This window comes from Sphaeramia orbicularis, chromosome 17, assembly GCF_902148855.1.
Source record: "Sphaeramia orbicularis chromosome 17, fSphaOr1.1, whole genome shotgun sequence".
NCBI lineage: Eukaryota > Metazoa > Chordata > Actinopteri > Kurtiformes > Apogonidae > Sphaeramia > Sphaeramia orbicularis.
This window is the reverse complement of record NC_043973.1, coordinates 57,009,215-57,153,393: the sequence shown is the minus strand read 5'-3', so window position 1 is coordinate 57,153,393 and position 144,179 is coordinate 57,009,215. Positions and strand designations below refer to the sequence as shown.

General features: G+C 39.5%; 1 protein-coding gene and 1 long non-coding RNA gene across 2 annotated transcripts; both read right to left on the bottom strand.

The window, feature by feature from the left end:
• Positions 1 to 22,419: 22,419 nt before the first annotated feature.
• Positions 22,420 to 23,976, bottom strand: LOC115437533 (uncharacterized). The gene is made up of 2 exons (XR_003937942.1): positions 23,232 to 23,976; positions 22,420 to 23,098 (listed from the first exon to the last, which is right to left on the bottom strand). It is a non-coding gene; the product is annotated as an uncharacterized LOC115437533 (long non-coding RNA).
• A 10,307-nt stretch (positions 23,977 to 34,283) lies between these two features.
• On the bottom strand, positions 34,284 to 132,447 carry kcnq3 (potassium voltage-gated channel, KQT-like subfamily, member 3). The gene is given in 19 exon segments (XM_030160726.1): positions 34,284 to 35,366; positions 35,368 to 35,807; positions 35,810 to 35,921; positions 38,348 to 38,435; positions 38,519 to 38,570; positions 38,573 to 38,613; positions 38,685 to 38,816; positions 41,602 to 41,707; positions 41,947 to 42,140; positions 50,097 to 50,123; positions 51,380 to 51,474; positions 52,993 to 53,088; positions 53,352 to 53,462; positions 54,368 to 54,541; positions 54,640 to 54,812; positions 55,547 to 55,673; positions 56,964 to 57,054; positions 132,138 to 132,156; positions 132,159 to 132,447. Coding segments are annotated over 19 exon segments (2,478 nt in total). The 3' UTR covers positions 34,284 to 35,255.
• Positions 132,448 to 144,179: the final 11,732 nt, after the last annotated feature.

Sequence of the window (144,179 nt, the reverse complement as noted above, 5' to 3'; positions counted from 1 at the left end):
TGCTGTTTTCATCATAAGCATTATGTGAATGAAACAAAAGCGATTCAAAATTAGAAATATTTATAATAAATCAGCAGATATTGAAAATATTTCTCCAAAATACATTTACTTCGCAATTTCTCATTTAATTACGCCTGTGTTTTCTCATCCTCATCCTCAAAACTACGTAAAACTCACTGTGGATAGCAGGTAATAACCATCGATCTGCTTTAGATTCAACAGAAAACATCCTCACCGTGTGCAGTTGAATGCACTCGACCGGTCAACACAGAACTGGTCCCAGACAGAGGGATGTGACTCCGGTTTGTGGGCAGCTGATGCCATTCTGAGGTTGGAAATAGGAGTTAAAGAGGACCCTAACTGTGTTGAAGACGACGACAGGGGGGTGAACTTACTTTTTCAAAGGGGCAGGGATACTCACCGAAAGGGAGTCTGAAGGTGGAGACATTACCGACTGGAAAAAGAAGAACATTATTAGTCTGAAGTTTATTTACATTAACAATATATGAATGTGCGTCTTAAACTGTGGCTGAAATAAAACCAGGGTTAGTCCAACTTCTTTATAAGACATCAGGAGGATGCAGGTGAATTAAGAAGGAACCATTTAGTGGTATTTTATTCAAATTTAAGCTCCATACAGGCTTATATTGGATCTGAGAGGCAGAATACTGTATGTATGAACATGTGTATCTGTTGTTTTATGGCACTATTTACAAATTTAAGAAATGAATCTCAGCATAAGGGCACCCAGCAGTTTTACACCTTTATTAACTGATCATTTTGATGGTAAACAGGTTTACCGAATTACCTGAATGAAGATTTTGATTTATCGTGTTATTCAAAAGTAGAACTGTAGTTATTTTATTTCATTAATTTTGTTTTATTGATTTTTTATATGTTTATTTTACTTATGTTATTATTATTTGATGTTTTTCAATCTTTGTAATTATTTTAATTTTTTAAATTTATTTCCTTTTTTTATTATTATTATCTTTATTTTATTATTTTTCTCTCTCATTTCTACATATTCTATCCTCTAATTACAAGAGTGGTTCCTTCCTCCCACTTAGTGCCTGAGAACAATTTTGCTGTTGTCTCACTGGCTGCCACACCTGCAGTCCATGAGGACAAATTAGTGTCTTCCGCTTTCTTTGTAACACCCTGAGGAGACTTATGCCGACACGCATTTGTGTGTTTTATCTCCAACCCCAAAGAATTAATCTACAGGCCCTCATGAAATAAAGGCTTTCTATAATTTCTAATTTTTCCAACCAAATGAGTGCCTGGATTTTTGTCTTTTTTTTCTAAGGTTTATTTTATGCCCTGAGTGGAAAACTGTCAGAAACATAACAGTATAACTGAACCATAAAGGGAAAAATTAAAAAGCTGCACAAATTTGACCAAAATACATATTTTTATGTCATGAAATTGCTTTGAGTGACAGAAAAAAAACAAAACGGATGTGAATGAATCGCATTATCTGAAATGATAAGGGGACCTAAGCTAGGTTAGCTTAATGCTATATAGCCTGAGTCATACAGGAAAGTCACTCCTGTCAAAAAAAAAAAAAAGTCAAATAAAGCTAGTGACAAGGCAGAAATTTGTTAATAATCTAAAAAATCTATACTCCAGGATAACAGCAGCACATGTGAGGGAAAATTATTGTTCAGAAAATTAAAAAAAAAAAAAAAAAAAAAAAAAAAAAAAAAAAACGCCATCTCATTGTTAGCTAATTAAGCTAGCGGTGAAGGCTAACCATGAAATGTTACGCATTAAAGAAAATTCACCTCAGTTTGATGAAATATCTCGAATTAAAAGGTTCATGGATACGTTACCAGCCTGTATGTGAGGATAAGCTTCTTCTGTAGCGTCTGGGAAAAATATATTCCATTTGTTTGATTGAAAATGATGTTGAAGTCCGTTAAAATAGTGTCGCGTCAATGTATGCTGATACCGTCATGTGACCCCGTATCAGCATTCTGATTGGCTGTTGGGAGAACCTAGCTGTACAAGGCCTGTGTTTGGCAGAAGTTCCAGGTGCAGCAGAGGGGATGTAACTCATACTGAAAGACTGAAAAGACTTTAGAAACACTATGAAGATGATGTGTTTCAGGTCACAGCAGAGAATGGAAACTTTAAGTCACAGATTTACTTTAACTATCGTTTTTTGTCTTTTGTTTGGTGTTTTTGAGTGAATTTAAGCTTCATCTCCACAGAAAAGACAGAATGGTGTTAGATGCTGTCAATAAAATTCAGAGGTTCATCAAAAAACTGGATTGTGTTGTTGTACATCTTATCAAAACAGAGAAAACTGAAGAAAAAGGGACTTTTTCTGCAAAATGTATTAGATTAAATGATTAAGTTAACAAAAAAACAAGTATCTGCAACTGTATTTTCTTCATTTTATTCTTAATTTGACATTTTTTTGTTTCTGATTATTTTGCTGCCAATTTTATTTTTTCTTAAGTTTAGTTCTGTTTGTGGCTTAATTTTCTTGCTTATTATTTTTTCAGTTTCCATTCATTTTTCCATTCATTGTACTGATTTCTTTGCCAGTTTTGGTTCAGTTTCTTGGTTATTTCATTTTCTTTTTTGTATTTTTGTTAATTTTGTTGCTTATTGTTTTTGGTTTTTTTTTTTACATTCTACATATTTCAATGATGTACAACATTATATTGTTTTTTAAATAATTTTGTTCATTAATATTCATTTCATTTGTACCCCGCAACCCTAAGAGGAGGCAAGGGGTATTGTTTTTGGTTCTGTTTGTTTGTTTGTTTGTTGTTTGTTGTTTGTTTGTTGTTTGCTTACACTTTAGCAGCAAAACTATTGGTTGAATTCAGACTAAATTGGGTTTGTAGATTGCCAATGACCCAGAATAGATGTGGTTATATTTTTGGGAAAATTAGTTCAAAGTTACATTTGAAGTTACAAACATTTGAATGTTTAAATCTTTTTTCTCCTCCCATTTACTTATGATGGGTGAAATTTCACATGTCAACAAAAACAGCAATTTGTTTCAATTTACTTCAAACTTGGCACATATATAGAGACAACTGATATGACATCATGATATGACATTTGGGGCAGCCATGGCTCAGATGGTAGAGCGGGTCGTCCAATAACCGAAGGGTTGGCGGTTCGAATCCTGCCTGTCCAGTGCTGTTGTGTCCTTGGGCAAGACACTTCACCCTCCTTGCCTCCAGTGCTGCTACTCACACTGGTGTATGAATGTTCGGTGGTGGTTGGAGGGGCCGTAGGTGCAGATTGGCAGCCATGCTTCCATCAGTCTGCCCCAGGGCAGCTGTGGATACAAATGTTTACCACCACCAGAGGGGGAATGTGAGAGCCAATGAATAATGGATCTTCTGTAAGTGCCTTGAGTATGCGTTCATAGAAAAGCGCTATATAAATCTAATCCATTATATTATTACATCAGCACACGCATAGACATGATGACATCAGCTGGATCCATGACCAAATAAGATACACTTTGTGCGAGGGGCGGGGCTTGTTGTGCCTGGAACTACTTGTTTTGGTTTTTTTTTTTTACACATGTTCAGACATAAAAGAATTAAATAAATCAGATTAACCTGTATACATGTGTGAAGACATCGGACTATTTGGGAGAAATCTAGGTGTTCTGCCTGTTTACATGATCACTGGAATAATCGGATAACAGCAGAAATTGGATAATGATCGGTGTAGTGTGCATGTAAACAGGCTCAATGTGCTGATTTTAGTGGATGGGTCAGAATTTTAAAAATCAAGCAAAAATGAACACTTTTGAATTGAACTAAAACAAATTGTGTAAAATAATTTGACCTTTTAACCCTGTAAAGCCTGAACCATTAAATCATTGACAGAAAATTCCAGTTCTTTGAAACTGGAGCCTTTATTGGTCCTTCTGAACAAATATCAATTTCCTTGTATGAGTTTCAATTTTGTATCATATTTAATCCATTGGGTCTCAGTGCTCAAATATTATCATTTTTGAACAAACAAAAACATAATATAACACAAACATGTCTAATAAATTGTTAATTCCTTTTCTAAATGGCCTCAGTTCTTCCTCATTAATGACAGTCTTGTAGTGTCACTAAAGGCCTCTGGTGAATGAACTCCTCCCCCTGGTGGATTATCTGTGTATTGTGTAGATCTAATTGTTTACATCAGGTTTCACAGGGAAAAAAATATCACACTGATCATGTAGAGAGCTTCAAAACTCATGGATCAATATGACACGTTCAGCCTTATAGGGTTGAAACATGCAGTGTAATGAGTGTGTCATACACTCACCTGGACACCAGAGGGTTACAGTCTGTGTTAGAATGCGTGTATTATTTATTGAAATGAAGGTGTTTGATATGTTCTCTGGGTTCAGATACACATGATACCTCGGGTTAACCTTGGACCCAACATTAACATTTAAACAACACATAGAGCAACTGAAGAAGACAGTAAATTTTAATGTGCAAAATTTTAAAGAACTCAGACCTTTTTTGACCCTATATGCTGCTAAGATGTTTTACACTATATGAGTTCTCTCACATTGAATACTGTAGAACTTCCTGGTCAGTTAGCTGGCACAACACTCAAAACCCATAGAATCACTTTTTTAAAAAGCCATAAAAATATTAACAAAAAAAAATTTAATTTCCACCACTGCATTGCTTTAGATAATTTTAAATTCTTAATTTGACCAATTTTGTGAATTTTAAAAATGTGTGCCTGATACTTAAAGTCTTGCATGGGTTAGGGTTAGGGCAGATTTGACCAAATCCTGCTCTGTCAGTGGGAGGGGCCACCAGGGCCACAGCTCCAGGAGACTGTGAGGGGCCACGCAGGTGCACTACTGTTGGACAAACCACACTTTCAGTCAATGGAACTGAATATTGGAACAGTTTACCGCTCAACATGAGAGACTCACAATTATATGCCTCCTTCAAATCACAACTTAAACATTGGATGAAGGAAAACCAAACCTGTGACCATCAGTAGATTGTTCTCACTGTGGTGTTCTGTGTGTTTTTATGATGTTTGGCCTTTTTGTCAACTGTCTTTCCTGTTACCTGCCTAAGGACTACAGATGGAAATTAGCACTGTTGCTATAATCTGGCATATTTACAGCTGCAATTGTTGTAGATGTTCATTAATATGCACTGTCCCTAATAAATAAATCAATAAATAAATAAAAAAGATTTCCACTGGTGTTTTCACTGTGGACTCAGATCAGTCTGTGTTTTATTCTTTGAGGCAGAATCTGTCATAATGCGTGTAATTTGTGCTCATTTTCAAATGCCTTTCATTCATTTGTTAGATTGGTTTTTGAACCCAGAGTCCAAAATTTTAATTAGTTCTATTTTCTGACCCAGATTCCGGGTCCTGCTGCGCCATCCCATCCTGTTAATTAGTGTAATTACTTGGGTCAGCGGGTCGAATCGACACCGGCGGTGTTTCCATGGTGATGAAGGTAAAGAGCCCAACCTGTGTGCGGTCCTTCCATGATGGTTGGTTGAAGAGCGGCGTGATGATGGACGTCCCATAGCTCTGGCCCCGCCCCACCTGGACCAGGACACACCCACACACTCTTCATCCTCCTCATCAACAGCCAGGATGGTCACCATCATTGTCATCACCATCACCATCATCATTATCATCACCACCATCATTTTCATCATCATACAATCATCATCATCATCATCTTCATCACTTACCCATCTTTCCTGCCATCACACAGATGTAAATACAGTGGAGTTGTTCCTCTGAGTCACTGACATAAATACACAAACATTTACACTTAAGTCAATTTTTAAGACTCATTTTTACTTAAAACATGGTGCCTTAGGGTTAGGGTTAGAGTTAAAGTTAGGGTTAGGGCTAGGGCTAGGGCTAGGGTTAGGGCTAGGACTACGGCTAGGGCTAAGGTTAGGGTTAGGGCCTAGGGTTAGGGTTAGGGCCCAAAATGTTAGGGTTAGGGTTAGAGCCTATGGCCTAGGGTTAGGGTTAGGGTTGGGGGTTAGGACTAGGGTTAGGGTTAGGGTTAGAGCCTACGGCCTAGGGTTAGGGTCATGGTTTAGGTTAGGGCCCAGGGTTAGGGTTAGGGTTAGGGCCCAGTGTTAGGGTTAGGGCTAGGGTTAGGGCTAGGGTTAGGGTTAGGGTTATGGTTAGAGTTAGAGTGAGGGTTAGAGTTAGGGTTAGGTTTAGGGTTAGAGTTAGGGTTAATGTTAGGGTTAGGGCTAGGGTTATGGTTAGAGTTAGGGTGAGGGTTAGAGTTAGGGTTAGGGTTAGGGTTAGAGTTAGGGTTAGAGTTAGAGATAGGGTTAGGGTTAGAGTTAGGGTTAGGGCTAGGGTTAGGGTTAAGGCCCAGGGTTAGGGTTAGGGTTAGAGTTAGAGTTAGAGTTAGGATTAGGGTTAGAGTTAGAGTTAGGGTTAGGATTAGGGTTAGAGTTAGGGTTAGGGTTAGAGTTAGACTTAGGGTTAGTGTTAGGGTTAGGGTTAGAGTTAGAGTTAGGGTTAGAGTTAGGGTTAGAGTTAGGGTTAGAGTTAGGGTTAGGGTTAGAGTTAGGGTTAGAGTTGGAGTTAGGGTTAGGGTTAGGGTTAGAGTTAGGGTTAGGGTTAGAGTTAGACTTAGACTTAGGGTTAGTGTTAGGGTTAGGGTTAGAGTTAGAGTTAGGGTTAGAGTTAGGGTTAGGGTTAGAGTTAGGGTTAGGGTTAGGGTTACGGTTAGGGTTAGAGTTAGGGTTAGGGTTAGGGTTAGAGTTAGGGTTAGGGTTAGAGTTAGGGTTAGAGTTAGGGTTAGAGTTAGATTAGGGTTAGGGTTAGAGTTAGGTTAGAGTTAGGGTTAGGGTTAGAGTTAGGGTTAGAGTTAGGGTTAGGGTTAGAGTTAGGGTTAGAGGTAGGGTTAGGGTTAGTGTTAGGGTTAGCGTTAGGGTTAGAGTTAGGGTCCGGGTTAGGATTAGAGTTAGAGTTAGGTTAAGAGTTAGGGTTAGAGTTAGGGTTAGGGTTAGGGTTAGGGTTAGGGTTAGGGTTAGGGTTAGGGTCAGGGTTAGGATTAGAGTTAGAGTTAGGTTAAGAGTTAGGTTAAGAGTTAGGGTTAGAGTTAGGGTTAGGGTTAGGGTTAGGTTAGGGTTAGAGGTAGGGTTAGGGTTACGGTTGGTTAGAGTTAGGGGGTTACGGTTAGGGTTAGAGTTAGGGTTAGGGTTAGAGTTAGGGTTACGGTTAGGGTTAGGGTTAGAGTTAGGTTAGGGTTAGGGTTAGAGTTAGGGTTGGTTAGAGTTAGGGTTACGGTTAGGGTTAGAGTTAGAGTTAGGGTTAGGGTTAGGGTTAGGTTAGGGTTAGGGTTAGGGTTAGGGTTAGAGTTAGGGTTACGGTTAGGGTTAGAGTTAGGGTTAGGGTTAGAGTTAGGGTTAGAGTTAGGGTTAGGGTTACGGTTAGGGTTAGAGTTAGGGTTAGGGTTAGGGTTAGAGTTAGGGTTACGGTTAGGGTTAGAGTTAGGGTTAGGGTTAGAGTTATCGGTGTCTAAAAACAAGATAAAAATACTAAATCTGAGGAAAAATTAATTAAAACCAGTGAAATATCTGTGCAGTAAATGTCACTGGACAACAGTTCTTGTATTCAGATTGTTAAATGTAAAAATAAACATGTCTGCGATTTATGCTTGAGTTAAAGTTATAGTGTAACGCTGAACACTTAAAATAAGAAATTAACTCTTAAAACAAGATAAATCATCCAACACTTGTGACTCTAAGTTGTTTTATCTCTTCATTCTCTTTTTTAGTTTTGTTGTTGCATCACTTTCATGTAATGTTTTTCCATCTTTTCTTTTCGCTTCATTGATGTTTTTGTTGCATGTTTTCTCTCATTTTTATCCTTTTTTTCTTATTGTCTCATATTAGTTTTATATCTTACACTTTCCATCTTGTGTTTTTATTTTTTTCTTTTTTTTATCATTTGTGTCTGTTGTTTTGTTTTGTTTTTTGTCGTCCTGCTTGTGCATCTTGTTCAATATCATCTTATCTTTGCATTTTTTACTCTTATTTCATTTGTCTTTAAGTCGTTTTTGTCGTATTTTGTTACTGATGTGTGTGTTTTCTTGTTTCACTGTGTTTTTCGCTCATTTTGTCTTTTGTTGCCTTTTATTGCCTCGTTTGCTGATGTTTCCCTCTGTTCTTGCATCTTTTGGTCTTTTCGCCCTTTCATTTTCATGTTACTGCATCTTCTGTGTCATTTTTTCATCTCATCCTCATCCTCCATCTTCATCTCTCTACGATAATTTAACTCTATTTTAATCTCGTATATTCTACTTGGATATTTGGCGACCGGATAAAAACAGCATTTGGAGGAAAAACAGTGTTGTGTAGTTGATGGAACTGGTATTTCATTGGTGTCGGTCGTGTATTTCCAGGTCATACCTGATAAAATGGAGGCCGATTTAAACAGCTCATGGAGGTAACTGGTGGAGTTTCCCATCACGTCCAACAGAACGGCTGTAAAGTCTGAAAAAGCACCGTTTATAAAACCTAAAACACAGGCGTTTATTGATCCTGTGTGATTTTTTTGTACCTGTTAAATCATTGGTTTCGTTGGTGACGCAGTAGCAGAATCTTCTCCTGAACAAACTGGTTTCAACGCCTCGAATACTGGAAACTGGACGACAGACACATTTAACATCGGATTACACATAAGAAGTATAAATACTGCATTACAATAATACTCTGCTACAGTAAAAGTACAAATACTACACTTAAAAATACTCTGATACTTTAAAAATAAAAGAGCTATCATTTCTTATCATTACAACAATAGAAATAATGAGCAAAAAAAAGGACGGAATACTGCACTAATAGGTTAAAATAAACGTAATAAAACTGTTAAAAAAAAATTTTAAATGAAAAAAAATATATTGTCCCGTAAAAATACTCTGAAATTATAAAATATGAGATCTATCTTATTATATTGTTATTATAAAATCAAATAAAAAGGCATAAATATACTGAATACTGCACTAAAGTTAAAATAAAAGTAAAAACAATAAAAAAAAAAAAAAAAATTCTCCTTAACTGTAAAACAAAAAAAAACACATATCCTTAAAAATACTCCAATACTGCTAAAATACAAGGTCTATTCTTTATTATGGTTAAAAATTCCTATATAAGGTATAAACATACTGAATACTGCACTAATATGTAAAAATAAAATAATAAAATGATAAAACAATATTCCTGAAATGCAAAAAAAAAAAAAAAAAATTACTCTGCCTCAACAATACTCTGATCCTGTAAAATAGAAGATCAATGCAAGATTATGGAGAAAAAAAATAATGAGGCATGAAATGACTGAATCCTGCACTAGCATGTTAAAATAAAAAATACAACAGTAAAAATGCTCTGTAAAGGGAAAAAAAAAAACTGTATTATAAAAATATGACATCTGTCCTATATTCTTATAAAATCTAATTTGTAAAGATAAAAGTAATAAAACAATAAAAAATACTCTTTAAATAAAAAAAATACTCTGAAACTATAAAAATATGACATTTATCCTATATTCTTCTTATAAAATCAAATAAAGAGGCATAAAAATAATGAATACTGCACTAATATGGAAAGATAAAAGTAATAAAACAATAAAAATATTCCTAAAATGAAAATAAATATACTACTACTACTATACTACTATACTACTATACTACTACTATACAATAATAATAATAATAATAATTAATAATAATAATAATATTGTACCTCAACAACACTGACACTGTAAAAATAAGAGATCTATCCTTAATTATGGAGGGGGGAAAAAAAAAAAACTAATAATGAGGCATAAAATGACTGAATACTGCACTAATATGTAAAAATGTAAGTAATAAAGCAGTAAAATATAACATAGAATTAATACCATGTTTTAAAAATACAATTTATTAATTAATTTTGTCTTTAAAAATGTAAAACAAAAAAAATATTATCAGCAAAAGTCAAAACATATGATTTTATCCAGTTATAGATGATTTTACTTATGTTAAATATTTTAATCTGTAAGAAAAAAAAGGGGTTAATCAGATTTTTCATGTAATTGTTAATATTTAGAGTAAAAAATCATGTCTATATGAATCAGAGACTTACATTTTGTGCATTTTTCTTTCATTTAATTCGTCCTCCCTTATTCCTTAAAAGTGTATATTTTGGAACAATCTGAGTTTTAGGTCTAAATGTTAAACTTCAAAGACAGAATTAGGTTAAACTGTGGGAAAATAAATGAATCACATCAAATTTGAGGTTATTTAATAAATTCTCACACTTTTTCAGACTCTTCAATGAGCTGAAAAAAGAAAAAAGAAAAAAAAAAACATATTAAAAATATTCACTTTAGTGTCACATGTGAGGGAAGAACAGCTGATAAATGGATGAGTTTAAACGAAGAGTAAATATAAACAGAAGAAAAATGAGTGTCCTTTAAATAGGACAGTAAATGAGTGTGTGTGTGGGTGTGTGTGTGTGGGTGTGTGTGTGTGTGTGATTGTGAATGCAGCCACTAGATGGAGCCAAAGGTCCAGTTAAAGGAGACACTTAACTGTTATAGTAAAGGTCCAGTTAAAGGAGACACTTAACTGTTATAGTAAAGGTCCAGTTAAAGGAGACACTTAACTGTTATAGTAAAGGCCAGTTAAAGGAGACACTTAACTGTTTAGTAAAGGTCCAGTTAAAGGAGACACTTAACTGTTATAGTAAAGGTCCAGTTAAAGGAGACACTTAACTGTTATAGTAAAGGTCCAGTTAAAGGAGACACTTAACTGTTATAGTAAAGGTCCAGTTAAAGGAGACACTTAACTGTTATAGTAAAGGTCCAGTTAAAGGACACACTTAACTGTTATAGTAAAGGTCCAGTTAAAGGACACACTTAACTGTTATAGTAAAGGTCCAGTTAAAGGACACACTAACCGTTATAGTAAAGGTCCAGTTAAAGGAGACACTTAAACCGTTATAGTAAAGGTCCAGTTAAAGGACACACTTAACCGTTATAGTAAAGGTCCAGTTAAAGGACACACTTAACTGTTATAGTAAAGGTCCAGTTAAAGGACACACTTAACTGTTATAGTAAAGGTCCAGTTAAAGGACACACTTAACTGTTATAGTAAAGGTCCAGTTAAAGGACACACTTAACCGTTATAGTAAAGGTCCAGTTAAAGGAGACACTTAACCGTATAGTAAAGGTCCAGTTAAAGGACACACTTAATGTTATAGTAAAGGTCCAGTTAAAGGACACACTTAACCGTTATAGTAAAGGTCCAGTTAAAGGACACACTTAACCGTTATAGTAAAGGTCCAGTTAAAGGACACACTTAACTGTTATAGTAAAGGTCCAGTTAAAGGAGACACTTAACCGTTATAGTAAAGGTCCAGTTAAAGGACACACTTAACCGTTATAGTAAAGGTCCAGTTAAAGGAGACACTTAACGTTATAGTAAAGGTCCAGTTAAAGGAGACACTTAACGTTATAGTAAAGGTCCAGTTAAAGGAGACACTTAACCGTTATAGTAAGGTCCAGTTAAAGGACACACTTAACTGTTATAGTAAGGTCCAGTTAAAGGACACACTTAACTGTTATAGAAAGGTCCAGTTAAAGGACACACTTAACTGTTATAGTAAAGGTCCAGTTAAAGGACACACTTAACCGTTATAGTAAAGGTCCAGTTAAAGGACACACTTAACTGTTATAGTAAAGGTCCAGTTAAAGGACACACTTAACTGTTATAGTAAAGGTCCAGTTAAAGGAGACACTTAACTGTTATAGTAAAGGTCCAGTTAAAGGACACACTTAACTGTTATAGACCAGCAGAGTGAGTTTATGAAGAGCCAAGAGCTGTATGACGTCACACTGAGGAGGGAGGAGCACGAGAGCCTGGACAAACAAACACAAACAAACAAACAAACAAACAAACAAACAAACAAACAAACAAACAGACAGACAGACAGATATTAAACCAAAACAAACAAGCAAAAACAAACAAATATAACCCAAAACAAACACATTAACCCAAAACAAACACAAACAAACAAATAGAAAAACAAACAAACAAACACACACACATTAACCCAAAACAAATGAACATTAAACCAAAACAAACAAAAATAAACCAAATCAAACAATAAACCAAAACAAACAAACCCAATAAACAAAGATACAAACAGAACAAAACAGAAAAACAAACACACATAACCCAAAAAACAAACAGAGACAGACAAACAAACACACATTAAACCAAAACAAACAAAACAAACAAACAACCATTAACCGAAACAAACAAACAAACAAACAAACAAACAACAAACAAACACTAACCAAAAACAGACAAACAAACAAACACACACACACCACAAACACACACACATTAACCCAAAATAAAAAAAACCACATAAGCAAAACCCAAAACAAACAAACAAACAACACACACACTCACATTAACTCATGTTGTCGTTATTTTAATATTTTTTTAATATAGTTTTGTTTTTTTTGTTTTTCTTTTTCTTCTTTCTTTCTTTCTTTCTTTCTTTCTTCTTTCTTTTTTTTCTTTCTTTCTTTTTTCCCCCTTAATTTTATGGATCACTTTATTGGTTTATGTTTTTTTATTGATTATTTTGTTATATTATATTTATTTTAGTAATTTTTCTGTTAATTTTTTAGAAATTATTTGTTAATTTTTAAAATTCAATTTGTTCATTTTGTTGATGATTTTGTCAGTTTTTATTCATGTTGGGGTATTTTTTAGTCTTTATTACTTGGTCAATGTAAAATAAAAGCCTTGTTTTTCATACAATTTTTTTTGCTTTTTTTTTTTTTTTTTTTTTTAACAATTATGTTATTTATCATTTGTAATTTTTTAAAGCAATTTTTGTTAATTTTATTAATCACTTTGGCTGTTTTTGTTAAATTCATTGTTTATCTTCTATCTTAAATTTTATATTTCTTTTTTTTAATTATTTGTTAATTTGTTTATTTTTAAAAATCAATTTAGTCATTTTATTCATAATTTTAGCTGTTTTTTATTGTGTTGCATATTTAAATTTTTTATTTTTTAATTTAATTTTGGGACTTTTTTGCTATTTATTTCATTTTATTTATTATTTTGTAATTTTGTGGTAATTTTTGTTAATTTATTAATCACTTTGGCTGTTTTATTAATGTTGTTGCTTATTTTATTCTTTTAAACTTCTATCTTACTCTATTACTTGCCTTTTTTTCACATTATTTATTGTTTTTTATTTAAATTTTTTAAATTATTATTATTTAGGTGTCCATTACTCGCATCGTTATCATATTCATCAGTTGCCTAACAATTTAGCAGAAAACTTGCGTTTCCTTTGGTGAACATTCACGATTTGATGTAACTCTTCAACAATAAAACTAACTCTACAGAATAATTATGCACAGTTTATTTATTAAAACCAAACTCCAGTAAATTAAAGTTCACGTGTCGGTGAACGGAGCCTGTCGTCCCGTTAACGGTGACATTCTACCTCTGCAGCTTTAATACATCAAACATTTACAGCCCCATCGACCCACAACATGACGGATATTATGAGCTCGTACCTGATTGGCTTGAATTTATTAAGGTATTGACGAGGGGTGTGAGGTCGATGGCGGCCGGGTCGATTGCTCCGCCGGGATTCTGGGAAATAAAAGTAGAGGGTGGGGTTTAATCTCCGTGATGGAATGGCCGCATCAGCAGAGTTCAGAAAATGACAAAACTGAAGGCGGAGCCTCCAGTCCCACGGGCCTTCGAACACACGCGTCCACAGATCTGATCAGCGCCGTCCTCTGACGACGGGACGAGTCCTCACATTAAACCTTTAACCATGAAATCACTGACAGAAAACTCCAGTTCTTGAAACCTGGAGCCTTTATTTGTCCTTCTGAAGAAAGAACATGTTGGAGTTTCAATTTTGTATCATATTTGATCCGTCAGGTCTCAGTGTTCAAATATTATTACTTTTTAAACAAACAAAAACGTAATCTAACAAAACATGTCTAACACATAGTTAATTCCTTTTCTAAATGGCCCCAGTTCTTCCTCATTAATGACAGTCTGGTAGTGTCACTAAAGGCCTCTGGTGGAGGAACTCCTCCCCCTGGTGGGGATTATCTGTGTATTACATGTATCTAATTGTATACATAAGTTTTTTTTAAAATATAAATCAACCTGAAAAACCCTTAGGGAGTCTTTATTTATGGCTTTGGAACATCCTAAATCACAATTAAAAATGTTTTGAATCATGTCCCAAAATGTCCATTTTTGGTGGTCTTACTATAGTCTTACTAAAAAATCATTTTTGGAACATGTTAATGACCATCAAAAAAAAAGGTTTAAATCAACCTGAAAACCCTTAGGGAGTCTTTATTTTGGGCTTTGGAATGTCCTAAATCACAATTAAAAATGTTTTGAATCATGTCCAAAATGTCCATTTTGGAAGTCTTACTATAGTCTTTCTAAAAAAACATTTAAAACATTTTTGGAACATGTTAATGACCATATATGTATGTATATATATAATATATATATATATATATATATATATATATAATGTAGAACTTCAGAACTCATGTATCATATTTGATACATTTGCTGTTAAAGGGTTTCTTCGTCTAAACAGGGGAATCCAACTCATGTTAGTTCAGGTTCCACATTCAGACCAATATGATCAAACTGGATCAGAACCAGTCAAATAGAACAGTGAAAATATTAAATGACATCATGACGCTAGTCTCTTTTCCATTGACCTTCAAATTAATAATAATGGTTAATGGTTATTATTTTCAGATTTGCATTGTTAATTATGTGAATTGTGTTCATGCATATCATGTATGGTTCTGTTCTGTTTGTGTTCTCCTTCTGTGTTGGACCCCATGAAGATTAACTTGTCTTTTGGTGGCAGCTAATGAGGAACCTTTTAAACATTAACATTAAATACATTTGTTTGACCTTTGAATACTTTAATCCTGTGTTCTGTGTTTTTTTTTCCTCTTGTATATATTTTTTTATGTATAAACTGTGTAAACATGAACACAGATGACGATCGTTACCTGTGGATTCGACGTCGTCTCTCCTGAACCTCTGTTCGCCCTCATGTCGGAATCCTGCACAAAAACCATATTTTAAACACGAACACCTCTGTTTTTTTGTACACATTCACTTTTCCTTCAGCCTCACAGATATGATCAGCTATCACGGGTCAGTATTTACACGTTTCCTTCATTAATACATGTAGAGAATGTCCAGAAATCCCTCTGTTCACCATCAAACACAACAAAGAAAAACACTAAATATTCACATGTGAGAAGCTGTAACCTACGACGGCGTATTAGGCTACATCGGAAAAATAAAAACACTCTTTACTATGGAATAAAGTCGTAACATTATGAAAATAAAGTCATAGTTTAAAAAAAAAACTCGTAATATATCAAAATAATGTTGTATTTTTATTAGATTAAAGTTGTGATATTTTGAAAATAAATTTGCAATAATACGATAAAAAGTCATATTTTCTAAATTGTAAGCCTTAAGTCTTGTTGTTGACGTAGTTTCCGGTTCCAGCGCTAGCCCTTCAGTCAAACACTTCAGTCAGTTCCTCCTCCATAAAAGAGGCATTTTGTTCCAAATCTGTTCAGTTCTACGACTAAACAAACCCAACATGTGCGATCTGTCTTCAAAGTTCTTCGACTAATGCTAATAATGTTGATGGTGGGCGGGGCTAATAGGATCAGTATTGGCCTTTGTGCGTAAACCCTAAATGACAGTAGAACCTCACAGAATGTTCCAGTTCTAGATTATGAGACCAGTGGGTACGACTGTATTCTGAAAATTATTATATTTTCCACCTCTTTTTAAATTACAACGTTATTCTTGGATTATTATGCTTTTATTCTCAAATATGAAATAAAATTGATAACAAAAACAGTCATAATTTTACGAGAATAAAGTCGTAAAATATGAGATTAAAGTCGTAATTTTATGAGAATAAGGTGTAAAATTGTGACTCTTTTTCTGTTTGACTTTATTCTCATAAAATTCTGGGTTTTTTCCTTGATATTTTATGCCTTTATTCTCGGAAAATTATGACTCTTTGCATTTGACTTTATTCTTGTAAAATTACCTGTTTTATCTCAATATTTACAATATTTGTGAATCTTTTGTATTCAACTTGATTCTCATAAATTTACAGGTTTTATTTAGATATTTATGCCTTTATTCTCATAAAATTATGACTCTTTTGTATTTCACTTATTCTCGTACAATTACAGGTTTCATCTAAATATTTTACGCCTTTATTCTCATAAAATTATGACTCTTTTTGTATTTCACTTTATGCTTGTAAAATTAGGTGTTTTATCTCGATATTTTACACCTTTTTTTTTTTAAATTATGAGTCTTTTTTGTATTTGACTTTATTCTCATAAAATTACGTGTTTATCTCAATATTTTACGTCTTCATTCTCATAAAATGATGAATCTTTTTGTATTCGTCTTGATTCTTGTAAAGTACAGAGTTCATCTTAATAGTTTACTATTTTACTCTCGTAAAATTATGAATCTTTTTGTATTCGACTTTATTCTCAAAATTACAGGTTTAAATCTCCATATTTTACGCCTTTATTCTCGTAGTGACGTCAGTAAATGTATTCTCGGTGCATCCACATCGTCTCCAATAATTGCCTTTAGATGTTTGAATTCATCAAACAGCTGCTGCCGGCTGCGTTCATGTCTGTTCGTTACGTTCATGGATCAGGTTGAGGCCAAAACACATCATTCATCTTCCTTTATGAGAAACATCTGGAGGTAACAGGAGTCAAATGCAGATGTGTAGTCCTCAGATCTCACCTCTGCTGCAGAAAAGGACGAGGAAAACAGTGGAAGCAGAGACGACGAAGCACAAACGTCCCGATGTCCTTAAACCTGCCATCGTCCTGCCGAGGCCAAGAAGAAAAACACACTTTATGATGATTATTAGGAACTGAAACTGTTCTCATTTAACCCTTAAACATCCACCTTTACCTAAACCATCTACTATCCTATCAAATTGGTGTAAAATACAGTTCTTCATTTTTTCATGGTCATCAGTTTAAAAAAAATTTGACAAAAATGACAAAAAGTATTAAATAATCAGGAAGCAAAAAATAATGCAACAAAAAAAGTGGAGAACAATTAACATGAAACAAAATTTATGTAATAATCAAGGAAATTCAACAAAATAACAAACTGACCAAAAATGAACAAAATAATCAAGAAAATAAACAATAATGGAACAAAAAAATGGAAACATTAACAAAAATGCACATGAAATAAAGTAAATACTGACAAATAAACAAAATAACCAAGAAAATAACAAAAAATTAACAAAGAAACCAACAAACTGACTAAAAATCAACTAAACCATCTGCTGATATTAACTGTTTAATACCTGTTGATCCACTAAACCTATCAATACATGTCAATAACTGAGGTCAAATACAGTTTGTCGTCTTTTCATGGTCATCAGATATGACCATATTTGGACGTTCAGCGGCTCCGTAGTTACCATGGAAACACCGTCATCTTCTACAACATTGATTCTCCAGTCCAACCCATAGAGTTGGATCAGTGACAATGGATGGGACACCGGGTTTATGTTCAGTTAATGAATTAAATGTACAAAAATGAATACAATAAATATTCACAATATTCACAAAAATAATAAACAAGCAAAAAATAACATGAAATTAAAATTAAAAAAGAAGGAAAATTACCAAATTCAAGCTAAAAAATTGACAAAAATGAACAACAATCAACAAAATAATAAGTAACATGAACAAAATAAGACACAAATTGAACAAAATTGAAGAAAAACTAATGAAATAGATGAGAAAATAAACAAAAAAGCAACAAATTGAACAAAATGACGGAAAAATAATGAAATTGCCAACAAAATTAAACAAAACAGCCAAAGTATCAATAAAATGAACAAAATGAAAAATAAAAAATGACAAAATAATCATCAACAACAACAAAATAAGGCACAAAAAAAAAAAAAAAAAAAAAAAAAAAAAAAAAAAAAAAAAAATATATATATATTATATATATATATATATATATATATATATATATTATATATATCATATATATATATAATGGGCAAGAAAAAAACAAACAAACATTAATTATAAAATGAAGAAAATAAGGTTGTAGAGGTTTGTCTTTATGTTCAGATTATGATACATTTGACTGAAAAAGTCTGTTTTTCTTCAGTTTTCTGTGTTTTAATAATAATAACCTTTGAATTTAATGAACATCTACATGATCAGTGAATTAAATATAAGAAAATATCGGATTTATATTGAAAAATGTCAAATACAGAGTAATAATATTAGAATAAATGGAGATAAATTATTTAGGAAAAGATTAAATGTAGAGAAAAATTAATTTGAAAGTTTCTACAAAATATTTCTGGGTCTTTAAAAGATTAAAAGCATTTTATTTCACACTGTTGCATAAAATGTGACTTAAATAAATAATGCAAATGAATCGTGACACATCATATATTTCTATATTTATACATGTGTTAGTGGATTCAAGGATCATCTTTTCATTTCATGTTCATATTTAGTCATTTCTGTATGGAAGTAAATCTGTCTCAAAAGATTTTGAATTATAAAACCCACTGAATTTCAAGCACTGAATTTTTTTTGCACTGAAATTAAGAATCTGAAATTTTTATCTCTCAATTTAACTATGTTCCTAAATTTACAATAAAAAAATTTCAGGAGCAAAAATTGAGTTATGTTAGGTTAGTCATGTGACGCAGATGCAGGAAGACGCAGATGTTTGATCTGAAGTTTTTGCTTCAGATTTTTTTGCATCTGATTTTTTAAAATTCTTAATTTATGAACACAGTTGAATTCAGAGACAAAAATATTCAGATACTTAATTTTCAGTGCAAAAAAATATTCAATGCTAAAAATTCAATGGTTTTTATCATTTAAAAGCTGATGAGGCAGATTTACTTCTATATTTCTGCTCCTAAAATAATCCTTTCAGTGTCTTTGACTTCATTATTTAAATGTATTTTCGTCATAATCGTGTTCATTTTCCTTCTTTAATCTTAAACACAGTGGGTTCTCTTCAGTTCTTTATAAATCTGCTGGGTTTTTTTGCATCATTTATCGTCTATAGTTGTTTTTTCTGCAGAATCACAGCCCAGCATTCATATTGATCGACTGATTGTTTAATTAATTGATTGTCTGGCTGGGTTAGTGATCCTTACATCGGTCCTGTTTACAGTCGGGTTGAAAACCTGCAGTATCGGGGGGGGGGGGGGGGGGGGGGGGTGGACCTACATTCAGACTAATTCTATTTTTACAACAGGTTTGCATCATTTTCCAAATTATTCCATGAAATAAATGTCATAGACTGGAGTCAGAGTCTACCCCCTCTAGCCCCCTTTAACGTCAGGACCTGAAGGAACCTGAACCTGAACCTGAACCTGAACCTGAACCTGAACCTGAAGGATCTGCACACGGACTCACCTGGTCCTCCTGAAATCCTCCTGTAAAGCGGGTCCAGGTGATCCAGATCAGCATCGGCCGTGGATCACACAGCGACGCCGGGATAAGAATGAAACAACCAGGAGGACCCCCCCCCCCCACCCACACACACACACACACACACACGCACACACACACACACACACACACACACACACACCTCTGAAAAGCTGCCAGCAGAGCTCTGAATAAAGCCAGGTCCTGAGTCCTCACCAGTCCACTGTAAGAATATCCACCTGGAGGCCCCGCCCACTCACACTACAGCTGGACACCTGTTTACAAACTAAGTGCACCTTAGATTAGGGTTAAAGGTTTAGTCTGAGTTTTTAAGGGTTTAGTCTGAGTTTTTAAAGGTTGAGTCTGGATTTAAGAGTTTAGTCTCTGCTTTTAAGGCTTATTCTGTGCTTTTAAGGTTTAGTCTGCGCTTTTAAGGGTTTAGTCTGAGCTTTCAGGGTTTTAGGTCTGGGCTTTTAAGAGTTTAGTCTTAGCTTTTAAGGGTTAGTCTGTGCTTTTAAGGGTTTAGTTTGAGCTTTCAAGGGTTTAGTCTGTGCTTTTAAGGGTTTAGTCTGAGCTTTTAAAGGTTGAGTCTGGATTTAAGAGTTTAGTCTCTGCTTTTAAGGCTTATTCTGTGCTTTTAAGGGTTTAGTCTGTGCTTTTAAGGGTTTAGTCTGTGCCAGTAAGGGTTTAGTCTGTGCTTTTAAGGGTTTAGTCTGAGCTTTCAAGGGTTTAGTCTGGCTTTTAAGGGTTTAGTCTGAGCTTTCAAGGGTTTAGTCTGGGCTTTTAAGGGTTTAGTCTGAGCTTTCAAGGGTTTAGTCTGGGCTTTTAAGAGTTTAGTCTTAGCTTTTAAGGGTTTTGTCTGCATTAAATCGTTTAGTCTCTGATTTTAAGGCTTATGCTGTCCTTTTAAGGGTTAGACTGGTTTTTAAGGGCTTAGTCTCTGCTTTTAAGGGTTTAGTTTCTGCTTTAAGGGTTTAGTCTCCAGTTTTAAGCCTTCAGTCTCTGCTTTTAAGAGTTTAGTTTCTGCTTTTAAGGGTTTAGTCTCCAGTTTTAAGTCTTCAGTCTCTGCTTTTAAGGGTAAAGTCTTCAGTTTTAAGGCTTTAGTCTCTGCTTTTCAGACTTTAGTCTCTGCTTTTACGGGTTTAGTCTGTTTTAGGGGCACAGTCTCTGCTTTTAAGGGTTTAGTTTCTGCTGTTAAGGGTTTAGTCTCTGCTTTTAAGGTTTTTTTTGTCCATTTTTTACTGTTTAGTCTATACTTTAAGGCTTTAGTCTCAACTTTTAAGGGTTCAGTCTGCTCTTTTAATTCTAATTCTCCCTTTGCCTTTGACACCTGACTGAGCTCCGTTCTTGCGTTTGAACGTAGACTGGACACTTTTTGCAGCGTTGGAAGCGTCTGTAAAAGGCGCTGCAGCGACATTCGAGCCGTGGGGAAGATCAGTGAATAAGACGAGTGTTTAAAGACGCCGATGGGCAGAGGAGTTAACGGAGCTGGTCCAGGTCCCGGTTTGACCCGGGTCCAGGTCTGATACAGATGGGTCCAGGTCTGATCTGGGTCCAGGTTTAATCTGGGTCCAGGTCTGATCCGGGTCCAGGTCTGATCCAGATGGGTCCAGGCCCTCAGAGTCACAACAACACATTTGACGTCACACGTTGGCTTTGACTGGAAACTGAGTACACAGTAGATGACGTACTCAGACTGTTTAAAGTACTAATACACACTGAAAATACTCCTGTATGAGTAAGGTACTGCATTCACAACCGACTAGTATGAACAAGTCCAAGTTTCATGAAGTAAATGTATGTGTCAGGTTTTTACTGTCTTATCTTCTATTTCTGATGCTTTTTTAATGCTTCGTTCATGTGTGCGCCGCTCTTAAACACACAAACTGTTTATTTCACTCAAACATGAACTTAATCCAAATCTAATTATTCAGTTTTTAATATAAGAACAGCCAATTTTGTCATTTGAGCAGCAAAATATGAGCACTGTGATGTGAGAAATCATGAAATAACGACAAATCCATTATCCACCCTGCTGCAGATTGATTCTTTTCTAATGAACTAATTGTGTTTTCTCTTATAATATTCCATTTCAGCTGAAAGTATAAAGAAAGAAAAAAAAACAACAACAAAAAGCCAGAAATGATCCCAACAGCGTTAAATAAAACATGGCTTATTGTCGTCACTAAACAGCGACACTTTACACATTACAGTTGTCAGTTCAATACTTTATTAATAACTGGTGCAATTAAAAGACAAAAAATAAAAAATCAAGTAAGAATACATTTGCATATTATATCATCAAAACAAATCATATTTAAAATAATCAAATACAGAATAGAAATGGGATTTTTTTTTTTTTTTTTCAAACTGGAATGAGTAAAATGATGCACAGCTCCGAAGGCCACTAGTGTAAAGTTGTCCAAACTTCCCATAAAAAAGAAAGAAAAAAACCCAAACCATCGTGTTCTGACCTGAAGAAGCTGCTGTCGGTTCATGAACACAAGGCTGCGAATAAAAACCTGGACCCACGACGACTGCACGTACAAACAAACACCGACAAACACCAGATCTGTGCTGTTTTTTTTTATTTTGTGCTCGTTGTCTCGTTGTCTTTGTACTTACAGACAGGAAGTGTTTGAAAGGTACGTTTATTTTACTGAAATGACAACAGTTTTATATTACTAACATTTTTTTAATGAAGTAATAGAGTGACCGTGGATTATTAGCATTAGCATTTTGTGATAAACTGGGATAACAGCATGTTGTCGAGTTAGCATCTGCATATCTTCATCATCTTCAGATATCGTCTTGTTAGTCTCATTGGTTTTTAAAAAATATATATATTTTAAGCAATCTAAAAAAAAGGACATACACTAATGTCTGACAAATTCAAACCAGTGAGTATTAGCATGTTAATATCAATAGGGTTTTGCTAAATAAACCTGTTAGCTAGCTACAATAGCTAGCAAGTATAGTACTTAGCGCAAATGTATTCTGTCTTTAGTAACGTGATTCGATAAAGCTATTGTTAGCGCAAAGATTTGTAGTTTTTAGTCATGGTTAGCTAATGCTGTAGTTAGCTAACATTAATGTTAGTTCAAAGAATAGGATAAAATTGACTTTATTATCATTGTGGTAGGAAAATAACATAATAATAAGATGAATAAAATAATAAAATATACTCTGTTTTCAGTCAGAATACGTTTGATTGAGCTAACCACAACATTTACTAACTAAAGCGTTAGCTAAAAGTATTTGGTCTAATTCTGTTAGCTAACATTAATGTTAGTTCAAAGAATAGAATAGAAAAGACTGATAAAAAAAGTAACAATAAAATGAATAAAATAATAAAATATAGACTGTTTTCAGTCAGAATACCTTTGATTAGCTAATGCTGCAGTTAGCTAATGTTGTGGTTAGCTCAAAGGTATTCGGTCTTTAGTAAAATTATGGTTAGCTAACACTGTGGTCATCTAATGTTGTGGGTAATTCAAACATACTCTGGCATTAATCAGAATAGCTTTGATTAGCTAATGTTGCAGTTAGCTAACATCATGGTTAGCTAACATTAAAATTAGTTCAAAGAATAGAATAGACTTCATTGTCCTTGTGGTGAGAAAACAACATAAGATATATTGTTTCAGTCAGAATACCTTTGATTAGCTAATGTTGTGGTTAGCTAATGTTGCCATTAGCTCAAATGTCAGTCGTCTTCTGAACTGCTTTCCCCTAACTAGGGTCTGGGGGTGGGTGGGGGGGGGGTGCTGGAGCCAATCCCAGCTACCTATGTGCGAAGGCGGGGTTAGCTCAAAAGTAAGACTGCAGTTAGCTAACACTGTGATCAGCTACTGATGTGGCTAAAATTGTTTTTATCTGTAGCATGAGTGATTAGTTTTGTTTGTTCTGCTGTTTTTAAGCAAAACTGGATGTCGTTTCTGCTAAATGTGACATTGTACGACTTTCTAGATAACATAATCATCCAGACCGATAATAGAATGAATAAATAATAAAGAAACAAACATTCTATTCACTTTGTCAATAACCTGGATCTGGATCAGTTTCATCTGTTCGTTTGGAGCCTAAAGCCTCAGAATAGTTCCATTAAAATACGGAAAATATGTGAATATAAGAAGCTATTGGGATACGATGTCCTAACAAACTACACGGTACTTTATCTTTGTCATTTTAATTAAATTAAGGAAAAGGATGAAGATTATAGAAGAAATCTGCATAATGGGAAAGTTGACTCACCATCGGAGATGACAAGAGGCACAGTTTGAAGAAAAATGAGGAAAATGGACTTTATTCAGAATCCGAAAACAAAACAACGGAAGAACTGAAAAAGTAAAGAATAGATGAGGAGACTATTATGGGATTCCCAAACACTGTCGTTAATAAATGTTGAAAATATCAATAAAAATGTAAGTATTTTTAAAAAGTAAGTATGCCAAAAGTGGAATGTGTCAGATGTTGTAAATGCAGTCGTCGTTTACGCAGATTTACCGACAGCTTTGTGGTTCGTTTCCGTAGCCACGGCAACAAAAGCATGACTTTATTAAAAAGAGAAAATATCACATTAAAAAAATCTGTAAAACTGTAAAAGGCCAAGGCACAAATAATCTGTAGCGATCAAAATGTCCATGAAATGTGTTTTTATGCAGAATGTGTGGATCAGTGCATCACTCGGTTTGAAGTTACAGTGAATACGAAAAAAAAATAAAGACAGAAATCACAGCGAACACTAGCGCCCCCTTTGACTACACGATGCCATAAAGTGCTCGATGTACATACAGTCGACAAGGCATGAAACAAACAACACACAAACAAACACAGAAGAGGGCGGGAAAGTGTTGGAAAAGTTCGGTGACTGTTGCAATTATGGCTTTGTTTGATCCAGATTTGGGGCGAGGCTGGTTTTAACCAAAACAAACCAGGACTGACTCCAAACTTTAGGTCGACGCTAAATTCATTTAAATTGTGACTTTTTGCTGAAGGCTGCTCCTGTTTCAACACATTAGCTCTGTTTTGGGGCACCACTAACCCGCATTTCCACCATTTTGTATCTGAACCATCTTAACAACAAAATCTGTGGTTGTTTTTTACTTTTTCGTCCGATGGTTCGATGGATGTTTGGTACCAGTGTCGACCATCTGCATCTGTTAACAATTATTAAAGAATCTTCTTCTCAAAACCGTCGGTCAGAATGACTTGATATTTCTTGTGGACCATCTTTGGGGTCAGGTCAACCAAGTTTGTTCAAAGAATTGAGAAATATTGATTTTTGAATTTTATATGAATGTTTAAATTTTTAAAAATCCCCATTGGTTTATAATGGGACACATTTCAAAGTGCTACAACTTCGAAACAGTTGAAAATATTGATATAATTACTATTGACAATAGATAGGAAGTCACGTATGGGCTTTCATTTGGTGCTATGACCTTTGACCTTGAGTGACCCTGAAAGGTCAAACCCAAGGTCATCTATGTCCAGATTTCTAGAAACCTCTTCTCAAAAACCATCAGCCACAATCAATTGAAATTCACAGCAGAGGTTCAATGGGGTAAGGTCCACCAGGTTTGATCAAAGAATTGAGAAATATTGATTTTTTTTAAGAAAAAAATTTAATTAATTTTTGAAATGGTAAAAATCCCTGTTGGACTACAGGAGCCTTGGTCCTTTGTTTCTGGTTTAGGACAAATAGAAATGACTGGACTTTTTTTTTTTTTTTTATCTCTACCATAGAATTAAATCCAATTCTACAAACTGTCACCTTAATGATAATCATTTCATTTTGCTCAACAGCGCCGGTTTTCCCTGCTTCAAACCAACGTTTGAGCTTTAGATTCCAATTATTTTCATCCAAATACTTTGGTTTCAGATCTGAGTTCAGTTTAAGAACCAGAACAAACCTGGTTCTGTCATTGGTGGAAATGCGGTTCTGGTGTTTTAGAGCTTATCGTCAGAAAAGAATCTCAGGATGAGGTTGATAAAAGGTGAAAATACAATAAGGACAAAGAAGAAGAAACCAGTAGAAACCTTAAATTAACCAATGACTCTAGCGAATGTCCTTTAAATTCACTAAAAATAAAGATGGAACAGGTTTAAAATCACACTTAATTAGTGTAAAGGTCAGAAAACGCATTCGTGATCTAGTTAAAACCAAATCCTTTTGAACGTTTCCCAAACTCACACCACTGCAACTAAAAAGTTCACATCATTCAACTCACCTCATTCTTTGTTAATTTGACGTTTACTTGATGAATCTTTTAGATGTTTAGTCGTTTTTAGCATCAGATGTGTTTTTGTCCCAAGAGCCAAGCATTTTGGAGCTTTTCAGAAAAATCACTTTGAACAAGAACAAAATCAATGCCAACAAACATCCAAAGGCCAAAGTTGTGTTTCAGTTGTGCATTAAACAATATCTGCATGAGTCGGCCTTTTCCTAACACTTGTTTAGTGAAATTCTCACCTTTTTACTTCAGACGAGAGTTTTTGACATAATTTGAGTACTTCCCTTTAAACAACAACTTTGAAAATTAAAAGTCACGATAGAAAGTTGATAACGTGGAACAAGATGATGCCACAAACAGCACAAAGCCTTCACAGAGAAACCAAACATGAAAGTATCAGGTGTCGAACAGTGACAAAACCCACAAAAAAAACAACACAACATGTCATTTAAGAGACACACCCCCACATGGATGGGAAATCAAAGGAATCCAAACCAGGTTGACACTGTTCAAAGTAATGCTAGCTCTTTGTTCGACATCTAATTTGTCTCAAAAATTGGCGTCTTTATCAGATGACTTGCTTTAAGTGAAATGAGATGATGGCTACTTACACATTGTGTTATTTTAATAAAAAGTAAGGTTAAAAACCACTCAATGATTTAAAAATAGATGTCAGAACAGACGTATGCATCCTTATTGTGCTAAGAATATTGTTTCAGGTTTACATTTTCAGTGAATTTATCAGTTTTTTGCTGAAAAATATAATGTTATTATAGATAAAATTATAAATATTATGTGTCTGCTAGCATCACTTTATTCCAGTGTAATTTTTGTGTCTTGGAAGACAATTTATTCTCTATAAATAGTAAGTTTTAACAGTAATTTGCTGCGTAAATATAAACATACCAATACTTTTATAATGTATTAGCAGTGATTTTTCTAAATTGATACATGCCTGCTAATTTAGAAGGAAGCAATACAGGTTTTAATCATTAAAAATGGAAGTAACTGTAGCTGTTAGTGACAGAAACAAGTGTACGGTCATTTCTGTCAATGTGACATGGCAACACGTGACATAAACGGACGCTTTAATGAAGCGAAAATCTTTAAAATGTGAGCAGTGAGATAAAAAAACAGGTGGAAAATAAGACGAGAAGTGCAACGTTACAACTTTTGCATTCCTGTGCAGCTGAAGTCTGAATGAGCTGAAACCATCACAAAGCTATAAAACAGTATTTGATATAAAAAGCTGAACTGGACGAGTTCCAGAAAAGACAAAAGATAAGATCAGAGTTCACATTCAGAAATCCAGCGAGTGACATGAAGTGACACTGAAACACTAAATACAGAATGAGTGGAGGCATTCTGCGCTTCAGAGGCACCATGAACCAATGACTGCAGGGATAGAGCATCAGGTACGTCCGCAAATGTCTGACAATGTGGATCTGCATTGCAACAGAAGTCACCATAATAATAATAATAATAATAATAATAATAATAATCAGGAGATAAATATTGAGTTGAATAGAATACATTAGATAATATGAAGAATAGATGTTTGGTTCATTTTGTGCGTTTCACAGGTTAGATGTTTCCACACCAGGCTTTAGTCCGAGCTGCAGAAAGCACAAATTGCTTCTATTAATTGTACTTTTGTGAAGTCTTGGGTTTTCATTGCGATCTTCAGTAAAGCATGTCCATGAGAGGCTAGTGAGCTAATGTTAACTTAAACATCACTATTATGGATTTAAAGCCACCAAGTTATTTCTGCTATTTGATAAATGTTCACATAGAGTTTGTTGGAAAACAATAAAGTCGTATTTGCATAATACCTAAACACCCTAATTAGCGCTAGCTGGGCTACTTACCTGGTTAACTGACAGACCATATAATTCAATACAAGTTATCTCATTTTAGCTATTAACAAGGCCGGTGTACATAGTTGAAATTTACATTAAACGCAACCAACTCAGACTGTTATGCTACAGCCCATCCAGTAATCTCTGCTATTTGATAAATGTTCACATAGTTTGTAGGTCAACAGTAATTCAAAATTCTTTCCAAAGGATTGTGAATTTCCTGCTAGTTCTAACAAAGTATTTGTCTAATCTAATTAGTGCTAGCTGAGCTAATTTGACAGCTCACTAACAGGCTATAAAATCCAATACGAGTAAGCTCATGTTAGCTGCTAACAAGGCCAGTGTACATTGTTTGAGTCTTGAAATTTAAATTGAACACCACCAACTCAGACTGTTAAGATACAGTCCATCCAGTAATTTCTGCTATTTGATAAATGTTCACATAGAATTGGTTGAAAAACAATAATGTTATCTTGCATTATATCTAAACACCCTAATTAGCGCTAGCTGGGCTAATTATCTGGCAGTCCTTATAATTCAATACAAATTAGCTCACGTCACTGCTAAAATGAGCTAATGTGGGTAGATTTCACTAACACACTCAACGTTAGGAACTTAGCATCAGTGCATAATAGTTTTTTGACGTCACTGTACAAAATATTACAAGCACTGATTTACCTCATACACGGACTAGTAACAGTATTAATAGTCACATACAGACAATGTCAATCATCTGTGACAAGAATTTAAAGTTTTGTTAGAACTTCCGAGTTTGTTGTGAAATCTAAGCCTGAATCTGCTGTGAAAGGCTGGTGTTCATGAAACTTCTGTTAAACACCACTAAGACTGTTACGCCAAAGTCCACCAGGTAAATTCAGTATTTGATAGTAACGATAACCTGGGGTAATGTAGAAACCCTCTAATTAGCATTAGCTGGGTAAGGCTAGCAGGAACCTCTGCAGAATCACTGCAGAGGTTAGCTAATGTGGCTAACATTAGCAAACATTCTGGGTGTTTTAACTGAACTTTAGTTTTAGTTATAAGACCATGTACAGATGTTTAATTGCATTAAATTAAAATAGTTTTTGCTTGTTTTATTTTCTTGTTTTGCAGCCCATTGCATGTGGACAGTGTTTCATTTGCTGCTCACAGTAAATGATATTAAGCCACAGATTGTAACGTCTGTGTTTTGGTTGTTTAGGAGGTTTAAAACACATAAAACCTTCATGCAATAAAAACCTAGAATCAGTTCCTGACTTTTTTTAGGTGCAGCTGTCCTGTCAGCAACATGATGCCACAGTTTGGCTTCATTTTCACTCAGACCAAAAGTTCGGTCACTTTTTGTTCCGTGATATCGGCGTTAATGAATTATTTCTGCATCTTAATGAGAAAAATCATGCATATTATGTGTATTTACACCTGAGTGTATCAGACTATAAGGGGTGAAATTAGATTATTACATTATTTTAGATGATACACATTCAATTTAGGTTGTTTTTTATTTCTGTTTTTTAACTTCATACTGAGTAGTTTTTCTTCAGACTTTTTCACTTGGATGCCAGTTGAATTGTGTTTAGTCCAAACCAAACATATAACACACTACTCTTTTTTCCATTGACCCTCAAACTGCGCAAAATTCACCTAATGGAAATATGACAATTTTGCTAAAAGTCTCATTTTCGATTAAAAGTTTTTTGTGCTGGCAAGAGGTGGTTTTTTGGGTGTAGTGCAATTTGGAATATCACGCAAAACTGTAATGGAAAGACCTTTTTTCGCAACTAGAGCCAGGTGAATTAAAAAAACGGATGCTGCCGGACATTACAACAAGAGAAGAAGAAGAAGAAACGTGTGTTGTATGTGTGAACACTATGGAAGCGTATTGCATTTACACAAAAAAAAACAAATTTGACTCTGTTTTTTTCAAATTAACGAGATACTGTTTTCTGAAAAAAAATAAAAATTCGGCTCTGTTTTTACGAGATAATTATCTCATTAATTCAGAAAAACAGCCGAATTTAAATTTTTTCAGAAAAAAGCATCTCGTTAATGTGGAAAAACAGCCAAATTTTTATTTTTTTGTGTGAATGTAATATGCTTCTGTAGGACACACCAGGAAACCCAATAATTTTTAATTTAGTAGGACATAGAGTGGTAATATATAATAATAATGAATATATCTGTAAATCAACACCATATTTACATTTGTCGACATGTTTATGGAATGACTTCTTGTGTCATCTCACGATAATAAATAAACAAATCATCGCATTTGTGATTTAATGGAAAAACCGACATTACGCACTTCTGTTTTTTCGACATTTAGTAAATATGGGTAAAGTTTTGTGCAGATGTCTGATGGAAAAGCGACTACTGATGGTGTTGATGTGCTGCAGTCGGCTGAAGCCCGGTGTGGAAGCTCTTCTGTAAAACGTGTTCATCATGCTGAATAACTGTGTGTAGATATAGGAGCTCAGGGCGTACATTCAGTATCAGTGTCGTCCTAAATCTAAAGTAGTAAATGCTGTTCAAGCTGTTGGGGGGTGTGGTGCGTTTACATGTGCAGAAACAGTTGGGTAAACCTCTGCAGCCAATCAGATGAATCCTAGACGTGTTTGTGTTCAGATGTGGACATTCCAGCGTGAAAATGGACTCGGAAATATAAAATATATTGAGTTTTCTTTCCATGTTTGAGGAAACGTGTACATGTGTATTTACAAGTCGGATTATTTTTGAACTAAACCCTAGAATTGGACCAGATTTCAGACACACTAGATGGGGTTGGATGTGCAGGTGATCAACCAGTGATCACGTTGATAGGTGGTGAATTCATTGCATGTAAATCAGAGACTGTAGATAAAAATTACAACAACGTCCTTAAGTGAAGCCAAAATATCTCTGTCGCCCCCTGGTGGATGGATGTGGTCAGAAGAAGACTTTAATAGAGGGTCTGCACATACGTCACTTCCCCCCCAGGCCACGCCCCTCTAAGTCAGACTGAGTGTCTTAAACCAACCTGCTCAACATGACGGAGTATAGCAGTAAACACAGCCAGAGAAAAGGAACATGTGAAATCTGAAATTAAATGAAGGACAGTTGGACTGGACATGGATCTGTACCAGCTACCAAAGAACAAGTGGTCCATGAACACTGACATGTGGACACAAATGGAGGATCCAGACCTGATCCAGGGGGGAGGGGATCAGCGCTATTTGGACCTGAAACAAATATACATGGTTTCATCAGGACTGACAGCCAGGGTCCAAAACTAGGGCCCAGAACCAGCTGATCCAAAGGGTCCAAAACTAGGGCCCAGAACCAGCTGATCCAAAGGATCCAAAACTAGGGCCCAGAACCAGCTGATCCAAAGTGCATTTCCAGTAGACCGTGGACTGACCCCAGTGAATATATGCAGGATCTACTGGGACTGAGCAGATTTACTGAGTCTAGTTCAGATCCAGTCCTTTATCCAACACAGATACTACTGCTGTGGACCAGCAGGGCACCACTGCATTCTGGGAAATTAGGAGATTTTTACCACCTTTTTTTAAATTAACACATTATTCTGGTAATATTATGGCTTTATTGTCGGAATATGATGACTTTAATCTCATAAACGAATGAAATTTTTGTTAAATTATGAGGTTTTTTTTATAACTACGACTTTATTCTCATAAAATTACAGGTTTTATATCGATATTTTATGACTTTATTCTCGTAGTGCCCAGTGTTTTTCTTTTCTCATGTGGCCCTAATACTCCATCGTAGCTTTATTCTCCAGTTCCCCTGTATTTGTAAAACTAGGTTAGCCTCAGTTTCAGTTAGTTTACTAATCATGTAGGAGCACAAGGTTCACAATCACAAAATGAAGACAAAAACCAGGAAAGATCTGATCATGAAACCAAGAGCTGCACTAAGAAGTAACGTTAGCCAAAACAATAGGTCATTTCAGGTCTGATTGGACCCAAAAATACAGCATAAATGAATGTTAGCTGACACCAAACAGGATCCACAGATCTAGGTTTGGTTTCCTGGATTTGTGGATCCATCTCCTTCTCTTTTCTTTGTCTTTCGGTGTCTGTAAAACAATAGCTCCCACTGCTTTAAGAACCTGTTCATACAGTCAATTTCACAACAGCTCTGCCCCATTTTTTATAAAATATTGTTCTTCAGTTTAGACAGTATTGAAGCCAACGCTGTCACTCATCTCCCTCTTTCTGCCACTCAGTGGGCGGAACCGCTGTGACTTCTGCTAGCAGTGACGTCACGTGCAGACCCTCTATAAAGGAACTGTTTTATATTTCTGGTGAAACTTTCCTTGTTGAGTGGATAAATAACAAAAAAAAACCCAAAATGCAGGAACAGAAAGCAACGGACGTTATTAAAAGGTCGACCCAGTGGTGAATCCTTGATGAGGATTCTTTGCTTTATTTCTACTTTTCTACTAAAAACAGCCACATTCTGCCGTGTTTTGATACTCAGCCTGAGTAAAGACATGTGTTTGTCTGTAATGTAGGTCAGAAGCCACGCCCCCTTCTTCAAAACTAATTAACAGTTATCGTGTCTGGTTATTCAGTTCTGTTCTATCAGTCTGTTTTTAATGAGGCTTAGATGTAAACAGATAAAAGAGCATCGTGTTCCTGCTTTACTTCTCCATTGAACATTGAAACTCCGTTAACTGTGATATTTTAGCTTCACTTTTCCAGAGTCGCAGTTTTTGTTCTAATACAGTCTCTGGTTTTAATATTATAACGTTGGGGCTTTTATTGCTCAGCTGATCAATTGATAAAAACTCATAAACAACTAAAAATTCAAGCGACCGGATGCTACTTTTTTTTATCGTTTTTATGTAGAATTCCAGTGGGTGTTGCATGTGTTCAGACCAAAAATAAAGCAAATTTTGGGCCCGACGCTGTTAAATATAAGGTGAGAAACAGCCAATCAGCTGGAGGTTCTGCCGACGTCACAGAAATGAATATTAAACTTCGGAAGAAGAAAGAAGAATCAACACACCGCTCACGTGGGCGTGGTCAGATGAGATTGTAAAAGTTTGAGAATGGGACGGAGAAACCAAACGACTGCGTCAGATACTGTCAATCAAAGCTCAAAATGGAAGATGTCCAAACTACCAAACCCCACAGGTTAAAAAAAAACGATTCGTGCATCAGTAGCGGACCTTAAAGTGAAAGCGAAACCTATAGACGTTTTACTAATTCGTCTAAGCCTCCCACTGATGTGCAGCTAATTTTCCTTTTCCCTAACTTCAGAAACTTTAATTTGACGGGGCAGGATGTTTCTTCACCCCCACAGAACCAGGTCCGGATCGACCCGATCTCGTGACTAAATCCAATTTCATCTTCTAAAAAATGGCAGATCAGCAGCCGACACCAATCTGTAGCTTGGATCGGAACATCCCTACATGTGTCAACCCTTTTTTTCCTTTCTCTTTTCTTTTTAATATGGCTCTGTTCCTGTTCCTTGCCTTTAGTATTTTATTGTTCATTTTCACTGTTTGATGCTGGCACAAAATCCATAAAAAATGTTCTGGAAAACAAGTAATGGGTCAATAATTTAAAGACGGACCAGATCAGTTTATAGATCCACATAAACTGGATGAGACTAGAATGAGTCCTGGAGAAAAATGACTGGCTTAGTATTTTTTACAGAGAAATACAGTGTAAATCTGTGGGAGCCCGGATTTTATGCAGCAGCATCTCGTGGCCATCTGTGGTATTACACTTAACCTCTGAACCGTTACATTCTTGGTATAAAACAAATTTGCTTCATCATCGCTGTAGGGAAATTCAGTCTCTGCATTTTACCCATAATACACACAATATCTAGCATTAGCATTAGCACACAGCTAACGCACTATGTAAACACTATTCCACAGGTGTCAAACATGCGGCCCAGGGGCCAAATCCGGCTCGCCAAGGGTCCAGTCCGGCCCCTGGGATGAATTTGTGAAATGCAAAAATTACACTGAAGATATTAACAATCCTTTTAGTTCAGGTTCCACATTCAGACCAATTCAATCTCATAATAACCTATAAATACTCACAACTCAATTTTTTCTCTTTGTAAATGTAAATACAACCTGAAATGTTTTAAGAGAAGTAGAATTTTAATAATATTACACCTTTTACTAAATATTTTGTGTATCTGTAGATCCACTGTGATCTGGAAGTTACTATGTACATGTGGAAACGATAAACTAAAGCAGAATAATGTTAAAATTACAATTTTTTTTTGTTTGTTCATGTTATTCACATTGTTTGAAAGGATAGTTTATAGACGTAAACATTTTCATTATGTAATTGTACTTTTTTCACTGTAAAACACTGAGAAATGTTTGGAGTTGACATTATTAACATATTATTCTGTTATTATTTTACTGGTTCGGCCCACTGCAGATCAAATTTAGCTGAATGTGGAACTGAACTAAAATGAGTTTGACAGCCCTGGTCTATGCCATAATTTATAAAATTACTGATGTTGAGGAGTAGTTTCAACAACCAGCAAAATGTCTTCCAGGCACGAACAGATGAGATGGTAAAAGTTACAGAAAATGACACAGATCGTAAAGGAGAAGGATGGAGAACCCAACTGTTGCACCAGATACTGTTAGACTTCCCTACGAACCGCAGTGGTGATTATTCTCAGGTTACAAAATACACCACAAATACACCTGAGGCAAAAGATGGCTTCAAGTTTGGTCTGAACACAACATTCGGCTCCATAATTTGTTATTTTCTGACTGATTGATAAAGTTGAGGGTTTTAAGTCCAAGCGGTTTTATATCCCTGAATTCATGTGCCAACAAAGCAGCTGAGATTTAGTGTTTCAAATTCTGAGTGTCTTTGTTCAAGTGGAAAGTTTGTGCATAAAGTGGTGACGTACGACTGGAGAGCACGAAACGACTGAGCGTTGGACAAAAAAATAAAACAGCGTAAAAAAAAAAAAAAACAGTGTAAAAGTGAAGAAACACAGCTTCCTGCGTTACCAGAGTCCCACGACAAACACACAAACAAATACACACACACATACACACACACACACATACACACGGATCAGACAGACAGGAGACTTTTGGTTCCAGTTCGCCCCTCCCCCTCCTCTATGATGGTGCATCATCATGCAGACCATGCAAAAAACAATGAGAATGTATTCATATAAAAAAATACGTGTTAGAAAATGGCATAGCAGGTAAATGTATCCATTCGACCTCTTTTTCTGTTTCCTGAAATCCTGAACTTCGCAGTGTCTACACTAAAAATCGCATGCGTCACATGCAGTGCGTTGGCTTTGCAGCGATAAAGCTTTGGGTGTATATAGTATGTTGATTAATGTTCTGTACAGGGTTCTACTTTACAAACGCTCCGCTTTCCCGTCTTTTCTCCACGCCGTGGCTCTGACTGGACGGCGCCGGCCTCGCAGCATCAAGGCGGACTTCACACCCCCGTTCCCTCCACGTGGTTCGGTCCAGGGGCGTGGCTTTGACCCAGACTGACGTGGGTCTATAGAGGCATGGGTTGGCTTAAGGTCAGATCGCTTCAGGAGGAGGGTTGACAGACAAAGCCCCTCCCCCTCAGGGCGGCGTGCTCCACACGGCGTCGCCGAAGCCCTCCCCCGTGGTCGACAGCGGCAGAGGCCCCCCCCCGCTGGGCGTGAACGGGTCCGTGTCCGTGTCCGTCTCCCCCCTCCGCCAGGTAGCTGGGTCTGGGTCGCGTCCAGCTGGCGTCTCCGGTCGCCGGCCCTGCCCCCGTTGTCAGCTCCACCCCTTCCTCCGCCTCCTTCTCTCCAGAGATACTGAAGCCGCTGGGCGAGCGCTCCAGCTCCTCGTGGTTCACCGACAGCATAGACAGCGGTGAGTCGCCCCCCCGCCCCCCCCCTGTGGTCCTGCCCAGCCCCGCCGACAAGTCCTGCAAGGAGCTGATGGGCAACACGGTGGGCCGCTCCGTGTAGGTGGGAATGGCGGCGGGGGCGTGGCGTGGGTGTGACGGCGGCGGGGGCCGGTGGTCCGGAGGCCCGCTACCCCCCCCCCTGCCGTTCACCTTGCTCACAGGCACCTGGTACGTCATGTGCGGGAACGCCTCGGCGTAGTTAAAGAAAAGCCGCCGGATCTCGCCGCCGCCGTCGGGTCGCAGGTCTCTAAGGTCATGTGGGCGGCGCCGGCGGAGTCCACCTGCAGGTGCTCGGTGTGCTGGATGTGCATGTCCACCAGGAAGTCCAGCTTCTTCTCCATGTCCTCCACCTGAACAGAGACACGAGAAACCAGCTGAGGCATTTAGGACACTGTACAAACCGGGACGAATGCCGGGTCCGAAACGCCGGGTCCGTAACACTGCCAACGCCTACGCTGATGTTTCCGTATGGACTGGGAATGACTACTGAACAGAACCATGGCCACGCCCCCCTTCGGTTCTGAACCCTCATTCTGAAGCCATGAGTTTATGTTCTGGGCTGTCGCCGTGTTGGCTTTTTGACCAAAGGGGGCGGAGCTGTGTGAATACGAGGGATCATGAGCGAACGAATGCTCAGGAAATCAAAGTCAGCCACACCTGTCAGTCAAAGGCCAACAGGACAGATGTCAAAGTTTTATTTTCTGTAAAATCTTAGTAATGGATCCATAATTTACAGATGGACCAGATCAGTTTTTAGATCCAAATAAAGCGGATGAGACCAGAATGAGTCCTGGAGAAAAAAGACTGGTTTAGTATTTTTACAGAGAATTTCCATGAAAATCTATGGGCCTTTATAGAGCAGACTCTAGTGGCCATCAGAGGTATTACACTTTACCTCTGGACCGTTAAACTCTTGGTTTATAACTAACTTTCTTTATTTTCCCTGTTGGGAAATTCAGTCTCCGCATTTTACCCATAATACACACGGTACCTAGCATTAGCATTAGCATTAGGCTCACACAGTGTGTAAACAGTATCCCATAATTTAAAGACTTACTGATGTAATGAAGTAGATTCAACAACATCACAAAGCCAATCCATGTTTGTAAAGATATTGATGTTCATTTAACAATCTTTAAATTGAGCCGAGGTTCTAAAACCTGTAGTCGGTCCGCGGTGGAGCAGATCTCATGGCTGCAAACTTTACCTGCATCCTCCAAAAGGCTTTGGTTTCCTCTCCTTAAAGGGGCTTCACAGGTCAGATAAAAGCTAAAGGGACGTTTACAGATGATGCTTTTCACTGAAAAATTCACTGGATACTGTAAATCCAGAGAGACATCGAACCAAGTTAAAAACAAAAACCAATAAAACCACATCTGTGAAAGTGTTTGACGAGAGCTAATGTTAGCATCTGTCACCTTTACAAAAGACAGAAGGAAAAGAGTAAAGCAATTCTGAAATACCAAACTATCCTGTTGTTGTTTTTTTTCTTCAAATGAAGTGGATCAAACACACTTTTGTGTTGGACACATCTGTCTGAACATTACACACAAAGTGTGTGGAAGTGAATCAGGGTATCTGTGGGTTTGATGAGGCCAAATTTATGACTTTTTAAAACATTTTTCTTTGGTCAAATTTTGGACCTTACATTCACATAAATAACAGACCTCATAGTTATTATACACCAATGCACAACATTACACAGAAGAATATACTAAAATACACAAAAAATACACTAAAGTGCACAGAAAATATACTACAATACACTAAAAATATGCTAAACTACACTAACAATATGATAGGATACACTAAAATACAGTAAAAATATAAAGATTTCTTTTTCTTTTTTTGTCAGACAGATAGAAAAAAGTTCATTCTTTTACCTTGACATGTTTCAGCTACAACCTGTAGCCTTCCTCACAAGGGTCACTTAATATTATTGTGGAGCATCATTGTCACACTAAAAATATACTAAAATACACTAAAAATATACTAAAATAAACTAAAAAAAACGACAGAATACACTAAAATACACTAAAAAATATGCTAAAATACACAAAAAATATGATAGAATATACTAAAATACACAAAAAAATATACTAAAATACATTAAAAATATACAAAAATAAACTAAAAAAAACAACAGAATACACTAAAATACACTAAAAAATATGCAAAAATACACAAAAAATATGCAAAAATACACTAAAAATATGATAGAATATACTAAAATACACTAAAAAATATGCTAAAATACACTAAAAATATGCTAGGATACAATAAAATGCACTATAAATATGCTAAAATACACAAAAAATATGCTAGGATACACTAAAATACACTAAAAATATGCTAAAATAGACTAAAAATATGGTAAAATACATTAAAATATGCTAGAATACACTAAATACACTAAAATATGCTAGGATACACCAAAATACACAATAAATAAATAAATAAATAAAAATACAGCAAAATTATGCTAGGATACACTAAAATACACTAAAAATATGGCAAAATACACAAAAAAACCCACTATAAATATGTTAAAATACACTATAAATATGCTAAAATACACTAAAATAACTAAACCTATGCTAAATATGTAAACAGTGTTTACATTCAGGTTTGCTGAAGGTGACATTTCTGACTCTTTAAGACGTTTTTCTCTTTGGTCAGATTTCAGAGTTTCCGTCCACATTAGTAACAGTCTGACATGGTCTCATCGTTTTTTTTAGTAAACTGTGTGTTTCAGTGGTGCTGTTGGAGTCCTCACCTGTCTCTCCACCCTGACAAATCTACCCATCATGCTTTGGTCTTCAGCGTCGGGCATGGAGGCGGCTTTGGCCAGGTAGGACTCGTGCCTGGAACAGACGGTGGGTGGACACTCAGTGGACGTGGACTGAACACAGCAGGACTTAAACGTCAGAAAGCAGCCGTACGGTACCTGGGCGACTGATTGGGCGGGTAGCTAAAGGGAGTTTTCGTGGTTTTCTTGTTTTTGGGGTGAGGGGGGGTCCGGGGGCCAGAATCATGTCGATCCTTGAGGGAAGACAAACAGGATTAGATAAGGTCTGTGGAAGAACGTGGGCTGTGGACTGAGGTGGACTCACCTGGTCTGCAGATATTTAATCCGACAGAGCATGTCCAGGTGTCCGGCAGAGTACTGCTCGATCACGTCTTTGACATCGTAAGGCCTCAGAGTTTCCTTAAACCGCTTCTTATTGAGGAGGAACTGCATGATCCTGAGGAGTTAAAGCAGGAAAAGGCCAATTTAGAGGACTGTTAACTCCATCTGTCCAAGAAGAAATGAATTATAACACGGAAATAAACAAATATGCTAAAATAAACAAAAGATATCCTAAAATACACTAAAAATATCCTAGAATACACTAAAATATGCTAGAATACACAAAAATTATCCTAGAATACACTACAAATATCCTAGAATACACTAAAATACACAAAAAAATCCTAGAATACACCACAAATATGATAGAATACACTAAAATACACAAAAAAAATCCTAGAATACACCACAAAAATCCTAGAATACACTCAAATATCCTAGAATAGACTAAAATACACAAAAATATCCTACAATACACAAAAAAAATGCTAGAATACACTAAAATACACAAAAATATCCTATAATACACTCAAATATCCTTGAATACACCACAAATATGATAGAATATACTAAAATACACAAAAAATATCCGAGATTACACTAAAATATACTAAAAATATGTTTTATTTAACACTTTAAATTGATGTTCTAGAGCCTGCCACTGGAGCTGATCTGTGATGGACCAGCTCCCATGGCTACAAGTATTAGCATTAGCATTAGCATGTTGCACATGTGAGCTGCCACTGAAGACACTGATGGGACCAACTCCAGATGTTCATTTGTACATTAACAGGAGAATTAACCTAAATATTCTTAGGTTTTAATTTTCATTTATTTTTTTATTTTTTCTTGTGGGTGCTCACATCCTTCTGGTTTTCGTTGTCAGACTGTGGGGTTGGTTTTATAATCCTGATAATCTGTCAGTCAGTTTGATAAATGATGAACCGAGTCTCCTTCAGACCGTAGATCATGTGACCTTTGACACATTCAGAATAAACCCATGTTGTTTTGTGTGACCCCTGCTGCCTCTGCCCCGCCCCCGCCACCCACCGAGCCCTTCTTTTTGTCCCACATGACCCTGGCTCTTCCCCACCGAAGCGTCCGCCTTTGGCACAGAGTCTTGGGTCCTGAAACCGGAACCCTGCAGGTCTCAGCGTCCCATTCAGAACCCATTCAAGGCCAAAATAATGCAGCTCTGTCACAGGCTCGTCACTCATCTCACAGGCGTCTCACGCTAGATTGAATTCCTGCGTTATGTCAGCTGATGGCCTATAGGTTTACACCGCACCGCGCCCGTTTACCGACCACTGCACACATCACCATCTGCACATCAGAACGGTACCAACACGACCCACTTCCCCATTAGGGATGGGAATTAGAAAGAATTAAATGATTCCAATTAGGGCTGTAAGAAAATATCAGTTCTGCAATATATCGTAATAAAATACATTTTATTTTTTCTTTATATTTTCTTTCTTTATTTTTTTTCAACACTCTTTAATTAAATAATGTTCGTTCCTTTGTTGGTATTGCAGAAAAATACTGTTCTGATGTTAGTTGTGAACTAATAGAATCTGAACATTTGAACAGGATCTGAAACTGTAATGTCTGTAAAACAGAATTTCAGTTTGAACACAGGAACATTTTGTGATATAGCATTAGATCCTGTTGGGATCAAATAAAAACGTGTTTAGTATTTGTGAATATTTCTACAAACACATAAAAGATTTAATAACAGGCAGAATATTTGGAAAATTATACTTATTTCTCTGAAGACATTTCATGTTGTTCATATTTGTTCAGGTTATTTATATTTTTGGTGAAATTGTAAATGTAAACATTTTCATTTAGGCTAATTCTACTTTTTTTTTAACATTAAAAGACAAAAATTTGTCGTTCTCATTATTTATAGGTTATTTTGATAGTATTTTCCTGTTCTGACCCACTTCAGATCAAATTGGTCTAAATGTGGAACCTGAACTAAAATGATTTTAACACCATTGATTGTTAAAATCTTCAGTGTATGCTTTGCATTTCAGGGGCTGGATTTGTCAAAACTCTGAATAAACTTTATAGACATTGTCCCAAGGAAGATACAGACCTCTGCCACAAAAGATCAGTCCCCCCCCCCATCACCGCCAAAATTTTATCATTTGTTCCTTGTATCAGTATCGACATTTCCTGAAATTTTCATCAAAATCTGTCTGTAACTTTTTGAGTTATCTTGCTAATAGTCAAACAAACCCCGATGAAAACATTAAACATTACATAGGTAACTAATCCAGTCTGTAGTTTTATTAGTAGGATCAGCAAGAATCTGGTGATACGATACAAATCACAATACTAGGATCACTATATGATATAACATGATACTGTTAAAAAGGCAATTTTTTGTTTGTTTCTTTTTTTTTCAAAGATTATTTCCTGGAAGAATTGAATTACAGCAGAAATATGTACAAATACTAAACACATTTTTATTTGATCCCAACAGGATCTAATGTTATATCACGAAATGTTTCTAATTCTCCTAGTTTCCAAAGGAACTACCATCTGCTTCTCAGACAGTAAAATGTGCTTTTAGGATGATTCAAAGAACCATTATTTAATAAAACAGTGTTAAATAATAAAAAAATAAAATATAAACAATAAAGAAAAAAAAAAAAAGAACCTCCACAATATCTGCATTTGAATAAATACCTAAAAATATCGATACAGTACTTTTTAATGTCGATACAGGATTGTGAAAGGAAATATTGTGATATATTGCAGAACCCATATGTTCTAACGGCCCTGTTTATTAGTAACTTCTTATGGCAGATGCCAGTGAAGATGCCTTCACAGCAGCTCATGGCCGTTGGTCTGATCAGATCAAAGCGTCAGTAGAGGGTTGGTGTCCAGACCTGACGGCCCTGATGACGAGCTTCAGGGTGGGGATCATCTCCTCCATGAGGATGTCTGGGGGGAAGCCCCGGTCCTCTAAGGCTGGATCTGCCAAGGCCCCGGCATCTGGAAAAAACACAAACAACACCTGAACCAACACAGCACTCTGAAAGGAACTACACTTTATTTATACGTTTCACAGATAAAATCACAAAGTGCTTTACGGTTTACAATAAAATATTAATAAAAGCTGAAAATAAAATAAATAAAATGTAACACATGCACCAGGATAAACACTAAACAAAAAGACAATGAAACAATCTGTGTGGTAACACCTAAACATGTGTGGGCGTTGGACGCTTCACCTTCGGAGCTCTGGCGGAGGGTGTAGGCCTTCATGCGGAAGGCGGTGCGGAAACGTTCTCGGTTGCTGAAGCCGGCGGGTTTGGGCTCCTTCGAGGGGCTTTCTTCGATGGAGTCGGCCGTCAGCTTCTTCCCCGTCCCGACCGACGGCCTGGTGTTCGGGAGGCGGACACGCTCCAGTAAACTCAGCTTCTGACTGAAACAGAAACGAGACGGAAGAGTTAACGTCCAAATGGGTTCATACTGTGTGGTGACAGAAACCAGTATTTGAACCAAAAGTATTCAGTTTGTATTCAACAGTATTTAACCTGTTCACTGTAAGACCAGATAAGTTGAGTTTACTTTAAAAACCTGAGTAAACCGGTTGCCTTAAAAAAATTTCAGTAATGAGTAATGACAACTTGAGTGTATTAAACGGAAATGCTTGATTTGAATGGAATTGCTATTTTAAGTACAACACACTAAATGCCAAGTTAATTTAACTTAAAATGTGTTGCAGTGTCAGTATCTTTATATAATCATTAGACTTAATGTCATCAGTTCATTGGACTCAGTTCCAAGTGGATTTAAATTTAAATCTTTTGCAATATAACCTGCTTTGTATAACTATTCAACTTAATATATTCTGGCATGAATGGAAGTTAAACAGGAAGTTAACTCAGTGTAATTAGTCAGTACAGGAAGTACTTTTAATTTGGCAAAACAAAGATTTCCATTGAACACAAATATTTATAGATGAACAGTGAATCCATAGTTCTTCCTCTGGCTGTGACTCATGGTGCAGCTCTACAAAAGTTCAAAAACAAACACAAAAAGGCCAATAAACACTGACACACACACATTCAGTCCAAATGAACACTAACAGCACAACCCCGCTGAACCCCTGCACAGAAAAAGAACACATTTACAACAACAGGCCCAATACCCACAATGCAATGCACAGATAAAAAGGTCTGGTCAGGACTAAAACTGAGTGATTTAAATCCATTCAACTTAAACTTTTTCATACTTTCAACTATGTCTACAAATTAGTAGAATATACTGAACATTTTATAGTAATGGAATAAAACTGAAATTGTTCAAGTACATTGTAATTCAAGCATTTTAGTAAATACAAAGTCCAGGCTTACAGTGCATTCATTTGCATGGCAGGACTTATTCATAGTGTCATGTGTAGACTGTACCAGAGGAGCTGACCTTTTTTCTTGGGAGAACTGCTACAAAAAGACACATGCGCCAGTGGAAAGTTTTCAAAGTGTGGTGGACAAAAAGTACACGTGAGTGAAAATTTTGGACATTCTGAGAAATAATTTACCATACTTTCCAGACTATAAGCCACACCCACCCCGTCTCCAACGTTTCACCATCGATTCATTGACACCAAGCTTACGTGCAGCAGCTCTATTTCCTTCTTCGACAGCCGGATCGATCGTTAGCCCAGAAAACATAAATTAGCCACATCATTTTAGAGCCGCAGGTTCACAGCATGTGGAAAAAAGTAGCGGCTTATAGACTGGAAAGTACAGTACACATTCTAGGGAAAAGTTACATATTCATATGTGATAAGTTAATACTAGGAAAGAGTTGCATATGTATAAACACTGTCCAATCTAGATAGAGACCAGTAAAATTTGACCCTATCATGGACAAAGCCAAAAAGGCGGGCTCTAACGTGACTAGAATAATGTTCCTAATATGGTAAAAGGGGTGTGGTCTATAATTAAAACCCAACCGATTTTTGGGCAAATAAAAATGGTCTCCCAGAGTGAAAAAGTTAGTTGTTTCTGCAGATTTCAACTCAGTGTTTATTTAGTTTATAAATAAACACTTTATGCGGCTCCAAATCGGCTCGATCTGCGACTTTGACTTGACTCTTTGCATTTACTTGACGAAGCTCCACTACATAGATTAAGGAGTACAGAGACATAAATTTAACACTCCAGAGTACAGAGACATAAATTTAACACTCCAGAGGACAGAGTGGAAGAGTGTCAAAGGGACCACAGATGTCTCCCACCTGCAGCAGTAAACTTTACGCAACAACTGTCTACTAGAAATTTACAGATTTCCTTTTATTCTTTGTCAGACAGATGGAAAAAGAGTTAATTCTTTTACCTTGACATGTTTCGGCTACAACCTGTAGCCTTCCCCAGAAGGGTCACTTAATGATACTGTGGCGTGTCATTGTCACGCCAATAATGCGCTAAAATACACTAAAAATATACTAAAAATATGCTAAAATACAGTAAAAATATGCTAGGATACACCAGAATACACTATAAATATGCTAAAATACACTAAAAATATGCTAGGATACAGTAAAATATACTATAAATATGCTAAAATACACCAAAAATATGCTAAAATACAGTAAATAACAAATAAGAAAAGGAAATGTGTATGATTTAATGTCCTGACATGACCTCCAGCCGTTCCAGCGGTCTGCTCTGAAGGCCTGGACAGTCCACAGGCTGAAGCTGAAGCTGATTCTTTCTGAAGCTGTCGAAGGTAAAGGCTGACTGGACCTCCATCATATCACACTGCACCTCCTACACGTCACACCTCAGCTCTGCCAAAGCCTCCAAATTTAGTCCATGAGGAGGAAAAGTGGAGCTCCCACTCATTAAGGTGGAGCGTGACCCAAATGTTTCTACTTTAGTCGGTCCTCCTACGCAGCGGTCATCCAGCCCGAGTTAAAGCAGAGCAGAGACATGAAGATGAAAGAGGAGGATGTGCTGTTCGGTGGAATCATCTGTCACTGTATCTGTGGAACAAACGGGATCATTCTGGGCTTCTGATGGTTCATGGACCACCTGAATGAAAGAAGGGACGTCTGTAGACTGGTCAAACATCTGTCCTGGACTCGTAACGGAAGCAAAACAGTTCTGACACTAATGAAAACACACCGATCATCTTTTCATTAATATAATTCACTTTCTATTAATCAGATCCATTCAACTCCTTCACTTCAAAAGACATTTCAGTGACGGAGATGAAAGATAGTAGTCGCTTTTCCATTGGACATCTACACAAAACTTTACCCATATTTACTAAATGTCGAAAAAACAGAAGTGCGTGATGTCGGTTTTTCCATTAAATCACAAATGCAATGATTTGTTTGCTTATTTGTTTATTTATGTGACTAATAACATACTAACCAGTCAATAAGACTGGTTATTGTGTTATTGGCCTGGTAAAAAAATTCTTTGCAAATAATGAAAAATGAGCCAATAACGTAATAAGTTCTAACGTTACTGGCCAAAAGCTATTACGTTATTGGTTCAGGACTTTTATTAAATTGTTAAATTAAATTATTATTATTATTAAATTACATTTTAAAAACGGCAAATTTATTCCATTATCGGCCGTTATTCCGTTATCAGCTGTTATTACATAATTGGCTTCTACAAGGATCTGAAACTGTAATGTCTGTGAAACAGAATTTCAGTTTGAACACAGGAACATTTTGTGATATAGCATTAAATCCTGTTGAGATCAAATAAAAATGTGTTTAGTATGTGTGCAGATTTCTGCTGTAATTTAATTCTACAAGGAAAGAATTTCTGCAGCAGCTCCTAAACTATGGATCGATCTGCCTCTCCATATCACACAGACCTCCTCTGTCTGTTTTCAATTCCCTTCTTCAGCCCATCTTTTCTCCTTGGCTTTTGAAACCATGTGAGATGTTTGAATGTACTATATTTATTTTATTGTTTTTATTTGGTAGTGGTTTATTGTTCTTATTTATCTATTTCATTTATTTTGTTGTTTTTAATTGTATGGCTTTTTAATCTATCTTGTATTTTATTCTTTTATTTGGGTTTTATTTATTCTTCTGTATAGCACTTTTTTCTTTTTTGTACAGTTTCAGTGTCTTTTAATCTATTCTGTATTTTATGTTTCTATTTTGGTTTTAATTATTCTTCTGTACAACACTTTGGTCCACCGCAGTTGTTTTAAAGTGCTTTACAAATAAAGTTGGATTGGATAATTATTTTTTAAAAAAAGAAAGAAACAAAAAATTGCCTTTTTAACAGTATCATGATATATCGTGATATATCGTATCGTGATCCTAGTATTGTGATTTGTATCGTATCACCAGATTCTTGCCGATACACAGCCCTACCTGGCACACTACATCTGTCCTGTTTAAGGTTAATGTATACTGTGCGTTGTCTCTGTCTAAATAAAGAAATAAATAAATGAAATGAAATGAAAATGAAAAACTGGTGTCTCCGGAGCCGTGACCAGTTTGCTCTCCTTCATTGTCCGACGGCTGACAGTATTTGGCAGCACAAAGACAGGAGCTCCCCGGGTAAAATAAGACTCCTGAGTGCCTTGAAGAGGCAGAGGGGGGGGTAACCGGAGCCGGCGGCGGCGGCCCCGACCGGGCCTGTGAAACGTGGAGCGTTCTCAGCGACTTTTCTCCCACACGGACACACAATATGAGCCTCTATGTTGGGAATAAGGACGGCAGATTACGGTGCTGAGAGGCTGCAGAAAAGGACGACACAAACGCTTTGGGACCGCTTCTGCGACGGATAAAGAGCGGAAAATTAGACGCGATTATCCCCAGGATCTGTGTAAACCAGGCAACAAAACAGGAAAAAATAATGCTCTTATCTCCTGTAACACACACACACACACACACACACACACGCACACTTCTACACAACTTGCTCTGACAATGTGACAAAGGATGAGTTCAATGTTTGGTTTTTGCTCTGTTCGTTTTCCGTCTGTTGTGTTTTCTTTGCATTAAACCACAGGTGTTAAACATGCGGCCCGGAGGCCAAATCCGGCCCACTAAAGGGTCCGATCCGGCCCACTAAAGGGTCCGATCCGGCCCACCAAAGGGTCTGATCCGGCCCACTAAAGGGTCTGATCCGGCCCACCAAAGGGTCCGATCCGGCCCACTAAAGGGTCCGATCCGGCCCACTAAAGGGTCTGATCGGGATGAGTTTTTGAAATGCAAAACTTACACTGAAGATATTAACGATCAATGGTGTCAAAATCATTTTAATTCAGGTTCCACATACACACACATACAGTCCAGTTAGATTTAAAGTGGGTCAGAACCAGTAAAATATTATCACAATAACCTAGTTTTTTGGTGTAAAGATGTAGAATTACATGAAAATATTTACATTACCAAACTATACTTTTACAAAAATGAAAAACCTGAACAAATATGAATAAACGGAAATGTCTTAAGAAAAGTAAATGCAGTTTGACCAATATTCTGCCTGTTACTAAATGTTTTGTGTGATTGTAACGCACATGTGTAAATGATAAACTGAGACAGAATTTTGTTAAAATTGCACTTGTTTTTCTTAAGATAATTCAAGTTGTTCATGTTATTCAGATTTTTAAGGAAACTTTGTAGATGTAAACCTGATCATAATAGAATTTGACTTTTTTCACTGTTATTATTTCACTGGTTCGGCCCACTGCAGATCACACTGGGCTGAATGTGGAACTGAACTAACAGGAGTTTGACAGCCCTGCATTAAACCATTACATTTCCTTTTCTTTGCATCAGTGCAGATTCAATTGTCCATACTTTTGGACCAAAACCAAGAGTCTGATTCCTTTTTCTGAAAGTGGAACTAGTGTCTGTTCTGGTGGTTGTGTTTAGTGATGCCTTCAGGGGTCTTCATGAGCCCCTGAACGCACCGCTGCTTATCGGCCTGTGGCGGACACCGACGTTCTGTTGGACCGCTGGCCCCCGTCCACCTGTTCGCTCACAGCAACAAGATAATGTCACAGAGTGAAGTTCCCAGCCTTTGAAGCACCGCCGCCGCCGCCGGGCCTGGGTGTCCTGCCCCGCCTCCACCCTGCCCCGCCTCCACCCTCAGTTTGGGGTTCATTTTGTTCATATTACTTATTATTTTGTTGGTTTACTATTCATTTTTGTTCATTTTATTGATCACTTTGGGTGTTTTTGTTCATTTTGTTGCCTATTTTATTCTTTTTTACTTCGTTTTAGTTAACTTTTTTACTTATTTTTTCATGTTATGTATTATTTTGTAATTTAAAAAATATATGTATATTATTTTTTTTATTATGTAACACAAACCCAGTGTGTCCATCTACTGTCATTGATCCAACTCCATGGGTTTATTATTTTATATTCAATATGGGGTTTATTTTGTTCATGTTACATTAAATTAAATCACTATGGGTGTTTTTGTTCATTTTGTTGCTTATTTTATTGTTTTTACTTCATTTTAGTCAACTTTTGCTTATTTTTTCATGTTATTTATTATTTTGTAGATTTTTTTTATTATTTTTTGTTCATTTTATTTACTATTTAAAATAAAAACGAGCGTCTACACTCAAACTCCATGGGTTTTACTGGTGAAGATGGTGTTTCCACAGTAACTACAGAGCCTCTGAATGTCCAAATACGGTCATATCTGATGACCATGAAAAGATGAAGAACTGTATTTGACACCAATTATTGACATGGATTGATAGGATTAGTGGATCGGCAGGTATTAGACAGTTTAGATCAGTAGATGGTTTTGGTTTTTCGAGGGTTATTCCAGGTTTTTCTGCCTCTTCTTCTACATCAGAGCTCCTGTTGTTGTTGCTCACCAGCCTTTAGCGGCGGTAACTCGATCCCGCCTGTCGAACACGGCGAGGAGGCGTCGGAGCAGAACGCGGCGCTGTAATGAACCTCTGTCAGGACTGGGGGGGGCACCGACACACCTGACCCTGGTCCTGTTTCCTAAAGGCCATCTAATGATCATTTAATAATTTAAATAATTACAAATTCACCTTAAGGACTTTCTAAAGATGGAAAACAGGACTGAAGCTGATACAAACGTATATGTCTTTATTTAGAAATCTGTAAAATATGAATATGTAAAAAAAAAAACTACAGTCAAACTACAAAACCTTAAAACAACTAAGAAAATATTTCTGGACCTGTTATTTATTTATTTGATCTGCCGGTCGTGTTATTTTTATTATTTTTACATAAGTTTTTGTACGTGTCTTTATCAGTTCTAGTATATTTTTTATATATTATGTACTTCATTCATACCTTTGTACAACTCATGTTAATAAACTTGACCCTGAGTGTGTGTTATAGATAATATTAGTGCATTTAATGCCTTTGGTTCAGACAGAAAACTGGATGAAACTTATGTTGTATGTTTACAGAGTTTCTGTCCAATAACGTCAGCTACGAGTTTATATGTTATGAGCGTTTATTTATTTATTTATTAATGGAATGACCTTTGTAATGGACAGCATTTTTTAGTAAAATTGTGAAACTTTTGTCCACTACAGAGGACAAAAATGCATTGCCGGGTCTCAGGAGGATATATATATATATATATATATATATATATATATACACACACACACACACACACACACACATATATACAGTGGTGCTGCTACCAGTTATGAGCCCCATGAAAGCATTGTGGACCCTACAGAAATTGACTATCTTATCGATTTGTGGGACTGGGGAGGGGGTGGGGGGGTATGTACGTGGGGGGTGTGGTCCATGAATAACGTCACTTATGCTAGTGTGAAAACCAAACCAAACCTTAACATCCTTTCACTGTTCACACCTCTGGTCTACAGCAGATCTTACACAAAATTTGAACAACTTCTATATCCACTGCCCCCCCCCCCCACACTGCTCGATGGGCCCCCCACAAACACTGCCCCCCCCAACTGCTCTATGCCCCTCCCACTCACACAAGCACTGGGCCCCATGAATCTGTCATGTTTACCCCCCTTATCGGCGCCCCAGTACATATACACACTACAGCGCTGACCCGTGTGGATCCTCAGGTTCTACATGTGGTGGTTTTTATGCTGTTGTGTATTTGTACATGTTGTACCACATTTGTCCAGCAGTCACCGCCAGAGTGTTCTGGACAGCAACGGGATTATAAGGGTATTGTATTAAAAATGACTAATATCTGACAAAATATTGGTCTGATCAACTTGCCGTATTCATTAGTCTGCTAATAAGTTCTTTTTCATAACTTGTGAAGTTATTCTGTGCCTGTTGTACTGACCCAGCCCATCTGAGGTCAGATTGGGCTGAATGTGGAACCTGAACCAACATGTGTTTGACCTCCATCCTTTACAGGTTTACTGTGTGGGTGAACGCAGCAGGACCTACCTGGCCATCACCTCCAGGTTCTCCTTCCTGCGGATGAACAGAGGAAAAGGACAAAGTTAACAAACCTCCAGACCGACCATGAACCTGCACATAGAACCGCAACACAATGGAACCACGTCTGGAAAAGACCCAGAACAAGACAAAAGCTCCAAACACAAACTGTTTCTGACGGAGATTCACAAAAATGTAATTTTACATCTCATTATGTCGAACTGGAGAAATGTTCGTCAGAAGTCTGGACCTTATATGTGCAAATGTCGGAGAAATGTTTGTCCTTTCACCGTACATGTGTTTTTCTTGCCTTTTTTTGCCACTTATGGGCAAGGAACCAAATATGATAACTTCATTGACCTTGATTTTTTACATTACAATAAACATTTAGAAAATTTTCACAAAAGTAAAAAAGTCTTGTTCTGTCCTCCAATAACACACTAAGGCTGACATTTGAATTTCAGAGTATTTCTATGAGTGAACTATAAAGGGTTAATGTGGAATATGAATGAGCACACAAAAAAATCGCATTTCACCCAAAAACTCCGAATAGTGCATTCAGACCTGCTGTGTGAACGGAGCCTTAGTTTGATTTTCCTGCAGTAGAAATAACTTCATCCAGATGAAATAATAAATAAAGGTCTTCTCACACCAGGGGCTGGTTTAAATCCTCCTTCACCAACTGGAAAAAAGTCACATTTTTTAACTTGAGTGAATGAAAACACACTCAGCCAATCAGGACGCAGCTCGTTCTGGCGTGGCCGTGCTCTGATTGGCCCAGTTTGACCCAGGTTTTAAAGTGTGTTTCTGTCATCTGAAGCTTTCGTCACGTTGTCAAAGTGTGAGATTTATTTACAGACGAATGTTTCAGGTGTCAGATAAGGAGACGCAGCAGGTTTTCTGGTTCGGTTCAGTCTGTATTTTTGACTTTTAGCGTTGTCGTGGAATCTGGGTTTGGATTCGGATTCTGTACATGAATGAAAATATTAAAGGGTTCCAGATTCAGTTGGGTTATTCATGACTTACACGTGGATTTATCTGGACCGTCCTCTCGGTGTGATACGACGTTAATGCTAAAAAAAGTCAGCTCGGTGAGTTTACCCCGTCCGTCGTCCAGGTTGCCATGGAAACCACAGGCCTCGGTCCGAGGTTAATGAGAAACATGCAAACTGAAGAAAACAGGTGGAAACGCAACGGAAAAAACCATGACGGATTTCAAGCAAAGAACAAACATAAAATAAGATGGTGTGGATGTGACAGAAGGTGGAGGTGTGGAGGTTTACGTTACTGACCGGAAACAGGGAAGAGAGATGATGGTTTCATAAAACCTCCACGTGGCAATAAGGTCTTCCCTGATTGGATTAGTGGAATAATATCGCCAGGCGGACTGTAAAGGAAGACAAAAGGACAAGATGAAGTCAGGAGAAGTGGACGTGGTGGTGATGGTGGAGGTGGTGTTAGTGGTGTTATTGGTGTTGGTGGTGATGGTGCAGGTGTTGTTGGTGGTGTAGGTAGTGTTGGTGGTGCAGTTGGTGGTGTAGATGGTGTTCCTGTGGGTGGTGTTGTTGGTGCTGGTGGTGTTGCTGAGGGTGGTGTTAGTGTTGTTGGTGATGTTTGAGCTGGTAATGGTGTTTTTGGTGCTGGTGGTGCAGTTGGTGGTGTAGGTGTTGTTGTTGGTGTTGTTGCTGATGGTGTAGGTGGTGTAGGTGGTGTTGGGGGTGCAGTTGTTGGTGTAGGTGTTGTTGTTGGTGTAGGTGTAGGTGGTGTGTGTGTTGTTGGTGGTGCAGGTATTGTTGGTGGTGTAGGTGGTGTTGGTGGTGTTATTGGTGTTGGTGATGGTGTAGGTGGTGTAGGTGTTGTTGGTGGTGTAGGTAGTGTTGGTGGTGCAGGTCGTGTTGGTGGTGCAGCTGGTGGTGTAGGTGGTGGTGGTGGTGTTCCTGTGGGTGGTGTTGTTGGCGCTGGTGGTGTTGCTGAAGGTGGTGTTAGTGTTGTTGGTGATGTTTTTGCTGGTAATGGTGTTTTGGGGGGTTGTTGGTGCTGGTGGTGCAGTTGGTGGTGTTGGTAGTGTAGGTGCAGTTGCTGGTGTTGTTGCTGATGGTGTAGGTGGTGTAGGTGGTATAGGTGGTGTTGGTGGTGCAGTTGTTGGTGTAGGTGTTGTTGATGGTGTAGGTGGTGTATGTGTTGTTGGTGGTGCAGGTGTTGTTTGTGGTGTAGGTGGTGTATGTGTTGTTGGTGGTACAGGTGTTGTTTGTGGTGTAGGTGGTGTATGTGTTGTTGGTGGTACAGGTGTTGTTGGTGGTGTAGGTGGTGTATGTGTTGTTGGTGGTACAGGTGTTGTTTGTGGTGTAGGTGGTGTATGTGTTGTTGGTGGTACAGGTGTTGTTGGTGGTGTAGGTGGTGTATGTGTTGTTGGTGGTACAGGTGTTGTTTGTGGTGTAGGTGGTGAATGTGTTGTTGGTGGTACAGGTGTTGTTGGTGGTGTAGGTGTTGGTGGTGTAGGTGGTGCAGGTGTTGTTGGTGGTGTATGTGTTGTTGGTGGTGTAGGTGGTGTTGGTGGTGTATGTGTTGTTGGTGGTGTAGGTGGTGTTGGTGGTGGTGTTCCTGTGGGTGGTGTTGTTGGTGCTAGTGGTGTTGCTGAAGGTGGTGTTAGTGTTGTTGGTGATGTTTATGATGGTAATGGTGTTTTTGGGGTTGTTGGTGCTGGTGGTGTTGGTAGTGTAGGTGGTGGTGCAGTTGGTGGTGTAGGTGGTGGTGTAGGTGGTGGTGCAGTTGGTGGTGTAGGTGGTGGTGCAGTTGGTGTAGGTGTTGTTGGTGGTGTAGGTGGTGCAGTTGGTGTAGGTGGTGTTGGTGGCTGTGTAGGTGGTGCAGGTGTTGTTGCTGGTGGTGTAGGTGGCTGTGGTCTGACCTGGATCAGTCCGGCGGCCGGATGGCGGCGCTTCTCAAAGTGCTTCTGTCTGTGCTGCTCCTGGACCTTCAGAGCCAGACCTGAACCCAGAATCCCCTGGAGATGGAAACACAGCGTCACTGACTGAAGGTGGAGGAGCTCCTGGTGGTGGTGGGGGGTGGAGGAGGGGGGTGGGGGGTAGGTGGGGTCTGTAAGGATTATTATGGGTGTGTGTGTGGGTTTTAATGAGGACCATCAGAACAGTTTCCATGGGTCTGACTCAGTGGTTCCGTTCTGTTCATATTATTATTTGAGAGGATCCGGCAGGTGTTTGTGTTTAAACTGTGTGTTGGTTTCGTCCAAACCAAAGCCAAACCCACTGCAGGCAACGCGAAGAACGACACGCCAATCAGGGCGAAGGTTCCGGCCAACAGTCTCCCCGCCCACGTCTTTGGGGTTTTGTCTCCGTATCCGATGGTGGTCAGGGTGATCTGGAAAACACACACGGACACACACGTTACCATGGTACCGGTGACTCTGAGGGGGTCGGACGTCTGAGGACGAACCGGTCCAGGTCTGGTCCAGGTCTGGTCCAGGTCCAGGTCCAGTTTCTACAGGTTCAACTGTCAGATATCTATAATCAGTCTAAATGGTGTTTCCAGTTTGTCTTTAATGGTTTTGTTCTGATTCTTTTCAGACTCTTATTCATTGAACCATCTGCTGCTGAGGTCGTATGTTGGGACCCGTCTATTACCTGGAATAAGACTAAGAGAGGAGGAGAAGGAGGAGGGTTATTCTCTGGAAGGAGAATCTCCTGTTTCTGAATTCTGGTATTTTCTGTCTTTCTTCACTTAATGTGGGCGTTGTCAATTCACTTTAAATGATTGCGACGTTGCCACAACAAGTTGAACACGTTAACTGAGCGAGCGGAGGCTGCTCCACTGAGCATGTGCGAGCCCAGTGCTCATTAGCAGCGGCGAGTATGACGCTCAGACGTACTGTGGATGTACACGTATTTAAGACTAACTACTCGAGAGCCACGGTGAGCTGATACTGGTACTAATACTGGTACTGGTACTAATACTGGTACTGGTACTGGGATCGAAACTGGTACTGATACTGACATTAGTACTGATACTGTTAGTAATACTGATACTGATACTAGTACTGGTACTGATACTGGTACTGGTACCGGTACTGCCAGATTCTACTGTCCTGGGATCCTATGATGTTCTGTTTGTGTCCATGGGAACCTTTCATGAACAGTCACATGACCCTAGTTACAGACCGTCCCAGTCACATGACCTGAGCCCCAGCGTCCTCCAGCGCCTCCCCCCTCAGATCTGGACCCGGGTTCATTCAGGTGCTGGTTAAAGGGGCGTGGCCTTGGACGTACCAGCCCCCACCACAGGGCGTCGGCGTAGGTGTCGAAGTCCTGCGCTTTGGGCTGAGCCGTGGGGTTTTCATCGGCCGCCGCGTCCATGGAGACGTCGTCCTTCTCCACCAGGTAGACCAGGAAGGAGGCCAGGATCAGGGACAGGAAGCCGATGTACCAGGCCGTGATCAGCTCCTGGAAAAAACACACAGACCCGGACCGGGCGTCACACGGCGGCGGCCTTTGCTGCGGTCCCGGCCCGGTTCGCGCGGCTGAACACGGTCCGGTCCTACCTTACTGTGGGCGTAGATGGCCGAGCCCAGCAGCTTCCAGGTTCCGCCTCGTCGGTCCATACGCAGCATCCGCAGGATCTGCAGGAAGCGCAGGCTGCGCAGGGACGTGGCCAGAACATTCCCCTGGTTCCGGACCGCCACCACCGGCACCGAGGCGATCAGCACGAAGATGTCTGAGCCCAGAACAGAGACAGAACACACATGACCCTGACCCAGAACCAGACCCTGACCCAGACCCAGACCCTGACCCTGACCCAGACCCAGGCCCAGACCCAGACCAGACCCTGACCCAGAACCAGACCAGACCCTGACCCAGAACCAGACCCAGAACCAGACCCAGACCCTGACCCTGACCCAGGCCCAGACCAGACCCAGGCCCAGACCCAGACCAGACCCAGACCCTGACCCAGACCCAGACCCAGGCCCAGACCAGACCCAGGCCCAGACCCAGACCAGACCCAGACCCTGACCCAGACCCAGGCCCAGACCAGACCCAGACCCAGGCCCAGACCAGACCCAGACCCAGGCCCAGACCAGAGCCAGGCTCAGACCCAGGCCCAGACCCAGACCCAGACCCAGGCCCAGACCAGACCCAGACCCAGGCCCAGACTCAGACCCAGGCCCAGACCCAGACTCAGACCCAGGCCCAGGCCCAGACCAGACCCAGACCAGACCCAGACCCAGGCCCAGGCCCAGACCCAGACCAGACCCAGGCCCAGACCCAGGCCCAGGCCCAGGCCCAGGGGGCGTTAATGGGTCCAGACCTGAGTCAGTTCCTAAAGGAACATTATTCTATGTTTAACTGTCCTGAAGTGGTTTATCACCATTTATTAAAAGAATAAACTCTGTATTTTGCATTTCTTCAATAAAAATCAGGTGTTGTCTGACCCCCCCCCCCCCCCCTTACCTAAAATACACAGGGGTTTGCGTGCGAACTTCAGCCTCCCCCTCCATCCTTTGTAGCGACAGCAGCATCCGGCCGCCCAGATCCTCAGCGCAAACTCGGCTCCAAAGATGAAGATGGCGAAGGTTTCCTGAGGAACAAGAACAGAACAGCTGATGTTTGGGTTTGGAACTTCAGGTGGAACTTGGATTAAATCACATGGAAAAGTGCAGAAGAACGAGTGAAAAGACGGAAGAAAACCAGGGAAAAGGAAAACCTGAGGAGCAAAACAACAACATCCCTTTGACCAAAATATAAGAGTCACAAAACCAGTCCAGTTCAGATCTTCTTCATCAGTCTGTCATATTTATATGCACCTGCTTTTACATTTATACCGGGTTTGTGCAAGTAAATCTGAATTTAATCTAATTTAATGCTTTTTAACGACACGTTAAACACATTTGATGCCCATGTCCGACTGCAGATACACTTTTATATATAGTTTATATATACATTCACCGTCCACACCAGGGCTCTCAAACTCACGTTCTTTCAGGTTCCACATTCAGCCTCATTTGATCTCCAGTAGATCAGACCAGTAAAATAATGACAGAATAACCTATAAATAATGACAACTGCACATTTTTGTCTTTGTTTTAGTGCGCAGGTGTCAAACATGTGGCCTGGGGTCCAGTCCAGCCCCTGGGATGAATTTATGAAATGCAGAAATTACACTGAAGATATTAACAATCAAGGATGTTCAAATCATTTTAGGTCAATTCAATCTAAAGTGGGTCAGGGCAGTAAAATACTATCATAATAACCTATAAATAACGACAACTGCACATTTTTCTCGTTGCTGTAGTGTAAAAAAAGGTCAATTACACAAAAATGTTTACATTTTTACAGACTAGACTTTTACAAAAAATGTGAATGACCTGAAATTTGTAAAGAGAAGTCTGCAGAATTGTACCAATATTCTGCCTCTTATTAAATGTTGTGTGTATTTGTTGATCCACTGTGATCTGTAAGTTGTGATGCATATGTGTAAATGATAAACTGAGACATAATATTAAAATTGCACTTATTTTTCTTCAGAATTCCCATGTTCATATTTGTTCATGTTATGTTCAAGTACAGTTCATAGATGTAAACATTTTCATTACAGAATTTGACTTTTTTCACTCAAAAACAGAGAGAAAAACTTTGGAGTTGACATTATTTATCAGTTCTTATCCTATTATTCATATCATTGTACTGCTCTGGCCCACTTTAGATCATATTAGGCTGAATGTGGAACTGAACTGAAAGGAGTTTGACACCCCTGTTTTAGTGCAATAATAAATAAAAAATAATAAAATAAATAAATAAAATGGAATAAATAAAATAAAATGAAATGAACTAATGTGCGGTGTGCCGTTGGATGGAAGCGTTGCGGTACCAGTATAACCAGCCAGTGAGCGGACGTCTTCTCGTGTTCCTTGAACGTGGTCAAAATGGCCAAAATCAAACATCCCAGAACGATCAGAAACCTGCACAAACACAAGAAGAAGAAGAAGAGCCATGAGTGAAATGTGCTTTTACTGATGGAGCAGATAAAAAACAGATGAACAATAAGGAGGATGAAGGCCAGTTACAGGCTGTGACCAGTGGAGGGCGCTGCTCCTCTACCGTCAACATTTACACACATGGTCATTTACTCAAACTGATGTTGAGTGGAACTACAGTCCTGACCAAACCTGGAACTGTGTGTGCTTTTATAATCTGTTTGACATCAAAACTAAACTAAACTATTTATTGAAGTCTGTAACTGATATTAGTTTCATTATTATTAAATTATCTCTGGGATATTTTACTTTAATTTTACTTTATTTCAGCAATACTTTCATACATTTTTATTCTACTTTTATATTTAATTTATTTTTTTACAGTATATTTCTAATTTGTGCGTATTTTGATTGCGCACTATTTTATATATTTTTAAACATATGTCTGTATTTTACTGTGTTGTTATTAGTTATACAGTATGATGGCGTATTAGGGCCACGTCGGAAATAATAAAAACAGTCACTATGAGAATAAAGATGTAATATCTCGAGAATAAAGTCATAGTTTAAAAAAACCCTCACAATTTAACAAAAATAATGTTGTAGTTTTATGAGATTAAAGTCCTAATATTTTGAAAATATATTCTCAATAATGCGATAAAAAGTCATACTTTTTAAATCTTCAGCCTTAATCCGTGTTGATGGCACTTTCCAGTTACAGCCAACGCAAGAAATGAAGCATCAACTTTCACTTCTGTTGGAGCCGATGACTAATGCTAATGTGTTGATGGTGGGCGGGGCTAATAGGCTCAGTAATAAATAAATAAATAAATAAATAATAATAATAAGAATGATAATAGTAACAACAACAACAACAACAATAATAATAATAATAATAATAATAATAATAATAATAATAATAATAATAATAGGTATCTCATTCTGTTCCATTATATTATTCTAATGTTGGTATTACTGCTGTACTGCACAGATAATGGGCTGAAGGTGATCAGAAGGACGTCCATATTTGGACACCAGAGGGTTAACATGAGTATAGACACATAAACAGGAAATGATCCATATTCCTAACAGTGGTCTGATGTTTGTCCTTGGTCTGTTGATCTGATCTAAACCGTCCTGTTTCTGCTTTTCATCCTTTTCCTCAGTCATTCCTGTCCTGTTGTCTTCCCTTCAGTCCCAGACCGGAGCAGGTTCTGATCATCCACCATCATGAATAATTTATGGTCCAACAGTTGGGGTTTGACATCATCCACCTGGAGGAAACCATAGTCCCTGTCGCCCTGGTAACCTCCCACTTCCTGTCCAGTTCAGCGGTGGCGTTTTGGGCTCAAAGTTATCCAGAGGACGAGATAATCCTGGAGCCGATCGATGTTAACGCGATATGATCCAACAGATACCGATCTACGGTGGAGGGACGTCGATGGACATGAGAAGAACCGAGCCAACTCTGAGCCATCTCTACAAATATGAACACCATGCAAACGCTACGTCTCAGATGGTAGAACATCAAACCCGTCAACGGTCCGTTAGGTTAAATAACGAACAAAAGGAGTAAAAATGACTAAAATAATCCACGAAAAGGACAAAATAATCAACAAAACCAATTAAGAAACAAAACAAATACTCCCCCATCCCCCCATCACCCCCAAAATTTAATCATTTGTTCCTTGTGCCAGTATCAACATTTCCTGAAAATTCCATGAAAATCCGTCCATAACTTTTTGAGTTATCTTGCTAACAAACAAACAAACACACACACTCCGATGAAAACATAACCTCTTCACTTGGCGAGGTAAAAATTGACAAAATTGAACTAAACTGTTGATGCGACTTTAGTCAAATCCCACCTTGTCTCCACAGCTGTACCTTCACTCCTGGTTCTTCTGATCGTTCAGTGTTTATCAGTTATGGTTGAACCTTCTAACAGGTTCTTTACTGCCCCCTAGTGGACTGGAGTCACTACACTCATGGGCTTTGGTCTCACTTCTTCTCTGGTGCTTCATGACACATGACATTAATCACTGACCCTTAAATTGCTCAAATATAACTTGTGCATAAAAATTTACCTACTGGAAAAAGGACAATTTCGCAAAAAGTCTCAATTTTCGACTAAAAGTTTTTGCACTGGCAAGAAGTGGTTTTTCGGGCGTAGTTAAATTAGTGTATCACATAAAACTGTAATGGAAAAACTTTTTTCCGCAACTAGAGTCACATGAATATAAAAAAAAAACATGGATGGACCATTAGAAGGAAAGGAACATTTAGAATATTTAAAAAATTTCTGATAAATTTCAAAATTGAAATGTCTCAAAACTGTGAACAAACTTTGTTGACATTGTCCCAAAGAAGAAACAGATAAAATATGAAATGAATCCGACAGTTTCAGAGAAGAAAATGTTTGAAGACATAATGATGAAGACGACGATGATGATGACGAAGATGATGAAGACGAAGATGACGAAGACAATGATGACGAAGACAAAGGCGAGGAAGATGACGGCAACGAAGACAGTAATGAAGACGATGACGATGGAGACGACTAAGACAAAGATGATGGAGACAACGGTGACGAAGATGACAACGACAAAGACGATGGAGATGACGACAACAAAGATGACAACGACAAAGACGGCGACGATGGAGACGACGAAGACGATGGCGACGAAGATGATGGAGATGACGAAGACGACTGCAATGAAGATGACGGCGACGAAGACGATGACGATGGAGACGGCGACGACAAAGACAATGACGATGGAGATGACAATGACGAAGACAACAATGAAGAAGACGATGATGAAGAAGACGATGATGATGATGACGAAGATGACAACTATGACGAAGACGATGAAGGAGGCAGTGACAAAGACGACAATGACAAAGACAATAAAGATGATGAAGACAATGAAGACGACAATGATGACGAAGATGACAAAGATGATGAAGGAGGCGATGACGAAGACAATGATGAAGACGTCAGTGACGGTGTCCTCACAGTAGTCGGTCGTTGCGATAAAAGCCTGTGTGTTGCGATCTTCTGGACGCTGCAGGTGGGTGTGTTTCCTTCTGTTCTCAAAGGTCAGGGGGTGGAGCTAATGCCTGAAGCCCACCTGGACGCTCCTCTCTCTCTACTTCAAACCCCACCACCACCACCACCACCACCACCACCAGTGCTGATCCCCCCCCCCGAGGATTCCTAACAACCAATTTGCCGCTGAGATTCAATAACGGGAGTGCAGAGGGTGCAGTTCTGACCGTTAATTTGCTGTGCGATATGCAAACAGCGGTGGGAAAGGACGGCGTTAATGACTACAGTCACAAGGACGAGATGAGACGGAGCAGGAGTTCCACCGCCGGAGAGGAACCACGCTGAGAACGTCAAATAATGAGTCCACGGCAGAGTTTATAAAAGCAAGGAGAGGGAACGATCCGACAGACGCATACATCCACTTTCAAAGGGTGTGTACGGAGGACGAACACTGCCAAATGAACAAAACATGGCTCTGTTCAAAAAAGAGGACTTTATTCACTACTGGTTTTCTTTCGAAATATTATTAGAACAAAAAGAAAAACATCTATCTTGTACAAAAATGTTTGTTTTAGTTCAGATAGACAGCAATGAAAGTAGGCAAAGATAAGTCTAAACGACCCAAATGAAGAACAAACACAATGAAATGAATGGTAATAAACAGAACTAAGCAAGAATGGAACAAACTACGGGAACACAACACACAAGAAAAGTGTAAAAGGAAATTCAAGAAATCACTCAAGACGCATCTATTGACTATAAATGATTGATACTTGGGTTAACTGAATATATGTGCTGTATATACTGTAGCGCTGCTGACCTAAAGGAGCTGTCACGTCTGTATTTTGTCTGTTATTTAAACAAAACTTCACAACAAAATTTACAACAAAACAAAATTTAAAAACTGTTATTTAAACGGCCAAAACACGGTATCCAAAATCTCTCTGACAGGAAATTTTAGAGACAATTTGACAGATTAGTGTTGCTAAATGACCCACATTTTTACTTTTAAATTCATTTTTGCTTTAGTTGGACCATAAGGGATTATCCAAAACCAGGAGCTACTTTATATTGAAATAAATGTTGGAATGAAAATCAATTAAAGTCGTCTCTCTGATGGGACATTACTGTGTTTGGACCCGAATGTAGTTTGTGAAAAATTATTTTCACTTAAGAAGGGTTAAATAGAGAGAAGAATCCATCTGGCCATTGTCACAAAAGTAGCGCTGGGTCTTTGTGGGTTAATACTGACATCTGGGACTGAAGTTAGTGAATGGGTCCTTCCTGTTTTTAACTTTGTGTACCTGCTGCACTGAACTGCGAATGTCACGCTGCCACAAAGTGGTATCGGTGTAGTTGTATCAGAGTATTTTTACAAGTACAAGTACAAGTATCGGACCCGATACCCAATACTGGTATTGGTACTGGTGCATCCCTAATAAAACCCAATAAAATCAGGATGAAAACCATGGATTTTATTGTGAATATTTTAGTGTTAAATACAAATCTACCCACAGACAAACTGGATGTGTTACCCCTGCATTCAGACAGCGGTCAACCCCCCACCCCCCCATCAGGAATATGGACTAATTCTCCCTGAGGCGACACCCCCCCCCCCCCCCCCCCCCCAACGCCCCCCCCCCCCTTCACCCTTCAGCTGACAGCAGGTCACATTTTCCAGTGTTTCCACCAATCCCAGCAGGAAACTGTGTTTGCACTGATGCCCCCCCCCCCCCCCCCCCCCCCCCGGAGGCTCAGTGGGTGGGGAGAGGACAGGAGGATTTCCAGCCTCTGATTTAGGAAAAGCTGATGCTGCAGAAACCATGTTTGACCTGATGTGGAGGAGGTGGAAAGACTTCAGCTCTGAAACACATTCACTGTTTCACATTTACAATCTGAATATTTAACGTTTTCTTCGTTTTTTCACTTTAAAACGCAGATGGATGGTGGATTATGGGATGCCTCGGAGCTGAGCAGACGTGCCCGAACTGAGCGCTCTGATTTATCCTATAATTTAACATAAATTAAACCGTGGAGGGGGTAAATATAACGGAAAAAAATGGATGCTTGACTTTGAAACAAAGACCGAAAGAAAGATAAAAGATAAGAAAGATGAAAAAATGTCACTGATGATTGGTCTGGTATCAAAAAATAAAACTCAATATCATGGATGTGTGGAGTTTTTTCAGCTCAGAATGAATGTGAAGCTGTGTAGTCAACTTCTGTCTTTCATATTTGTGTTATTTTTTCGTTCACATACATTAAAATTAATAAAATGAATAATCATCTACAAAATCTGTTAAACCAGGGGTGTCAAACATGCGTCCCGGGGGCAAAATGTCCCCCCCCAAAGGTTCCAATCCGGCCCCTGGGATGAATTTACAAAGTGTAAAAATTCCACAGTCCAGACTGTGGAACTCATTTTAGTTCAGGTTCCACATACAGACCAATCTGATCTACAGTCAAATAATAACAGCAGAAGAACCCACAAAAACCTAAATATTTTCTTCTGGGTTTGATGTGAAAAAAATATTACATTATGCTGATAAATAATGACAACTTCAATTTTTTTTTTCTTTGTTTTAGTGCAAAAAATAACATTAAATTATTAAAATATTTAAATTTACAAACTATCCTGAAACAATAAAATGTGAATAACCCGAACAAACATGAACAACCTGAAATGTCTAAAGAAAATTCAGTCCAGTTTGAACTCTTTTCTTCCTGTTCCTCAGTGTTTAGTGTCTTTGTAGATCTGATCCAGAATACACATGGACTAATGAGAAGTGGAGGAAGAATATTGTTAAAACTGAACTTATTTTTCTTCAGAAAATTCCGTTTTTTCAGGTTATTCACATCGTTTTTGTTTGGATAGTTTATAAAAGTAAGTATTTTCATAATTTAATGGGGTGTTTTTGCACTAAAACCACGACAAAAATTTGTAGTTGTCATTATTTATAGGTTATTCTGTTATTATTTTACTGGTCCGACCCACTGGAGATCAGATCAGGCTGAATGTGGAACCTGAAAGAACCTGAGTTTGAGAGCCCTGGTATAGACGTTAAATGTTCCAGTAAAATACAGAAGTTCAGTCAGATCATATTTCATCTAAAACAACAACTTTAATTAGAGCCTTTTCAGCTTCTAAAAACACTCACAAAATCTGAAAAAGTGACTAAAATGGAAGAAAAGTTCAGCCGGTATCAGACGTAAAAGTCATAAAAACTACAAATGCACTGGAGGTCATAGTTCATTCTTTTTTTTTCTTCTATAAATCCTCATAAAACCTGAAAAAGTGACTGAAACTAAAGATAAATTAATGCGACTAACACTAAAACACAACCTGTCATCCTGGCGTTTCCTGTATCGTCTGTTTCTTCTGCTGGTGTTTGATATAAACAGTCGTGTTCTGGTGTAAACACTCGTTTATTTACTCTGTGTTTAACACAACAGACGAGCTAATGAGTGGAACTAATCACATTCATTACATTCATTTAAACGTCTGTTAATTGACTGATAGAACTAGAAGCAGACCTCCGTATGTACGAGCGGCGTCTGAGCTTTAACGGCGGCTTTGGCGAGCGCCCGGCGTCCTTGGAACCAGCCAATGAGAGACGCCCCCCCACCCCCACAGCCTCATGGGATCACAGCGAGCGGCTGAAACAGATCAATGAAGCGGTGTTTGAATCCCTCCTTCTGAGTCTGTTCGATTATGGGAGTTCAGTGCAGAGGACGCCAGCCTCTGATTGGTCCATTTGATCAGCTGACGACCCAGGTTCACCCTGAAGCCGCCGCTTCAGTCGAAGGAAGGGTACACACTTAAGGATTTTCTAAACCCTTACAGACCCAAACGTCCACCTTTAACCCTTAAACACTCAAACGTCCACCTTTAACCCTTAAACACTCAAACGTCCACCTTTAACCCTTAAACACTCAAACGTCCACCTTTAACCCTTAAACACTCAAACGTCCACCTTTAACCCTTAAACACTCAAACGTCCACCTTTAACCCTTAAAGACCCAAACGTCCACCTTTAACCCTTAAAGATCCAAACATCCACCTTTAACCCTTAAACACTCAAACGTCCACCTTTAACCCTTAAACACTCAAACGTCCACCTTTAACCCTTAAAGACCCAAACGTCCACCTTTAACCCTTAAAGATCCAAACGTCCACCTTTAACCCTTAAACACTCAAACGTCCACCTTTAACCCTTAAACACTCAAACGTCCACCTTTAACCCTTAAACACTCAAACGTCCACCTTTAACCCTTAAAGACCCAAACGTCCACCTTTAACCCTTAAAGACCCAAACGTCCACCTTTAACCCTTAAAGACCCAAAAGTCCACCTTTAACCCTTAAACACTCAAACGTCCACCTTTAACCCTTAAAGACCCAAACGTCCACCTTTAACCCTTAAACACTCAAACGTCCACCTTTAACCCTTAAAGACCCAAACGTCCACCTTTAACCCTTAAAGACCCAAACGTCCAAGTTGTTGTTGAGTGTGGGGGGGTACCTACATACAATAGGTAGCGCCCCCTTCATAACAGGGGGGTGATACACATTACCACCAAAGACCGGGAAGGGAGGGGGGTGTAGCTCAATAACTGGTGCAACGTACATTATTGTGGAGGACCAATAAGTTACTGAGGCAATGAGTGGGGGGGGGGGGGGGGGGGGGGGGGGGGGGCTCAGAGATTTTTCACTGATATAACATGCTGCTTGATATTGATACTTACACAGACTTATTTCAGTGCCCCCCCTCAGCTGTCTCATTCCAAACGCCCCCCAACGGTGGCCCGATGATACCGCCCCCACTGAGAAACACTGATCTAGAACCTAGAATGCACTGTAAAAAAACAGAATGCACTGTAAAAAAAAAAAGGAAAAAAAATAATGCGCTGTAAAAAAAAAAAGTACAAAAAATAGAATGCACTGTAAAAAAAAAGGAAAAAAAAAGAAGAATGCACTGTAAAAAAAAAAAGGAAAAAAGAATGCACAGTAAAAAAAAAAAAAAAAAAGGAAAAAAAAGGAAAAAAAAAAGGAAAAAAATGAATGCACTGTAAAAAAAAAAAAAAAAAAAAAAAGAAAAAAAAAAACCTGTTCTCATTATTGGGTTAAAATGTCTTAAATCTGCCAGTGGAGGAAGAAAATTAACCTTATCAAGTTAAAATTAAAATAATAAAATATATACAAAACTGAGACAAAAATGGGATTAAAACAGGGAAAAATTATATAAAAACGAAAAACAAAAAAACACTGTCCGATTTTCGTATTGTTTTCATCCCATTTTCGTCTCGTTTTTGTGTCATTACCTCCACCAGGAGGTATTGTGATCGCTTTGCTTTGTGTGGGTGTGTGTTTGTTTGTTAGCAAGATAACTAAAAAAGTTATGGACGGATTTTCATGAAATTTTCAGGAAGTGTTGATACTGGCACAAGGAAGAAATGATTAAATTTTGGTGGTGATCGGGGGAGGGGGCACGGGGGGCCATTGATCTGCCTTGGCAGAGGTCTGCACTCTCCGAGCGCTTTACTTGTTTTGTGTCTTGTTTTCACTTTTTTCCTTTTTTTTTTAGTTAAATCATGTTGAAAATCTTGACATTTCTGTTTTTCTATGGTTTACTTCATTGATACAAACTGGATTGAATTAAGACAAAAGGAAAGACACGAAGGAATGAAGGACACGAGGAAGGAAAGGAGACGTCAGATGAAGTCCGACGGACCACAGTCCCACTCATCAGTCACCTCCGTCTGACGCCCGATCGCCCATCAATCACCCGCTGTCCGGTTCTGAAGTTATTAAGGCCACGAACCGACGCAGGATGAAAAATCACACTATTAAGCGTCCAGGAGGGAAAAGGCGTTTTAATGAGCGGCCGTTTGGGTTTGTTTACTGACCCCATGAAACCGGCATTATTGACCCCATTCCACAGCCATCAATCATCACCATCATCCTCCTCTTCCTCAGGGAGGGGGCATCACTACGACCACTAGGACAAATGAAAACACATGCCATCGGGTTCGTCCTCAAACATTAACAACGACGATAAATGAACAAATGGAAGCAAAAAAAAGAGGCTTCAGAAAAACTCAGACGTATGAAGGATCGATTTGTGTTCAAATGTTGACGAATAAATGTCAAATATGAATAAAATGAATGAAATCACCTATTTTAGCCTAAAACAGGCGGTAACACCCCCTCGGTGGAGTCAAGGGGGTTCCACTTGTTTGTTTGTTTGTTTGTTTACACTTTAGCAGCAAATTTATTGGTTGAATTCAGACCAAACTGGCTTCATAGATTCCCACTGAGCCAGAACAGATGTGATTCTATTTGGGGAAAAGTAGGTCAAAGTTCACTTTTTTAATGATTTTTTAAAAAAAAATCTTCCCATTTACTTATAGTGGGCGAATACGTGCAAGGGGCGGGGTTTGTTGTGCTCAGCACCACTTCTTTCATTTTCTTGGTGATTTTGTTCTTTTTTGTTCATTTCATTGATTACTTTGTGAATATTTTTGCTGTTTTGTTGATAATGTTCGTTTGAAGGACATTTTGTTCATTTTCTTGATTATTTTGTTCATTTTTGTTAATTTTTTTTTTTATAATTTTGTTCATTTTTGTTCAGTTTCTTAATAATTTTGTTCATTTTTGTTCATTTTCTTGATTATTTTGTTCATTTTTTAGACTAATTTTGTTCATTTTTTGATTATTTTGTTCATTTTTGGTCATTTTCTTGATAATTTTGTTCACTTTCTTGATCATTTTGTTCATTTTTGTTCACTGTCTACACTAATTTGCTCCTTGTCTTTTGTTTCTGTTTTTCCTCGATTATTTCCTTTATTTCCCCAAATGTTTTTGTTTACTTTTTTGTTTATTTTTGTGTTTATTTGTCTTGATCATTTTGTTCATTTTTTTGTTCCTTTTGATAATGATAATTTTCTTCACTTTTGGTTGGGGTCATTCATGAACCCAGAAGCCGAGTCCAGGTCCGGTTCAGTTCAGGAAGGCGGACCGGGCTCGGAGGAAATGACCAGACATATTAAAAAAGCGTCCGGAAGCTTTCTGCGCTGCCGTGTGTGCTCAGACAGAAGCAAAGTGATAAAAACCAAATCTAATAAGAGCAGCTCGGCCTTAACCTCCTGCTGCTGCAGCTTCCTATTATGTTTGACACTAAAAATAAGAATCTAAAACAGCACATTATTACACAGACGGGCTTTAAACGTGCACATTTATAACAGACGGTCACTCCAGAAATAAAAGAAATATAAGCATAAGGTGTTAATATTATGTCTATTCATATTTTATGTCTGTTTTTATTTTATTCTACTTGAGTTCTATTAATATTTTACTGTAAAATGAAGGAAAATGAGAAAAAAATTAACTACAATTGTTATTAAAAAGTAAAATAAGCAACAAAATAAACAAAAACAGCCAAAGTGAAAAAAAAAAAAAAAAAAAAATCAACAAAAAAGAATAATATAATAAATAATAAGTAACATGAACAAAATAAGACACAAACTGAACAAATTGAAGAAAAAAAATAATGAAATAGGTAACAAAATGAACCAAAACAAATAAACAATTAAGGACATGAATGAAAATAAGGTTGGAGACACATGGTTTATGTTCAGGTAATGACATATTTTGCGTAAAAAAAAGTCAATTTTTCTTCAGTTTTCATCTGTTTTAATATAATAACTATTACATATAGAAAATACACAATTTTCAGTTAAAAATGCAAAACACACCACAACACCTCATTCCAGCATACAACGAGGTTATGTCCTTTTTAAAAGTATAGACAATTAAATATTAAAAAAAGGAGAACTTGGACAAATTCTATAATAAATGGAAACTGTTAATGGATTTTTTTTTTTTTGCGACAGTGTAAAATTAAGTTAAAAATTGAGAAAATGTCATTTGGGAACCAACACAAAAGTAGAACTGGGTCTTTATGGGTTAAATGAAGACAAGATGGACGTAGGTTCACCATTAAATCTGTTCAGTTTGCACTGAAAATTACAGTAGAAAAGAAAAACTATATAAGAAATTAAATATAATATCATAAATCAGAGCTGGAGTCAGCCCCCTTTAGTCTGTTGGTCCAAAGGTTCAACGGGAATAAAGTATGAAAATAAAAACACCTGACACTACGAGAATAAATTCGTAAAATATCAAGACAAAATCCGTAATTTTACGAGAATAAAGTCGAATACAGAAAGAGTCATAATTTTACACCTTTATTCTTATAAAATTACAAGTTTTATCTTGATATTTTTTGCATTTAATTCTTCTTAAATTATGACTTTTTGTATTCAATTTTATTCTCATATTTCAAAAATAAAGCCATGATAATCCGAGAATAATGTAATTTAAAAACAGGTGGAAAAATATCCTAATTTACAGAATACAGTCGTACCCACTCATTGTATAATGTAGAACTGGAACATTCTGTGAGGTTCTACTGTCAAAGGCCAAATACTGAGACTATTAGCCCCGCCCACCATCAACACATTAGCATTAGTCATCCGCTCCAACAGAAGTGAAAGTTGATGCTTTGTTTGTTGCGTTCGCTGTAACTGGAAACTGTCATCAACAAGGATTAAGGTTTAGGATGTATAAAATATGACTTTTTACCACACTATTGCGAATTTATTCTAATGTTACAACTTTAATCTCATAGAAGTGCGACATTATTTTTGTTAAATCATGAGGTTTTTTTTTTAAACTTCGACTTTATTCTCAAAATATGACTTAAATCCCGTAAAATTATGACTCTTTTTATATTCGAATTATGTCTTTTATCTTGATATTTTGCGACTTTATTCTTGCAGTGACAGTGGTTTTATTTTTGTACGTGGTCCTAACACGCCGTCGTAGTGAATCTGTTTGTGTTTATGTGGAGACACAGGATTGAAGACGTGATGACTTCCGTGTGGTTTCGATCCAACATCTGGACACGTTCCGGCCCAATCGGATCGTCTGCGTCTTAACGTCAACTCATCTCATGGATTTCTGTTCCTTCCTGCGTCTCCAGGCATGTTTTTTTTCTTCCTCTCCTAACCTAATAATGCAGCAGATACCGAGGTGCTGTATCACTGCACCCCCGTCCGCGCGCCCAACATCAGATGACATGCATTGTACGTCTCCATGGCAACAGCTGCTCATTCTGGAGTATCCCTCTGTCTCCCAATCACCATGGCGACACCTGCTCGCTTCCACCCCCCTCACCCCCCCTTTGTCAGGGATCACCAGCCAAACCTCGTCTGAGTGCGTTTCCATGGCGATGCTCGACAGCAGCCGCGGCGGGTGAGCGGGTTCACGGCGCGATGCTCAGTTTGGCGTGATGCGATGGGCGGGTTTGGCGGCGTTTCCTCTGAGGATCAGAACAGACGGTTTGAGCGTAAACACAGACCTTTAACGGACTGACGTTTAGAACCACGGCATCTGGAACTGGACCGGAACACCATGTTTACCCCCAAAAATAAAAACAGAACCTGTGTCCCTGTCTGTCAGCAACTGTTTTATGTGGATCAGAACCAGCTGAATGTGTTCTATGTTCCAGTCCTGGTTCTGCTCTGTTCCAGTCCTGGTTCTGTTCTGTTCCAGTTCTGGTTCTGTTCTATGTTCCAGTCCTGGTTCTGTTCTATGTTCCAGTCCTGGTTCTGTTCTGTTCCAGTTCTGGTTCTGTTCTTCATTCCAGTACTGGTTCTGTTCTATGTTCCAGTCCTGGTTCTGTTCTGTTCCAGTTCTGGTTCTGTTCTTCATTCCAGTACTGGTTCTGTTCTATGTTCCAGTCCTGGTTCTGTTCTGTTCCAGTCCTGGTTCTGTTCTGTTCCAGTTCTGGTTCTCTTCTTCATTCCAGTACTGGTTCTGTTCTATGTTCCAGTCCTGGTTCTGTTCTGTTCCAGTTCTGGTTCTGTTCTTCATTCCAGTCCTGGTTCTGTTCTGTTCCAGTCCTGGTTCTGTTCTGTTCCAGTTCTGGTTCTGTTGTATGTTCCAGTCCTGGTTCTGTTGTATGTTCCAGTCCTGGTTCTGTTCTGTTCCAGTCCTGGTTCTGTTCTATGTTCCAGTCCTGGTTCTGTTCTATGTTCCAGTCCTGTGGTCCGGATGCACATCAATCTAACTATAGAAGTGGGCGGGACTTTCACTGGAGGAGAACTCGGCTCATCCAATCACAGTCCAGACATGACTTCTATCAGAACTAGACTGATATCTGGAACCACTGACATGTTCTAAAGCATCAACAGATGGACCAGTAGAAGGAAAGGAATGGGTAGAATATTTAAAACGTGTCAAAAAAAAATCTAAATTTCTATAAACCTTTGTAGACATTGTCCCAAAGAAGAAACAAATAGAATTAGAAATGAATCCGACAGTTTCAGAGACGAAAACGACGAAGACGACAATGAAGACAATGACGAAGATGATGACGAAGATGACAACAAACACGACAATGAAGACGACAACGAAGAAAATGACAAAGACGACGACGACGAAGACGACAATGAAGATGACGACGAAGACGACGGCGACAACAAAGACAATGATGAAGACGACAACGACGAAGACGACAATGAAGACAATGACGAAGACAACAACAAAGATGACAATGAAGACGACAATGAAGACGACAACAAAGATGGCGATGAAGACAACGACGAAGATGACAACAAAGACAATGACAAAGACGACAATGAAGATGACAGCGAAGACAATGATGAAGACAATGACGAGCATGACAACTTAGACGACAATGAAGACAATGACGAAGATCAAGACAATGACGAAGACGACAATGACGAGAAAAAAATCTTGTTTCACCCAAAAATCTGAATTGTACATTAAGACCTGCTGTGGGCGGAGCCTAAGCCTCCAGCTGTTGTGCTGCTAATTTTCTTTGTCTCTACCTTTGAAAACTTTAATTTGAGGGGAAGGACACGTGTTTACCCGCCCCAGAACCGGGTCCGGATTGGCCCGATCTTGTGACTAAATCCGATCTAATCTTCTAAAACATGTCAGATCGATGACGACAAAGACGACAACGAAGACAATGACAAAAATGAAGACAAAAATGAAGACACACAAACACATTTTGCCAAATTTTTCAATAAAAACATTGAAACAGAGTTAGGGGTACTTGGATAAAATACATGTATTTCCGGGGGTACTCCACTGTAAAAAGTTGGAGAACCACTGCATTAATTCCGTGGACTAACTCGTGGCCTAAACTGGATTTGCTCCCAGTTAATGCCCAGATAAAAGACTCCCTGTGTACGTTTCAGCATCTCCAGTCGACCTCCATTACAGCGATCGATGCTCGTCCCGTTTCTATAATGAAAGCATCGATATCAATAACACTATCAGCCGGCAGCGGTCGTATTTCCTGATAGACTTCCACAGAGACGCTTTTTTTTCTATATGATGTGTTGTTGATGGAGCGGCAGAACTCACAATCCATTAATCTGGAATAAATAGGACAGATGGAAGCAGGGTTGGGTCGTAAACAGGAAATTTCACACAACAAGAGGAAAACGATCAGTGATTCAACATGAAAGTTGATGAATTTAGGTGTTTATTAGCGTATGTAAACATTGTGCATTTCCGACATTTTCGACCATTTCACTCACTATTGATCAACATCTACTCATGTCATAAAATAATCTTTGTTCATATTTTTATTATTTCTTGTAAAACTCACATGAACGTCATCTTAACACTGTTTTATTTCTAAATTATGAGATCAATACTGTTGTTTTTTTTTTTTGGAGCGTCATAAATAGGGCTGTGTATCGGCAAGAATCTGCCGGTGCGATACAAATCACAATACTAGGATCACAATACGATATATCACAATATATCATGATACTGTTAAAAAGGCAATTTTTTGTTTGTTCTGTTCTGTTTTACAGACATTACAGTTTCAGATCCTGTTCAAATGTTCATATTCTATAAGTTCAGAACTAACATCAGAACAGTATTTTAGTTCAATCCAAACAAAGGAACGAACATTATTTAATAAAAGAGTGTTAAAGAATAATAAATAAAATATAAACAAAAAAGAAAAAAAAACAAAAATGAACCTCCACAACATCTGCATTTGAATAAATACCTAAAAATATCAATACAGTACTTTTTAATATTGAGACAGTATTGTGAAAAGAAATATTGCGATATATTGCAGAGCCGATATTTTCTTACAGCCCTTGTCATAAACATATTGGACATAACAAACAATTAGTTCTTAATATGTATCTGCATTTATTTATATTTGCAGGTATTTAACACTATGAATCACAGCTTAAGTTCAGTATTTATTTTTTTCCCCTTATTTTAAAGGTGTGGAGGTCATGGGACAGTAGCTTTTTATTTCTTATTATTTTGTTGAGCTGTAAAATTCAATTATTGTTCAACCTTTAAAGAGTCAATCTGTTGTATTTCTACATTAAAATGACCTGAATTCTCGTTTGTGTTTCTACTATAGATCTGTGAAGTGGTTCCAAAGATGCTGATGTATTAGACTGAACAGATATGAAGCGAATTTATTTACATCGACAGGTTTAAGGGGATTTCTGTGACCACTAGAAGGAGCAGTGAGTCACTCTGTTGATGAGAACCATAAAGACACAACTGTCAGAGTCCTAGAACAGAAGTGATCAAACTACAGTGGGTGTTTCCTCCACTGGACTGAGCTGGAAAAGGAAAGAAGCTGATGAGGGTAGACAGTTATTATGGGATGTTCTTATCATTGCTAAGTTTCCATTTGTTGATCCGTGGTTCAGACTAAACTGTGACAGTTCTGACCTTGTTTGTTGGATTCAAACAGATCTTTAGTTCAGTTATTGACGACTCAAACCAACAGAAAACAGAGGATTAGTGGTTGTACTTTAGCTGTTTTAGCCTAAGAACAGAGCTAAACTAGCAGAGCTAAGCTAACAGAGGGGATTAATGGTTTTACTGTGAATTTGAAGTTGTCATTATTTATAGGCATAGTGTAATATTATTTTCACATCAAACCGAGACAAAAATATGTCAGTTCTTCTGCTGTTATTTGACTGTAGATCAGATTGGTCTGTATGTGGAACCTGAACTACAATGAGTTCCACAGCCTTGACTGTGGAATTGTTGCACTTTGTAAATTCATCCCAGGGGCCAGATTGGAACCTTTGGGGGGACGCATTTGGCCCCCGGGCCGCATGTTTGACACCCCTGACTCTAAAGTCAAGCAGATGTTTAACCCTGTACTGACAGTGTGTTTCCATCTTATCTCCTATGGTTTATGATCCTATGTGGGCGTTGTGTATTTAAAAGTGTGCCTAATGTAAAACTTAAGTCCTGATCCTGAAGTTGACCAAGATGTGACCCAAACTATCCTAAGAACTAGACCACTAATAAGTTAAACAAAGGCATCGTATCTTCAAATATAAACTACTACTGACTAAGATGTGATTAAACTTTAAGACTTCAACTTTCTAAATTTAAATAATATTTCACAATGTAAGATAAACTGTATAAATATTCGCATATGTACAAAAAACACTAAACAGCAGGAATTCACTGATCGGTGTGTGTTTGATTTGTGGCTATAAGAGCTGAAAACCAACAGAAAACAGATCTAACATATAAAACAAGGACGGGCCAGTGTGGAAGGACACAGATAATACAGCAGATCATCCATCAGTTGTGTCATGTGACCTTTGTGTGCTTCCCTTCTTCTATCTCTTGTGTTTTGTCCTTCAGGTCGAATCAGTGTTTTTCTTTCTACAAACAGCTCAGTCAAACTTTAAACAGGACGCTAACAGGTAAACATTTACCTGCTTCGTCCGACCTCCGACAGATCGCAGGTTTTCCAGTTTGCGTCAGATACAAACTGCCGATATGTCGCGTACGATGCAGGTGAAAATGATCAATGTGTCGATAAAAAGCCACGAATGCGTCTGCGGAGCATCGATTGTTTACTGGAGGAGGTGCTGAGGTTGGGTTTGTTGGCCTCAAACTGTCATATTTCAGACTCACCGTGTCATTCACAGGCCCTGGGGAGAATTAAATATGCAAAAAGACACGTCTGTTCACCGATACAAACTAAACCTGGCCTTAAACCAGCGAACCGGAGATGAGCCACTGAACAGACCTGAGATACAACGACAGTAACAAGAGCGGAGGTCAAACGGACCTGGTGTCGGGACCATCAACACAAGAAGGACATGATTACAAGACAAATGGGTAAATGTGCTCAATATTACAGATTTTAATCAGATTAACTGGAAAACAAATGACACAAGTGCTGGTTTAGCTCATCTTTTAATATATATGATGGTGTGTTCCTCCACATATATGTTGGTTTAAGTCCATTTATCCAACACAAGTCTCTGTCTCAGTCATGACCACATTAGAACTGATCCAATGAGACTTTAAAGCATCCAAGCACCTCATGTAGTTGGACTAAACCTACTGCTCAAACCACCACAGATCACTTAAATCACCGTTCCACTTAAATAACTGTTACACTTTATATCACTGCCCCGAAATGTGTAAATACAATCAGAAGTCATTATTTACAATATTGTAGCTGTAGCTCTTTTAGAGGTAGTTCGTTAGCAGGTGTCTTTTACAGTAAATATACGAACCTTAATGTTAACCTGGTACTAACCCACTGTTTGGTTTGGGTCTGTCTGTTTTCTGTCTTCTTGTGCTGTATGTAAAGCTGCTGAATACTGGAATTTCCCTCAGGATTAATAAAGTATCTATCTATCTATCTATCTATCTATCTATCTATCTATCTATCTATCTATCTATCTATCTATCTATCTATCTATCTATCTATCTATCTATCTATCTATCTATCTATCTATCTATCTATCTATCTATCTATCTATCTATCTATCTATCTATCTATCTATCTATCTATCCATGTTCATGAATGTTCCACTGATAGAACCTGTCCAGTCCATGTATTGTCATGTGCAGACAGTGTTTTGCAGTAGCTCTGGTAGATCTGACACTAATAGTCATTTGGACTTACTGGCTTCATATACTTTATGAAGTTTCCCTTGGCAAAGCAAATTTCTTCAGCACCAGAAGGCAGCCAGACTACCATTCTGCTGTTATAATGTTGGACAAGACAAGTTAAACAGAATAATAAAAAAAAAAGTGTGTATGTGTGTGTGTGTGTGTGTGTGTGTGTGTGTGTGTGGGGGGGGGGGTGTACAGTGTGTAGGACTGGGGGTATAGGGGTGTATTTCATAAGTGCCGTAACAACCACAACTGACGTGAAACCGAAACTGAATTTTGGACGTCTGACTCTCAACACCTCTCTACACCTCTCTTTTACTCCGGAGTTTACACGAAACTTCCACAACTTCTAACCTATATCCACTGGACCCATGGAAATACTGGGCCCCATGAATTTATGTTTACCACCACCCCCACCCCCCTTTAATGGCGCCTCAGTCTGGGAAACTTCAGCCAACCAGCCTTTAGGACTGGATTTGTCTTTATCTGTGACTCAAATCTGGTCAAATGTCACTCCTTTTATTGTAGAAGTATTTGACTGGCAGACCAGTGGAACTGGTGTAACATACAGTTTGTTGCTGATGATCTGCAGTGATTCTGTAACAGCAGCTCAGACCCATAAACGCCTCCATGTCCTTCAAACCCCTGGACTCCACGGTCTGTTTCGTCCAGTGTGTTGAAGACCTCAGTTGCAGGTTTTCAGCTTCCATTGATCAACACCTCAGCTGCACTTCACTCCGGTAAAACTGGGTTAAACGGATGCAGCTTTAAAACATGCACCGTCTGCAAACACCATGGAAGAAAAAAAAACAACAGGACGGAGGAGGAAATCAATGAATGTGCAGAGAGCCGACGTCTACAGGTGTGTGTGTGCACGCAAAGGGAAGGATGTGAGGACGGCGTCGTCGAAAACACTTCAAAGAGAATATTTAAGAGCAATGACGGCGGCAGAGCGCGGCGGCAGAGCGCGGCGGCAGAGCGCGGCGGCAGAGCGCGGCGTCGACTCCACCTCCAACAACAACGACAACAGCAATGCACACGTCGTCAACTAACGCCGAGGGTTCCCAAATCAGGTCAGTGCTGCAAGTGAGCAATAATCACATTAGAGTGTGTTCATGGTGACGAAGGAAACCAGGAATTACAGGCCTCGCACTGAACCCTGCTGTAGAAAACCACCAAAACACCTGAAAAAACCACCAAACACACGGAAAAAACCACCAAACACAAAGAAAAACCACCAAACACACGGAAAAAACCACCAAACACCAAGAAAAACCACCAAACACCCTCTTCTGATCCATTAATCCTATCAATCCATGTCAGTAATTGGTGTAAAATACAGTTCTTCATCTTTTCATGGTCATCAGATATGACCATATTTGGACGTTCAGAGGCTCCATAGTTACCGTGGAAACACCATCATCTTCTCCAACATTGATTCACCAGTCAAACCCATGCAGTTGGATCAGTGCCAGTGGATGGACGCACTGGGATTATGTTCAATTAATGACAAATTGGACTGAAAAAGACACTGTTTATTCAGTTTTCTCTATTTTTGATACAATAACAATTTTTTTCTTAGTTTTTAATAAAAATCTACATGATCAGTGAATTAAATATAAGAAAAGACATGATTTTCACTGAGAAAACACAAAATACAGAGGATAATATTAGAATAAATGTTGATAAATCACTTAAAAAAGGTGAAATAGAGGAAAAAATGCATTTGTGAAGTACCACTAAAGGAGCTCTGGGTCTTCATGTGTTCAACGGTTCAGATCAGCAGATGTTTGTAGGAGCTCAGAATCCACATCTCAGTCATAAAAATAAAGGATGACAGTCTTGGCCCCATGGGATCACAGCACAGATGAAGTGTTTGGTCGATAATATTCGTTATTTTGACCTAAAACTGTGATAAAGTGTTTGCATCACATTTAATTTGCACCAATCAGAGCCCAAACATCTGCTCAGAGGCGCTCCGTTATTCATGAATGTTCTTGGCTCTTCAATGTCCACGTGTGTTCTAAAGTTCTGTGGTGTTGGACCGGGTCTGGGGGGTCATACGAGGACCTGCTGACCCGTGTGTGTGTTCATAGTTTTAAGGCAGAGTTACTCCAGTATTTGTGCAGAAATCTGAACTCACTCCCATAATGCACTGCTGTGGATCTGTTCTGGTCTCCTTCTGCTGACGTGTTGGACTCTGAGTGACAAGGAGGAGGGAGGGGGGAGGACCCCCCCGGGGCCCACGGCATCCCCGCTGGACTCGGCGACGCTGCCGTTTCATTGAAGCGATTCGTCAGCGTCACCTCAGAGGTGAAAATGGAAGACGGACACAAATGCTATCGGGACGTCTCAGGGACGGGGTACCACGGATAAGGCCGACGACGGAGATAAATTCAGCCTGCAGCGGCGATAAGGCCGACGGCAGCGAGGTGAGTCCAGGTCAGAGTCTGATCTGGATTCATCAGATAATCCACGACAGTCTGAACCAGAGGCAAAAAACACTGAAGCACAACAAAGTTTACAGACAGACACAGACTGGGATGGAACTGGAGGATTTAGATTAGACTGAGATTAGATTAGACTGAGATTAGACTGAGATTAGACTGAGATTAAATTAGACCGAGATTAGACTGAGATTAGATTAGACTGAGATTAGACTGAGATTAAATTAGACCGAGATTAGACTGAGATTAGATTAGATTAGATTAGATTAGATTAGATTAGATTAGATTAGATTAGATTAGATTAGATTTAGATTAGATGGGTATCAGTGTATGATTTGTCGGGCTTGATGAGATGAAAATTTTAGCTTTTGTTTCATGGTTGTACAACATTCCTACTGGCCACTGGGGCTGTTTTTGTGTATCTAGGGGGCGCTAGAGAGCTCATTTTGGTACTTATGGAGTTAATTTTTCCATTTTATCAAATTTTTCACTGGACCTGACATGCATGTCAAATTTGGTGAGTTTTTCAGCATGTTAAGGGGGTCAAGTTCCAGTTTATTGCGTCTCAGTTTAATAACAAAAAACGAACGAAATACAAAGGCCCTCTCCCTGTGGGCTCGGGCCCTAATAAACAAGAAGTTAATGAAAAGAAATAAATAAAAAGAAGGAAATAAGCAACAAAACAAACAAAAATACAGAAAATATCATTAATTAGGCTGAAATCTGAGCTGATGAGGAGAGAAAACTCTACTACACTTGGACTGGAATAGAGGAAATGGATTTGTGCAGTGGTTACTGAGCATGTGCAGTGGTTACTGAGCATGTGCAGTGGTTACTGAGCATGTGCAGTGGTTACTGAGCATGTGCAGTGTCCATGGACAGTGGACGTGGATGCTCCAAACTCTGAGTCTTTACATAATAACTGCGCAGCGTCATCCAGTCTCAGGACGACCACTGCAAACACTCACATCCAACACAAAGTGACGTGAAGGTCGTCCCGGCGGCCTGGTCAACCCGAAGGCGGTGGCGTAGGCGGCGGCGGTCCCGGGTCGGACTGCGGCCTCACTGCAGAGGGAGTCGGTGACAGCGGGGTGGGGGGCTCTTCAACCTGTCACAGGCTGAGTCACTCTTTTATTTCCACTGCAGTTTTCTGCCTCCGCTGCAGCTCGTATTTCATTGATCGGTTTATACGCGGCGCTGCCACTGAACGCCGCGTCGCTTCAGACGGAAAACACACTGGACAACACGGCCGTAAAACCAGCAGCTCTGACGTGCACTGTCCTCTGACACCACTAAGAACCACTGCTCTGATTTGTGTTCATTACAGCTCTGCTGTAAAACCTGCTGTTGGTTCTGATGTGATGAACGCTCTGGTGTCCAGACGAGATGATCACACACCAGGGGGATTCAAAGCCGGTCGTCTACGGCCGCTATCCTGCAGGTTTTAGATCTGCGCTCTCAAACTCATCTTAGTTCAGTTCCACATTCAGCCAAATTTGATCTGCAGTGGGCCGAACCAGTAAAATAATGACAGAATAATATATAAATAATGTCAACTCCAAACTTTCTTCTATGTTTTAGAGCAAAGAAAGTTAAATTATGTGATGAAAATGTTTACATTTACCAACTATCCTTCAAAACAATGTGAATAACATGAACACACTGAAATTTCTTAAGAAAACTAAGTGCAATTTTAACAATATTCTGTCTCAGTTTATCACTTAAACATGGAAATTACAATGTACCGATCACAGTGGATCTGTAAATACACAAAACATTTAATAACAGGCAGAATATTGTTAAAATTACACTTCAGACATTTTAAAATGTTCATATTTGTTCAGGTTATTTGTGTTTTTGTGAAATGTTACTTTGTTTTACTGTAAATACAGTAAAATTGCATGAAAATGTTTACATTTACAAAGAGAAAAATGTAGAGTTGTGAGTATTTATATGTTATTTTAATAGTATTTTACTGATCCGACCCACTTGAGATGAAATTGGTCTGTATGTGGAACCTTCAGTGTAATTTTTGGACTGGACCCTTTGGTGGGCCAGATTTGGCCCCCGGGCCGCATGTTTGACACCTGTGTTTTAGATGATTCCCTCTGTCATCACACCTGAAAGCCTTTACATCGTTATCATTCTTCTGCAGAGTTTGATGACGAGTGGATCATTAATGGAACCAGGTGTGTTTGAAGGGAAACATCTGGAACATGCAGGATCAGCCCTCCAGGACCGGCTCTGAACACCCCTGTTCTACACACTTTACAACTCATGTTAGGGCTGCTCGATTATAGAAAAAAAAAAAATCACGATTATTTTAGCAATAATTGAAATCACGATTATTAAAAACGATTATTTGATAACCTTAAAGTTGTTTATTTTTTTCTTGCAAAACAATGTAAAATATACTCTTTAAACATAAATAAAGCTTTTAACCACTAAAACAAAGTATGTTCACTTTTGTATGAAACAAAAAAATCTTTGAATGCAAATAAGTGTACTGTAAATTCAAGTCTGTTTCCTTTTGTAAATAAATAGTGCACTGGAATTAAACTGCTATAGACTTGCCATAGAACTGTAGCAATAAAAAAAAAAAAAAAAAAAAAAAAGCTCACGTAAAGTGCAAATTATAAATTCCAGTATGTTCAATGTAGTATGAAACAGTAAATTCAGTGGCGTGCCGTGAGGTTTCAGTTCAGGCCTTCTGTATACATCAGCCATCTAGAATACGTACGTTAGGGTTATACGGGTTAGGGTTAGGTTAATACGGGAGTTGCAGCGTAAAGAGATTCGGAAACTGGAGACTGCATTGCGAACGAAGTTGTAGACGGAGTTGTTTTTATGTGTTTTAGTTTTTCATAAGATTATGATAAAGGTGGCGGTGGTTAAACTTCAGATGGTTACAAAGGTTTGTTGTGTTAGCGGTCAGTGTGGACACAACTACGAAACACTTTTTGCACGTGATGTGTTTTTGCTCTTCGTCTTCTTCATCAAACCCAAAGTGATTCCATACAATTGAATTTGACTTGCCTTTTTGTTTACCAAGCACTTCTGCTGGGATTCTCCTGCCGTTTTTTCAGACCGCTAGGTCCAACTGTCCTCTTGGGGTGGACCTGCCGGCTGGCTGGCAGCAGTAGCTTAGAGGGGGGCGGGGCAGAGCAGCTCATGGGAGCTTGCGTGCGCGTGAATTAAAACGACTCAAAATGAATAATCGTTTTTTCTCCATTACATAATGTTTGTAATCGTTGCGTGTAATAATCGAAATCGTAATTGAATTTCGATTAATTGCACAGCCCTAACTCATGTTCTTAAAGGTCAGATTATTTTTCAGAATTTGTTTTAGGTCAGAACTGAACAGATGTTCATTTTTGTGTGTCAGGCATAAAAGTAAGACAATACATCCCAAAAATTTTAGAGAGATGATAACAACAAGCAAAAAACTCTCAGAATTTAAGAGAAAAGATAAAAACAAGCAAACATTTTACAAACTCTAAAAAAGTGAACAAGCTAAATTTTTTTACAGACACTAAAAACAAACTAAAAGTTTTACAGATGTCAAGACAAAGTAAAAGCTAAAAATGATATAAAAATTTCACAAATTTTGAGAGAGAAGCTAAAACTTTTTTTTTTTTTTTAAAGCACAAAAATTCCACAAATACTTATAAGATGCTGAAAGCAAGCAAAACATTCCAAAAAGTTTAAGAGAAGCAAAAAAAAAAAAAAAAAAAAAAAGGAAGGATCAACTTAAGGGAAATAATACCTCAGATAAAAATCACTCACGTCTTCATGTTTTGTTTTTTTGTTGTTTTTTTTACAGATGATGTTTCATTCCACATTTACTCATCAGTTTTGGTTTTTATTTTTTAGATATTGATTTTTTTGACTCTGATGTTTCTGTGCTTTCTTCATTTGCTGTAAATTAACCTGTTTTTTTTCCAAACTTTAACTCATCTGTTAAAAATCCACCTTAAATCAACATCTAATGTGGAGACGACATGAACATGTCCTGATTTTACACAAACTCCTGGAGGTTAAAGTGGAGTCAATGAATAGGCCTGTGTATCAACAAGAATCTGGAGATACGACACAGATCACAATACTAGGATCACGATATGATGTATCACGATATATCATGATACTGTTAAAAAGGCTTTTTTTTTTAATGATTATTTCCTTAAAGAATGGAATTACACCAGAAATACTAAACACATTTTTATTTGATCCCAACAGGATCTAATGCTATATCACAAAATGTTCCTGTGTTCAAACTGAAATTCTGTTTCACAGACATTACAGTTTAAGATCCTGTTCAAATGTTCAGATTCTATTAGTTGACAACTAACATCACAACAGTATTTTAATTCAATCCCAACAAAGGAACAAACATTATTGAATAAAAGAGAGTTAAATAATAATAAATAAAATAGAAACAAAAAACCAATAATGAACCTCCACAATATCTACATTTGAATAAATACCTAAAAATATCGATACAGTATTGTGAAATGAAATATCGCGATATATTGCAGAACCAATATTTTCTACCACTCCTATAAATGAACACTGAAACATTCACGCTACAGACATCCCATGATGCAACACTCTGTAAGACGCTGTAGTTACACTTATACTAAAGAAACACAGGACAGATATTTCTTCATTAATGATGGAATGTGTGTTTAACTGGAAAACCAGGGAACAGCTCTGTGCTCCTGAGATGATTCCACAGAATGGAACCGACGTTTAGAAGTCATCAATCTGAGGTCGCTGCTCGTTCACTAATTACCTGAACAGCTGACGCTGAGAAATTAAACGGGCCTAGACTTAAATCTGTTTACGACACTTCAGGAAACTCCGTAAAATGGAGTTCTTGTCCTACTTCTGAGCAGACGGAGACATTTTAATAAGGAGTCGGAACAGGACGGATCAAAGGTTCGACTCCAGAAAAACAAAATGTCCTGCAGTCGAATGATGAGCAGCCACACACTCGCCGCTCCTGAGGCACTCTGGGAAATAAACCAAATCCCACTCACACACCGACGGCGTCAGAGACGGAGCAGATTATAGAGTCCACGAGGTGGGGTTTGGATGAACGGAACGCAGGAGGCGGGCCTCCGTGGTCTGGGTTTAATGACGGACAGACCCGGGGGGCGTTCAGGGGCCACATGTTAAAACGAATGCCGCCGCAGACACAGCTGGGTTCAAGATGTTTACTACACAACCGGGTTCAGCGGAAATAAAACGGAAGATCAGAGAAATGATCAGAGACAGAAAACAGGAAAAAAACAGGAAAAGGCAAAATAAACAGCCTAGAGAGGAGACAGTGAAGGCAGCGCAGGCTCATCACAGAGGGTTAAAGGACAGTGAAGGCAGCACAGGCTCATCACACAGGGTTAAAGGACAGTGAAGGCAGCACAGGCTCATCACAGAGGGTTAAAGGACAGTGAAGGCAGCACAAGCTCATCACAAAGGGTTAAAGGACAGTGAAGGCAGCACAGGCTCATCACAGAGGGTTAAAGGACAGTGAAGGCAGCGCAGGCTCATCACAGAGGGTTAAAAGACAGTGAAGGCAGCGCAGGCTCATCACAGAGGGTTAAAAGACAGTGAAGGCAGCGCAGGCTCATCACAGAGGGTTAAAGGACAGTGAAGGCAGCGCAGGCTCATCACAGATGGTTAAAGGACAGTGAAGGCAGCGCAGGCTCATCACAGATGGTTAAAGGACAGTGAAGGCAGCGCAGGCTCATCACAGAGGGTTAAAGGACAGTGAAGGCAGCACAAGCTCATCACAGAGGGTTAAAGGACAGTGAAGGCAGCGCAGGCTCATCACAGAGGGTTAAAGGACAGTGAAGGCAGCGCAGGCTCATCACAGAGGGTTAAAGGACAGTGAAGGCAGCGCAGGCTCATCACAGATGGTTAAAGGACAGTGAAGGCAGCGCAGGCTCATCACAGAGGGTTAAAGGACAGTGAAGGCAGCGCAGGCTCATCACAGATGGTTAAAGGACAGTGAAGGCAGCGCAGGCTCATCACAGATGGTTAAAGGACAGTGAAGGCAGCGCAGGCTCATCACAGAGGGTTAAAGGACAGTGAAGGCAGCACAAGCTCATCACAGAGGGTTAAAGGACAGTGAAGGCAGCGCAGGCTCATCACAGATGGTTAAAGGACAGTGAAGGCAGCGCAGGCTCATCACAGAGGGTTAAAGGACAGTGAAGGCAGCGCAGGCTCATCACAGAGGGTTAAAAGACAGTGAAGGCAGCGCAGGCTCATCACAGAGGGTTAAAAGACAGTGAAGGCAGCGCAGGCTCATCACAGAGGGTTAAAGGACAGTGAAGGCAGCACAAGCTCATCACAGAGGGTTAAAGGACAGTGAAGGCAGCGCAGGCTCATCACAGATGGTTAAAGGACAGTGAAGGCAGCGCAGGCTCATCACAGAGGGTTAAAGGACAGTGAAGGCAGCACAGGCTCATCACAGAGGGTTAAAGGACAGTGAAGGCAGCACAGGCTCATCACAGATGGTTAAAGGACAGTGAAGGCAACGCAGGCTCATCACAGAGGGTTAAAGGACAGTGAAGGCAGCACAGGCTCATCACAGATGGTTAAAGGACAGTGAAGGCAGCACAAGCTCATCACAGAGGGTTAAAGGACAGTGAAGGCAGCACAGGCTTATCACAGAGGGTTAAAGGACAGTGAAGGCAGCACAAGCTCATCACAAAGGGTTAAAGGACAGTGAAGGCAGCACAGGCTCATCACAGAGGGTTAAAGGACAGTGAAGGCAGCACAGGATCATCACAGATGGTTAAAGGACAGTGAAGGCAACGCAGGCTCATCACAGATGGTTAAAGGACAGTGAAGGCAACGCAGGCTCATCACAGATGGTTAAAGGACAGTGAAGGCAACGCAGGCTCATCACAGATGGTTAAAGGACAGTGAAGGCAGCACAAGCTCATCACAGAGGGTTAAAGGACAGTGAAGGCAGCACAGGCTCATCACAGAGGGTTAAAGGACAGTGAAGGCAACGCAGGCTCATCACAGAGGGTTAAAGGACAGTGAAGGCAGCGCAGGCTCATCACAGAGGGTTAAAGGACAGTGAAGGCAGCACAAGCTCATCACAGAGGGTTAAAGGACAGTGAAGGCAGCGCAGGCTCATCACAGATGGTTAAAGGACAGTGAAGGCAGCGCAGGCTCATCACAGATGGTTAAAGGACAGTGAAGGCAGCACAAGCTCATCACAGAGGGTTAAAGGACAGTGAAGGCAGCGCAGGCTCATCACAGAGGGTTAAAGGACAGTGAAGGCAACGCAGGCTCATCACAGAGGGTTAAAGGACAGTGAAGGCAGCGCAGGCTCATCACAGATGGTTAAAGGACAGTGAAGGCAGCGCAGGCTCATCACAGAGGGTTAAAAGACAGTGAAGGCAGCGCAGGCTCATCACAGAGGGTTAAAGGACAGTGAAGGCAGCGCAAGCTCATCACAGAGGGTTAAAGGACAGTGAAGGCAGCGCAGGCTCATCACAGAGGGTTAAAGGACAGTGAAGGCAGCGCAGGCTCATCACAGATGGTTAAAGGACAGTGAAGGCAGCGCAGGCTCATCACAGAGGGTTAAAGGACAGTGAAGGCAGCGCAGGCTCATCACAGAAGTTTAAAAGACAGTGAAGGCAGCGCAGGCTCATCACAGAAGTTTAAAAGACAGTGAAGGCAGCGCAGGCTCATCTCAGAGGGTTAAAGGACAGTGAAGGCAGCACAAACTCAGCGCAGTCAGTTGAACACCATGAGATTTTGTCTTTTTTTTCTCGTTGCATCATTTTCATCATTTTTTTGTTGTGACTGCAGATGAAATGTTGCTTTTCTACTTCTTGTACATTTCATTTATGTTGTTGTTGGCAGAGGTAAAATATGATGGTGTAAATTCACATTCTGATTCATGTTCAACTGATTACTCAGTGAGATTTTGCCGAGTTTCTTTCGTCTTGTTTTGTTGCATCTTTTGCTGTGTATCTTCTACACCATTTTCCTCTGTCATGTCTTGCTGAGTCGCCATTTTCGCCTACATTTCATGCTTTGTGCCAAACATCTTGCCTGTACGCAGACTGCATTAATGTTTCGGATTCAAACACATGCTGTGGTTCTGTCTGATCAAGACATAGCAAATAAAACGCTCCTCTTCTATGTTTTATTGGTGTTATCATCAGCTTCAGTAAAACAGACCTGCACTTCCTCGTGGGTCAGTGAATGCACCACAGCCTCGTACGTTTGTCTGTTTCTCTTTGTGTGTTTTCGTCCTCAGCTGAACATGCAGAGGACAGAGGACACGACTTCTAGACCGAGAACTGTTATTGAGCTCAGGTCTGAGAAAAGAGACTCTGAAGGGTCACAGCAGCTCTGTTTTCGAACATGAGCAGAGGTCCTCAAAGGGGTCCTCATGGGGGTCTCCTACAGAGGACGAGTCCTTCCTCTCACCTGAGGCGATGGGCTGAAGCTCCACTTCTAAACCGGTCCATGGAGGACCACGAGACCACTATGGCCTCACAGGACTGAAGCTGACGGTGCGTTCAGGGGCTCAGAGGTTCAGCATTATCTACCATATGCAGGAGTTTATGCTGCAGCTTTCAGACCTAGAACTACTCCTGGGGCGACTTTCAAATACGTTTTTCTCTACATTTAACCTTCCATAAGGGATGTATCACCATTTATCATAACATCATTGTCTTAAAAACTGAAGAAAAAGTGAGTTTTTCAGCAAAATCCATCATTAAATGAAGACAAAAATAGAAACTGTGTAATGGACCAAAGAGGACAAAGACAGATGAATCATCATAGTGTGAAAAGTAATTTTACTTCCTTCACTCACGAAATGAGTCAAGAATCCACACAGAACACATTTAAAAGAGGGGACTTTAGCTGAATTAACTGTTCGAGCAGTTTCTTGGCAGAAAAAAATGTTTTAGATATTTTTCCACAAGAACAATTATATGTATTTATCAGCAAATAAATCTAATTTATGGAAAGTTTTATCCCTCAAAGACTCTGTAAATAAAGGTTCTCCACATTTAACTGTTCCTTAGTCGTTTGTCACCATTATTATATCAGCTGAATTTGACATTTTTCTGTGTAACTCATATTTTTCTTTATTTAATTCACTGTTTATGTAGATGTTTATTAAAACTCAAAGTAAATAAAAGATTATTATATCAAAACGGAACAAACTGAAGAAAAAGTGAAAAACCATCTGGGTTTTACTGGTGAATCAATGTTGTAGAAGATGACGGTGTTTCCACAGTTTTGCTTCTTTTTCACATTATTTATTATTTTGTAGAAGTTTCTATTTTATTCAATATATATAAGACCAGTGTGTCCATCCTCTGTCATTGATCCAACTCCATGGGTTTTACCAGTGAATCGATGTTGTAGAAGATGACGGTGTTTCCACGGTAACTATGACGCCTCTGAACGTCCAAATATGGTCATATCTGATGACCATGAAAAGACGAAGAACTGTATTTTACACCAATTATTGACATGGATTGATAGGATTAGTGGATCAACAGGTATTAAACAGTTTAGATCAGTAGATGGTTTAGGTTAAAGGAGGACGTTTGGGTCTGTAAGGGTTAAAGGTGGACACTGTGACAAAATCAACCTAAAAATACATGAATCTAAAGCTGGTTCTCTTCAGGTCCTGGTTGAACTCTGTATGGAGGATGCACACTCAGTTTCCCAGAATGCACTGGAACCCTGAGCGCCTCTTTACAGCTGACACACAGCGGTAAACACAGCTGCAGCTCATTTAATTAATTACAGGTTAGAAGGTTGACGAAGGTGTTCCAATAAACAGCCCCCCTATAATAATAATAATAATAATAATAATAATAATAATAATAATAATAATAATAATAATTTAACAACTGCACATAAACACATAAACCACAGCCTCTAAAAATGAACATGAAAGACCATTAACCCTGTGATATCCAGGTGAGTATATAATGAACACTTTACACTTTAGGTTATTAAAGGTCAGATTATTTTAACTCAGAATTTAATGGCTTTCATTAAATTTCCTATAATTTTTAAAAATTCTGACGCATCCATTAAAATCATCACATTGTGAACATTGTTGAATTACAATCATTACTGTTGTTTACACAATTCTGGATCTGTGTGGGGTGGGGGTGGACCTGGGGGGTGGAGGTGGACCAGAGGGTGGAAGAAGTGGACTGGGGGGTGGAGGTGGATGGGGGGTGGAGGTGGACCAGGGGGTGGAAGAAGTGGACTGGGGGGTGGAGGTGGATGGGGGGGGGAGGTGGACCAGGGGGTGGAAGAAGTGGACCGGGAGGTGGAGGTGGATGGAAGGTGGAGGTGAATGGGGGGTGGAGGTGAACCTTTGGGTGGAAGTGGACTGGGGGGTTGAGGTGAATGGGGGGGTGGACCGGGGGGTGGAGGTTGTTCTGGGGGGTGGAGGTGGACTGGGGGGGTGAAGTGCTGGGACACGCCCCCGTCCTGGTTCTTATGAAACTGTGCGTCTCCGACTCAGGACTGACAGATGGACTGACAGCCCTGCGTGGGTTTGAGACACTGCTGAAGTCCAGACCTCGGGAGAGTCCCTGAACGCACCGTCTGCTCCAGGCGCCACCAAAAATAGCAGCTACAAGGCATTCTGGGCCGTTTGTCAGAGCCCAGTGACGTCTGCAGTGACGGGGGAGAGAGAGTGGAACTGAAACGACGGCAGAGTTCAGGTTCAGGAAAGAAAGTTGGTCTGTGTTTAGGACGATGTTCAGACCTGCGATAAACCACAAACTGTTCAGACCTGCGATAAACCACAAACTGTTCATATCTGCGATAAACCACAAACTGTTCAGATCTGCGATGAACCACAAACTGTTCATATCTGCGATAAACCACAAACTGTTCATATCTGCGATAAACCACAAACTGTTCATATCTGCGATAAACCACACAAACAGGACCTTTTGTGGACATATGGTTTGTTTTCTGTTCCATCCACTGACATAACTCTTTAATTCCTGTTGATCCACTCATTCTACTAAAACATGTCAATAATTGGTGTAAAATAGTTTTTCATCTTTTTTTGGTCATCAGATATGACCATATTTGGTAATCGATTACCAAAACAATCAATAGCTGCAGCTCTAGATGTCACAGATCTACACTGGAGGAGGAAGAATCCAGATTTACGTCCATAAATTCAGTTTGACATCACTTCAGGACCAGAGTCTGTGTCAGTAGAACGTGAACAAGCGCCAAAAAATGCAAATTCAGCCAAAAATCAGTGTTGAGCGTTAAGAAGTGCAGTGAACTGTGGAGGTAGAGGATCTGTTCACAGAGCCACTGTGTGACTTAGACAAAAATCGGACCAATGGCCCTGTAGCTTACCGGCCAAATTAAAAGCTTTGGGAAATGTATCCAGATGCCTTTTATTCTCCCCCAGTTCTGTGTATTTATTCTATTACAGAAATAGTCCATGTTTTGGTCATATTCTAATCAGATCTGTAAAAAATTCAAATTCCTACTTGATATCATTGATACTGATTTATTGGATCAATCCACTTCCTATCTGTTATAATGGGGAAATATGTCAAAGTGGCACCAAATCCAGAATCAGATCTGGATCGAAATAATTTCAATACCTTGTGTTGACATCATCATACAGAAGCTGTATACCAAGTTTGAAGTCAATCAGAACTGGAGTTTAGGAGAAAAAGACGATTGAAATGTTTTCCCCATAAGAGCCCATGTTAAATTTTGCGTCAGTTCCAGATCCAGAAGAAGATCCTGACCAGCATGTGGACATTATGTTTGGGTCATCTCCCCATCAGGGCTGAACTGGAAACATTTACACTGGAGATCATTTATATTTACTGAGTTATTGCATCCATCCACTTCCTATCTCTTATAATGGGGACATTTTTTAAATTTGCACCAAATCCAGAATCAGATCTGGATCCAAATAATTTCACTAACTTTTGTTGACATCATCATAAAGAAGCTGTATACCAAGTTTGAAGTCAATTGGAATTGTAGTTTCAGAGAAGAAGACGATTGAAATTTTTGTAACGGACGACAGACGATGACGCCGGACGCCGCATGACGACAGTAGTTTACAGCCGGTCGGCCGGTGAGCTAAAAACTACTGACACATTTAGGACAACTACCCTCAGAAATATCCACATTAGTATCACATTAGTGTTACCTCTGTTGTTTCCATGTTTGTTATGACTGACTTTCTTTTTCTCATAAAACTGTCCTCTTCTTCGTGGTATTTGTCCAGTATGGTTAATTCAGAGCGGCGCCCCCTGGTGGATTAACTGACAAACACTCATTCCAACACATTAAATGTCAGTAGCAGCACTTTGTTCCAGTCAGACTAATGACAACGACAATAAAGCACATTTACAAAAGGAACTAAGAACTGGAATGGGATTATTAAGGACAAGTATCAGTACTCGGTATTGGCAAATACTCAAATGGAAGTACTTGTACTTGTACTTGGTCTTGAAAAAAGTGGTATCAGTGCATCCCTATTCAAAACTATTCTAACCTCACTCAGAACCTGCTGCTGCTGCACACACCAGATTTTGGTTAGTGAGCGTTTTTAGATGGTGTTGCCTAGCAACTGAAACTCTTTGTTGTACATGGCTGTGTCATCGCACTGTAGCGAACACACACACACACACACACACACACACACACACACACACACACCCACCACCACTCTAAATATAGTTGCCATTGATGGAGTCAGCATACTCGTGTTGTCTCAGGGGAAGCGGAGGGTTACAGTGGCGTGTTTTATGTATGATGAACACGACGCCGTTCCAACGGACGCAGCACCGATGTAAGCGCACGCCGACACCGTTAACGGTGCCGAGCCTCGGCCTCCAATCAAAGCCGCGGAACAACAGAGAGACTCAAACACTGGGACTGAACTGAACCCAAGGGCCCCCCGCGTGCATGCCCGTCGCCCGGGAGGTTACCGTGGCAACGGGTCATGTGGTTACCCCAGTAACCGGTGCAACTGGTCCAGATGCCGGTGGGGAGCAGACGAGAGAATGGCAGCGACCATTACTCTGCATCAGAAATATTGGATTATACTTTAAAATACACGAAAAATACACAAGGTGAAGAGGAGATCAGACCGATGGACGACATCAAAAAAGAACAAACAGAAATAATATGAATTAAATTTAAACCTAAGTTTATATCTCATCTTAATTATCTTACCTTACCTTTATTATCTTATCTTTATTATCTTACCTTTTCTTATCTTAATTATCTTATCTTATCTTTATTATCTTATCTTATCTTCATTATTGTGCCTCCATTAGAATATTTATCTCATACTGACACTTGGATTTTGAACAGAATTGTGCAAATAAACCTGTTAAATGTGAAAAACTGAAGGAGTTGACCTCTTTAAATAAATGAAAAGTCTTTTTTAAAACAAAGGGAAAAGGATCCATCCGGATGTAAATGTTTGTTTTTGTAACTGACTGAGTCATTCTGCTTTCAGATACTTTTCAATTATAGGTGGTGTTTTGACTTTGGTGTTTTATTATATGGTGTTATTTCTGTTTTATGTCTGATTTATGATTTAAATTTCTACTTTCTGTAACTTCTGCTGCTGCTGTTTTAGCCGACACACTGGAAAAGAGATGTTTAGTCTCAACCGGTCTTTTTTTTCGTTTGGTTAAATAAAGGTTAATAATGATAAAAAATAATGAAATTAAAAAAACAGAATGAGTCCAATCGTAGAGTTCTAATTGTAAGTTTCAAATTGTTTTTTTTTCAGCAACAGGAGGAGAAAATACCATGTGATATGAAGTTGATATGAGGGCAAAAAATGTACTTTTTTGTGTTTTTTTCTCCACATTATATTGTTGATGTCACTTTGTATTTTGATACGCTCCTATGTGTCAATTGTCATTTTACAAACCAAACAACCTATTGATTAAGTATGAAAATGGTGGACAGTAACCCTGGTTTAGTTTAGGTCCAAAAAGCACCTGGTCACCATAGAAAAAGGTCCTCAGACCCGTCCATAAAGAGCTCCTCCTAAGGTCCGTCCACTCATGTCTGAACATTCTGTCGACCTTCTGAGCATGGACACGAGTAGAAGATGGCAAAAGTTCAACCTGAGCCAAAGAAAAGTCCAAGGAAGGATTGAGTTCAGCTCCGACGGGAAAACGATAAGAAAAGCCAACAGACGTGAAGGAAGCAACGCCACCAGAGAAATAAGACGGATAAACAAACAGAGGTGGAAATGAAAGGCGGGAAGATAAAGACAGACGAGTGACAGCTGACGACGACGCAGAAGCAGCAGATGGAGGAAATCTGAATGAACGAACAAAGAAATCCACCAGGACGGAGTCAAGGATGGAGACTGAGACCGAACAGAAGGACAGAACAGACCAGGGGCTGGAGTGGATCTGTGAGGAACAGGACTGACGGAGGTAACGGGACTGACCGAGGTAACGGGACTGACCGAGGTAACGGGACTGACCGAGGTAACAGGACTGACCAAGGTAACAGGACTGACCGAGGTAACAGGACTGACCGAGGTAACGGGACTGACCGAGGTAACGGGACTGACCGAGGTAACAGGACTGACCGAGGTAACAGGACTGACCGAGGTAACAGGACTGACCGAGGTAACAGGACTGAAGGAGGTAACAGGACTGACCAAGGTAAGAGGATTGATGGAGGTAACAGGACTGAAGGAGGTAACAGGACTGACCAAAGTAACAAGACTGAGGGCAGTAACAGGGCAGTACCAGGGGTGAGGGCAGTAACAGGACTGAACTGGACGGGTGGACAAATGGACGGATGAGCCAGAGTTGAGCAGATTCACAGGTGAAGCCTGTGATCAATTATTCAGGATCCCAGGCGGGCTGGGAAATGTCAGTGAGCTCCGCACATGCTCAGAGCGCTCGGTGGGGCGCAGCGGCGGGCTGATGGACAGACATTAGCAGCGTCACGGCGGTTTGACGGAGCCTGTAATCCACTGTCAATCACACTGGATATGGATTAAAGCGAGTGTCGATGGGAGGACGAGGTTTACACAGTCTGACGTTCAACACTTTGATGGGAGGGGGTTTTTTTTTAGGGGGATTTTTCCATTTGTTCAATGAAAACACATGATTGTTTTAAAGTAGACCTGCAGCTGTTGATTGTTATTGTAACTGATCATTCTATTGATGACTATCTTTGGTTCCATTCGATGCTGGTGTTTCAGTGCCAGCTGAGACTGTCGCTGTGCAGTTCAATCCTCATTTTCTGCACAAATCACACGTCTTCCTGTCAAAGGGTCCCGTTGGCCTGTTTCTCCATCTTTAACCCGAATCGTTGCAGAAATCCTTCGGTTTTATTTACTGGTGTTGGCTTTTCAGCGTCTGCCGCTGAATAATGCATTCCATGCTTATTTGGGAGTGTTTTGGCTGAGGTAAAGGCAGAAGCTCCGCTCAGACTCATGACCAATTCTCTTTCAAATATGTGTAATCATTTCACCTGAGAGAGGAAACCAGATTATCTGTGAAAGATGAGAGGAACCACCTGATCTGATTATTCCATCACCTGCTCTAATGACTTTACGTCGTCAGCTTGAAGACACCCTGACGTTCTCCACCGTCCACCAGCTCATCCTTTGTGGTCCTCGTGCTTCAGCCACGTTTCTCTGCCGTCTTCATGAATTTCAAGTATCTGCTGAGACACTGGATGAAGGTTCAGATGGATGGGTTTTACTGGAGGGGCGTGGCCTCCTCGTGGCTAAACACTCGCTGCCATCTGTCGTGCAGATTCCATTATGCAAGTAAGAAAAAGGGGATCTGCAAATCCCAGAGCCCGAATGTTCTCCAGATTTAATTAAGCCTTAAATGATCTACTAAAGGCTACAGAGTGGGAGGAGTCCACAGTCCTCATCCATCATCCACCAGAAAACATCTACAAGAGGAGGAAGAGGAGGAGAAGAAGAAGAGGAGGAGGAGGAAGAGGAGGAATAAGAAGAGAAAGAAGAGGACGATGATGAGGAGGAGAAGAAAGGAGGATGAGGATGAAGAAGAGGAGGAGGAAGAGGAGGAGGAGAAGGAGGAGAAAGAAGAGGAGAAAGAAGAGGAAGACGATGATGAGGAGAAGAAAGGAGGATGAGGAGCTGATGAAGGCTGTGCTGTTCAGATGCTGTTGTATGCAGATGATGCCTTTGTCTACGTGATGGTTTAAAGGTGAAGGTTTTACTTCAAAACCACGTCTACTTAGGCCAAAAACATCCAATTATTTTTATTCCAATGCACATCATGTACCTTCAGTTTCAGCTCTGATGATTCAGTCCATTGTGTTGAGATAATTTATGACCGAACCTGCAAATAATTAAACGAGGTCATTATTTTGATGTTTAAGTTTTTTGGGTTTTTTTTGTAAGTTGTTTGCAAGTTTTTGCGCTTGCAAGAGGTGGTTTTTCAGGACTCACAAAATTGGTATGCCATACAAAACTGTAATGGAAAGACCTTGGAGTCCAACTAGAGTCACATGACCAAAACAAACAGATGTGGATGGATGTTAGAACAAAAGAAGTAGAAGAGTTGAACCCAAACGTGTATATATGTGTGGACACACCAGGAAACCACGTCAGTTTAGAATCTAATAGGAGATAGAGGAGGAACCAGCATTCTAGATTCAAAACAACACACCTGTTTATGGAAGGACTGACACTGACATCTACCAGAAGAAAGAAACTCAGCAGCACAGCAGGGACTGAATGGAAGAACCAACATTACACACTTGTGTTTGGAACACATTTATAGAAATATGGGGACAGTTTAGGACAGATGGACCATGGACCAAAGAGACTAATCCATGTTGAACAGAGCTGCTGTCCTTTACAGTCCTCCCCACCCCCACCCCCCGTCCCCCCTGCTGTGTCCTCCTGTGCCCTTCAAACACCACCGTGGGTTCGCATCTCCACCAGTTATTTGCCTTCAACAGCCCTGGATGAAGCCTCCACGTATCTGAGCCGGTTCTGACCCGCCCGGTAATGCCACATCTCCAACGGCTCGACTGCCATAAAACACATACACCGACTCCGGACTGTCCCAGGTGGAAGAGATCCTGATGTGGATTATCAGGCTGGACTTGTAGACCCAGTCTAGGTCCAGCTGTAGACTAACCCTGGTCCTGCCTAAGCCTCCACTCCTCACTCTTTTATCCTCGGAGTCTATTCTTTGAAAACTTCCTAAGTATTCAACTCTTCTTCTGGGAAAACGCAGAGTCACATGACCACCTGGAGTCCGGTCCAGTTGAGTCCAGACCGATTTATTCTTCAGTACGGAACACAGAACATCACCTTTTATAATGGTAGATGTAGGCGTGTATACGGTCATGGACCACGCCCCTTTTTCCATATTTGAGTGTTATTTTTAATGGTGTCACATGGTAATGCAGCGTTAAAAAAACAGCTTTGTTCCTGTCGTCATCACTGAGCTCAATAAGAAATAGTGACATTGCACTTTATTAACTTATTTTAGTTATTTATTCTATTTCTTTGCTCTATCTATTATTATTGTGACTTCAGATTTTTTAATTTTATGTTCTTATCCTGGTTTTTATCTCAGACCGTTTTTATTTTCTCTGGGTTTTTACTGTGTCTTATTGCATCTTGTTTTTATTGATTTGATCTTATTTATCTATTTTATTCTTTTCCTTATCCATGCTGCTGTACTGATGAATGGTGGAACACTGAGCACTTTTTGTCCTGTCTTTTTGTCCTGTCTGGAAGCTCCATCAAGTACGTGTCTAACAGGTTCAATGTATGTCTTGTTCTAATGCCAAAAGCAATCACCTCTTCTGCAAAACAAATCTACCCACGGGTACAAATAAAGTAACCCTGAACCTTGTCTGAATTACCTTCCCCTACGACCGTTTCCAATGGTGTCCGTCCACACACTGATCTCAATAAACAGCGTTGCATGTCACATCAGTTCTTATGGCGTTTGGCGTGCTATACGTACACATTTTCATCCTTTTGTGTGTTATTCAAAGCCATTTGATCATGTGTCAATTTACGCCAAGATCTCCGGTTCACATATCCATAACTGCTAACCCTAACGCTAACCCTAACTGCTAACCGCGTGGTAGTCGGAACGCTTATAATAAGTACAGATAACACACCAATTAAAAGTGGTGTGTATTGCGTGTATATTTATGCAATTCATGATATCACGTTGCCGTCCAGATGAGGCAGTTCTCGGTGGTCAGCTGTCGTAGATAAGACCACTTTAAATAGTATGCTAATTACCCCCTGGGGTCCCTGAAGTCCCCATTTGCTCATATATGGTACGGTTCATATGTGCTGTATCCAATGGAGTCAAATGTCCTGCTGATTACTTTTTTTAAATTACCCTCAGCTGCTCCCGTTGACACTCCTGTGTGAACATCGTCACCTTACAGCTGCTCTGGTACTTTGGTTTGAAGAACTGTCTTCTACCGTTAACACAGACTGATATATCGTAATGTAACGTGGCCAATGGAGCGCCGATAGAAACTGTGGGCCCCTTGAAAGCTAAATGTTGTGGACCCTTCATAAAATACAATGTCCTATTTATTTGTAGGAGCTGGGGGTGGGGTGGGGGGTATACAAGTGGAATAGGGGCAGCAGTTGTATATGTGGGTGTGCAGTCCATAACTAACGTAACTAACGCCGGCGTGAAGTGAAAGTTAACATGCTTTCAACGTCTGACTCCCAGCTTCTCTATATATTTATATTTTTATTTATTTATTTTGAATATTTGCAATAAAATCAAACAACAGTTATATAACAAAAGAAACTAAACCATTCGAAAAAGGAGCGAGATGTAGTTTAACTTATAAGCCCCCCCACCTTTACTCCATCCTTCACCGACCCTTCAACTCCTGTCAGATTCCATAAGTAACTCAAACATCCTCACACATCAGACATAAAACACTAAACTGCTGAACACATTAAGGACAGACTGTCTATTTTTCAGCAGCATTTCACATTAAAATAAACTCTGTCCTTTCCATAACAGTAATAGTGCACAAACCAAAACAAAAATAAACTCTGTCCATTCAGACTGAGCTCAGGAAATTGCGTTGTATGTGACGCCAGTTTATTGCATTTGGCATGCTATACGTACGCATTTTCATCCTTTCGCGTGCTATTTAATGCCATTTCATGGCGTGTCAATGCACTAGCTGCTAATTGCACTAGCCGCTAATCGCGCTAATGGTGTGCTATTTTACGCAGCGTAAATATATATGCTGAAAACTTATAATGTGTACAGACAACACACCAATTAAAGGTGGCATGTTATCTGTACACAATTCATGATACCACATTGGTCCATTTCATAACAAAAATACACATATTAAAAACCCAAAATAAACTCTGTCCTTTTTATAACAATAACACACATATCAGAAACAAAAGTACACTCTCCGTTCCACAACAATAATGCACAAAAATAAACTGTCATTCCTTAGCAGTAATATACTTATCAAAAATAAACTGTGTCCAATTCCAAACCATACCCGTACAAAAAACAAAAACATATACTCTGTCCATTTCCTGTCAATAATACCCATATAAAAAATAACTATTATTCAGCTGATCTTCTGCCAAAGTTTCACATCTTCTAACCTGTATCCACTGGACCCCCTCCACTGCTCTATGACCCCCCACAAATGCTGGGACCCTTGAATCTGTCCCCCCCCCCTTACAGGATCCCAGTGTGACCTGGTATCGCAGCTTTACAAAATAACACTTCACATTTAAGAGAATGAGAGACAATCCGACACCACAGTCCGACTGATGAATAGGGCTGTGTACCGGCAAGAATCTGGCAATACAATACAAATCACAATACTAGGATCATGATACGATGTATTGTGATCTATCACGATACTGTTAACAAGGCAATATTATTTTTCTTTCTTTCTTTTTTTGAAGATTATTTCCTGGAAAAACTTAAAGTGCAGCATTTGAATAAATAAAGTTTTAACAGGCGAGTTTACCAGTGCAAAAAACACACACAAATAAATAAATAAATAAATAAATAAATAAATAAATAATGTTTTACAGACACTAAGATTTTGCTTAAAAAACTACATGTATGAGCTGCAATATCGCAATACTACTTTTGTAGAATACAAACAACATGTGAATATAGAAATAAAAGTGCATGATAAACAAAAAAGAAAAACAAAAATGAATCTCCACCATGTCTGCATGTGAATAAATACCTAAAAATATCGATACAGTATTGTGAAATGAAATATCGCAATATATTGCAGAACCGATATTTCCTTACACCCCTACTGATGAAAGCTTCAGAACGGTCCAGAAGACGTCCCAGATCCAGCCCCCACCACCACCACCACCCTCCCACTGCCACAAACCTCCATTAGTCTGGATGCCGATTAGCAGCATTTGGCGGCTAATTAAAGCACTGTGGTCAGAGTTAATGCGTTCCTAATGAAGAGACGGTTTTTCATATTACTGCCAAGACACACATTACAGGACGGGAAAGGAGACCAGTGGGAAAACTGGCATTTATTCCCTTTTTCAACAGTGGAGGTTGGACTGGAGCATCTGTTTTCAGAGTCACTGGAAAATTAAGAGACCAACTGATCATTTTGACACAGTTTACCCCTTATGGCCCTTAGATCCAGTCCTCCAGAGCAAATCTGTACATATGTACGGCTGGATTTTTTTTCCAGAAACACAAGAAAAACTAGTGGTTAATTGATTTTAGTTTTAAAATAGAATTAAAATTGAATTTCAAGGTGTTTTTCTTTGTCAGTGTCAAAACAGATAAACCAAAAAAACCCAAAAATGATTGATTTTCATTTTCTCTTTCTAATAACAAAAAAGAAAGTTACTACCTGACAGAAGTGGAAAAATGGACCAAAAACACCTGTTATTTTTATTTTTTCATTTTCTGAGACCAGATGTTGTCATTTTCAAGGAAACAGCGCTAATGCCTCGGTATTGTGCTAGCAACTGTGGGTCCCATGAAAGGTAAATATTGTGAGCCCTTCATAAAATTCAGTATCTTGCTGATCCGTTGTAGTGTGTGTGTGGGGGGGGTTATACATACATACATACATACATACATACATACATACATACATACATATATATATATATATATATATATATATATGTATATACATACATATATAAACATTTTAACAGGATCTTAAACTGTAATGTCTGTAAAACAGAATTTCAGTTTGAACACAGGAACATTTTGTGATAGAACATTAGATCCTGTTGGGATTAAATAAAAATGTGTTTAGTATTTGTGCAGATTTCTGCTGTAATTCAATTCTTCCAGGAAATAATCATTTTAAAAAAAGAAACAAACAAAAAATTACCTTTTTAATAGTATCTTGATATATTGTGATATATCGTGATATATTGTATCGTGACCCTAGTATTGTGATTTGTATCGTATCACCAGATTCTTGCCGATACACAGCCCTAATAGACGTACATCTGAAAATACAGGAATGTAAACATAAACAGGATGGGGTCTAAGACGGTGCCCTGAGGGATCCCATTCTCCATTTAATGAAACTTAGACTGATGATTGCTAATAATTTAATAACTCCACGACTCCGTTCATGATGGCAGTATCAATGTGGATGGAAACGGGCTCACAGTTTTATTTTTAATACATGACGACGTTCAGCCAGAAAACGGCATGAACCCGACGCCCTCCCCAGCCCTGTTTTATCTGGATTCCAGCATAGACACAGATCCCTGCTGCTCTTCTGTTTTCTTTTCCACTCTCACAGAACGTCCCTCTGTTGACTCCACTCGTCTCCAAAGCCTCACAGAAAAACAACACAACTCCTCTGCAAACACACACACGTAGCTCCTTCCACCGAATCTGATCCAAAATTTCGGTGAGGAGCTCAGTCGATCAGTCCACACTTTAATCGCCGGCGTCGGTGGAAGCAGGAAGCATTACGGGTGGAGAGTCGTATCTGAGGACGAGCCTCGGAGGGATTAGAAACGACGCTCCATTACTGCCCGGAGAAGGGTGGGGGTGGGGTCAAAAAGGCTCCAACAAATGGTTCCTGGTGCAAACTAAAGCATGAATAAATGATGAGAGGGTAGTTCACACTGGAGCTAAGTGCCCTGTCAGCTGCACACAGACCAGGCCTGATATCTGAGGCTCCCATCACACAGTGGCAGACGGCGTCCTCCTGCTGCCAGGCCATCATGACAGAGGAAACACTCGATAAATGAGAAGCCCGAGCAACAGCGCACACGACAAACCCTGCAAAAAAACACAGCACGTGCATCGGTCTGGCAAAAAAAAAAAAAAAAGGGACCATTCGCACCAACTATGGCGATAAAAGCAACATTTCAGTCCCGATAACGGTCCGAAGTCCACTTGTGTCACAAGGTTTAACCTGAACTAGACCAGGACTGGAACCTGGACCAGAATCAGAACTAGGCTAAGACTGGAACCTGGACCAGAATCAGAACTAGGCTAAGACTGGAACCTGGACCAGAATCAGAACTAGGCTAAGACTGGAAAAACAGAATAGAATAGAATAGAATAGAATAGAATAGAATAGAATAGAATAGAATAGAATAGAATGTGTTTATTGTCACTGTAACAAGTACACCTAATTAAAAGTACCATCCAATCTGTGCATCGTATATAAAACCTAGTATAAAAATACAAATAATAACTAACATAAATAAGCACATCACGTCTTTTTTTTGAGTGGTGACTGCAGCTCATATTAAACCACTTCAATAAATAAAAAAAAACTACAAACTTAAATCTGTCTAAATCAGCAATTTTATGGTAAATTATCAACACAAAAGCAGGAAATACTCAGCCGTAAACATCAAAACTGGCAACAATGTCAGTGTGTGATCGTAGAAATAATAGAAATAATGGATTCAGGAACATATCGTATAAAGAACACAGTCATTAAAGAGGAAACACTGGGTAAATAAGAACCGATCCAAAGCACAAGCAGAACCCGGTTCTCAGTCAGAGGAAGACTACCACTTCCCACTAATGTTAAATTTTTAACGTACGAGTCGTTCATTATGCAGGAAACCACAGCAGCTCCATCTGAGTTTGATCCACAGCAGCAGCAGCTTCGCTCAACTCATCCATTAGAAACACAAACACTGTGCAATAAACATGTTCATGAGTTTAAAATAATAATAATAATAATAATAATAATAATAATAAAAAAAAACATGTTCATGTGTAAAAAAATCTATAATAATAAAAAATTTAAAAAAAACATGTTCATGTGTAAAAAAAAAAAGAAAAAACATGTTCATGTGTAAATAATTATTATTAAAAATGTTCATGTGTAAAAAAATGAAAAAAACATGTTCATGAGTAAAAAAAATAAAAAAAAACATGTTCATGTGTAAAAAAAAAAAACAAAAAACAAAAATGGAAAAAAAATGTTTGTGACTATAATAATAATAATAATAATAATAATAATAATAATAATAATAAAATGAAAAAAAAGGAGTGTTCAAATGAAGACCTATGGGTTGAAGTTGAGTCCAAAACATTCACAACCTCAGATCTGTGTTTATGAATGTTTCAGAATCAGATGGGATTTGGTGAATTATATTAAAACCCATGTTTTTAGGATTTGATGTACTGCTGTCACCATTATTTATATAAAATAATACTTAAATACTTAAAAACTGCATTTATTTTAAGTAAAACAGAAAAATAAAAACAGGAAACCACCAGAATTAACCAACTGATGATGACAGACGTGAAGAAATGTAAGAATAAATAGTAACTGGAATCAAATCAGCTGTTCAACCATCAGAGGTGGGAAAAGACAGGATTTATTGACGTGTGTCTTGAATTTCTTACAGTGTAAAACACTTTCATGTAGTATTTTTACTTCTTGAAGTGTGGTGAATAGTTGTGGTTTGTAAAAACTGCTGAATAAATAAAGGATTAATTACTTATCCCTCCGTAGCCCCGCCCACAGACGTCCTTGAACCGCCTACAGCCCATAATCTGCACTGTGTCGAACTAATGTCACAATGTTTTTATACAGTTGGTTTTCAACTTTTTCTAATTTTTTTGTGTCTCATCAGCTCGAGCCATAAAACACAGTTTTGATCCCAGGGCCATAACTACACTGAACTCTGCTGGACGTTAATTAATTGTGTGGAATGCTGAATGTTGTCCAGAGTATATGATGATGTTTGATGTGCCTTTATACTTCTAATAACACTTTTTTTTTTTTAAGATATTTATGCCGTCAGGGTTTTTCTTTTATATTTTAGTTTTTCTACTCTTTTATATACATTATATATACTTTTTTATGGCACCTAGGACAATGGCACTTTTTAAAATTTTGTTGTACCTGTACAATGACAATAAAGACATTCTATTCTATTCTATTCTATTCTATTGTATTCTATTCTATTGTATTCTATTCTATTCTATTGTAATACCAAATACTCAATAACTGTCATATTTTAACTCTTTAAATGTCATATTTGTAACAGAAACAAACCATATGTTTTGATACAAAAAACTTCTTAGTTTTTTCAATATTCTACATGTAAATTACATTAACTATATTAGTTATTTGCTCCTCCTGTCATCTGTCAGTGATTAACACCAACGTTAGTTCATATCCATTATTTTTGGTTCTAGGTCAAATGTTAAATTTTTGGATTTTTTTGATTTTTCAAATTTGATTTGAAATGTTAAACTTTTCATTGACTCGCAGCTTCTCTACCGATGCACTCAGATCCAAGGTTATTATCGTTAATGAAAACTAACAAAATGACAAAAACTAGAATTAAAAAAACATTTTCATTAACTGAAATAAATAAAAACTATAATTAAAAGAAAAAAATGATAACTAACTGAAACTGTATTGTGTGCTTACAAAACTAACTAAAATGGATGAAAACTATGGATAAAATTCCTTTCTTTTTCGTCTTTGTCAATGTCGGATTGATACGAAAGTGATTTATTTCGCTCAAGCAATTTTAGCTAGCGGAACCATATGGTACTTCATGGTCCGTCACTTGTGGTTTCCAGTCGTCTTCTGGTCCCCACTCAACCTGGAAACATGGAGACTAAAGTTGGGAGGAAAGCAGCAGAAGTCCTGTCTGGGATTTATTTGAATACGACGACAGAGAAGAAGAGAAAAGATACGACTAAACTAAAACTAAACTAAAACTAACTAAAGCTAAGCATTTAGAAAAAAACAAAAACTAGTGAAAACTATCAAACCTGCTGTAAAAATGAATTAAAACTAACTGAATTAAAGAAAAAAAAGGTCAAAACTAAATAAAACTAAACTAGAATGAAAAATCCAAAAACTATTAGAACCTTGCTCAGATCGTGCACGCACGTTTCGGCACATCGATATGTATCCGATAATCTTCCCATCCTTAGTTTACACAGTTTACATGTTTCTTTTCTGTTCGGTTTAAACAGTTGGTTGACTTTCAGAGTTACTTTGAGTCACTACAGAACTGGATGGACATGCAGAATCAAACAAAGAACATGTCAAACAGTCTCATCTCCTCTAATAACCCTCATTATCCATCTCTATTATCGTTATCTTCAGCTCATCTGAACACTTTGAGGAAAACGTGACTGAAGGACAAAACAACAGGACAGAGTCTGAAACTTACTGACCAAAGTCCAGACAAATCTACATGTGATGCTCTGGGCCTTTGGTGCGTTTACTTTCCAGACAGATGCTGTCACTTGTAAATTTGTTTCATCACTTGTAAATGTCTTTTTCTGAAATGCTAATTGGTTTTGTCCTCGGTAAAAAAGTGTCGGGCTTATATAACTTTTGTTCGTAAAATGCAGAAAAGTCCTCCAGAATGTACAGAACTGCTGAGATTTCATCTGATACGACTAGTGTTCACGACGAGGACCGATTCCATTGATAAATACACACTTATGTAGAGTTAAATGGAGCTGAATGAGGCTGTAAAAATGGAAACATTCTAACATGAGGCTTAAATAATGAAATACTGAAAAATGAGAATAGTGGGCGGGACTTTGACTGGAGATAAACTCAACTCAGTCAGTCCAAATATGAGTTCAAAACCAAAATTAATACTAAAACTAAGCATTTAGAAAAAAACAAAAACTAATAAAAACTAGCAAACCTGCTGTAAAAACTAATTCCAACTAAATTAGAGAGAGAAAAAAAGTCAAAACTAAATAAAACTAAACTAGAATGAAAAATCCAAAACTGTTAGAACCTTGGAAGGAACCCTGCTGAAGGTATTAATAACCCAGACACTGTCCAAAAGAAGATATGTGTGAAATCTGAAATGGATCCGACCAGTACTTTCAAATCGCTAACGAAGACAACAACAAAGATGACAAAGACAAACTGCACGTGGAAATAATCTGATACTGAGATCAGCTCCAGATCTACTAAATAAGGTCTGGTTTTGGAGTCTCTGCTGGACCTGGTGAGTTTGTGATGTTTAGGGGTGTGAGCAAACATCGGTTCTGCAATGTATCGCAATATTTCATTTCACAATACTGTATCAATATTAAAAAGTACTGTATGGATATTTTTAGGTATTTATTCAAATGCAGATACTGTGGAGGTTCATTTTAGTTTTATTGTTTCTATTTTATTTATTCTTATTTAACACTCTTATTCAATAATGTTCGTTCCTTTGTTGGGATTGAACTAAAATACTGTTCTGATGTTAGTTCTGAACTAATCGAATATGAACATTTGAACAGGATCTGAAACTGTAATGTCTGTAAAACAGAATTCAGTTTGAACACAGGAACATTTGGTGATAGAACAGATCCTGTTGGGATCAAACAAAAATGTGTTTAGTATTTGTGCAGATTTCTGCTGTAATTCAATTCTTCAAAGAAATAATCCTTTAAATAAAAGAAACAAACAAAAAATTGTCTTTTTAACAGCATCATGATATATTGTGATATATCGTATTGTGATCCTAGTATTGGGATTTGTATCGTATCACCAGATTCTTGCCGATACACAGGCCTAATGATGTTTGTTTTTTCACCAGACGTTGATCACCTGCAGCATCTGTCGAAGGTTTCAGGGATTCAGCCTGAAGACGCTGGTGGATTTTGACATAAAAATGTCCAAACGCAGCCTTTAAATGTGACAAACGTGTGTTTCGGCGGTCGTCGTTTACCACACAGACGGGGAAAGGTGGTGGTGTTGAGCACAGGAAGCTTTTAAGCGGAGCCACAGCCTGGTTAAACACCGGCTGCTTCAGACCGCAGGCAGTCACTTTCCAAAATGGAACCCAGGGAGGGGACGGCGGCGACGGGGGGGGCGGAGTAACAGCATGCAACACACAACAACACACACAAAAACCCACACCAACAGGAAGCTGAACAGGGGAGAGTGTGTGTGTGTGTGTGTGTGGGTGTGTGTGTGTGCGTGTGTGTGTACGTGTGTGTACGTGTGTGCGTGCACGCACAGTGAGGTGGTAATGGTGGCTAATGTAGCGGCTAATGGAGCCGAGCTGCAGCTGGAAGGACGCCGGCGCCTCCAGGTAAAGGAGCATTCCACTGATCTGACGACGGTTTAGACAAAGACTGGAATCTAAGGCTCCGCCCACAGCAGGTCTGAACGCACAGTCCGGATTTTTGGGTGAAATCCAATTTTTTTCTGTGTTGGTTCATATTCCACATTAAATGCGACTTCTATCAGTTTTGAGTCTGAACTGAATGTGACCCTGCAGTGACCCACATGCACTAAAGAGGTCCTGAAGTGACCACATGCACTAAAGAGGTCCTGAAGTGACCCACATGCACTAAAGAAGTCCTGATGAAATACGAGACCACACAGACACACACTGTTTACAGAAGGAAATATGGTTTTCCTCCGCTCCGACCAACAACTGGGACGTTTGCCGCATTTCAATGACATAAAGGTCGGATAAATGCAACCTGGACGTTCAAACTGAAGTCACACTGGAAAAGATCAGATCTGGATCAGATTTAGGACCACATATGACAGTGGTCTGGGTCAGATTAGTGCTGTTCAGACTGCCTTTAACAGATCAGATCAGATCAGATCCAGGTCACATATGGACAAAAAACATCAGATTTGGGCCACATTTACCTGCAGTGTGAACGGAGCCAAACAGATGAAAATCTGAAGGAGGGTCAACATGGGGTCACAGGGGTCAGCTCATTCACACATACACTTTTGTTTTTCATCCATGGAAGTCGGACACAGACCAGAAACATCCGGGTAGAAAGTGAACATTTTTAATTTCTAATTTCATTTGTAAATCCTCTTATAACATTTTTCTTCTTTGGTTTTTAATCCATTCATCACCACATTCCCACTCTCGTCCTCACTGTCACTGTGTGGTTTCAGCTGCTGCAGGTGTGTGTGTGTGTGTGTGTGTGTGTGTGTGTGTGAGTGTGTGTGTGTGTGTGTGTGTGTGAGTGTGGTGTGTGTGTGTGTGTGAGTGTGTGTGTGTGTGTCCGTCACCTTTATCTGCACCTCATGCCTTTGGTTCAACATCTAAAACTCACGCAGCCACTGCTTAAAAACACACACACACGTCTGATAAACCGTGGAAATGATTTCATCTGTACGAGCTGGAGACAATTACCCGCGCTCTCCCACACCCCTCGACTACCCATAATGCCGAGCGATGACTCAGAGTCTCAGCGGAGCAGATTTGCGGCTCCGTGTGTGGTTGGATGACAGATTTATCCTGCGGAGCCCAGTCATCGAGCAGCGCCGAGTGTAGCGCGTTAACACTGACAAATGAACACCGTGTTAACGCTTCTACTGTAAACACACGACGCTGCCGGACGCCAGGGCTCAGAGCCACAGCCGGGGGGGGGGCTACATGACCCCGAGAACACAACTGCAGAAGCAGGATGAAGGTGGAGCAGGGAGGCGACAAGTTCCACCTGGAAACTGAAGAGAACGCACCAGTGTCTGTATGTGTAATACCACCGACGGCCACTAGGCGCTAGGAGTTAGCCATAGCATTAGCCTAGGACACGTCACCTGTTTATGGACGTACCATGACAACAGGATTCACCTAAATGATATTTGTGGAAAAACCAAAAAAACGTGGGATTTCCATGTTTCGCCTTCATGTCCATCTCAGATTACTGATGAACTCAGTTTACTTCAGGTTCCACATCCTGCCAGTATGATCTGACGTAAAATAATAACATAATATACAAACTAAAAAAGCACTCAGAGAGTGCAGACCTCCGCCAAGGCAGATCTGTCGTCCCCCCCGATCACCACCAAAATTTAATAATTTGTTCCTTGTGCTAGTATCAACATTTCCTGAAAATTTCATGAAAATCCATCCATAAGTTTTTGAGTTATCTTGCGAACAAACAAACAAACAAACAAACAAACCCTGGCAAAAACATAAGCTCCTTGGCAGAGGTAATAATGTCAACTCCAAACTTTTCAACTTTTCTCTATGTTTTACAGTGAAAAAACTAACACTACATTATGACAAAACACTTACATCTATAAATTATCCTTTAAAAAGTGTGAGTAACATGAACAACAATGAAAAAAATTATTAAGAAGAATAAGTGCACTTTTAGCTACAGATAACACTGGATCTACAAACACACACATTTAATAACAGGGAAAATATTGGTCAAATTGCACTGATTTATATGAAGAGATTTCAGGTTGTTCATATTTTTTGATAAAGGGTAGTTTGTAAATGTAAACATTTTCATGTAATTTAACTTTTTTACACTAAAAGAAAGAGAAACATTTGGTGTTGTCATTAATAAAATAAAAAAATTAACAATATTCTGCCTGTTACTAAATATTTGTGTAACATTATGTTACATAAATGATAAGTTGAGGCATAATATTGTTAAAATTGCTTGTATTTTCTTAAGACATTTTTTATTTTTTCAGGTTATTCACATCATCTTCTGTTCAGATAGTTTATAAATGTAAATATTTTCATAATTTAATGTTTTTTTATTGCAATAAAACAAAGAGAAAAACTTGGTGTTGTCATTATTTATAGGTTATTCTGTTATTTTTGTACTGACCCAGCCCACTGGAGATCCAACTGGACTGAAAGTGGAACCTGAACTAACATGAGTGACCATACCACCACCACCACCACCACCACAGACAGGAAGTGAACACAAAACCACACAAACAGGAGCCAGAGTGTGGGTCATGGTCAAGTATTAACACTGATCCGAGTCCAGTTCACATGAATACATTAGAAAGAACGAAAGAATGAATGAAAGAACGAACAATAGAACGAACAATAGAACGATAGAACAATAGACAGAACAATAGAACGATAGATAGATAGAACGATAGATAGAACGATAGATAGAACGATCGATAGATCGATAGATCGATAGATCGATAGATAGATAGATACTTTATTTGGCTCTGACATCAGTAAAAACACACTGACCCATCGACAACCAACATTAGAGACACAAGGAAAGAAGTGATAAAAAAGAATAGAAGATATAAATATATCATGTGTTCAGTAAAAGTAAGTCAAATAATAGGATCAAACCCCTGTAAATATACACAGAACACATTACTTTAGTGCTCAGCAGTATATATTATAGAATATATAATAATTAGGCCATGGCAGAAGCTGATTCCCAGGCTGCGCTGTCTGACATTTATGGAGTTTCCTGAATCCAAACAGGGTTAGAAAATCAGGTTAAAGCAGATCCAGGTCCTGGTTCAAAGGTCCAAAGGCCACCGAAGGTCTGCGTGGTCTCCTCTGTAACGCACTGAGCTTCACATTCACTTTAGTCCAGATTCAATCTGTGACGTCATGTTCCTGTGTTCTGATAAAAGTGTATTTTATGAGCGGGTTCAGCTCAGCCGGTGCGTTAGCGCCTCAGATCGGACTCTTCTGTCGGAGCTTCCTCTTCATTAGCGGCTGATGTACGAGCGGCTGCTCCAATCAGAGCGCCTGTAGCAATTAAAGCCAGGCCCGGGCTATTTCCAGACATTAGACCGAGCCGCTCCATGCTAACCATGTTAGCATCTTCCTCTGTCCTGCCTGATCAACCGGCCCAGGCAGAAGATGGACAGATTACAGCCCATGGAAGCTCCTGGAACACACACAGCACAGCGAGTGTGTGTTTGTGTTTGTGTGTTGGACCTGCTTTCACACAGTTTCTGTTAACAATGAATGTGCAGTTAATTAGTGAGTGCAGATGGTTTTTCTGGCAGTGATTTCAGAACGGCAAAATGGGGATTCATTAAACGGAGCCCACCTTCAGATCAGGGTCATTACACAGAACGGAAATAAGACTCAATCTGCCTCCGACGATGTTCTTTTATTCAATTAAATTCAAATATAAGCAGTTCTTTAAAAACTGACAGTTAAATATAAGCTACAACACAGACTAAAAGCAAGAAGAACTGCAGTACAACCAGCCTGAGTCTGAGTTTAGACTCCAACACCAGTCTAAAGAAACATTTAACAAACATATATATATACACACACACACACACACACACACACACACACACACACACAGGGTGGGGAAGCAAAATTTACAATGAACACTTAGTTGTTTTTTCTCAGCAGGCACTTCGTCAGTTGTTTTGAACCCAAACATATACTGATGTCATAATCATACCTAACACTATTATCCATACATTTTCAGAAACTTTTGCCATATGAGTAATCAGGAAAGCAAACGTCAAGAGTGTGTGATTTGCTGAATGCACTCGTCACACCAAAGGAGATTTCAAAAATAGTTGGAGTGTCCATAAAGACTGTTTATAATGGAAAGAAGAGAATGACTATGAGCAAAACTATTACCAGAAAGTCTGGAAGTGGAGGAAGCAACAAAAAACGTACCAAAGCTTTTATTAAAGCTCTCAAATCCAAAATCCTAAGGATCCAATCAAATCCATGAGAAAAATGGCAATTGAACTTGAGGTAGACAACAAGACCAGTAGAAATGCAGTAAAATATGATTTGAAGTTAAAATCTTACACAAGAACACCAAAACACTTGTTGACAACAGCAACAAATCCAACTTTAGCAATTTTGGGAATCATGTTTATGGGCGCCTTCCAGCCAGATCTAAACCCTCTAGATTCTGCTGTTTGGGGCGTTTTAGAACATGCACCAATAGACATCACACAGCAATGTGGACTTTCTTAAAGATACTATTAAGAAGAATGGGAGAAGTTGTCACCCCAATATTGAGGAACACTTGTGCAGTTTCAGGAAGCGTGTGAAGGCAGTTATTGAGAAAGAAGGAGGACACATAGAATAAAAACATTTTCTATTATGGACATTTTCTTGTGGCAAATAAATTCTCATGACTTTCAATAAACTAATTGGTCATACACTGTCTTTCAATCCCTGCCTCAAAATATTGTACATTTTGCTTCCCCACCCTGTACATATATATATATATATATATATATATATATATATATATATGTGTGTGTGTGTGTGTGTGTGTGTACGTACCAGTACTGGGGTCTGTGTACCAGTACTAGGGTACTCGTTTTGTTGATTATTTACTAATTTTTATGGATTATTTATTAATTTTATGGATTATTTATTAATTTCCTTGATTATTCATTAATTTTGTTGATCATTTCACCATTTGTTTCCAGCTCCTCTTCAGACGTAACACATTTAATCTACCAGGTAGAAAAGGCGATGGGAGGTAAAGTGTGGGTTTAGTCGCTGGGACTCTGGCGTCTTCGGACAGACTAATGTGGAGGTTTGAGACCAGACTGAGCATGTGCACCACCTCGTTCTTCTTCAGGTTATTTTTACTGTTATTTTACAGGAAGTAGATGCAGTGTGTACAAATCACTGACGCAGCAGATTCAGACGGGACTGAAATTACAGACAGTAATGATCCCGCCCCCCTCCCCTCCCTCGCCGCCGACCCCTCCCTGACACACACAGGATCACACACCAAGGCCGGGCATTCAGCAGCGGTGCAGGAGAAAGGCATTGTGGGATTGGACAGGGGGTTTCCCTTTACAAAGGCCAGATCTGCTTTCCCTCCCCTCAGTAAGATCATCCTCCTCAGGGTCCGACCGGTTCCACCTGCAGCCATCGACCGCTGCCCGTGTGCACGTGGCGTTGTGTTTGTGTGTCACGGATCACATTAAACTGTGTGTGTGTGTGTGTGTACTTGGCATATCGGGTTAAACCATCAGCAGCTGCATTCATGACAAGGAAATGTGTTTGTTTGAGAAATCATACTACAGCTACAACAGTCTGAACATCCACCGCCACGACTCATCTGCACTAAAGAGTTAAATGAAACACGTCTGAACAAAACAAACAGGGACTGGAGGAGATAAAACATGTCCCAACACCAACATTTACATCCAAAATCAGAGACGAGAATGATGTCACATCAGATCTACAGAAACTAAACGGGAAGTGGAAATGAAACCACACAAATATTAGACAAAGCCAGAAATCAATGACTCCCAAGTAACACAAATTATTCACACACTAGTGCGTCGACCTGTGGGGAACCATGGGTTTTAGATGTGGTGGTTCTGATGCTTTAGGGAAAAGATGCAAGTCAATATTTTATAAGTACGGACATAAAAAATGTTTGGTAAATTATTCTTTCAAATTTAAACAACAATTAATATACTAATACTGATATCTAGGGACTGAAGTTCATAAATGCATCGTTCCTGTTTTTAACTTTATTTCCCATCATGCAGTGTGATACTGCACTTCCTATCAACCGTTCTGGACATAGCGACGTGATTACAAGGATATTATGTTCAAAATGACTAATATCTGACAAAATACTGGTCTGATCAACTGACTGTTTTCACTAGTCTGTTCACTGAGTAAAAATACAGAAGTATGACAAACTACAGCAGTCAGCTGTGTACGGACACACACACACACACACACACGCAAACACAGGCTCAGGACCAAAACAGGTCACAGAACCGAAAAGAAAAAGTAAAATATGAAGTAATACTGACATGTGAGTTAATTTTCCTAATACATACCTATATATATATATATGAATTGTGTTGGATCAACATAATTCTTTGTGATGCTGATCAGTACAGATTAGGATGGGAAGATTATCTGATACGCATCGATACACCGACATGCGCGTGCTCGATCCCGGTGTGCATCGGTAGGAGAAGCTGCGAGTGAATGAAAAGTTTGGAATGATATCACAAGCATTGGTTATTGAATGTTTGTAAAGATAAAATCCGATCTGTCCATAAAATATATTTTTACTAGCATTTAAAAGTGTGACTATTTATTTGGGTTAAGTTCTTCTTTCCTTCAGACCCACAGATTCGCAGAGTGTCCACTGTACACTCACAGTCTGAGCTCTGTGGATGGACTGTGGCACTGGCCCCGCCCATGAACGCTGTACTGTGTGTGTGTGAATGTGGACAGACAGAAGGAAGGTGAACACACGTGGTTTATGAACAGGTACTTCTACTAGATCAGCTGTGTTAAATACTGCAGTACACACCACAGATACTTCCTTAAACAGTGTCATACGATCCAACAGCACATCCCAGAACAACCTTGCGCAGGTGTCTCTTAAGTGACAGAACCTTTTTCTGTTTTACCTACATCACAAATACATTACATTACAAATTGCTTCGGTGAGGGAGCAAGAAGTTGAGTGAAACAGAGAAACGACTTTGGAAACAAAGTCCTAACTTTTTCACCTGACTGAATGTGAGGCACGTGTTCTGAAACTGAACTAAAGACACTTTGTAAAAAGTCATGGTCTTATTTAATGAATAAATAATCAGCTCATTGAATTGCACTGCACATATTTTATTTTTACCAGAATGAATGTGTTCAATCACAATGTGCTTAATCGCTCTGTATCATGATTTGGGTGTGAATCGTATCGCATTGCATCATGAGATGCCATACACGTATCTTTAATATATCGGAGCAGAGATGCTGTATTGAGATGCCTATCGTATCAACCTGACAACTAAGATTCCCAACCCTAGTACAGATGTTTGTTTGTCATTTCTTTGTCACTGTATCTTTGAATGTAGAATAAATGCTTTTCTCTTGAATTAACACAGATTATTGCTTAAATAAGGTGAAAACATTGGTTCCATATGTGGTAAGCATTGGTTGCTGGTGTTTGCACATTATTAGAGGCTCATTTCTAGATCATTTTGACTAAAAATAAGCAAATTCTGACAGAGAAAAGGGAAGATACATGTTCGAAAAACAAGGTGGACATTCTTGCACTGCCAAGATATTTTTCTTTCAGCACTTAAAACTATATTAAAAAAACAGATTCATAACCCCAAAATATGGAATTTCCCTTTCTGAATATCACTTTTTGCAGAGTATATATAATATACACTATATATTAATATATACATCGTCCTGGTCGTTCGTCCTTTAACTGTGTCTTTTCCACTGGTGACCATCTGCTGCCTCCTGATGCTCCTAAACACAATCACTTATTCGCTTCCACGACGGCGTTAAATGATTTGTAGAGCGCAGAGTTTGGACTGGAACCGGGGCCAACACACACCGTATCCCATCATGCCTCTCTGACGCGGCGTTAACGACCACAGAAGAATCTAAACGGCCTCTGCAGTCAACGAACGAACGCAGGTGGGATCAGAACCGTAAAAGCAGGTCGACGCTTCATGCTCAGATCACTCATTTCAGGTTCCATCATCGTTAACCACCTGCTACTGCGAGTCATTAAAACGGGACCCTGAACACAGCACGATGCATTCACGTCAACACAGATTTATTTCTGGTTTCCACACGGCGACTTTAGCATCTTTGGTCCCTGTCCTTCTACGTTCCAGTCCTGGTTCTGTTCTGTGTTCTAGTCCTGGTTCTGTTGTGTTCCAGTCCTGGTTCTGTTGTGTTCCAGTCCTGGTTCTGTTCTACGTTCCAGTCCTGGTTCTGTTCTACGTTCCAGTCCTGGTTCTGTTCTATGTTCCAGTCCTGGCTCTGTTGTGTTCCAGTCCTGGTTCTGTTCTATGTTCCAGTCCTGGTTCTGTTGTGTTCCAGTCCTGGTTCTGTTCTACGTTCCAGTCCTGGTTCTATTGTGTTCGAGTCCTGGTTCTGTTCTACGTTCCAGTCCTCGTTCTGTTCTGTGTTCTAGTCCTGGTTCTGTTGTGTTCCAGTCCTGGTTCTGTTGTGTTCTAGTCCTGGTTCTGTTGTGTTCCAGTCCTGGTTCTGTTGTGTTCCAGTCCTGGTTCTGTTCTACGTTCCAGTCCTGGTTCTGTTCTATGTTCCAGTCCTGGTTCTGTTGTGTTCCAGTCCTGGTTCTGTTCTACGTTCCAGTCCTGGTTCTGTTCTATGTTCCAGTCCTGGTTCTGTTGTGTTCCAGTCCTGGTTCTGTTGTGTTCCAGTCCTGGTTCTGTTCTACGTTCCAGTCCTGGTTCTGTTCTATGTTCCAGTCCTGTGGTCTGGATGTACATCAATGTAACTCTAGAAGTGGGCGGGACTTTCACTGGAGGAGAACCTAGCTCAACCAATCACAGTCCAGATATGACTTCTATCAGTGATCCACAATAACCATCAGCAGCGATATATAGTTATGGGTCTGATATTGAAATAAATTATGTCATTCAGATAATTCCAATAATTAACGTTTTCACAGATAAATACAGACCATAATAATAATAACAAACCTAAATTGCTTAGATCTGGTGCATTTCACCAGTACACAGTGCACATTGTTGCCTTGGCAACCACCATAAAAACCAAGAAGCAGAAGAGGAAGCAGCAAGAGGTGTGGATCAGACCAGTGGTTTGTCAAAGGGTTTTCAGTTCCTTCAGACCAAGAAGATCCTGAGCTGCATTAACCCCCCCCCCCCCCCCCCCCATGGCCTTCCCATGATCCCCATCAGGACAGGTGTCCTTCTCACAGATAAGTGCTCTTTGACAGATGCTCATATCCAGTCCACTCATCAGGACGGAGGTGAGACGTTAACGACCAACTCGTAAAACACAGCCAATCACAGCCATTCGACCCCCCCCACCCCCAACCATGTGATTCAGGGCGGAGTGCGTCTAAATGACCGTCATTAGTTTTATCATGACCTGCAGCGTTGGTTTAGTTCACACACATTTGGTCGTTTGACTTTAGTTTGAAATAAAAACACACATTTTATGACAGACTTGTTTGAAGCGTGTGTTTGTCAGATGTTCTGCTGTTTGATCATAAAAACACAGATAACCATGTTTTTAATCATCACTGTTGAATACAGACTCACACTGAACTCATTTAGACTCATTTAAACCCTTCGTTATCCACCCGTACAGGCCCTGTAATCTGCAAAGTACAGCACAATAGAAGGTGTTAATGTAGGAATTTAACACTGTTATTATGGGATGGTTTGACCGGAGTCCCTTTGGTGATGTAAGGAAAACAAATGAAAATATTCATGTTTTACTAATGTGTTCTATACTAGTTACTGGGGTGTTAGAGAAATATCGGCTCTGCAATATATTGCAATAGTTCATTTCACAATACTGTATCGATATTAAAAAGTACAGTATGGATATTTATAGGTATTTATTCAAATGCAGATATTGTGAGGTTCACTTTATTTTTTTTGTTATATTGTCTTTATTATTATTTAACATTCTTTTATTCACTAAATTTTCGTTCCTTTGTTGGGGATTGAACTAAAATACTGTTCTGATGGTTAGTTGTGAACGATAGAATCTGAACATTTGAACAGGATCTGAAACTGTAATGTCTGTAAAACAGAATTTCAGTTTGAACACAGGAACATTTTGTGATAGAACATTAAATCCTGTTGGGATCAAATAAAAATGTGTTTAGTATTTGTGCAGATTTCTGCTGTAATTCAATTCTTCAAGGAATAATAAAAAAAAAAAAGAAACAAAACAAAAAAAATTACGTTTTAAACAGTATCATGATATATGGTGATATATTGTATCATGATCATAGTATTATGAGGTGTATTGTATTGCCAGATTCTTGCCGATACCAGCCCTAGTAGTTACTATTGTGTGGCCACGAGTTACTTAGTGTATTTTTTTTTTCTCACACGTCACCAAAGGGACTCCGTAGATTTAAGTGGATGGTCAGAATTTTAAAAAATCTAACGTAAATGAACAACTTTTGAATTCCAACCTAAACAAATTGCGTAAAATAATCTGACCATCCACAGTCTTCTATTATTACGCTTCCCTCTGATTGGCTGTCCACAGTCTTCATTGTTGCCTGTGCTGTGGGATCGCTGCTGGATTTTGCACAAACGACTGCAGTGATTTTCATGGAACTCAGTGGAAGCAAAGGACACGGACCAAGGACGAACGGTGGATGTTCTGGAGCAGATTCATCAGAAAAGTCTGGAACAGCGCCGGCATAAGCGTCGACAGCGAACAGAAGCACATCTGTGACCGACTGAAGTCAAAGCAGGAGGTTTTCCACCAACAGTCAGCTTCTGTATGGTGTTCTTCATCCTGTGACAAACGTCCACCTTTAACCCTTAAAGACCCAAACGTCCACCTTTAACCCTTACAGACCCAAACATCCACCTTTAACCCTTAAAGACCCAAACATCCACCTTTAACCCTTAAAGACCCAAACGTCCACCTTTAACCCTTACAGACCCAAACATCCACCTTTAACCCTTAAGACCCAACGTCCACCTTTAACCCTTACAGACCCAAACGTCCACCTTTAACCCTTACAGACCCAAACATCCACCTTTAACCCTTAAAGACCCAAACATCCACCTTTAACCCTTAAAGACCCAAACATCCACCTTTAACCCTTAAAGACCCAAACGTCCACCTTTAACCCTTACAGACCCAAACATCCACCTTTAACCCTTAAAGACCCAAACGTCCACCTTTAACCCTTACAGACCCAAACGTCCACCTTTAACCCTTACAGACCCAAACATCCACCTTTAACCCTTACAGACCCAAACATCCACCTTTAACCCTTACAGACCCAAACGTCCACCTTTAACCCTTACAGACCCAAACGTCCACCTTTAACCCTTAAAGACCCAAACGTCCACCTTTAACCCTTACAGACCCAAACATCCACCTTTAACCCTTACAGACCCAAACGTCCACCTTTAACCCTTAAAGACCCAAACATCCACCTTTAACCCTTAAAGACCCAAACATCCACCTTTAACCCTTACAGACCCAAACGTCCACCTTTAACCCTTAAAGACCCAAACGTCCACCTTTAACCCTTACAGACCCAAACGTCCACCTTTAACCCTTACAGACCCAAACATCCACCTTTAACCCTTACAGACCCAAACGTCCACCTTTAACCCTTAAAGACCCAAACGTCCACCTTTAACCCTTAAAGACCCAAACGTCCACCTTTAACCCTTACAGACCCAAACGTCCACCTTTAACCCTTAAAGACCCAAACGTCCACCTTTAACCCTTACAGACCCAAACGTCCACCTTTAACCCTTACAGACCCAAACGTCCACCTTTAACCCTTACAGACCCAAATGTCCACCTTTAACCCTTACAGACCCAAACGTCCACCTTTAACCCTTACAGACCCAAACGTCCACCTTTAACCCTTACAGACCCAAACGTCCACCTTTAACCCTTACAGACCCAAACATCCACCTTTAACCCTTAAAGACCCAAACATCCACCTTTAACCCTTAAAGACCCAAACATCCACCTTTAACCCTTAAAGACCCAAACGTCCACCTTTAACCCTTACAGACCCAAACATCCACCTTTAACCCTTAAAGACCCAAACGTCCACCTTTACCCTTACAGACCCAAACGTCCACCTTTAACCCTTACAGACCCAAACGTCCACCTTTAACCCTTAGAAAGACCCAACATCCCCTGTAACCCTTAAAGACCCAACATCCCCTTTAACCCTTACAGCCCAAACATCCACCTTTAACCCTTACAGACCCAAACGTCCCCCTTTAACCCTTACAGCCCAAACGTCCACCTTTAACCCTTAAAGACCCAAACGTCCACCTTTAACCCTTACAGACCCAAACGTCCCCCTTTAACCCTTACAGACCCAAACGTCCACCTTTAAACCCTTAAAGGACCCAAACATCCACCTTTAACCCTTAAAGACCCAAACATCCACCTTTAACCCTTACGACCCAAACGTCCACCTTTAACCCTTAAAGACCCAAACGTCCACCTTTAACCCTTACAGACCCAAACGTCCACCTTTAACCCTTACAGACCCAAACATCCACCTTTAACCCTTACAGACCCAAACGTCCACCTTTAACCCTTAAAGACCCAAACGTCCACCTTTAACCCTTAAAGACCCAAACGTCCACCTTTAACCCTTACAGACCCAACGTCCACCTTTAACCCTTAAAGACCCAAACGTCCACCTTTAACCCTTACAGACCCAAACGTCCACCTTTAACCCTTACAGACCCAAACGTCCACCTTTAACCCTTACAGACCCAAACGTCCACCTTTAACCCTTACAGACCCAAACGTCCACCTTTAACCCTTACAGACCCAAACGTCCACCTTTAACCCTTAAAGACCCAAACGTCCACCTTTAACCCTTACAGACCCAAACATCCACCTTTAACCCTTACAGACCCAAACGTCCACCTTTAACCCTTACAGACCCAAACGTCCACCTTTAACCCTTACAGACCCAACGTCCACCTTTAACCCTTAAAGACCCAAACGTCCACCTTTAACCCTTACAGACCCAACATCCACCTTAACCCTTACAGACCCAAACGTCCACCTTTAACCCTTAAAGACCCAAACATCCACCTTTAACCCTTAAAGACCCAAATCCACCTTTAACCCTTACAGACCCAAACGTCCACCTTTAACCCTTAAAGACCCAAACGTCCACCTTTAACCCTTAAAGACCCAAACGTCCACCTTTAACCCTTACAGACCCAAACATCCACCTTTAACCCTTACAGACCCAAACGTCCACCTTTAACCCTTACAGACCCAAACGTCCACCTTTAACCCTTACAGACCCAAACGTCCACCTTTAACCCTTACAGACCCAAACGTCCACCTTTAACCCTTAAAGACCCAAACGTCCACCTTTAACCCTTAAGACCCAAACGTCCACCTTTAACCCTTACAGACCCAAACGTCCACCTTTAACCCTTACAGACCCAAACATCCACCTTTAACCCTTACAGACCCAAACGTCCACCTTTAACCCTTACAGACCCAAACGTCCACCTTTAACCCTTACAGACCCAAACGTCCACCTTTAACCCTTAAAGACCCAAACGTCCACCTTTAACCTAAACCATCTACTGATCCAAACTGTTTAATTCCTGTTGATCCACTAATCCTATCAATACATGTCAATAATTTGTGTCAAATACAGTTCTTCATCTTTTCATGGTCATCAGATATGACCATATTTGGAGATTCAGAGGCTCCGTAGTTACCATGGAAACACAGTCATCTTCTAAACACTGATTCACTAGTAAAACCCATGGGTTGGATTAATGACTGGATGGACACACTGGATTTATGATCAATTAATGAAAAGTAACTTTTTCTTCATTTTTCTGTTTTGATATAATCCACTTTGAATTTACATGATCAGTGAATTAAATATCGGAAATACAGAATTTACACCAAAAAAATACTAATTACAGAGAATAATGTTATAAATAATGTTAAAAAAAACTGGTGATAAATCGGTAAAGAAAGTAGAAATGGAGTTCTGCCACTGCCACTAAAGTAACACTGGGTCTTTAAGGGTTAAAGTCACAAACCTGGTTGATCTACATGTTGTGCGTTTTCTTCACACTTTGGGAAACAAAAGGAGGTGAGAGTTCACGTGAACCCATGTCCTTCCCTTCAGCCAATGACTCCAAAACCATGTGGAGCAGATAAATGTCATTACACTAAATGACCACAACCGCAGAGTCCATTAGGGCTGAACTGGATCCAGCATCGGTAAACAACCCCCCCCCCACACACACACACACACACACACACAAAATAAAAAAAGATGTATTTCTGTTAGAGGGGTTCATCTGTGGAATGTCCTGGAAGATCAATTCAAACAGTCTAAAACAATTAAAACTTTAAAAACATGTACAAATGAACTATTATTCAAAAATACAGAGCTGAGGATTGACTAAAGAAAAGACTTGTTTTAAAGACTATGATCAGTATTGGTAGTTTTAGAAAGACAGGATTTAGCTGAATTAAATTAAATATGTTTTCTCTTCTGTTGGATATTTAGCAATGATTCATTGAACATTTGTTTGTTTTTGTTTGTTTTCATGTGGAAACACTGTGTTAATTGTAAATAGGGTGAAGCAAAATAAGTGTGTACTTCAGCCTAAACCCTTTGGGTCACATTGTATATGAAACAATGGATATGTTAGCTTGGTTTGGTTTTTAAAGTAATTAATGACTGAATAAAACTACTACTTCATTAAATAAGTATGTAAAATAATAATAATAATAATAATAATAATAATAATAATAATAATAATAATACAAACAAGTTTGTACCAAGGTACACACGTTAACGAAAACTAATGAAATAATGAAAACTACAATTGTAAAAACATTTTCAGTAACTGAAATAAATAAAACTATAATTAAAAGAAAAAAATGATAACTAACTGAAACTGTATTGTGTTCACAAAACTAATAAAAATGGATAAAAATTATGGATAAAATTGCCTTTGTTTTTGTCTTTGTCGATGTCAGATTGATATGAAATCGATTTATTTCGCTCTAGCAATTTTAGCTAGCGGCACCACACGACACTTGTGGTTTCCAGTCGTCTTCTGGTCCCCACTCTACCTGGAAACATGGAGACTAAAGTTGGGAGAAAGCAGCAGAGTCCTGTCTGGGATTTATTTGAATAAGTCAGAAAGAAGAGAAAGAGATGAAAACACTAAAACTAAAACTAAGCATTTAGAAAAGAATGAAAACTAATAAAAACTAGCAAACCTGCTCTAAAAACGAATTCAAACAAACTGAATTAGAGAAAAAAAAGTCAAAACTAAATAAAACTAACTAGAATGAAAAATCCAACACTATTAGAACCTTGGTTCGTACACATAGCCAACCACCTTCTAGGAATAAGACAAGAAAATTCTGCATAAATACAAATAAATGTACACACATAGTAGTATTAATAATCAAAACAGGTTAAACTTTAATGTCTTTCAGGTTTTTTTTCTCAGATTCTGGAAGGTTCCGGCTTCAAATATCTGCACATTTACTCCGGTCAGCGTCGAACTGCTGTAAATGACAGATAATGACTAAACCAGAAGGGCTTTTTGGGTTCTGATGCAGGTCATGTGACCGTCAAAGCGCCTCTGTTACAGCTCAGTGAACTCCACCAGTGACTGAAGGCCGCCGTTTTCCCAGGATCTAAAGCACCTCGCGGAATCTGCCACTAATTGCTAATGAGCGTTCGCAGCCGCTAATGAGCTACACGCATCACTTCCACTCTGGGTTTCCCGCCTCCGCATCCCACCGCCGATGAACCCGTCACGCTGCGCCGCTCGCTGTTTTCTGAAGTTCAGCGTCAGGTCGTGGAAGCTTCCTGTCAGACTGGCGACTGATGGCGCCTTCCTTCAGCCGCGCCTCTGAATTCATCAAACGCATTCACGGCCTGTTTTCTTCTGCAGATAAAACTATTCAGACCAAGGACGAAACAAGGCCATGAGGCAGAGGAGCAGCGCCAACGCCGACAGACGCTGCCCGAACGCGTAAAAGGCGGGGATTGGACGACGGCAATGGAAGCGACGTTGGAATGTGACATGAATGTGGTGGAGGCTGGATTCCCACGGTCGTTGGCTGAGGTTTGAGGTAATTAGCGGATGTGTGCTGGGACAGAAATAGCTTCAGCCGCCTCAGCAGAATCAAAGCTGAAACGGAAAAGTCGGCGTAAAGCATCAGCTGGGTTTGGTTTGAAGTCTGACAGGAGTTAGAAAACAGTCCTGAGTTCAGCAGCAGATGGACGGAACAAACCCAGCTGTTCAACACACTGGGCCCGTTCACACCCACACCATTAAGGCAGTGTATCGGCAAGAATCTAGCAATACGATACGAATCACAATATTAGGACCATGACACGATATATCGCGATATATCACAATACTGTTAACAAGGTAATATTTTTTGTTTGTTTTGTTTCTTCTTCTAAGATATTATTTCCTGGAAAAATGTAATAATACCAGAAATCTGCACAAATACTAAACACATTTTTATTTGATCAGAACAGGATTTAATACTGTATCACCAAACTTTCCTCTGTAAAAACGGAAATTTGTTATAAATAATAATAATAATAATAATAATAATAATAATAATATAGATAGACAGATAAAATGATGTTTACAGACATTACAGTTTCAGATCCTGCTCAAATGTTCATATTCTATTAGTTGTGAAATGAATGTATAGTGTTCAGTCCCTGAATCATCCAACATCAGATCATCATTTTTGTGCGATCCCAACAAAGGAACTACCATCTGCCTCTTTCAGACAGTAAAATGCTTTTAGGATGATTGAAATAATCATTATTTAATAAAACAGTGTTACCCATTAAAAAAAAAAAAAAACTACATGCATGACCTGCAATATCACAATACTACCTTTTTAGTATACAAACAGCAAAATAGCCATTTAAATACCTAAAAATATCGATAGTACTTTTTAATATTGATACAGTATCATGAAATGAAATATCACGTATATTGCGGAACTGATATTTTCTTACACCCCGAATCATTATCTGTTCGTTATTGATCATGTAAACAGGATAAACGGATCAGTTTTATAACGGCAGGAATCTGATTAGAAGAAATCAGATGAACATGCCTAGATTTGTCCCAAATACTCCGATGTCTTCACACATGTACACAGGGTCAGAGTTGGATTTTCTTTTCAGAAACAAAAGAAAAACTTGATTTTTGTTTTAAAATGGAAGAATTAAAATTGAATTTCAAGGCATTTGTTTTTTTTCAGTGTCAAAACAGATAAACCAAAATTAAAAAACAGATTGATTTTTGTTTTCTCTAATAACAGAAAATAAAGTTACTACCTGACAGAAATGGAAAAACATCCCATAAACGCCTGTTTTTTTTCATTTTCTGAGACTGGATGTTGTCATTTTCAAGGAAACAGCGCTAATGCCATCGAGGTCACAAAGATCGTTATGAACAATGGGTTTGAACGAAATCTGGAGTTTGTAGACATTCGTGGAGGGAGCATTTCTACGATGTCCAGATTTCGTACAAACCCATCGTTCATAAGGATCTTTGTGACCTCGATGGCATTAGCGCTCTCTCCGTAAAAATGACATCCAGTCTGAGAAAATGAAAAAAAAAACAAAAAAACAGGCGTTTTTGTTGTCTGTATATTAAATGTGCAAACTGTGAGGTATATAAAACTGTCTGAAGTTAAATCTTTTTTTTGTATTTATTTGTTTAGTTCCAGGACAGTGTGCATTGGCTTTAGTTACATAGAACCAGATGCACCAGATTCAGCAGAGAAGCTCACTTCCATCTGTTGTCCTGAACAAACCAACACAACAAACATCACTCAGTTTAAAAAGTCCTAATATACTGGAGGAAAACCGTTAAACATGACAGATACAGGAAAGTCTGCTCAGATTGAACGGCTTCAGCCAAATACAGGAAACAGGGCTGACGTTCTAAAAATACACAACACACAAAATACAGAACAATAAAAACAGATGCTGCTGAAAACCACATCACCCGCTGCTGGGGATGCAGTTTTAGGCACAACAGCAGCAACATGTGACCTACTTTCTCCTCTTATTAGCTCCTCCCACATTAGGACAGCCAACGCTGAAACCGTACGCGTTGCCATGGTAACGAGACAAGACCGGATGTTTTGAAAATGACAGGAAGCGTACGTCTGATGTCAAAACGTATACATACGAAATCAAAATGGACTGAAACATGTAAACCAGGGTTTTTAATTATCGCATTTCTGAAGTGCATGGAAACGTGTCGCATCTGATTCCAACAATTATCGGATTAGTGCCAGCTATCGGATTTTTCTGGTCATGGAAACAGGCTCATGGATCATATTCCATGGGTTTTACCGGTGAATCAATGTTTCCAATGTTTTTTTTAATCCATTTATTGATTACTTTGGCTGTTTTTACCTCCGCCAAGGAGGTTCTGTTTTTGCCAGGGTTTGTTTGTCTGTCTGTTTGTCTGTCCGTTAGTGTGCAACATAACTCAAAAAGTTATGGACAGATTTTGATGAAATTTTCAGGGTTTGTTGGAAATGGGATAAGGAAGAAATGATTAAATTTTGGTGGTGATCGGGGGTGGGGGGGCCCACGGGGGGGGCACAGACCAGAAAATTTCATCAAAATCTGTCCATTACTTTTTGAGTTATGTTGCACACTAACGGACAGACAAACAGACAGACAGACAAACAAACCCTGGCAAAAACATAACCTCCTTGGCGTGGGGGGGCCCACGGGGGGGCCCATGGGGGGGGGGGCACTGATCAGCCTTGGCGGAGGTCTGCGCTCTCCGAGTGCTTCTAGTTGTTCATTTTGTTGCTTATTTTTAAGTTATTATTTTGTAGATTGTCTTTCTTTATTAATTTTATTCATTGTTTTAGTTGTTTTTGTTCATTTGTTGTCTTTCTTTCATTTCATTTGAGGCTTATTTTCTTCATGTTACTTATTTTGTTGACTTTTTATCCCTTTTCCAATACTTTGGCTGTTTTTTTTAACTCCCTTTTAGTCTACGTTTTGCTTCTTTTTCACATTATTTATATTTTGTAGATGTTTCTATTTTATTTAATATATATAAGACCAGTGTGTCCATCCTCTGTCACTGATCCAACTCCATGGGTTTTACCGGTGAATCGATGTTGTAGAAGATGACGGTGTTTCCGCGGTAACTATGACGCCTCTGAATGTCCACATATGGTCATATCTGATGACCATGAAAAGATGAAGAACTGTATTTTACACCAATTATTAACATAGATTGATAGGATTAGTGGATCAACAGGAATTAAACAGTTTAGATCAGTAGATGGTTTAGGTTAAAGGTGGACGTTTGGGTCCTTAAGGGTTAAAAACAGAAAAAGGAGGGAGTGTCAGATTTATACTGAATTATACAGCCATGCATTGTGGGAAACAGCGCTCCTGTCAGGACGAGGCCAAGGTTCAGCGCTGATCTGACACCCAAACTGCTGAGGACGCCAAACATCTCCTCTCTCCTGCCTCTCTCTCTCCCTGCTTTCACACATGCTCGCTCGCCCCGACTGTCAGCCTCCGCCGCAGATCGGGTTTCACTCTCTCTGCACCGTTGTTATGGTAACCAGCTTTTTGGTAGTACGGATTCAACCGGATTCAACCTGACACCTGTACAACATGAACACACCCCCACCCCCCCTGGCAGCGACCTCTAGGGGTCACACGAGGTCCGGGATCCATATGCAACAGGAGGAATAATGGGAAACCCTGATCTGGAAGCAGGACTACGAAAACCACATCGGTCCAGCTTCCTCTCACATTGAAACTTTTAGATCAGGCCCAGTCCAGTTCAGTCCAGTTCAGTCTGGTCCAGTCCAGTTCAATAGATTAGATTTAGACCAGATATAAACCTGATGTAGACCAGAATTAGACCAGATATAGTATTAAAAGTCCCGTGTGGGCGTTAAAGGGTTAATGTGTCTGATTCACTTCCTGTCTGACTCCATGTTTTCACGGTTGGTTCCATCTCGTTCGCGTTGACGCTGCTCTTTACTGTGTCACTTTATTCTGCATTGGCGGCGGCGCATACGGAGCGGCCATATTGGAACGTGCATATGTCATGTGTCACGCTGTCAGTCACACATGAAACCCGGCGAGCTGGCGGATGAGCCAGTCCGATCAGGAGGTGTCTCCTCACTCGTCTGAGTCAAGGAAAAAAAACAACAACAACAACAACAACACACAACGGCGGCGGCAGGAAGCAGAGCAGCCTGGGTTTTCCTGGCCCTGAGTTCTGTCTCTCAGGCAGCGAATCCCTGTGAGACTTTTTCAGAAGTAAACCTACTTTACCAAGTCGCAGCCATCTGTTCGGACAAAAATAACCAGTGACACTTTCCAGGAAACACTGGTTTCATCATTTTTGGAAACAATGAACTAAAAATAAAGTAAAAAACTGAAAAAGCACAGTTTTAGTGTTTATCAGGTTTGAATTCTTCTACGTTCATACGCTACAAATTTAGAAATATTCAAGAGGTTAAATGTATCCAGTCTGGTGTCTGCATGTTATTAACCCTTAAAGACCCAAACGCCCACCTTTAACCCTTAAAGACCCAAACGTCCACCTTCAACCCTTAAAGACCCAAACGTCCACCTTTAACCCTTAAAGACCCTTAATGTTCGTTCCTTTGTTGGGATTGAACTCAAATCCTGTTCTGATGTTAGTTGTGAACCAATAGAATCTGAACATTTGAACAGGATCTGAAACTGGAATGTCTGTAAAACAGAATTTCAGTTTGAACACAGGAACATTTTGTGATATAGAATTAGATCCTGCTGGGATCAAATAAAAATGTGTTTAGTATTTGTGCAGATTTCTGCTGTAATTCAATTCTTCAAGGAAATAATCATTTAAAAAAAAGAAATGAACCAAAAATTGTCTTTTTAACAGTATCATGATATATTGTGATGTATCGTATCGTAATCCTAATATTGTGATTTGTATCGTATGTCCAGATTCTTGTCGAAACACAGCCCTACTGGTCAGATTAACTGCTCACCCCTGAATTAGTCTGTACCACTATCCACACTGGTTTAGGTTCTCATGGACAAGATGAAGTGTCCAAATATGATGCAGATCAGATGACATGTTCTATTTCTGCTGATGTAGGTCCCGGTAATGCCACTGCATGAAACCTCAGTCAAATCAGTGTTTAAAGGGTTAAAGATGCCGAGGTGGCTCTGACTAATAACTGGAAAAACCTGCGGTGATTCATCCGACTAAACAGCCCTTTTCTCATTTAGCTCATTACACTGACACAAAAGCATTTCCTGTGTTGTGGATCTGACACAGAACGGTTCCTCATCGGGGCGGGAAGGGGCGTGTTTGGGGGGGTGGGGGGTGGGAGTGGGCGTGGCTCAATGCTTGCAGACGGAGAGTGGGCGTTGACAAAACACTGAACTCTGAGACGCACAACAGCAGCGAAACAAACATCAACAGAACGGTGTTTTCCAGCCGAGTCGGCGGTGTCGACTGTCGCTTTGGCAGGACGACAAGACGCACGCGAGGAGGATGGGGACACGCAGCACCGACCAATCAGCTGGCAGGACAGCGGAGGAGACGGGGAGGTAAAGGTGGCGGTGTTAATGAGCTCATGATTAATCATGTACAGAGATGGAGGTCTGTTCGAACTGCAGCCCCAGGGAATCATGGGACGTCAGATTTAAAAACCTGCTAAAACGAGGACAGAAACTCAAAGGAGTGGTCCCATCAGCCCCTTTTCCACCAACATTACCAGGAATTTTCATTACCAGGCATTTATGTTTTTTAATTTATTTATTTTGAACATACAAAGAAACTAAATAAAACAAAACAAAGCAAATTAAGACAAAAATAAAATAACACTGAAATAAACTGAACTGATCTTCAAGTACCTGCATGTCTGAATTTTGCAAGAAAAGGAGTAAGAAGAAGAAGAAGAAACTGATTTAATCCAACCCCTCAAGTACTTTTACACCTTTATCACCAACTTTAAACAACAATCAAACTACACATCTGTGATGTCCCTGCTTAAACCCAGTCATGTGACCTGTTCACTTCAGTTTCAGCCTCAAAGTCCCTGGAAACGTGTTCACAGCCGAGGTTCTTTTGAGCAAATTCAGCAAATACGTCTAACAAAGTCCAGGCTATTTTGTACGATGTTGAATTAGGACCACATAAGAAAATAAAAAAACACCCGTCACTATGAGAATAAAGGCGTAAAATACCAGATAAAGCCCATTATTTTATGTGAATAAAGTTGAATAAAAGAGTCTGAATTTTCTGAGGAAACATGAATGAAGGAATCAGTGATAATGAAACTCATACGTCTCCGTCAACCCCATCCACACTTCGATTAACTTACAATTTTGTACTATTTGTATTATTTGTACTATTGCTTCCCTGATCCAGCCCTACAGCTCGACTCGTAGCCTGAGGTCTTCAGAACAACACCTGCTGATGGTTCCACACACCTGCTGATGGTTCCACACACCTGCTGATGGTTCCACACACCTGCTGAGGTTCCACTGATGGTTCCACACACCTGTTTTAGCACACGCAGTGACAGGTCTGTTAAAGCTGTGGACCACTCTATGGAATGACCTGCCTCTACACCTACGGCCATGGACTCTGTAGAGCTTTAAGAAACACCTGAAAACCCTCCTGTTCAAAAAGGCTTTTTAGTCTCCCACCTGACCCAGGACCACCACAGACTGATTACACTCTATGTACTCATCATAAAGTACTCCATGTGCCCCCCCCCCCCCAAGTCCTCTATATCTCTATCGCTCTCCCTTTTCTCCTCCTTTACTCTCTCTCTCTTTAACCCCACCTGGTCCAGGCAGACGTCCATCCTTCAGGAGTCTGGGTCTGCTCCAGGTTTCTGCTGTTAAAGGGAAGTTTTTCCTTCCACTGTCACCAATCACAAGTGTTTGCTCCTGAACGATTCTGTTGGGTCTGTAAACTGGATTTGACTCTGATTTGAATTGGTAAAGCACTTTGTGACTCTGTCTGTGAAAAGTGCTCTATAAATAAAATGTACTTACTTACTTACTTGAGGAAAATGGTGGAATTCAGGACGAATAATGAGTTCAAATATTATATATAATATATATATTATATATATATATATATATATATATATATATATTGTGGTGGAAAAATTTACTTTTTATATTTTATACTCTTTATATTTTATACTTTTAATAGTTTATACTGTTAGTACATCTTCTTTTAATGCTGAGTCATTCTTCATGCATATGCTTATGTGTGATGGTTACCACTCTGTAACACCCCCAACTCAGGAACGGCGTTCTTACCTTGAGTTAAAACCCAAACACCTAAATGTTTGGATATGTGATGGCGCCTGCATGCTAGATATTATTTAAACAAGGTACCGGAACCGGAAGGACTGGTATGGAGTGGTATGATTAACATATGGGGTTGTCATTTGGGTGTCACCATTGGGGAGTTGGATTTTTGGTCTATATAATCTTTAATATTTTCATGGTTAATCAGACTTCACTTACAGAGTTTCTCTGTGATTGACTTCTCAATAAATGCCTTTATTTATTTTAACTCTAACTTTCTCTCCTCCTCTTTGTGTGTGGGTTATCAGTTGAACATTTCCACAACATATATACTATCTTTTTTGTTGTTTCATCAAATTTTCAACCTGTTTTGTCTTGTTTTAATTTTTTTTCAAGATTCTCAATTAAAAATTACAACGGTGTATCAGGGCCCCATAAAAGATAAAAACACACGTCATTAGGAGAGTAAAGTCGTAAAATATCCATAAAAACCCGTAATTTTATGAGAATAAAGTTGAATAAAAAGAGTCTGAAAAGTCCAGCAGTACCAGGTCCAGGTCTCCTTCCTAGTCCACTAGTACCAGGTCCAGGTCTCCTTCCTAGTCCAGCAGTACCAGGTCCAGGTCTCCTTCCTAGTCCACTAGTACCAGGTCCAGGTCTCCTTCCTGGTCCAGCAGTACCAGGTCCAGGTCTCCTTCCTAGTCCAGCAGTACCAGGTCCAGGTCTCCTTCCTAGTCCAACAGTACCAGGTCCCGGTGTCCTTCCTAGTCCACCAGTACCAGGTCCAGGTCTCCTTCCTAGTCCAACAGTACCAGGTCCAGGTCACCTTCCTAGTCCACCAGTACCAGGTCCAGGTCCCCTTCCTAGTCCATAGTCCTAGTCCTAGACATGACCACAGTGGAACTGAACCTACTGCAGTAGATGTTCCACCAGAATGACCTGGAAAATCGAGTCTGAAAGCTGAAAAACCTCCATGGTGCAGCTTTAAATCCATGTGCAGACCCACCTCCACCACCTTCTGCTCTGGATGGTGCTTTGATCACCTACTTCAGCTCCTATTTTCAGCCTGGGCTGCAGAGCGCAGAGGGTTTGAGTGGATGAAACGTTCCAGAAACAAAATAACTCGCATCACAACGTGTCAGAGCAACAACAGTGAGGAGGAAAAAAATCAATCTGAGCCTCGAATTACACTGAAAACAAGTGAAAACTGGAGGAAACGCGCTCACAGACCAACATGTCCAGCTTCACCACAGAGCGGCGTTCAGGCTGGAATGGTCAGCTCAAAGGTTTAGTTTCCGAACAAATACAGTTGTTCTGTTAATGCAAAAAAGTGGCTTGTTGGTGCAACTTTTGGATCAGTATTGAATCATGGAGATGTTTCATACATGAGTGCATCTGCTCAGTGTCTTCAGATGGTGGACTCAGTTTCCCATGATGCTCCTCTGAGGTTTACGACCAACTGGAAAGTATGGACCTGGTCCGTCCACCAAGGATATTATCGTTAACGAAACGAACGAAATGACGAAAACTAGAATTGTAAAAACCATTTTCGTTCACTGAAATAAATAAAAGTCGAATAAAAAGAAAAAAATGATAACTAACTGAAACTGTATTGTGTATTTACAAAACTAACTAAAATGGATAAAAGTGATATATATAAAATTCCCTTAGTTTTGTCTTTGTCAATGTTGATATAGGACAGAATATGTGAACATCTCCTCTAAGATCAGCTGTATAACAGAGGTACAGAAGTCAGGAGGCCAACGACGAAAGTATGGAAAGTGTCAGTTTCATTTTCACGTAAGTGATGTGTATGGACCACACCCCCACCTATATTACCCCCCCCCCCCCCCCGCCCACACACACACACACCTGCCATAGGGAATGTATCCATGGTACTGTACATACCGTATGTTTGTGTCTGTGCTCAGTTGATGAGCCGCCCTAACCCCACCTCCAAATAAAGTGTCCAGGGTTACCCGCTGATCCGCACCTCACTAATTTCTTTGAATAGGATGGCGAGGAAGTCAAATATATGAAATAACTGAAACTAATACTAAAACTAAACTAAACTAAAACTAAGCATTCAGAAAAAATGACAACTAATAAAAACTAGCAAACCTGCTCTAAAAACTAATTAAAACTAACTGAATTAGAGAAAAAAAGTCAAAACTAAATAAAACTAAACTAGAATGAAAAATCCAAAACTATTAGAACCTTGCTGCCCACCAGGAGGATCAGCCCCTGGTCCGCCCACCAGGAGGATCAGCCCCTGGTCCGCCCACCAGGAGGATCAGCCCCTGGTCCATGTTTTCAAGGTAGTACTTGGCCTCAAGTAACAAAGTACAATTACTTCATTACCTTACTTCAGTAGATATTTTGGATCTCTGTACTTTATCTCCACTACAATTACAGACTGTATTCCTGTACATATCCACTCACTGTATAATAAATACTTCAATTTGCATTTTCTGTACATGTTACAATTTAAAACCCACTGTAGATAATATAAACATAAACATATATTTTTAATAGAGCAGATCCACACAGCCACTCACTGTGGGTGTGTGGGAATACTGGGAATACTGTGGACACCTGTGAGTGGGAATACTGTGGAGACTTGTGAGTGGGAATACTGTGGACACCTGTGAGTGGGAATACTGTGGAGACTTGTGAGTGGGAATACTGTGGAGACTTGTGAGTGGGAATACTGTGGAGACTTGTGAGTGGGAATACTGTGGACACTTGTGAGTGGGAATACTGTGGACACCTGTGAGTGGGAATACTGTGGACACTTGTGAGTGGGAATACTGTGGACACCTGTGAGTGGGAATACTGTGGAGATTTGTGAGTGGGAATACTGTGGAGACCTGTGAGTGGGAATACTGTGGACACCTGTGAGTGGGAATACTGTGGACACTTGTGAGTGGGAATACTGTGGACACCTGTGAGTGGGAATACTGTGGACACTTGTGAACACCGTTTCCATTCGTACGTTCATTGAGAAGAACAGTTGTGTGCTGTGTGTTCTATGGGTGTCATCTGTCACTGTGGTTGGATTTACTGCTGCCTGTCTTGGTCAGGACTCCCGTCTATTTCCTCGTTAAATAAATGTTAAAGAAAAATGAAATAAAACTTTAGTGGAAAACTGACCCACGGACCCACTCATGACGGGGCTCCGTGGGTCACCCCAGCATTGGTCTGAGCCACAGTCACATGTATTTCACTGGACGCCTGGAGGTCCGTGTGCTGACACCCTGAGTCCACGTCCACAGCATCTGAAGCTCCAAATTAGACAAACACGCGTGGAATGCGCAGGAAAAACACTATCCACGCGCGGGGGGGAAGTGTTGCGTAACGCATGCAGCGGACCCGTCCTGTGGAACTGTGGGTCCACATGGATCCACGAAAGGACCGGACATGACTGAGCAGACCCCAGGCACCCCCCTTCCCCCTCACCCCCCCATCATGTACTCACACGAAGGCGTGGTAGAGCACGCCCACCCCCGGGGCCTCTCCAGGGCGTCGTAGATCAGGTTCTGGATCCTCCTCTTGCGGATGTTATTCCTCTTGGTGGGCCGGGTGTAGTTCAGGGGGGTCTTGGCCAGCAGCCCGATGCCGATGCCCTGAGAGCCCCGTTTGAAGTCGTCCCGGCCGCCGGACGCCACCAGCAGCAGTGCGCCATCCTTCTCCGCGCCCCCGGTGCCCTGGTCCAGCAGCTCCGCGCCCGAAGGCTTCTGCTTCTGCTCCTCCGAGCCGCTAGCGACGGTTCTGGACCGGAGCCCCATGGTCAGTGCAGGACGGCCGGTGTGAGCAGCGTGCCATGATCCGGCGATACCCCCACCACCACCACCACCACCACCCCCCCTCTCTCAGCCGCGGGTCATTTAAGGATGTGGTCCCCGGCGCAGAGGGAGGCGCTCAGCAGACGGACTGGAGACAGAAGGGGGGGGGGGGTGTTAGAGAGGGGCTCAATGTGCAAACAACAAACACATCTGGACGTGGATCCCACACAGGGATCCGAACCCCCCCCCACATCCACGCCCCGACACGGACAAAGTGGACAAACTCCCCACGGTCACGGAAGCAGCCGCGGCTCCAGGTGGTGCTGATGCTGAGCCCTGTCAATCAACCCACCGGACCCACCCACCCGTCAATCAGTCCGTGATCAGCAGCACCTGAGCACCAGGCGGAGTGGAGACAAAGAACCGGAGCACCGACACACACACACACACACACACACACACACACACACACACACACACACACACACACACACACACACACCGCTCATCCGCACCAACACCTACCAGCCGCGCGTCCCGGCCATGGCGCGGGTCTCCGGGGCTTCCAGTCTCCATCCACCTGCAGAGGAAGCGGCGACGGCGGAGGAAGAAGAGGAAGATGAGGAGGAGGAGGAGGAGGGTGGAGACAGAGATGCTGCGTGGAGGAGCTCGAGACTGGAACTGAGGAGGAACACGAGAGAGAGAGAGAGGAAGAGAGAGAGAGAGAGGAGAGAAGAGAGAGAGACTCATCAGCGGTGGCGACGTGCGCGCACACACACACACAGACTGACCTGCGTGCACGCGTACGGAAGGCAGCACACCCAGGAAGAGGAACATCTGGACGAGCACGAGCCTTCGCTGACACAGGCGCGTGCACAGGCATACAGTCTAATGGTTTTCACATTACGGATCCGCCGATTGTTTTCTTGTTTAATCGATTACTGATCGAGTTTAAACATCCGGCCACGCCCCTTGTCCCCCTGACACACGTCACATTTTAAAGCCGTTTGTTTAAAGCAGTGATCGATCAGACTGCCAGAGCCACAGAAGTGGAGAGGTTTGAGGGAAAATAACCCAAAGTAATGCGAAGAACCACCAGAACAGTGACGTCAGAACAGCGTTACTTGTGTTTTTGAGCATTAAATCTAAATTTGTGAAAAAAAAAAATAAATAATATAATAAATTGGTCAATGAAAACATTAAATCTTTTTCTTTGTATTTTTAAATGTCCAAACTCTTCTCAAAATGGGGTTTGTTGTATTTTCATATTTTAACACTAGTTTCCTTGTTCCTCTGGGGTGTTGAGCCCGTGGCCCAAACCCGACCGCTGACGAGTTCAAACCTGCCCAAAATGCAAAACTACACTGAAGATATTAATGATCAGTGATGTTCAAATCAATGTAGTTCAGGTTCCACATTCAGACCAAAAGGATCAAACCAGTAAAATACTATTATAATAAAAACAACTTTATGAAACTACCCTTAAAAATGCAAATAACATGAATAACCCTAACCTTCTTAGACAAATAAGTGTAATTTTAAGAATATTCTGCCTCCGTTTACCATTTAGGGATTTGCTGCTTTTATGAGAATAAAGTCAAATACAAAAAGAGTCAAAACATTACCAGAAGAACGTCGTAATTTAAAAACAGGTGGAAGGGTTAAGGGTGAACTAACAAACACCTGAGGTCACACAGTGCTGACCTCACGTGACCCCCACAATGGGTTTAATGAACCCGTCAGCTCGTCTGCAGGTCTGGACCAGAAGATGAAGACAGACGTGAGACGAGTCCATTGGCTGTAACAGGACTGAACCAAACCAGAAGCAGCTGATCTTAAAATAGATTGATTGTGTGTCTCGTGGCCTTTCGTGTTTCTGCTAAATCGTTGCCGGTCGGGGATTTGACTAATTATGGATGAAAAACGGCGGAAGACGGTGTAATTGAAAAAGCAATCATTTGTCGGAACAGCGGCAGAACAGCGCTTTGATAAAAGACGTGTTATTCAGCGTCGACAGGGTTCAGAACCAGCGGGTCCGTTCAGGACCTGCTCCATGATGGGTTCTGTAGTCCTGTTCTTCAGTTCTGGACCTTTTTACCTTCTGTTCAGCTCCATCTGAACAGACTGTGATCCTGTGTTTAGGTTTAGAGAAGATCAGAGGAACAGTTGAAGACCAGGAGGCTGGATCTAAGACCCACCAAGGTTCAAATAGTTTTGGATTTTTCATTCTAGTTTAGTTTTATTTAGTTTTGACTTTTTTTCTCTCTAATTCAGTTAGTTTTAATTAGTTTTTAGAGCAGGTTTGCTAGTTTTTATTAGTTTTCGTTATTTTCTAAATGCTTAGTTTTAGTTTAATTTTAGTTTAGTCGTCTCTTTTCTCTTCTTCTGTCGTCATATTCAAATAAATCCCAGACAGGACTCTGCTGCTTTCTCCCAACTTTAGTCTCCACGTTTCCAGGTAGAGTGGGGACCAGAAGACGACTGGAAACCACAAGTGAACACAAGTGACGGACCAAAAAGTGTCGTATGGTGCCGCTAGATAAAATAGCTCGAGCAAAATAAATCGATTTCGTATCAATCCGACATTGACAAAGATGAAAACGAAGGGAATTTTATCCATAATTTTTATCCGTTTTAGTTAGTTTTGTACACACAATACAGTTTCAGTTAGTTATAATTTTTTTCTTTTAATTATAGTTTTTAATTATTTGAGTTAACGAAACTGTTTTTACAATTGTAGTTTTCCTTATTTCGTTAGTTTTCATTAATGATAATAACCTTGGGACCCACGTCACAGATAAAAGTTCTCCTTTTCAGAAACAGAATTACAACTGATTAGAACAGTAGTTTCACTTTTCCACCTTTGAAGGACATTCTTCTGTCTGTTCTTGGACTAAATGTGATGATCATATTGGTGTGAACTGTCTTTTTATTGTGTAACATTAATCCGCCTTTAGTTGGACTTTCAACACCATCGACTTCACAGTTTTACTTTAACATCTGAAGACTCATTGTCTGGTGGTCCGTAGTTGTTAGTGGTCATCCATGGTCATCCATGGTCATCTGTGGTCATCTGTGGTCATCTTCCATGGTCATCCGTGGTCATCCATGGTTGTCTGTGGTCATCCTCTGTGGTCATCCATGGTCATTCGTGGTCAACTGTGGTCATCCATGGCCATCCTCTGTGGTTGTCTACGGTCATCCTCTGTGGTCATCTGTGGTCGTTCATGGTTATCTGTGGTCATTCATGGTGGTCAGTGGTCATCTGTGGTCATCCTCTGTAGTCATCCTCCATGGTCATCTGTGGTCATCTGTGGTCATCTGTGGTCATGTGGTCAAACCCCAGGTGTTCTGCTGCAGATCGCTGGAGCTCAACTCTTCACTCCAGAACGCCGCAGTCGGTCCATGGTCGTAAACTGACCGCTGGTGGACGAGGCTGCGGTCGATGTGTGTCCACATTTGTCACCTGTGTAATTTTACAGCCTCTGAGGGACACGCCGTCCATCCTGATGCCGCTGTGCCCTGGAGCCAGGCACCACCCCTCCACCTCTTCCATATGATCCATGGGCTCTGTTCTGTATCTGGGGTTTGACATCACCACTTCCGTTTGGTTTTTTGGTGTTTCGTCTCTGCTCTGGAAATACGACAAAATATTAAAACCTATAGAACAACGACAAAACGCAATAAACCATCGATCAGCTCCAAAACCTGCTGGAAAAGTCTGATACGTTCGACTGAATCAACTGAATTTTCATCAGTTCAGCTTCAGGATCCCGAAATCTGCCTAGCAACAGCTCACTAAGCCCCGCCCCCTTCATCTACCAGTTCTGAAAACAAACAGTAGAAGAAGAACATGGTTTCATTTTCTGGTTCTTTGTGTGAAATGTAAACTTTGAATAAAACGTTGGAGACTTTGAGTCTGATCCGGATCATCAGGTGGAACCGAGACCTTCAGCACGGCGTATCTGATTGGTCGGAATTTAACTCTTCACCTGCTTATTGGTGGATTTAGACTTGAATTTGTCTTAGAAACAAAAACACTCACATGCGATGACTGTTCATGGACGCTACAATAAAACAGAAAATAAGTTAAATGAAACAGATTTTAAGGATGTTCAGTGAATACTTAAGGGTCCAAGGAGAAGGAGGCGTTCAATGTCAGTCTGTTGTTTGTGATTTCTGGTAAACTGCAACAACAACAAAAAAAACAGAAAAGAAAAGAAAAAGCAGATATTTAGTTTCATCCAAACCGCCAGACGAGCAGAAAAACAATCCCAGATTCAGCACTAAGTGTCTTCGTGGTGGTTTGTGTTACACGACGACTCCTCCACGTTTCCATAAACATGACACCGAACATACGATCTGACGGATTCAGGAGCAGCGACGATGCCTTCAGGTCCGACGTCTTCCAGTTTGACCTGTGGCGTGATGGAACTGGGAGGAAAAAGGCTTTAAATAACACGACGGATATGAGGGTTCAATGTCCGATTTTCATTAAATTTTGGTAGAAAGTCAAGAAAACCTGCAGGTAAATACGGGCAGACTGGATCATCATGAAACCAGGATGTAGACAACACCAGGACAAAATTATAAACAGTACCATAACCAGGACATAGACAGGACCAGAAAACCAGTATGTAAACAGCACCAAGGGTAGACAACAGAGCTAAAACCAGGATGGAAATGGTGCTTAAACAGGATAGCGAAACCAAAACCAGGACATAGACACATCCAGACACCAAGACATAAACAGTACCATAACCAGGACCAAAACCCAGGATATAAACAACACCACAACAAAGTTATAATCAATACCATAACTAGGACACAGACAGAGCTAAAACCAAGATGGAAATGATGCTAAAACCAGAAATTGAAACCAAAACCAGGACATAGACATCCAGACCCAAGATAAACAGTACCATAACTAGGACATTGACAGGGCTGAAAACCAGGATGTAAATAGCACCAAAAATAGACACCGGAGATAAAACCAGCATGTAAATGATGCTAAAACCACACAATGAAACCAAAACCAGGACATAGACATATCCAGACCCAAGATATAAACAGCACCATAACTAGAACATAGACAGGACCAAAAACCAGGACGTAAACAGGACAAAACTAAACAGAACAAAACCAGGACATAGACAGTACCAAATAAATATCATGATATGGACATAGGTGAAATGAAAACCGAGACATAACCAGTAACAAATCCCAGATAATAGACAGGACCAGAACCAGATGAAGTCAGTGAAATATCGGTGGTAAAACTGCCCCTGCAGCATAAATCCAAGTGTCATCAGTGGAATGAAATGGTTTTAAGTAGAAGAATGAACGCTGACACATGGTCTTTTCTGTGGATATCACCGTATGTTACTGGTTTTATCTCATATTTACAACTAGAAAATCTATTTTTGGTTGGAAAGAAAAAAAAACACTGTCCAGAGTCAGAGAAAATATCCTGAATTACAGCCCCAGTGTAAAAAAAACAAACAAACAAAAAAACAGATGAAAGAAGGAATCAGTGATCATGAAACTCTGTCACCATCAACTCCATCCACACTTCTATTAACCTACATTTGTTTGTAATACTTGAGAAAAATGGTGGAATTTAGGATGAATAAAGAGTTGAAATAATGTGAACAGGTGATGGAGGAGCAGAGGCGGGCCGAGGGCCGTCTTGTTGTTAGTTATATTTTATTCCTTTTCGTTTCTTTTCTTTCTATTTATCGTATTTGTCTTGTTTTTGCCTCTTGTTTTCTTTCTTTTTTTTGTCGTTTTCATCAAATTTCGTCTCGTTTTAAATTTTTTCTTTTCTAGATTCTCAATTAAAAATTACAAAGGCATATTAGGGCCACATAAGAAAATAAAAACACCTGTCACTACAAGAATAAAGTCGTAAAATATCGAGATAAAATCTATAAATTTATGAGAATAAAGTTGAATACAAAAAGAGTCATAATTTTACAAGAATAAAGCCATAATATTATGAGAATAAAATCATAGTTAAAAAAAAAAACAACTCAAATTTAACCAAAATAATGTTGTACTTTAATGAGAATAATGTCGTCATATTCTGAGACTAAAACCAGAAGATTATGAGAATAATGTCGCAATTTAAAAATAGGCAGGAAAAATATCATAATTTACGAGGATAAAGTCGTACCCACTGGTCATATAATAAAGAAATGGAACATTCTGTGAGGTTCTACTTTCATTTGGGGTGTACGCACAAAGTCCAAATACTGAGCCTATTAGCCCCACCCACCAAATACTGAGCCTATTAGCCCCACCCACCAAATACTGAGCCTATTAGCCCCACCCACCAAATACTGAGCCTATTAGCCCCACCCACCAAATACTGAGCCTATTAGGCCCACCCACCAAATACTGAGCCTATTAGCCCCACCCACCAAATACTGAGCCTATCAGGCCCACCCACCAAATACTGAGCCTATTAGCCCCACCCACCAAATACTGAGCCTATTAGCCCCAAATACTGAGCCTATTAGCCCCACCCACCAAATACTGAGCCTATTAGCCCCAAATACTGAGCCTATTAGCCCCACCCACCAAATACTGAGCCTATTAGCCCCACCCACCAAATACTGAGCCTATTAGCCCCAAATACTGAGCCTATTAGCCCCATCTACCATCAACACATTAGCGTTAGTCGTCCGCTCCAACAGAAGTGAAAGTTGATGCTTCGTTTGTCGCGTTCACTGTAACTGGAAACTCTGTCATCAACAAGGATTAAGGCATGATTTAGAAAATCTGACTTTTTTAGCGCACTATTGCAAATTTACTCTCAAACAGGGGGAGACCAGTCACAGCCCTATTATTGATGACTTTGTCCAGTGGTGTGAGGAGTCCTACCTTCACGTGAACACATCTAAAACAAAAGATATAATTATCGATTTTAGGAAAAAACAGGACAGGCACGGAGTCACTTTAATTAAAGGTCAGACTACAGAGCAAGGTGCAATCCAGACAAATACCTTGGGATGATAATTGATGAAAAAACTGAGTTTTAATGAAACTGCAGATCTGTGTGTAAAAAGACCATCAGCGCCTCCACTGCCTTAGGAAACTGGCACACTTCCACACTGACCGACCATTTAACTTTGTTTATCGTTCCTTTATTGAGTCTGTTTTATCTTTTGTCTGGTGGCGTGGTTCGGTCAGACCTCAGTTGCACAGAAACTCACTAAATCGAATAGTGAGATGGTCCAGTCGCCTGATTGGTGAATCCCAGTCTTGTCCCGCCTCCCTGTCCACTAACAGGTCCAGAGGATGGATGCATCAGTTCTTAACATGACTCCATCCTTTACCAGGTGAATTTCAGCTCCTTTCCTCTGGACGGAGGTTCTTAGTCCCAAGGTGCAGGACGCAGCGTTATAAAAACAGCTTTGTTCCTGTCGCCGTCACTGAGCTCATAAGGAACAGTGACATTGCACTTTACTAACTTTTTTAGTTATTTATTCCATTTCTTTGCTCAATTTATTATTATTGTGACTTCACATTTAAATTTTTTTTACATGTTCTGTTCTTCTCCTGGTTTTTATCAGACTGTTTTTATCTCTTCTGGGTTTTTATTGTGTTTTATTGCATCTTGTTTTTATTTATTTGATCTTATTTATTTTATTCTTTTCCTTATCCATGCTGCTGTACTGATGAATGGTGGAACACTGAGCACTTTTTGTCCTGTCTGTAGGTGTGATCAAGTGCCTGTCTTGCATGTTCACTGTATGTGTTGTTGTAATGCCAAGGCAATCACCTAGACTGCAAAACAAATCTACCTACGGGTATAAATAAAATAACCTTGACCTTGAAAATATTACAACTTTAATCTCATAGAAGTACAACATAATTTCCATTAAATTATGAGGAGATTTTTTAACCATGACTTTATTCTCAAAATGTTATGACTTTAATCCAGTAAAATTATGACTCTTTTTGTATTCAACTTTATTCTTAGAAAATTACGGGTTTTATCTCGATATTTTATAACTATATTCTCTTAGTGACAGTGGTTTTATTTTCATATGTGGCCCTAATACACTGTCATAGTGAATAAATTTGTTTGTGTTGTGACAATTTATCGCACTATGCAAATTTATTGTTAAAAATTATTAATTTTAATGTCATAAAAAATACGACATTTTTGTTAAATTGTGCTTTTCTTTTTTTTAAACTACGACTTTATTCTCAAAATATTACGACTTTATTCTCGTAGTGACAGTGTTGTTATTTTCTTATGCGGACCTAATACACCGTCATAAAAAAATCTTACAAATAAATGCGATATCTAGTTACATTAAAATGCCACAATATGCAATAAATGTATTAGACAACATAGTAAATGTCTTAGTTTATTACAAAATGTGTTTAAATGAAATGAAGTGACGTTTTGTCCCGTTTCTGTTTGTGAATGTGCTGCTTTTCTTTTGTCAGATTAAGTGCGACTGGTCTTCAGGTGTCGTTAACCTTCATCAGATGATCACATGACTTGGCCTCTGGAGACGATCGCTGACTTAAAGGCGTCATGAATCAAACTGCTGCGTGAAAGATGAGTCCAGCTGTCGGCTCCCAGAGGGCCGAGCGGCTGCCCAACATGGGCCACGACGATTCAGCATAAATGTAAAAGAAACGTATCAATCACACGCATTGGCATAATTCAACACGTGACCTCGCTGAGCAGCACGGCATGACGCATGGCGGACCGGATCATCATGAAACCAGGATGTAGACAGGACCAAATCTAAGACATATACAGTACCATAAGCAGGACATAGACAAGACCGAAAAGCAGGGTGTAAACAGCAGCATAACTAGACAACAGAGCTAAAACCAGGACATATACAGTACCGTAACCAGAGCATAGACAGGACCAAAAACCTGGACATAAACAGTGCCAGAACTAAGTATCATAATTAGGACATAGGCCTAATGAAAACGAAGACCTCACCGGTACAAAAACAAGACCACAGACTGCACCTAAAACAGGACATAGACAGGTCCAGAACAAGGTCATAAACAGTACCAGAACCAGGACATAAACAGGACCAAAAACCTGAACAGTACCATTATCAGATAAGTGGAACAAACCAGGACAATTTCAGGACCAGAGCCAGATGAGAGTCAGGACATAGACCGCACCAAAACTAAACAACAGAGTCAAAACCACAACATATACAGTACCAGAACTACACAACAGAGCTAACCACCATGACATATACAGTACCTCAACTAAGTGCCTTAACTAGTTCATAGGCAAAATGAAAACCAAGACATAACCAGTGCCAAAACCAGATCACAGATGTACCAAACCCAGGACATAGACAGGACCAGAACCAGTTGAAAGTCAGGATCTAAACAGAACCAGAACTAAGACAAAACCACTAACATATATGGGACATAGGACAGAAAATCAGTAAATAATTCAGATCCAAATCCGGATGACGGAACCAAAACAAGGATTTAACTGGCACCAGAACACAAGATATGAACAGTCCAATAAGCATGACAGAAACAGTACCAAACCCAGATAAATGAACTGAAACAGGACATAGACATGACCTAAACCAAGGCGTAAAGTTAAAAAAAAAAAAAAAAAAAAAAAAAAAAACAGACGACAGAACCAAAACAAGGATGCATAAACTAACACAAATAATGAAACCAAAACCATGGCATAGACATATCCAGAACCAAGATATAAATAATACCATAGTGAGGACATAGACAGAACTGAAAACCAGGAGGGAAAAAGTTCCAAAACCAGGACATAAAAGGTACCACAACGCTAAAAGACAAGACCAAAACTGGGATGTAACCAGTACCAAAAGCAGGACCTAAATGGTACTAAAACAGGAGCGAAACCAACATAAAAATATGAAAACTAGGATGTAAACACTGTCAAAAAAAGGGCCCAAATCCAGGAAGTAGACAGGAACAAAACAGAACATAACCTGCATCAGTTGACACCCAAATCCAGGACATAGACGGCACCAAAACACCAGTCTACAGCTGTTCACGTCATTCTCTGAATTCTCCGATAATGTCAGACGTCTTCACTGGTTTTATGCAGATGCAGTGGAAACGTCGGCAGCTGCGGTATTGATTATTGATTTTGTTGAACAGCTTTACTTCCTCTCACTCAGTTTTAAAGGATTCAGCTCCATGAGGTCAAAGGAAAAGGTGTCGGAGGCGTCGTCGTCCGTGAACGATCAGGAAAACACACAAACCTTTGGACGTTACTGTTGGATCTCAGTGCGGTTCGGACACATTTATTGATCGGGTTTGACTGATCGGAGATGGTTTGTATTGACTGACCACAGTTATGACGGAGTTCTGGGGTCGGATTGAATTATTTCACATGTTTCAGGTTAACGTTCAACATTAGTGAGTTTCACCAGAATTGTTTGTGTTCAGGTTGGAAGCGAATAATTTCCAACATTTTGAAGAGAAACTACAACATATTTACAACAACTAACCGTTATCAATATCAACATTATTAAAACCTCCTCTGTTGAATAGAACAGCTTCATTTTCATTGTAACAAGTACAATAAAAGAGTTATCCTCACAGCGTAATTACCAAAGTCATTCGGTACGTGTCCAAAAGTATGTGGACATGTTGAATTCAGTCATAAAAATAACATCTTTTGATTTTATTTTTTATATAAATCTTCCATCTCTCTCTCACCGACTGCACTCTGCTGCTCTAAGCTCCGACCACTTCCATCCCTCCCCCTCAACCAATGCCGACCTCTACTCTAATGTGTTCTAGACCAACAGAAAAATCCAACCTCAGATAGAAGATGATGTTTAATCGGTACCGTAAACCAGGTTATTATCGTTAACGAAAACTAATGAAATAACGAAAACTAGGATTGTAAAAACATTTTCGTTAACTGAAATAAATAAAAAACTATAATCAAAAGAAAAAAACATAACTAACTGAAACTGTATTGTGTGTTTACATAACTAACTAAAATAGATAAAAAATTATGGATAAAATTCCCTTCATTTTCATTTTTGTCAACGTCAGATTGATTCGAAATCGATTTATTTCGCTCGTGAAATTTTAGCTAGTGGCACCATACGACACTTGACAGTCCATCACTTGTGTTCACTTGTGGTTTCCAGTCGTCTTCTGGTCCCCACTCTACCTGGAAACATGCAGACTAAAGTTGGGAGAAAGCAGCAGAGTCCTGTCTGGGATTTATGTGAATACGACGACAGAGAAGAAAAGAGACGACTGAACTAAAACTAATACTAAAACTAAACTAAAACTAAGCATTTAGAAAAAAACGAAATCTAATAAAAACTAGCAAACCTGCTCTAAAAATGAATTAAAACTGAATTAGAGAAAAAAAAAGTCCAAACTAAATAAGACTAAACTAGAATGAAAAATCCCAAACTATTAGAACCTTGCCGTAAACAGTTCCAGAGTTACGCTCATCTGAATGACGGTGAGTTCAAGGACACGTCTGCGTCCAAACTCTGTTTCAGACCTTCTCTGCGGGTCTTCTGGCCTGGATCTTCCTGCTGATGACCGGTTTCCTATTGGCTGGCGCTGCTGCATCCGTCCGACCCTCTGGACATGACGTCGGCGCTCTCGGAGGACGCCACCCGCTGGTCGGCGTTAATTAATCTGAGCAGGAGCCGCCTCACGCCGAAGCATGTGAGCGAGCGGCGCAATGCGAGCTGACACCGAGATCTCCC